A 144,179-nucleotide genomic window follows, 5' to 3' on the forward strand; every position below is an offset into this window, starting at 1 on the left:
TATAACCTGGTTGTCAGCATCTATATACACCCTAATGTTTTCTATCCCCCAACTCCAGCTTTACTGAGGTATAATTGACAAATAAAAATTGTATATATTTACTGTGTACACTGTGATGTTTTTGTATATGTAGATACTGTGAAATGATTACCACAATCCAGCTAATTAACATATCCATTATGTCACATTATCATCTTCCTATCAGTTTCACAGGGCCTTGAAATTTTTCATCTGTATTGGACAATTGGGCAATTTCTTTAACATTCAATTGCATTGTTTGAATTAGGAAAGGTTTTAGCTACTTACAGACATGTTTTATCCCTTAGGCCCCAGAAAGCCTGGCTGTTGTTTTGTAAGAAAATATAAAACTGCGTTCATTCCTCCAACAATGAATATTTGCTTTCCGAATGTCACATTTCTGCCCCAATGTAGTATCTTTCTGTCTACATGATCACTTTTCGTTTCAAAGCTAAATCATAAGGTAATCTTTTTGAAGGCATTTTCAAAGACAATGAAGCTCGGCACCAGCAAATATACACAGGTAACTCAATTGAACTGATGACACTACTATAGCTTTAGCCAAGTTTGCACACATGAATGCAGTGAGAATTGCATGACTGTTGCCTATCTGCCAGCAGTGGTATGATGTCATTATTGTAAAATACATCCCAATCTCAGAGATATTAAAACGTGAAACCGTCTTAGAATAAATCAAATATGATATACACTCATTGTTTATTATTTGTTGTCTCCTTCCTCCACAAGCATGTAAGCTCTATGAGTGCAAGGACTTATTTATTCCTCAAATTCATCTCTGCATCCCAAGCTTCTAAAACAGAGATTGACTGGCATAGAGTAAGCGCTCAATAAAAGCTTCTCAAATGAATGAGTGAATGAATGGTTCAATGAATAAGCACCGGAAACAAGAGAAAATCTAATACATGCCAGAAACTTTGAGGAATTGCTATTACAATAGAAGGTTGATGAGTCTATATTGAAACAAAGCCAATCTGATATATAAACTGCAGCATTTATGGAGGAAAAGGGAAGAACTCATAGCAGATCTACTGCAGGCTTCATGACTTAGAGGGGGCATGCTGAAGGTGAAGGATAGCCAGGGGACAGTCAAGGGCCACATCTGGGATGTATCTCCAGTTCCTTGGAACTGAAGTTGACCCTGAATGGGAAGCTCATAATGCTACTATCTCTCCTTACCCTTGATCTTGGCTGACATACCAGAAAAACAAAAACAAAAAGAAACAAAACAAAACAAAACAAAACAGGATGACTATAATGGCTGGATCCCAATGAGAATGAAGATGATGCCTTGCCAATAATGGGGTCTCTGTTCCAGGTAACTGCTGACTGCTGCAGCAAAAAAAACCAAAACAAACAAACAAACAAAAAAACAGCAAAACAATTCTTTGGAAGAGGTGACATTTTCTGAGACGTTGCCTCCAGCTTTGGTCACCCTTCTCTTCCCCAGGCTTCTGGATCTCTGAATCTGTAAAGTCAAAACGACCATCGACCAAAACCTAAACTGTTAAAAACCTCAACATTTCTTTTCTTCTTCCATCTGGACTGGAACTATTTAACCAGGATTTACATCAGTCTCTGAAAGGACCCATTTTAATGTCCAAAAGGGGTAAATAAGGGTCGTGCATGGTAGCTCATGCCTGTAATCCTAGCACTTTGGGAGGCTGAGGTGGGCTGATCACTTGAGGTGAGGAGTTCCAAACTAGCCTGGCCAACAAGGGGAAACTCCATCTCTACTAAAAATACAAAAAAAATTAGCCAACCATGGTGGCAGGTGACTGTAATCCCAGCTACTCCGGAAGCTGAAGCAGGAGAATTGCTTGAACCCAGGAGGCGGAGGTTGCTGTGAGCTGAGATCACGCCACTGCACTCTAGCCTGGTCAACAGAGTGAGACTCTGTCTCAAAAACAAAGACAATAAAGAAAACCAAAAGGAGTAAATAAGTGTTTCCTCCCAACCCCTGTTCCTTCTCAGGTTAACGAGACAGAAAACCACCAGATCTATGAAAAGGATTCCACAGCTCAGAATACAAGTGCTGATATGGATAAGCAGAATGAATGTCTTCCTAGGAAATAGTAATTTCTGGAAACAGGACACAATTCTACAAGATGTCTTATGCATGTTCCAACTGGGACTTAAGATTACAGTGAGACTTCTGGTTTCAAAGAGTATCTAAGGAATATCCTCCTAGGTAGCATTTCCCAGGTCCTCACTAAAATCGCAACAAGACTCAAACAAGAAAAACACTTCACAGTCTGGTTGACAAATAAAATTTATAGAGAACTTAATGCTGAGACATGGAAAGAATTGGGTTTCTTATATGACAGACAGAATTAGGTGAAGAAAAACTTGTGCAGGCCCTACTTTTATGATGCAGCTTATCTTTGCTTTATGAAGAACCTACCTCAAGAAGAGATCTATGAATCTACCTCAAGAAGAGATCAGACTCTCTGAAGTCCCACAAAATGTGGCCCCAGACTCAGAGATGGAGGAACTCAACCCACTAGATAGGCAGATCCAGGTTATCTTGAGTCTGGAACTTATACAATGTTTGGACCTTCTTTAGGTAAAAGAATATAAACTTAGCCACAAATGAGATTTTTGTTTAGAGTGAGAAAATAAATCACAACAGATTAAAAATTTTGAAAATTGACAAATACAGCAAACATCATAAACACCCAAAAATTGTGCTTAATATTTTAAAAATAATTAACTGCCTATCATGATACTTTCCCTACATTTCTTGACTGTACACTCTTTGATCACCTTTTCAAATAATGACAATGAAAAGTTTCTTTTAGCTTCCCAAGAACATTAGTAATATTATAGAAATTATTAAGATTGTTATACATTTGGGAAATCTATATAATGTTTCTTTCACATTGTGAGATTTAGAAGAACTTTCCATAGACTTACTTTTGGTTTGAGACATGTCAATCCTCAGGTGCTGGGTGACCCAGGACATAGTCATGTCTTGATATGAGGTGACCTCTGGCCCTGAATTCTGCTGTCTCAATGAAGCTGATACAGTGGCCATAGGAGTTTACCTAGAAACTACACCAGGACTTTGTACACAGTCCTACACCAGTACTGTGGTCAGTAACTTAATTCATAAAAGAAACCGCAAAACACATAAATACATGCCAATAAATGTAAACTGAATGAAATTATTCTACACAGATCTCCAAATCCCTGAGGCTGTGCCATGGGCTGGATTCATTTTCCATTTCCCTCACTCAAGAGAGCAAAAAGACATGGTTTCCATGCAATAAGACTAACAATCTGAGGGAGAAAGTGGGCTTAGGGTGAAAATATAGAAATAAAAGATGAACAATGATATGTTTAAGCTAAAAAAGTGCTAATATTAAAAGAAAAGAAGAAATAAAGAAGACCAAACCAAGAAGACAGGATTTAAAATCTGGACCTCAACTAGCACCTCATATTTTTAGCTGAGGCCCTATTTAGGTAAAATAGAAAAACATAAATGGTTCTAGAGATCAGTATCTAGGGTGATTTAACTATAAGCATGTTGACTGCAGCTATAAAGGAAGTAGGCATGTTAGAGATGCATGTCTCGTTATATAGCTCCAAAAATCACCAGGAGTAAAACATCTTCATGTCCCATTGCAATTATTTTCTCAATACCTTCAAGCCTTCCATTATTCCTGGTCCTCCTTCTGATTGTAAATATCAAGATATCCTGCAGCACGTGTGTTTCCCATAACTTCTTTCTGATCATGCTGACTGTTCCCAACCTCACTCCTGGATGCCTCTCCTTATTGTAGCAGCTCTCTCTGCTCTGTTTCTCCCCCAAATAGAAATACACCCACCCTCTCCTTTTTCCTCAATGCACAACTCACATATAATTATTGTGTGAATTTATTTTCCTGAATATTTGAGGCTATTTGAATTCATCTTCCTGTCTAAGAGCACACACAAGTGAACTGTCTATTCTAGAGCAAGTAGGTGATCTGGCAGACAATGCTGCATTTGCCAGCAGTCTAGGTAACCCAGGGAAGCCTTGGGCGTGACTTTGCCTGTCTATGCCTTCACTGCCTCATGTGTTAAAAGAGGAAGAGAAAAATAGGAACCCAGCAAAATACCAAAATGGGCTTTATAGCAGCCTAAACGGGTTAATATACATTAATATAAAGTGCTAACAATAGTGCCTGACACCTAAGCAATAGCTACTGCTACGCATTATCTCCCTTCTCGGCCTTCCCCAGTGCACTTTGTTATAGTATTAGTAATGGTACTGAAAAATCAAAAGCAGATGAAATATTAATAGAAGATTCATTAAATGCTAAATAAGGTGTATTAATAAGCTAGAATATCGTGCAATCGTGAGAAATAATGATCAAGATTTATTTACATAAAAATTTATCTAGAGTGTCAAATGTTAAAAAAAGATCACTGAATGGTATGTATGATGTTTTACATATTCATATGCATATGTGTATAAGTGTGTGTGTGTATATGTGTCTGTGTGTGTGTATGAAAACAAGGAAACAGTCTGTTCAAATAGATGCCAACATATATAATAGTGGTTCTATCCTAAGATTATGATGTGCAATTTCCAATAGCAGGAGACAAAATAACACCGAATATTAGATATTGTCGTTCTTTTTTTTCAGTCTTTTTTGTGACTGGCTTATTTTACTTCTCATAGATTTTTTGCCAATTTTTTTCAAGCTTAATTAAAGTAAAGTGACAAATTCTATGATTTTAAGGTATTCAATGTGATGATTTCATATACATATCTCTTGTAAAATGATTTACCACAATCCAGTTACTTAACATACCTACACATCTATTACTGCATCTAGTTACTCTTTTTTTGTTATTAAGTGGTGAGACCACTTAAGCAAATTTCAAGTATGCAATTAAGTATCATTAACTATAAGCACTGTGCTGTATATTAAATGTCCTGAAATTATTCATCCTTTTATTTTATTTTTATTTTTTTGAGACAGAGTCTCGCTCTGTCACCCAGGCTAGAGTGCATCAGCATGATCTCGGCTCTTGCAACCTCCGCCTCCCAGGTTCAAGCGATTCTCCTGCCTCAGCCTCCCAGATAGCTGGGATTACGGGCACCCAACACCATGCCTGGCTAACTTTTTGTATTTTTAGTAGATATGGGGTTTCACCATGTTGGCCAGGCTGGTGTCGAACTCCTGACCTCAGGTGATCCACCTGCCTCGGCCTCCCAAAGTGTTGGGATTACAGGCATGAGCCACTGTGCCCGGCCAAAACTATTCATCTTATAAATGAAAGTTTATACCATTTGACCAACATCTTCTCTTTTCCCTTAACCATCTGCCTGTGGTAACCACCATTCTGCTTTCTGTTCCTATAAGTTCTCGAAAAATTAAAAATAGAACTACCATATGGCCCAGCAATCCCTCTTCTGGGTATATATCCAAAGAAAACGAAATCAGCAGCACACAGAGACATCTGCACTCCCATGATCACTGCAGCTTTATCCACAATAGCCAAAATGTGGAAACAATGTCCAATGAATTAATGGGTAAAGAAGTCGTGATGTAGATGTGTATATACACGATGGAATATGATTCAGCTATTAAAAAGGAAATTCTGCCATTTGCAACAACATGGATAAATCTTGAGGGCATTATGTTAAGTGAAATAAGTCAGAAGGGGAAAGATAAATATTATATGATCTCTTTTATTTCTTTCTTTCATTTTTTTTTTGTTTGTTTGTTTTGAGAAAGGGTCTTACTCTGTCTCCCAGACTGGAGTGCAATGGCACAACCTAGGCTCACTACAACCTCCACCTCCCAGGTTCAAGCGATTCTCCTGCCTCAGCCTCCTGAGTAGCTGAGACTACAGGCGCCTGCCATCATGCCTGGCTGATTTTTGTATTTTTAGTAGAGATGAGTTTTCACCATGTTGGCCAGGCTGGTCTCGAACTCCTGACCTCAAGTAATCCACCCACCTTGGGCTCCCAAAGTGCGGCCTCCCACCGTGCCCAGCCTCATGATCTCCTTTATATGTAAAATCTAAAAATGTTGTTCCTGATGGTCATTGAGTGTCCTCTGCCTTTGAACATTTCCTATGGAGCAATTCATCTTCCTGTCTAAGAGTGCACACAAGTGAACTGTCTATTCTAGAGCAAGTAGATGATCTGGCAGACAATGCTGCATTTGCCTGCAGTCTAGGTAACCCAGGGAAGCCTTGGGCAGTGACTTTGCCTGTCCATGACTTCACTGCCTCATGTGTTAAAAGAGGAAGAGAACAATAGGAACCCAGCAAATACCAAAATGGGCTTTGTAGCGGCCTAAATGGGTTAATATACATTAATATAAAGTGCTAACAATAGTGCCTGGCACCTAAGCAATAGCTACTGTTACACATTATCTCTCTTCTCTGCCTTCCCCAGTGCGCTTTGTTATAGTATTAGTAATGGTACTGAAAAATCAAAAGCAGATGAAATATTAATAGAGGATTCATTAAATACTAAATAAGGTATATTAATGCTAAATAAGGTATATGAATAAGCTAGAATACTTAGTGCAATCGTGAGAAATACTGATCAAGATTTATTTACATAAAAATTTATCTAGAGTGTCAAATGTTAAAAAAAAGATCACTGAATGGTATATATGATTATGTTTTACATATTCATATGCATATACGTATAAGTGTGTGTGTGTGTGTGTGTGTGTGTATGAAAACAAGGAAACAGTCTGTTCAAATAGATGCCAACATATACAATGGTGGTTCCTTCCTAAGATTATGATGTGCAATTTCCAATAGTATTTTTAAGTAAGTGTTAGTGTAAATAATGTATATTTAGATGTGTGTAAATATACACAGAGATCAAATAATACATCATCAAATAATGTAAGTGAATAAAAGGCAAATAATCAGGAAAAAATTACTTATACCGTATGGTATAGGCAATGAATTACTGTCCTTACTATATAAATAATTCTTACAAACCAATATGAAAATGGAACATTTCAAAACAACAGGACATAAGCAGGCAATTCACAAAGCAAGAAACACATAGATCATCATTATATAGTAAAGAGTTCAACTTCATGTATCATCAAATAAATAATAATTAAACCAATTAGGCCCTCTTTTTCACCTTTCAACGTGGATTTTCAAAACTAATAATGCCCAGTGCTTGTCAACAGATACAATTATTTGCTGCCTGTGAGGTGCAAACTAATACAGTCTTTCTGGAGGACAATGTGATAATATATATTTTTTGAAACTAATAGTATCCATTCTTTTTTGTTAGTAATTTTAATTCTAGAAATTTTTACTTAAAAATTATCAGCAATGTACAAATATATTTGTCATAGAAATAAAATTTAGGTAATTGGCTAGGCAAATTGTGTGTCATTCATAATATAGAATATATGTTTTCTATAATATTTAAAAGGTGAAATGGGGAAATGCTCACGGTAAAATGCTAGGTGATAAAAGTAGATGAGGCAACAAAGTGACTCTATATTCTTCAGAATAATGTGTGCAAAGTGAAAAAGAACTGAAGATACATTCATTAAATATCTTTGTGCATGCTCAAAATGGTAATTTCTATTATATTCTATATACATTTTGCTATTTCCTAACATGCACATCTTTTCTCTCTTAAATGATGCAGTACTTCTCTATGGCTACTGTAAAAAATTATCACAAAGGTAGCAGCTTAAACTACACAAACCTGTAATCTTGCATTTTGCTAGGATGGAAGTCCTACATGGATCTCACTGGACTAAGCCCAAGGTGTCAGCAGGGATGCGTTCCTTTCTGGAGGCTCTAGGAGAGGATGCATTTCCTTGTGTTTCCTAGCCTCTAGAAGCTAGCCACTTTCCTTGGCTTCTGATCCTTTTCAAAGCCAACAACAGTAGGTTGAGTCCTTTTCACATCAGAACACTCTGACCTCCTCTTCTGCCTCCCTCTTTCACTTTTAAGGATACTTCAATTATATTGGGCCCACCCTGATAATCCAAGATAATCTCTCTATTTTAAAGTCAGCTGACAAATAATCTTAATTTCATTAGCAACCTTTAATCTTGATTCCCCTTGGCCATGTAGTGTAACATATTCACAGATGTCACACATTAGGACATGGACATCTGTGTGTGGGGACATTGTACTGCCCAGTACAAATGGCAAAAAATAATAAACACTATTTAAAATAATTTTTTCTCTCATCTTAAATTTTAGGTTCGGAGGATGCATGTGCAGGTTTGTTACGTTGGTAAATTAGGTGTCACTGAGGTTTGGTGTATAAATGAACCTGTCACCCAGGTAGTTAGCCTGATATCTGATATATAGTTTTTTGACCCTTGTCCCCTTCCAACTCTCCCCCTTCTAGTAGCCCCTAGAATCCGCATGTATTTTTCCCTCCTTTATGTCCATGTGCACACAATGTTTAGCATATTTGAATATTTGGTTTTCTGTTCCTATATTAATTTGGTTAGGATAATGGCCTCCAGCTGCCAAGGACACGATTTTGTTCTTTTTTATAGCTGTGTAGTATTCCATAGTGCATATGTACCACATTTTCTTTATCAAGTCCACCATTGATAGGCATCTAGGTTGATTCCATGTCTTTGCTATTATTAACAGTGCTGCAATAAACATATGCATGCATGTGTCTTTATGGTAGATGGTTGTGTTGATGTATACTACAAGGCTATAGTAACCAAAACAATATGTACCATATTGTTTTATTGTAGTATACATCAAGAAGTTAAAAAGGTCTCAAACTAAAATGTAACTTTGCACCTAGAGGAACCAGATAAACAAGAATAAACAAACCCAAAAGCTAGCAGAAGAAAAGAAACAACCAAAATCAGAGTACAACTGAATGAAATTGAGACCCAAAAATCCATACAAGGAAACAAGAAAACCAAAAGCTGGTTCTTTGAAAGAATCAACCAGATAGATAGACCACTATCTAGATTAACTAAAAAATAAAATAAAAAGAGAGAAAAAGTTCCAAATAGGCACAATCAGAAATGAAAAAGGTGACACTACAACCGATCCCACAGAAATATAAAAGATCCTCAGAGATTATTGTCAATACCCCTGTGCACAACAAGAAAATCTAGAGAAAATGGATAAATTTCTGGAAACACCCAAACTCCCATGACTGAGTCAGGAAGAAATCAAAACCCTGAACAGACCAGTATCAACTTCTGAAATTGAGTCAGTAATAAAAAGTCTTCCAACCAAAGAAAGCCCTGGACCAGATGGATTCACAGCCGAATTCTATCAAATATACAAAGAAGAGCTGCTACAAATCCTACTGAAACTATTCCCAAAAAATAAAGAGAAAGGACTCCTCCATAACTCATTCTACAAAGCCAGCATCACTCTGATACCAAAATCTGACAGAGACACAACAAGAAAGAAAACTACAGGCCAATATCCCTGAGGAACAAAGATGCAAATATCCTCAGCAAAATACTGGCAAAGTGGGCCGGGTGCGGTGGCTCATGCCTGCAATCCCAGCACTTTGAGAGGCAGAGGTGGGCAGATCACAAGGTCAGGAGATCGAGACCATCCTGGCTAACATGGTGAAACCCCGTCTCTACTAAAAATACAAAAAAATTAGCCAGGCGTGGTGGCGGGCGCCTGTAGTCCCAGCTACTCGGGAGGCTGAAGCAGGAGAATGGCGTAAACCCAGGAGGCAGAGCTTGCAGTGAGCCGAGATTGCACCACTGCACTCCAGCCTGGTCAACAGAGTGAGACTCCATGTCAAAAAAAAAAAAAAAATACTAGCAAACTGAATCCAGCAGCACATCAAAAAACGTTGATTCACCATGATCAAGTAGGCTTTATTCCTGGGATGCAGGGCTGGTACAACAAATGCAAATAAACGTGACTTTCATATAAACAGAACTTCCATGGAGATGCACTTTAAGTACTCATGAAGAGAGTTTTACAAATCAAAAGTGACATCTTGTACTGATTAAAAAAAAAAACAATAAATAAGAATCCAATGGAAATTACCACTAGGATGCAGCCATTCTCCTGTTTGCCCAAAACAGCTTCATTGCATCTTTTGTGAATGCTGCTCTGGGTGGACACTCGAGGAAATGACTGACAACGTGCTAAGAAGAGCCTACTACTTCATTCTTAAAAAGTTCTATTCCTTTAAATCTTGCCATAGATTGTATCTCTGTTTGTTTCTTCGTCAAAGTGAACCGATTCATAATTTTGTTTTATTAAACACTAATTTTAATATAAAAATTATAATTGACTTTATATTATGCACTAAAGTATCCACTACACACTCATTAGTTAACCAAGAGCATAAGCACTAAATGTGTCAGATAGCCAGAAACTAAAACTTCAATGGCCTTACCAGTTAAAGAAAAGTCTCAATCTTCAGTGGAAGGCTTAGAAATCAAATGCTACTGAGAGTTGGTAAATATCACAAAGTTCTTATACAAGGAGTATTATCACTTGTCTTAAATGAATACCTGACAGAGGTACCTTCAGTTTTTCAAAGTCCTTCCAGATCTCCAACAGTCCAAGTGGTCCTTATTGCAGCATACATGTCCCAAGGCAAAGGACACAGTTGATATATAAATCACTACTCTTACTTGGTATTTCTCAGTCCCGTTTACTGCCTGGCGGTTATGGGTCAACAGATTAGCAGGCCTCTTGGACAAGGGACACCAGGAGATGACCTCGGAGAAGATATCCACCTCCCACATTCACACCTCGCCTTCCTGACTTGGAAAACACCTCCAGTTAATGAGCAAATCTGGCATCTGTCAGCTTTTTGTAAGCAAGCATTTCACAAGGTTTACAGAAAAGTAAAGTAAACAGAGTTCTGAGTAACAAAAGAGTGGCGTTTATGCATTCTTTGATTCACTTTAAAGGATGGTATAAACTGACTTTTTAACCAAGCATTAGGCAAGATCTGGGTGCAAGCCATTCTATAATAAACAGTGACATGGCTATATTAAAATATTTACTTAGTGTGCTAAAGTGACTTATAGGAAGAGTGGCTACTACATAGAAGTCCTAAGTATTAAGGCGTCAGGTGCCACGGGCAGCATAAATATTCCATGTGCACTTGTTTATAGGAAAACCCCATCTGGATTCGGCTAAAACAGCAGGCACCCTGGTGACCCCAGTTTTGCTATTGGAAAATATAACACAAGTGTTCACTCATCTAGAATAACTACAGTGCTAAGTGCCAAATGACAGATGGGAGGGGATTGGCTTTTCTCAATAAAATCCAGGCACTCCATTGTGAAGGGTTTCATTGTAAGGCCTCCTCCGCATTTATAGACTCTCAGAGTAGACACGCAGCTAGATAAGGCAAGGTGCTGGGTCAGACTGACCAAAGCCTGACTAGTCAGGCAGTTAAGGTTAGGATTAGGGTTAGGGCCTTGCCTATACACAATGTGCAAGCTCGACAGGATTTGGAAGACTTGGCCTGCAACAGTCCATCAGCATCATCAATCCCCACCCTTAACTCCACTTTCCCTCTAACTTAGTTATGCTGAATGATGATTAAGCAGATAAGCTGAGGACCAAGCCTGGTGAGAGACATAGAGCCCAGTATTTTGAGATAGAAAGTCCAGATTTAAGACTGCTCCTCCACTTACTTGAGTATAATTTTAGGGTCAGAATAGGGAGGTGAGAGTAGACAACGCTTGTTGACAGGCATTGTACCGAATGCTTTTCATATGTTATCTCATTGATTCTTTGTGACAATAATATTACGGAGTTAGTACTGCCCCCATTTTACAAAATCACACAGTTGAAAATGATTCTAGGAAATAAAAGGTCTTCCTAGGCCAGGCCTCAGTCACCTCATTAGATGAACACATCACCATCTTCTTCCAAGGTTGACCCAAATGTAGTGGGAATAATAAAAATTAAAGTATAGCTGTCCCCTGAAACTGACAGTTTCACTGCAGAGAAAATGCTTCTGCATGATAGCATGTCTACCCAATGTTACAAGTGCAGAGCTCACAAAGATAAACTCTCAAATTAAAACTGCTAACTGCAAACTAAAAACTCTATCTGATTGGAGAAAGTGACTCCCTTACACACATAGTTCCAACTGTAAACCTTCCCCTACTGAACTTGATTAATAGATATTTTTCACTTATCTACTCACTTTAACAAAGATGTATTGAGTACCCGCCATGCATCCAGCCCTCTCTAGACAATGGAGATACAGTAAGAAGCACAATCCCTGCATCCATGGAGCTGACCTTCTAGTGGGAGGACAGATAATGTATGTTTAAATAAATACTTCACATAATTTCAGGTAGTAATAAAGAAAAATTAATCAGGTTATAGGAATAAAGAATAACTAAGAATACCATTTGAGGTAGGGTGACCAGGTATACCAAAGCTATTAACTTGGAAGTTTTGGGAATTAAAAAAAAAAAGTTCAGGCTAGGTATGGTGACTCACAATCCTAGACTATTGGAAGGCCAAGGCAGGAGGATTGCTTGAGGCTAGAAGTTCAAGACCAGCCCGGGCAACATAGCAAGATCCCATCTCTACCAAAAAAATTTTACATTTACCAAGGTGTGGTGGTACACGGCTGTAGTCCCAGCTACTAGAGAGGCTGAACGGGGAGGATCACTTAAGCCCAGGAGTTCAAGCCTGCAGTGAACAATGATCATGTCCCTGCACTCCAGGTAATATGACATCCTCAAGGCAGCAAAATTAACATGAACCACTAAGGTTCCTTTCCATTCTATATTTCTATAATTGGACTGTTCAATATGGAAACCACTACCTACATGTGGGTATTTATATTTAAACTAACTAAAATTTAAAAATTAAAATTCAGTCCCACAGTTGTACCAGCCTTATTTCAAGTGCTCGGTAGCTACACTGGGCTGGTGGCCTTACGGCACAGTGCAGACTAGAAAACCTTTCCATCATTGCAGAAAGTTGTACTGGAAAGCCCTGTCCTAGAGTTGTATGAATTCTGTTAGCTCTTGGGGAGAAAAAGCAACTGTTTGTTTATACATTTTCTTATTCTACCATATAATGTGGCATGTTAGAGACAAATCATTTTTGGTGGTTTTAACCCAAGAATTTTACGTCAAGTCAAGTTGCCTCTCATGTGTGAAAAAAACAAAACAAAAACGAGGTACTTAGGAAATTTTACCATCCCGGAACCTTATTTGAAAAAAAAAAAAAAAAAAACCCACAATAGTTTAACATGTTCTGACTGATTGAGTGGCAAAGAAAATTAAAGATCCTAGTGTGGTTGCAGTGGTCTCAATGTGTCCTCGCAAATTCATACTGAATTGAAACTTGATCACCAATGTTAGAGTAGTAAGAGGTGGGGCCTTAAGGAAGCGATTAAGGCTCGAGGGCTCTGCCCTCATGGATGGGATTAGCATCTTATAAAAGGTCTTGAAGTGGTGAGTCCATATGAGGACACAGCGTTCATCCCCTCTGCAGGAGACAGAACGAGGCGCCATCCTGGAAGCAGAGAGGTGTCCTCACAAGACACCAAACCTGCTGGCACCTTGACCTTGAAGTTCCCAGCCTCCAAAACTGTGAGTAATAAATTTATGTTCTTTATAAATTATCCAGTCTCAGGTATTTTTTTTTTTAACAGCAGCAAAACCAAACTAAGACATTGGTAAAATCAGAGTACAAAAGATTGGATGTTGTCTGTCAAAAGCAATGATTCACCCAAATAAATGTGATTTCAAAATCTAACTAAATAAATGTAATTGCAAATTAAATACAACCTCCTTTAAAACGATAAAAATGTACAAAATGCAATGGTTATTTAACATGTAGTCTGGAGTTTAAGGTAAAAATATTAATAGGGTTGCGTGAAAATACTCAAGGTTGACCCTCACAGTGAATGTGAACCTGCTAACACAGTCCTGGTGAGAATGCAAAAAAGTACAACTTTTCCATATGTATTAAGAACTTTGAAATGGTAACACTCTTCTTACCCTGTTATTCCACTCACAAGAAACAGTCTTAGGAACATAAGAAATAGTACACCAAAGTAAGATTGGTCTATTAAGATCTTCATTGCAACATGATATACAGAAGCCAAATATATATATTCAATAAGAGACGAATAATTAACTTCTAGTATATCTACAAAATATAATTTAATGCAGCCATTAAAAATCATGATTGCAGGGCCAGGCACAGTGGCTCACACCTGTAATCCCAGCACTTTGGGAGGCTGAGGCAGGTGGATCATGAGGTCAGGAGTTCGAGACCAGCCTGGCCAAGATAGTGAAACCCTGTCTCTACTAAAAATACAAAAATTAGCTGGGCATGGTGGCAGTTGCCTGTAATCCCAGGATTACACTCTCACACTCATCTCTCACACTCGGGAGGCTGAGGCAGAGAATTGCTTGAACCCAGGAGGCGGAGGTTGCAGTGAGCCGAGATCGCGTCACTACACTCCAGCCTGGGCGAAAGAGGGAGACTCTGTCTCAAAGAAAAAAAAAAAAAAATCATGATTGTGAAAAAAAGCTTTAATGGGAAAGTTTTATAACAGGCCATTAAGGGCAAAAATGAAATGATGGTAATAGCTAACAATTATTCAGTGTTCAGTAAATTCCAGCCACCTTTTTTAAAGGCTTTACATTTATTTTATCATTTACCCTTCAATATACCTATAAGCAATTAGTAGTCAAGACACTATTGAGCTAACAGATCCTTATGGCTTGTCCTGTGTCCCACAAGTCACTAAGTGACAGAGCCAGGTTCTGCACGCAGGCCCAAGCGACACAAAGCCTGTGCTCCTGACTTCCTCCTCCACAAGAAACTCTCTAAGTAGCATACTGTCAGTCATGTTTAAAAAAAAAAAAAAAGTACACACACATTTAGAAAAAAAAAAAAAAATTCCCAGCTGGAAATATACCAAAACCTTAATAGTGCTTGTCTCTGAATGGTGGGATTACAGATCACTTTTATTTTCTTCTTCAAATTAGTCTCTATTTTTAAATCATTCTGGCAATGAACATTCCTCAACAATCAAGAAAAAAAAATTGATGAAACAGAAAGACCATCTTCCTACACAGATTTGCACCACACCAAGGGGAAAAAAATAATAATTCAAAAGGCAAAGCTAAAAATGGAATTCCAAGTGTTGCCTGGAAATTAGTGGGAGTTCAAAGGAGTTAAATAAAAGATGGAAAATTGGAGATGTTCCATTGCTAAATCTTTAAGCTCTTCCAAGAGGTTTGTGTTTGCGATTGTTGGTTTCTATCTCAGCCCTCAGCTGAACTGATGAGCCTTTACACAATTACTGAGAAGTTACAAGGCCACTCAGAGGCTCTAGCCTTATGAGTCTGCCTTATTGTTGTTATTTTATGTTAACAAATGTGTTTATTGGCCTAAGACATGAATTTACTATCAGCAGGGCCTTTTTTTCCCCTCTTACTTTTATTATTATTATTTTTTAAATCAGGCAACACTTTGTTGAACAAACCTGACCCCAAAGAATGCTTGCTGGCATATTGTCCAAGAAGTCTAGCAGAAGTTTGTATGATTATCCTGCTGAGTGAGTGCAGTTTAGTCTAGTCTCTTTTTTGTTGAATAACACCATTACACATAGTCGCCCGACAAATAGGAGAGCCAGTTTTACCTTTGCTTGGGTGTTCATCATCCAGTGTGGTCCAAAGAGGTCATAGAAGATAACTTTGCACCCTGCAGCAAAGCCACCATAAAGCCATGCACATATTTGTCATCCTCATTCTCACACTTCAGTTTGCCAGTAGCTTCTCTGCAACGTGCTGGAGGACTGTTTCAAGGCCCAACATTCGGTTTCAGGGAAGCAAACTCTACCCCCTAGATTCAGAATTTTTAAAGTGCTCAGAAAAGTGGTATATTAATTATTTAAAACTTCAAGTAATAATTCATTCCTCTGGGCCTCTGTAGATCTAATTTCTATTTCAATTTCTTCACTTTTTGGACCTAAGTAACAACTTATGGAGTAGGAGAAGTGGATACTGCAAAAAGCTGAAGAATTAGAGTTCACCTAGACCTGGGTTTGAATCCTCCTCTGTCATTTACTAGATAAAGTTTTTAGCAAGTGTTTAACTGCTTTGCATCTTGTTTTCCTAAGAATCAGAGTTCTGATATCAAGACGCAAGAGACAATACATGTAAAAACCTAGAATGAAAGTTAGTACATAATATATGCTTAATAAATATGCTCTCCCTTCTCATCCTCATCATTCTCAGAAATGCAGTGCCCCACAATGAGCTCTTTGGGACCTGGGATCAGAAATTAATTACTCAAAGGTTTAAATAATTAATATACTACTTTCAGGCCATGATTCCTTGCTTTTACTTAATCAGAATGGAAATAACCTTCCTTGAGATGAAAACCATTTTATATCTAAAGGAAGAAAGCAGAATTTCTACTAAAATTTCCTCTGGTTCCAGTTGACTTCCATGTTATGTTATGCTCTAAAAATTAGACTGTAAACCATCCAAGAAATTCAGCATTATCTGTTCACTTAGATAACCTACTGGATAGCACTAGCATCTAGAGCCAGTGCCCCAGAGGACTCCAGTCTCATTCTTTTTTCTTCACATCTTGTGGCAAGAGTGGGAGCCACTACAGAGGGTTTTGGTCTTCATCTAGCCAACATGGGCCCAAGCTCACTTCACTTGTCAACTCAATGTCACGCCCTTACTTCACAGCACTCCACATCATCTGAAGTTATCATATCTTCCTGATTCTTTGTAGCAGACAGGATAGGCTGGGTTTTGCTAAGATAACAAAACCCCTCAAATTCTCAGTGGCCTAAAGTGATGAGAGTTTATTTCTTGCTCATGCTATGTATCCATTGTAGAAAGGCCAAGGGCTGTGTTCCAAGATATTCTTACTCTGGGACTCAGGCTGATATATAGTATCTACTCCATGGAACATTGCCAGCGCCTGTGACAGAAAATAAAGAGTTCATGCTGCCTCTTGAAACTTACACCTGGATTAATATGTCACATTTCAGTGACTAAAATATGACCATGCTAATAGAATTTGATGGAACAGAGACGTGGACCACCACCACATTTCTTAAAAAAGAAAGAAAGCACCCTCATACCACACCTATCGCACAAAGAACTAGGAGATATGTAAATCAGGTAATACTATCCCCATTTTAAAAATGAATATATATCCATGAAAGGAAGAATTGATAAGCTGAACTTTATGAAAAATAACAATTTCTGCTCTGCAAAAGATACTGTCAAAACAATGAAAAGACAAGCCACAGACTGGGAGAAAATATTTGCAAAAGACACATCCAATAAAGGACTCATATAAAATATACAAAGATCTCTTAAAACTCAACAATAAGAAAACAAACAACCTGAATGAAAAATGAGCAGAAGATCTAAACAGACACCTGACCAAAGAAGATACACACGTGGCAAGTAAGCATATGAAAAGATACTCCATAACATGTCATCAGGGGATTGCAAATTAAAACAACGAGACACAAATATGCACGTATTAGAATGGCCAAAATCCAAAACACTGACAGCATCAAATGCTGGTGAGGATGTGGAATAACAGAAACTCTCATCTGCTTCTAGTGAGAATGTAAAATGGCACAGCCACTTTGGAAGACAGTTTGGTAGTTTCTTACAAAACTAAACAAAACACACTCATATCATACAACCCAACAATCATGCTCCTTGTTATCAACCCAGGTGAAAACACTGTCTCCACAAAAATCTGTACATGGATGTTTATAGAAGCTTTATTCATAATTGCCAAAAACTTGAAAGCAACCAATATGTCCTTCAGTAAGTGACTAGATAAATAAACTGCGGAACATTTGATGCATGGCAGGCAAGTCCCAAATTGGGGCTTGGCCTTGGAGGGTTCTTGGCTTCACTTAGGCAAAAATTCAAGAACAAGCTGATGGTAGAAGGAAACAGCTTTATTAAGGTGGCAGTGTTATAGCTCCGTGACTGCTCCTACAGAGAGGAACAACTCCCTACACGGTGTATCAAGAGCAGCAGCTCAAGGGCAGCTCTGCAGTCAGATTTATATCCACTTTTAATTACATGAAAACTAACAGGTCTATTATGCAGAAATTTCCAGGAAAAAAAAGGGGCATAACTTCCAGATAATCAAGTCATTGCCATGGAAAGGGGAGGTAACTTCTGGGTGTTGCCATAGCAATGATAAACTGATGTGGCACTGGTGGGCACGTCTTATGGAGAGGTGCTTTTGCTTCCTCCATTTCAGCTAGTCCTCAATCTGGTCTGCAGTCTGAGCCTCACCTCTAGAGTCGAGTCCCACCTTTTACCTCACATCCAGACAATGGAATATTATTCAGTGCAAAAAAAAAAAAAAAAAAACAGCTATCAAGCCATGGAAATAAATGGTGGAAACTTAAATGCATATTACTAAGTGAAACAAGTCAGTCTGGGCCAGGCACAGTGGCTCATGCCCGTAATCCCAGCACTTTGGGAGGCTGAGGCAGGTGGATCACCTGAGGTCAGGAGTTCAAGACCACCCTGGCCAACATGGCAAAATCCCATCTCTACTAAAAAAAAATACAAAAATTAGCCAAGTGTGGTGGCGGGCACCTGTAATCCCAGCTACTTGGGAGGCTGAGGCAGGGAGAATTGCTTGAACCCAGGAGACAGAGGTTGCAGTGAGCCGAGATCCCATCATTGCACTCCAGTCTGGGTGACAGAGCGAGATTCTGTCTCAAAAAAAAAAAAAAGTCTGAAAAGACTAAATATTTTATGATTCCAACCACATGATATTCTGGAAAAGGCAAAACTATGGAGAAAGTAAAAAGATCAGTGCTTGCCAAGGGTTGGGTGAGGGTGTCAAATAGGTGCAGCACAGAGGATTTTTAGGACAGAGAAACTACTCTTTGTGATACTGTAATTGTAGATACATATTATGCACTTGTCCAAACCCACAAAATGTATAACACCAGGAGTGAACCCCAATGTAAACTCTGAACTCTGGGTGATTATGTGTCAATAAATTGTCAATAAATTGTAACAAATGTACCACTCTGGTGGATATTGGTAATGGAGGAAGCTATGCATGTGTGGGGGCAGGGAGTATATGGGAAATCTCTGTATCTTCTGCCCAATTTTGCTGTGACCTAAATCTCTTCCAACAAATAAAATCTATTAAAAAATGAATATATGTCTTAGAGGTTAAATGGCTTAGTTAAGGCCATACAAAAGAATGCCTTGCATACGGTGGATAATAAATGTTGAATAAATGAGCGAAAGCATGTGTGTATTAATGAAAAAGCAAAATGATGAAAGCCAGGTTGCAAATACAGGTAACCTGACACTTGACATAGGGTTCTTTGTGTTTACATCATATCTCCTTTCAGCTCTCCTCTCACCCCTGCCCCCAGCCAGACCTCTAAAAATTATCTTCCACCCCACACCCCCAGGAAAGTGTCTGGGTTTTTCTTCTCTGTGTTTTAAAATAGTTTGTATTTCTAAGTTCTGGAACAACAGATAGCAGGCAATCACCATTGTACTAAAATACCACCACACACAGACAAACACACACACACGTGTATGTGCACAAATCATTTTGTGTTGCTATAACAGAATACCTGAGACTTGGCAATTTATAAAGAAAAGAAGCTTATTTAGCACATGGTTCTGCAGGCTGCAAAGTTCAGAATTGGGCAGCTGCGTCTGACAGTTTCCAGTGAGGGCCTCGTGCCACATCAAAAGATGGAGGAGAAACAGAAGGGGAACCAAGTGTGTGGAAAGAGATGGCACAAAGGAAGCTGACCCACTTTATAACAACCCACTCTCTTAAGAACTAACCCAATTTCATGAGAAAAACATTAATTCATCTTAAAGACCCTACCTCCAACACTGCTACACTGTGGACCAAGCCTCAAAATGAGTTTTGGCAGAGCCAAATTATATTCAAACCGTAGAACCACAAATGTATAATTAGGTCAGCTATGGCATAAGGTAGTTGAAAGAAATAATAATCCATGTAATTTGGACTAAAAGAACTTCTAAGGAAAAAAGCATGCTTAAGAATGTCCAAGCCCACAGACTGTTTTTATTTTGAATTTTGTTCCACTTTGGCAGTGATGCTAGGTTTCCAGAGATGCTACTGTCCTAAAGAGGGTTACCTGTGGTCCCTGGGGCTCAACTGAGAACCCAGAAGACTGAAGAAATTAAAAATGGAGAGAGAAATGGAGAGACACAGAGAGAGAGAGAGAGAGAGAGAATGAATAAAGAGAGGGAGAGACAACAGAGAGCATTTGAGTGAAAATGCCTCAAGTACCAAGAACAGAGAGAGTGAAAAATTCCTCATCTATGAGAATCAAAAACTGCACATGAGCCAAATACATCTGTTGAATGTTCCAAGTGACAAAATGCAGCTCAGAGAGAGCATGCACTGAATCATTTTAAAAATTCTTAAGAAACTTAACAAGTACATCTAGGCACAGCTCAAGAATGCACTTGGCTGGCTCATGGAAACATCCTGGGGATGTGATTCAAACGGCTTGGAAAATGCAGCCTCCTTGCTTGGATAATTCACCAGTGGAGGGGACAGCAGGCAGTCAAGGTAACCGTAATTGGGAGTTTCTTGGGATCAGATAAAATCCTCCAAGTTGTGCCTCCATTGAAGTATCAACACACTTGGGTAATGGCCTGTGAGGGGGAAGAATAGAGGAAGCAAAAGTAGATTCTTTTCTTTTACATTTTTAATTTATTTTTAGTGGATAATATAGTCATGTTTCAAAAATTTAAAAATACAAAGCAACACAATGTAAAAATATCCCACGGTGAAAAGTATACCCCTAGCTCTTCTCCTAATCACCCAATTCCCTTCCCAGAGTTATGGATCAATTCCTAGTATATTCATCCATGCATATTTTTATGCAAATGCAAGCAAATAAAGGAATAATAAAAATTGTATTAATTTTTCCTCCTTTCAATTCAAATAGAAACCTACTATTCAAACTATGATGCACCCTGCCTTTTTCAGTTGAAATAGAGCTTGAGATCAAACTTTAATACTGGACACATGTGGAAACCAGTGAAGTAACTCTATCTCAAATTCCTGTCATTTAAGTGCAGAGAATGAAAAAAAGGATGAATTCAAGTACCTTGTGAACTCAGTATATTCTGACTCTATACCCTTGGTGTGATATGTTTTAAAGATAAAAAGAACTATAAATAAATCTGAATTTTTCTTAGTTTATTTGTTGTTTGGGGGTAGTTATTCTTAAACTATTTTGACTGTATTACAGAACAGAGAAAAATAAATTTGGAAAATTGAATATGGTCAGGAATCAAGGGCTCTTATATGAGAGAAGGGAAATTTTCAAATGGGTGAGATAACAGTGAACCTTGTGTTGATGAATTAAAATGAAGAATATAAAGATAAACTAGCTCTATGCACAGACAAGGTCCAGGACTGTGTCCATGCTAGAAGTAATGAGTAAACCTTATGAGTGCTTAGATCTTCATTTCTAAACTCTCTTATTCACTAAAAGGGGTTAGGAAATCTTGGGGAAATGGCTGTTTCTAGGTCAAAAGCAAAGAAAGTAAAAAGTGGTCTTGGAACATTTTATTATTGTGTCAGAAAGTAGGGAAATACTCAAAGACTGATACACACATTCTAAGGTACACAGGAGCCAGTCGAAGGGGCTTCTGATGATCAGATGTGGAGTAATTACAGCCTCCAAAATATAATAATGGATATTAAACATTTAAAATCAATTAGTGTATAAAGTCAAAAAAGGGAGAGAGTAGGACTCTTCTTTCGGAAGAACACCAAATAATAAAATTAGAAAGGTTAGATTTAGAAAATGACTATTTTTCCATATCCATTGTACTAATTAATTAATTAAGGCAAGAATTAACAGAGACTGCAGGCTGTAAGGTCGCAGGACTGGTCCAAATCTAAGATCTTATCATTCAAGTTAGTAATTTTTTACAAATTTCCTTGAAGTAGCAATCAGACTCTACTGAGTGAAATGTTAACATATTTATGTGGTCTCGAAACACACCTCAGATGACGTATTAGTTTGCTAAGGCTGCTGTAACAAAATGCCATCGACTGGGTCACTTAAACAACAGAAGTTTGTTTTCTCACAGTTCTGGAGGACAGAAGTCCAAGATCGAGGTGCCAATAGGGTTGACTCCTTTTGACCCCTCTTTCCTTAGCAAAACAGTTGTCCATCCTCTTCCTGCCTCTCCCCATGGTCATCCCTCAGGGGTACATGTCCCTGGTATCTCTTGTGGGTTCAAATTTCCTCTCCTTATAAGGACACCAGTCAGATTGGATTAGAGCCCACCTATATAACCTCATTTAACTTTAATTACCATTTTTAAGACTCTGTCTCCAAACACAGTCATGTTCTGAGGTACTGGAGATGAGGGCTTCAGCATGCAAAGTTTGGGGGGACAAAATTTAGTTCATAATAGATGTCTTCCTAAATACAAAGGGAATTACAATGGAAAAGTCTGGCAGACACCATCTGAACCAAATAAACATTAGCATTGTCAAGAGCATATCTGTCATATTTTTCACAAAAATGTTTCATTTGAATCCGGTTGTGAGGAAACAATCAGATAAATCCTGATTATAAAAATTTCTACTAGACAACTTGCTGGTATGCTTCAGAAAGATCATTATTATGAAAGAAAAAGCCAGGGGGACCAAACTAGACAAATGGAAGCTAAAGAGACACGGTAATCAAATTCTAAACCCTGGATCTGGAAAAAAAAAGTCATAAATAATATTTTTATGATAACTAAGAAAATTTGAACTGTATTTAATGATACTATTATTTCAATGCTAAGCTTCTTTAGGATGGTGCTGTGGCTTTTTATTTTGAATTGCATTTAGTGATACTATTGTTTCAACGCTAAGTTTCTTTAGTATGGTGCTGGAGCTTTGTATTTAGGGATGAAGGCCATGATGTCTAACATTTATTTTCCAATAGTTCCACAAAATGTGTCTGTAATGAACAATTACTGAGTTTAAATGAAAAGTATATGATATATTTATATTTATAATAGCAATTCTACAACTTTTTTGTATATTGGAAATTTTCCAAATGAAAAGTTAGGGGAGAAAGAAAGAGATAACAAAAGGAAGAAAGAAGGGTGGGAGAGAGGGAGGTAGAAAAAGATAGAAAGAGAATATCATATCTTTTGGAAATAACTCTCTAAAGTCTCTATCATACATAAGATGTGAACAGGTTCTGATTTACACCTACATTTTTTTCATTATGTGGATAGCAGTTCTCTATTACTGAATAGTTGGTGTTTAATCTTTTTTTTTACTACAAACAATGGTGTAAAATAATTCTGTATATAAATCTTTGAGCATGTGCAAGTATATCTTTAGGATAAATTCCTAGAAGAGGAATTGCTAAAGTTATTTCTTGATAACTGTACAGGAACACTGAATTCCTAGGCAAAAGAGTTATTTTTTCAATTAACTGATGTTCTGAATCGATGTAAAATGAGCTAGTTTTAAAAGCAAGCCTTCTTAACTTGCAATGAGGAGCTGCTTTCTTTACCTTAAAGGTTTAATTCAAGGCTTGAATTATTCAACTTTAAATGCAAAACATCTAGCATAGTGCGTTATACAAAATGAATATGAGCATTCATCAAATGTGTTTGAATGAATGAGTGAATGAATGAATGAAAGCTTCTAGACACCAGGAGAATTAACTGTGGAACTATAAAATAAACATATCCTCCCATCCCACATTCCAAAGAGGCTGTGAGAATCTTAATGGCATCTCAGTATAACACACTCACAAATTAGATGCTGAGACACATCTTCCATGGACCTCATCCAAGTCACCAAAATGACTTCCTTATAATGGACTCTCAAGACAGAATTATAGTGTAGCAGTTGGGAATTTAAAGTTTATAAAACACTGAATTCTCCAGCTCCTTGCCTACTCCCCGCTGCTGCTGTTTTTCTGTCTCCTGGTTTCTAATTTCTCCATCACTTTGCTCCACATCAAAACTATTTAGAGGGAATGGCAGATTTAGATTTCACTCCAGCCTGAGTCCGTTGAGGATAGACAATTAAGGGACCTTGAGCCAAGTCCCTTTATCTCTCCAAGTTTCCATTTTATCATCTGTAAAATAGAGGGGTTGAAACATTAATATTTCTTCCCATATTCTGTAGTTCTTTGGAGAATTTATGTTCTCAATCACACTATGAGTGGTATAATAACAACCACCACATATAAAAAGGGAACAAAATTTGCCTTAAAATGTCAACAAACATGGTGCAGCAAGGTTATTACACACATCAGAGGAGGAAGGTTTTTGTAAGTCAAGTTCCCAAATGAGCTTCTTCTTTGTCTAGTTTTAGTCATTCTGCAGGGAAGTGGGTGGCATACAAGTCTTGAGTATAAACCAGATCCCAAATTCAGAGGTCCATTGTAAGATTGCAATATGCCATCAGGAGCATGTATAAATCATTGTTTGTTGAGGGTTTGCCATCTACAAGTGTTTTGAGTGTTGATGCAGACTAGAAAATTTTCTGAACACAACCTCCAGTCCTTGGTGTGTGATCCTGTCTGAGTGAGCCAACCTAGGAAATAAAAGACAACGACTCACTTAGTTGCTTCTCAAAACTTATTCCCCTGGTGGGAGCTATTTATTATCTATCAACCCTTAGTCAGGTATCCTTAACACTGCAGTTATCCCCGCAGGCCAAGACAGTTTGTCTCAAGTAATCACACACTATGGTGTTCATATTTTAAAAGAAGAATTAAAAATGGATTTCTGGAGTAGAAGAACCAAAGTAATAAGGAGGTTGAGAAGTCATCTTTTCCCAGGAATATTTCAAGGTCTGGCATGTTTAATTCAAAAAGAGAGATTAAAGAAGGAAGATTATAGTTGTTTAAAAACACACGAAGAGCTATAAACAAGTAGTGGCTTCCATGAACAGGTGGAAGATACATGGAACTTCTTTTTTTATTAATCTGGAGAGCAAAATGTCAGGAGGTAAAGTTTTCAGAGTGGCAGATCTTGGTTGGTTTGATGAAGGACTAATGATCTAATTAGAGCACCATCAGAGTGATGATCTTCTAATAAAAAATATCCCTAATAATAAAATAAACTTTCTGTGACTTATCGAGTTCCAAAACAAGTAAGAAACTAAAAAAAAATGTTTGACAGCAATTTTCAGGGATGAAAAATTGAAGGTAATTCTCTCTGGATGAGAGACTTGAAGTTAGTAAATTCTAAGAGTTGGTCCAAAGTCAAGATCCTACAATACTAGTAAGTAATTTTTGACAAATCTCTATGAAGTAATAAGATTTTAATATTTTCTTGTTCATAAAAATGGATAGAAAATAGAATTTATTGTTAGATTTTTCAAATTAAGAAAAAAAGGAGAAAGTGATAATCCATGAAGAAAATTAAAAGTAATGAAATAAGAATACAAAATTTATGGTCATGCAAATGTATCATAGCAAAAACAGTGTGTGAAGGTATATCAAAGATAAAAAAGATCCAATAGTTACAAAAATGTAAATATTGCACAGAAAGCTGCAATATTATGACTTACTGAAAACTGAAGGCTCTTTTTTCCAAGAACTCAAAATACACATTTTATTATAAAAGAATTTAAAACTTTTGCAAATCTCAAAGTAGCATAAAAGGAAATAAAAGGAAAGCATTAAAGCAATGAGACAAGAAAAGGAAATTAGAAGGTATATATATTGAAAATGAAGATGTACAACATTTTGTTCGCTAATGACATGATTATCTTTGCAGAAAATCCAAAAGAGCTGACAAAAGACCTCTTGGAACTAATAAACAATTATAGTAAATTTGCAGGATCAAGATTAATATACAAAATACAAGCACTTTTCTAAATACCAGCAATGAAAAAGTGGAATCTGAAATCTAAAATATAATACCATGAGCAAGACTGCAGAATAAGAAGCCCTGGATCCTCCTCGCCACCCCCCATGAATACACTAATGCAATAACAATTCACAGACAGATTCCCTTTTTGAGGAATCCAGAAACTAGTTAAAAGCTCCTGCACCCTTGGTGAGTACAATCCCAGCTATGCTGAAGTTGACAGAAAAAAATGTGAGATATCTTCTTGCCACAATTCTTCCCCTCAGCAAAATGGCATACATTTGGGACAAAGCCTTCCAGGTCTCAGCTTCTCCCTGGTACAGGAAAATGGTGTATTACACATCCAACACCCCAACTTTTAGGGGACTATCCAGAAGACTGGCTTCTGTCTAGCCTGTTTCAGGGCACTGAGGAGACACAGGACATGGGATAGTCTATCTGCCCAAGGCCAGTAAGAGCAAAGATCATGTTTTGGGCTGGCAGTTACCAAAGTCACTCTCCCTAGCTCAGCACAGAGTTAGGAGTAAAAGAGTTCCAGTTCCCGCCTTCTCCCTGGGAAGGGAAAGAGAGGTACCCCATGTTTAACAACATGGCTTTCCTGAGGGCTAGCCAGATAACCATTTCTGTCTAGCCTGTGTTAGAGTGCTGACAGGACATGGCATGCTCTAGCCACCCAAAATTAAGAAGAGCAGAGATCAAGATTGAGGCTGGCAGGTGCCATAGCCACTCCCTCCAGCTTAGCACAGAATGAGCAGATAAAAATCTCAGCTCCTAGCTTCTACTTGGGGAGGAAAACAGGTACATTGTGCATCTAAATACCCAACTATGTGGGGCCTGCTTGAGGAATTTGCTTTTGTTTCAGAACACTAATTAGATTTGGTATATTCTAGAAGTCTGAGGGCCACTAAGAAGAAAGAAAGTAGGAGGGACTAGCAAAAAGGTTTGCGAGATCTCCAGAATCTCTGATCAGGCTGATTGGTAGTCTTCTCGAGGACAAGGTTAGTTTGTGAAGAGTAGGAGAGGTTGCTGTTTTGTCTAATGTGCAGACACCAACACAGAGTATTAAGGAAAATGAAGAAACATAGAAATATTCTTCAAACAAACAAACAAGATAACTTCAGAAACTGACCCTCATAACATAGAGATATATGGATTTTTTTGACAGAAAATTCAAAGTAACCATCCTAAAGATGCTCACCAAGGTCAGGAGAGCAATATGTGAACCAAATGAGAATTTTTAAAAAGAGATAAAAAACTTTAAAAAGTACCAATCAGAAATCATGAGGCTGAAGAATACAATAACTGAACTAAAAAATTCACTGGAGGAATTCAACACTGGATTAGACCGAATGGAAGAAAAGATCAGCAAAGTTGAAAACAGGTCATTGGGAATTATTCAGTCAGAGGAGAAAAATGAAAAGATAAAGAGAATAAAGGAAGTCTGAAACGTATGGGACACCGTCAAACAGATTAATGTAAGTTTGAGAGAGAGAGAGAGAGAAAGAGAGAGAGACTAAAAAGTTTGCTCAAATAAATAATGACTGAAACTTTCCTAATCTTGGGAAGAGAATGAACATGCAGACCCTTGAAGTCCAAAATACCCCCAAAAATTGAACCCAAAGAAATACACACTGAAACATTATAATCAAATTGTCAAAACTCAAAAATTTGAATTTTGAAGGCAGCAAGAGAGAAGGGACCTGTTAAGTACAAGGGAATGCCCACATGACTATGTGCATATTTTTTAGCAGAAACCTTGCAGGCTAGAAGGGAATGAGATAATTATTTGAAGTGCTGGGGGGGAAATGCCAATCAATAATACTATACCTGGCAAAACTGTTCTTCAAAAATGAAAGAGAGATAGGCTTTCCCAGAGAATCAAAAGCAGAGGGAGTACATCACCACAAGACCTGCCTTAGAAGAAATGCTAAAGGGAGTTCCTCAAGTTAAAAAGGAAGGACACTAAAAAGCAACACAATAGCTTAAGAACATCTAAAATTTGATGAGAAAGGTAAATTCATAAACAAATACAGAATACTATATTATTGTAATGGTGGTGGGTAACTGAATTCTGATATAAAAATTAAAACTAAAAGCATTAAGATAACTAAAAATAAAACATATATTAATGGATACACAATACAAATAGATGTAAATTATAATATCAATAATACAAAGTGTGAGGGATGAGAGGTAAAAGTGTAGAGTTTTGGTACACAATTAAAGTTGTTATCAGCTTAAAATACACTGTTATAACTGTAAGTTACCAAAAAAGCAAAAATACCTATGAGAGTTACACAAAAGAAATAAAGAATAAAACACACAGGAAGACTGCAACAGATGCAAAGAGGAACAAAAGAACAAGATAGACAAAGAGCAATTATCAAAATGACAACTGTAAATCCTTTCCTTTCACTAATTATTTTAAATGTAAATGAGTAAAGTCCCCCAACCAAAAGACATAGAGTGGCTGAATGGATAATAAAACAAAATCCATCTATAGTTTGTTTACAAGAAACTTACCTTCTATTTAAGGACACACATAGGCTGAAAGTGAAGAGGTGGAAAAAGATATTCCATTCAAACAGAACCCAAAAGAGAGCAGTGTGGCTATACTTATACCAGCCAAAATAGACTCTAAGTCAAAAACTGTCACAAAAGATACAGAGGGACTTTATATAATGAAGAATCATCAGTTCAACAGGAACATTTACAATTATAAATATATATTTACCCAATATGAAAATATGTAAATATATAAAGCAAATGTTGATAGAACTGAAGGGAGAAATAGATAGCAATATAGTAATAGTTGGAGATTTCGATATTCCATTTTCAATATTGAACAAATCAACCAGACAGAAAATCAACTAAAAAACAGTGGACTGGAACAACACTACAGACCAAACGGACCTAACAGACATACAGAATATTCCACCCACCAGCAGCAGCACTTCTTAAGTGCACATGAAACCCTCTCCAGGATAGAGCACATTTTAGATTACAAAACAGGTCTTAACACATTTTAAAAGACTAAAATCCGGTCAAGTATCTTTTCTGACTAAAACGGAATCCAACTAGAAATCATTGATTTCTTTCTAGTTTCTAGAAATCATTGATTTCTTTCTAGTTTCTAGAAATCATGTGAATGAAAGTGAGAAAATGTACAGATGTGGAAATCAGGCAACATACTTTCAAGCAACCAATGGATCAAAGAGGAAATCAAAAAGGAAATTAGAAAATATCTTTTAAAAATAAAACTGAAAATACAATATCCCAAAATTGATGGGCTCCTTCAAAAACATTACTAAATGAGAAATTTATAGGGATAAATTCCCATATTAAAAAAGAAGAAAGATCTAAAATAAACAGCCTAACTTTTTACCACAAGGAACTAGAAAAAAAAAAAAAACAACCACTAAGCCTGAAGTTAGCAAAAGGAAGAAAACAATAAATATAGTAATAAATAAATAGCAGAAATAAACAAAATAGAGATTAGAAAAACAATAGAAAAATAAAAAATACTGAATTAAGTTTTTGAAAAGAAACTAAGTTGGCAAACCTTTAACTAGACTGAGTTAACTTTTTGAAAAGATAAACTAAGTTGGCAAACTTTTAACTAGACCAAGAAGAGAGATTTAATAAAGAAATCAGAAATAAGAGACATTAAAACTAATTCCACAGAGATAAAAAGGATTATAAGAGATTATTCTGAACATTTATACACCAACAAATTGCAAAACCTAGAAGAAATTAGTAAATTCCCAGAAATATACAACCTAGCAAGACTGAATTACAAAGAAATAAAAAGACCGAACAGACCTATATGTAGCAAAGAGACTAAATCAATCACCAAAAATCTCCCAACAATGAAAAATACAGGACCAGATGGCTTCACTGATGAATTCTACCAAACAGCTAAAGAAGAATTAGTACCACTCCTCAATCTGTTCCAAAAACTAAAGAGAAGGAAACACTCCCAAACTCATTTAATGAGGCCAGAATTACCCTCATACAAAAGCCAAATAAAGACTCCACAGGAAAAAAGAAGTTACAGGCCAATATACCTGAAAAAATAGATGCAAAAATCCTCAATAAAATGCTAGCAAACCAAACTCAACAACACATTAAAAGAATCATATATCATGATCAAGTGGGATTTATCCTTAGAATGCAAGTATGGTTCAACATACACAACACGATTAAAGTAATACACCATATTAACAGAATGAAGGTAAAAAAAATCATAGAATCATCTCAGTAGATGCAGAAAAAACATTTGACAACATTCAGCATCATTTCATAAAAATAATGCTCAAGAAACTAAGTATAGAGGGAATGTACCGCAACATAATAAAGGTCATATATGAGAAGCCTACAGCAAACATAATACTTAATGGTGAAAAACTGAAGATCAGGGGTTTTTTTGCTTTGTTCTGCTAAGATTAGGAACAAAGCAAGTATGCCCACTCTCCTTACTTCATTGTAAGTCCCAGCCAGAGCATTTAGGCAAGAAAAAAATAAAATAAAAGGCATCAAAATTGGAAAGAATTAAAATTATCTGTTTGTAGATGACCTGGTCTTACGTATAGAAAACCCTCAAGATTCTACCAAAAATCTTTAATAATTGAAAAATGAGTTCAATAAGGTAGCAAGATACAAAATCAACATACAAAAAGCAGTTGCATTTTTTACACTAATAATTTGCTATCAGAAAAGGAAATAAAGAAAGCAATTCCATTTAAAGTAGTATCAAAAAGGAAAATATATTTAGGAATTAAAAAGGGGGAAAAGACTGCTTCTCTAATCTCACAACACTTCTGACACCAAATGTGTGGATATTTTTCCTCACAGTAAGCAATCCACCATCTCTCCAGACACCAACTGTGTGTTTTACAATTCATTTATGACACTGACTACCTGGAGTTAATGCAGACCTCACAGGTTAAAGGCTTAGTCCATCAGACTCCCTCCCCAGCAAATTCAGACAATCCGTGAAAAAAAGAATTGGTAAACTGGAGTTCATTATGATTAATAATTTTGGCTCTGTGAAAGATACTATCAAGAGAATGAAAAGACAAGACACAGACTGTGAGAGAATATTTGCAAAAGACATCTAATATAGAGCTCATACAAAATGTCAGAGTTTTGAAAAGTAAACAACAAAATAAGAAAATCAACAAAACAATTTTTAAAATGGGCAAAAGATTTGAACAGACACCTCACAAAAAAGATATATGGCAAATAAGCAAAAGGAAAGATGTTCCACAGCGTATGTCAGTAGAAAAATGCAAATTAAAACAGCAATGAGATACCACAACACATCTATTAGAATGGCCCAAATCCAGAACCTTGACAATGGGAATGTGCATTCACTGCTGATGGCAATGTAAAATGGCATAGCCACTTTGGAACACAGTTTGGCAGTTCCTACAAAACTATACACACACTCTTACTGTATGAACCAGCAATCCTACTTTTTGTCACTTACCTAAATGAACGGAAAACTTAGTTTCACACAAAGCCCTGAAGACCAATTGATAGCAGTTTTGTTCATAATTGACAAAACTTGAAAGAACCAAGATGTCTTTCAGTAGATGAATGGGTAAATAAACTGTGGTATTTCAAGCAATGGAATATTATTCAGTGCTAAAAGGTAATGAGCTATACAGCCATGAAAAGACATAGAGGAACCATAAATGCATATTACTAAATAAAAGAAGCCAATCTGAAAAAGACTATATATTGTATGATTCTCCTTACATAATATTCTGGAAAAGGCAAAACTATGGGGGCAGTAAAAAGATCAGTGCTTGGCAAGGGTTGAAAGAAATAAATAAAATTTTTTTAAAGTGTATTGAATAAAAGGGAAGGACAAAGTTTTTATAGCTCTTGGTAAAATTATAAATTTTTCTTCATCTAGGCAAAGTACATTTCTTGCTAGGTTTATTTTTAACAATAATGGTAACCAACACTTGTATAGTGTTTTGTTCTTAGACTTTACATGTGTTAACTCATTTCATTTTACAGCAACATGATGAAATAAGTACACTGACATTCTCAGTTTACAGATGTGGAAACAGAGAGACAAATAGGTTAACTTGCTCCAGGTCCCACAGGAGCCAATCTGGGTAGCTGGGGCTCTTAGTCTCTCCTACACTGCATCACACTGCTTCTTAGGGCATTTATCTTCTTGTTATTTAAGAGATGGGATTTTTTTTTTTTCATTGTAAGATTGTTTAGAGTATTAAATGAGTTCATACACTAAAAGCATTTACAAGAACTTTGGCACATAGGAAGCATTTCAAAAATGTTAGTCATTAACATGATTAACATTCGTGTATCTTCTAAAAAGCTATCATATGTACGAAGGAAAGCCTGGATATGTCTAAATTCTCTTATTATTTTTAATAGGTTCCATGTAGATTCTCTTATGTTTTCCTGGTATCTAATTTTCAAATGGCAATTTTATTTCCTTCTTTCTTAGTATCTCCTCACCATTGTATTTTCTTGTCTAATTGCATTGTCTGGAGTTTCTGGAGCAATGCTAAGTAAAGAAAGTAAAAATGAGCATCTCATTTCTGTTCCTGAACTCAATCTTCATGAAAATGGGCATATGTCTACAATTGCTTGGTTAAGCATTTGGATAAGTTTTAGGGAGTGTATGTGTAAAATAGTGGCAAGAAACTATCCTTCCACTGTTATTTTACCAACAGGTTCTTATTAAAAATGTATGTTTATCTTATCAAATATATTTTAGGCATTAATTTATCTGATAATATACTTTTCCCCCTCTGACTAATTAAAATGATGATTCAATTAGAGAATTTATTATTCTCTAATAGAGAACCATCCTTATTTTCCTAAAATGAAATGCACTTGGTTGTGATGTCATATTCTATGAATTTATTGGTGAATTACATATTTTTTATTTTATTTTACTTTAAGTTCCAGGATACATGTGCAGAATGTGCAGGTTTGTTACATAGGTAAACAGGTGCCATGGTGGTTAGCTGCATCTATCAACCCGTCATCTAGGTTTTAAGCCCCACATGCATTAGGTATTTGTCCTAATGCTCTCCCTCCCCTTGCCCCCTACCCCCCAACAGGTCCCAGTGTGTGTTGTTCCCCTCCCTATGTCCATGTGTTCTCATTGTTTAACTCATTTATGAGTGAGAACATGCAGTGTTTGGTTTTCTGTTCCTGTGTTAGTTTGCTGAGAATGATGGCTTCCAGCTTCATCAATGTCCCTGCAAAGGACATGATCTCATTTGTTTTTATGGCTGCATATATTCAGGACATGGGCATGGGCAAAGATTTCATGACTAAAACATCAAAAGCAATTGTAACAAAAGCCAAAATTGACAAATAGGGTCTAATTAAACTAAAGAGCTCCTGCACAGCAAAATAAACTAGCATCAGAATGAACAGGCAACCTATAGAATGGGAGAAAATTTTTGCAATCTATCCATCTGACAAAGGGCTAATATCCAGAATCTACAAGGAACTTAAACAAAGTTACAAGAAAAAAAAAAAGCAACCCCATCAAAAAGCGGGCAAAGGATATGAACAGACACTTCTCAAAAGAAGACATTTATGCAGCCAACAAACATACGGAAAAAAGCTCATTATCACTGGTCATCAGAGAAATGCAAATCAAAATCACATGGGATACCATTTCACACCAGTTACAATAGTGAGGCTGTGGAGAAATAGGAACGCTTTTATGCTGTTAGTGGGAGTAAATTAGTCCAACCATTGTGGAAGACAGTGTGGTGATTCCTCAAGGATATATATTATAATATATATTATATATTATATATTATATAATATAATATTATAATATAATATATAGTGTATAATATACATTATATTATAATGTATATTATATAATGTTTTCTTGAAGTTTTAGTTTAGTTTTCATAGTTTTAGGTCTTCAATTTAAGTCTTCAATCCATTTTGATTTCATTTTTGTATATGGTGTGAGATAGGGGTCTAGTTTCATTCTTCTGCACATGGATATCCAGTTTTTTCAGCATCATTTATTAAGGAGACTGTCTTTTCCCTAATGTATGTTCTTGGCACTTTTGTCAAAAATGAGTTCACTGTAGTTGTATGCATTTGTTGATTGGCTCTCCATTCTGTTCCATTGGTCTATGTATCTGCTTTATGCCAGTACCATGCTGGTTTGGTTACTGTAGCTCTGTAGTACAATTTGAAGTCAAGTAATGTGATTCCTCCAGTTTTGTTCATTTTGTTCAGGGTAGCTTTGGTTATTCTGGGTCTTTTGTGGTTCCATATAAATTTTCGGATTGTTTTTTCTATTTCTGCTAAGAATGTCATTGATATTTTGATAGGGATTGCACTGACTCTGTAGATTGCTTTAGGTAGTATGAACATTTTAACAGTATTGATTCTTTCAATCCATGAGCATGGAATATCTTTCCATTGTTTTGTGTCCTCTTCAATTTCATTCATCAGTGTTTTATGGTTTTCATGTAGAGATCTTTCAGTTCTTTGGTTAAGTTAATTCCTAGGTATTTATTTGTGGCTATTGTAAATAGGATTACTTTTTAAATTTCTTTTTCAGATTGTTCAATGTTGGCACATAGAAATGCTACTGATTTTGTGTATTAATTTTGTATCCTGCAACTTGACTGAATTTATCAGTTCTTATAATTTTTTGGTAGAGTCTTTAGGTTTTTTCATATCATTAGCAAAGATAATTTGATTTATTCCTTTCCAATTCAAATGTCCTTTATTTTTTTCTCTTATATAATCACTGTAGCTAGGATTTCCTCTTCTTTTTCTTTATATTAGTGATTCCATTTCAGCTATGTCTATCTTTCTTTCTGTTTGTAATGTGTTTATTGTCTTCCAATGGTTCTCCCACCCTTATTTTTAATTCCCCATGTATTTCTTTAGTTTGCAGTTTCCCCTTTTTATCTAATCTTGTTGTTTTATTACATTATTTATTCCTTGTTTCATAAGTTTTTTTGGTCTGTTTAAATTCTTTTAGAGAAGTAAGAATTTGTTGCAGAATTTTAGTCATGTTTCTTTGAGTACAAGTTGGAATGGATTTTTCATCAGCCTTTTTCAGGCTAGATAGCTTTTGTGGGTGTAAGGGGTAGGGGAACTCACTGTGTTTTTGCCTGGCCACCACCAATGTGATTTCTATTCATCTTATTCACCTTGGCTTTAGGAAGCTCCGTGTGGACTTTCTCTAATGTGGAAGTGTGTTTTCTTATTTGCTTGGTGACAGGGTTTGGTGGTGGGAAGAAGAAGGGGAAAATTATCTGGCACCACTGACTGTAAGAGAACTCAGTGTCTGTTATTTTTTATGATACATTTGTAAAAATTTCTGTGCTAATATTCCCTCTATCTAGTTAGGGAGACAGCTCATGTCCATCAATGGTACCCTTATGCCTGGGAATTTTTTCCCCAATTTAGCAAATGCCATCAAGTCTTCATCTCTGATAGAAAGAATCCTGAGCATATCCTCTATCAGTTTATTGCCTCTTCTCATAACTGGAGCCACTTCCACTCCCTTAAGAGGCAAATGGCAGAAAAGGTGGGAGAAATGTCTTGGTGTTGACTTGCACTGCTAATGAACAGGTTAACTTGCAGGGGGCTTTGCAAATGCTTTTTCACATGCATGGGCACTTCTTCCATGGCTCTTGAATTGTTTCTTTTCTCTTTGCATTCTGATAAATCTCAGTTCATTGTGAGAAATAATTACCTCTGGGAGATTTGCCTGCCCTTCTCCCATCCAGGTAAAAACAGCATAGTTAATCCTGGCAGTTATATTTTGTCAATCTCTCTCGATTCACAGTTTCATCATGGCAGTCAGAAAGAACTTCCATTCTGAAGAAACTTGTTTCATGCTTAGTTGGTTGATTTAATCTTCATCTAGATCACCTTTTTATTCTTCTTAATGAACTTCCGTGGTTTGGGGCATACTCGTGATATTTTGTTGTTATTGTTGTTGTTACTTGTTCCCTCCATATGGTTAAGGTGTGGTTGTCAGATGTTGACTCCCATAGTGGTATTACAGGAGTTATTAAGAAATTATTTTAGGCAGATAGGAAAAGGAGTCCTTGGGAAGTTTTGTTTCTTTTTAAAGCAGCTCCAGAAATGTTTCTTATCTAGAAGGAAAGCCCTGGCTCTTAGAGCCAGGCTGGCAACCTTCAATATGCAAATGCTGGCCATTAGAAACTGCGGCCACCCAAACATGGCAATTCCGCCCTCTTCTCCTTGCCCTTGATCCCACACGCACCTGGCAACATGGCCACCTCCACATATCCCTAAGTGTGTAGAACATCATGGCGCCTTGTATTTGCATATTAAAAGGCTAGGGTGGGAGGGCCAGTTTTTTCCTGGGCTAGGTGAGTTACATGCCTGGTCAAACCAATCCCCTGAGCCCTATGCAAATCAGACACCACCTCTTCCACCCGCATATAAGCAGCCACGTTTCTGTCGCACTCGGGGTTTCCTCTCTTGGCTTTGGAGTCCCGCTCCCTCTGTCTCTGTACAGGGGAGCTTCTTCCTTCTTTCTTCTCCCTTCTTTCTTGCCTATTAAACTCTCCACTCTTTAAAAGCACTCCACGTGTGTCTGTGTTGTTTTATCCAATTTGGGGTGATATAAGAGCCCTGGTGTCTGATGAGAGCACTCATCAGAGCTTTATCAGTGGCCGGTTTCTCTGTTTCAAGAGAAATCAACATCTGACATCCGCGGCCTAGTTGTGCTAACTCAGACTGGGGGCTGGGAGGTTTCACAGTGACTCCATAGCCAATTAAGTACTTACAAATTCACGGTTTATTGGCAGACTTTCACATACCAGCAATCATGGAAATATACTCAATACACACAGGTGGTAAAGAGAGGGGGGAAAGGAAGCACAGGGCGTAACTGAGGAGATCAGCAGGCCGACAGACCAATGGGAAAGTCTGGGTTTTCACCAAATAGGAGATTTTCACCCTAACCGGGAGAGGGGTCACTGGTCTTCTCCCAGCAGAGCTTGCAGCAGATAGAAGGCCTCAGAGTTCTTGGGAGGAGTTCCTGAGGTGTCTGGTCATGGTCAGTTTCTTTGCTGTTATTTATGGCCCTTTTCAGGAATGTCTAAAGCCATTATCTTCGGCTGCCTTTTGGCTTTACTTTCTTGTCAGGTCTCCAGGGTGTCTGGCCACAGCAGGTGTCTGTCATCTTATCACCATACATGTGCTTATCACTCTGAGGGGTCAGCAATTTCACTGGAGGCTGAGTCACTTGTCATAAGTGACTCCATTTTGAGACATTTAAGATCACAAAGCATCATTATATATCAATGACACTTTCCAAGATTATGGATGTGAGACTACGCACTCTTTGACATGAGGGCTACTTATTTTTTTTATATTTCAAAAACGTACATTTTGTTCTTTTGTTGGAGTGGGAGAGGAAAGTTTACAAACACTGCTTCTAAGCAGCCACGTTTTTCTAGTATAATAGTTCTGGGATTTGCTCAAATTAAGGGCACCCAAAGGACTTTTACTTACTTTGATTATTTTTAATTAAACACTAATTCACTTAGAGGAAATACTTAATGAATATATGTTAAATAATTGAGTGGCGAAGAAACAGTTTCATGGAGGAAAAAACTACGGTGAAAATCAAGGACACAGCGACTAAGCTAAAGTAAAGCTGCCAAAGAAATTCACTGTCCATGAAATGCTGATAACAAAGAACAACAATGAAGAAAGAAAAATGATGATGAGGAAACCTTGCTGGCCTCAAAGATAATATTCAAATTAATATCTCAATTATTCCAACACTTTGTGAAATTGGGAAAGTCTTAACATCTCTAAGCCTCAGTTTTCTTATCTTTAAAGTGGAGATAATAAAAATGCCTACATCATAGCCTCGTCTTTAGGGTCAAATGAGATAAAATATACAGTTCAACATAGTTTGTGACACATCCAATAGATGTCAGCTAATGCAAATTAATGAAAAGTAAATGAAAGTATTGTCATTTCGGTTATGTCTTTGAAAAAAATCAAAGGAAATAGACAACCATTGCAAATTATGACATCCCTGTTCTTTTATCCTTAAGTATGTGTTCAAGGTCTCACGAGTATATAATATTATTGTGTCAACCAGACTTTGTGTCTTAACCATCTTTTCCCTACAATCTGCCTAGCAAAGGATCTGGTGCTTACATACAAAAAATGCTCCTCGATTGCATCTATTGGATCAACAAATACATGGATTTAGGATCACCAGGCACAAAAAAACAAGGCACTAACCCCAGGACTTGATGAATAAAAACTGATTTGATGCCTACATTTTTGCATTGATTGTGAAACCAGGGAGAAATAACTATTCTCCTAGATTCTGAGTCAGGAGAGATTCAGGGCACTTGAAATAGCTTAACAATTTACATGGAAACTGGACCCACAATGTCAGACCTCCCTCAGGGCATTTCGACTGTGGACAACCAACATGCAGAAGTTTACAAACAATCCCCATAAAATGAGGAGTCCTAATACAAGGTCCAGTGGGGGGTGGGGGAAATGGGGTACACAGAGCAGACATTAACATTCTTCAAAACTGAAACAAGGGAAGTGGGTGGAGTATTAACAAAATCAGCACAACCAATTACAGAAGCCCAGAAGTACCAGAGTAAAAACAAATATTAATATTATCAACAACAGAAATAATGATAACAAGCATTCACATAGCATTTACTGTGTACCAGATCTTATTATAAACAGCTAATAGCTATTTCTTTATTTAAATCTGTTTCTATATCTCTATCTATTCATTTAATCCTTTCGAAAAAAATTATTTATAGATGAGGACAACTAAGGCATAGAGAAGAATCAAGTGCCCAAGTCACACACCCAATGGCCAAGTAAACTTGGGATCATGTTAACTTCTTCCAGGAGCCAAGTTACGATTAGAGCCTCCTACTGTCACACTTAGATTTACCCTGAGGATCAGAAAAACCACTGAGATGTTTGACCAAGAAAGTCAGATGATGAAAAATCTGGCAGTGGTGTTTGGGATGGACTGAGGAATAAAGAGATTTGGGAAAGGAAGGACTACGATGGTGCAATATCACAAAGGGATGAGGGTAGATTAGGACAAGCCCCTTCCCCAGGCTAGGACTCAATTTTCTCTTCTGTGAAGTCGGTGCATTGGACTACATGTTCCCTGAGGACCCATTAACTGTTAATTATTTTGTAATTTAATGAGAGTAAAAGAAAGCACTATAATAGAAAAATATCAGTTTTTGCTAGAAAATTATGTATTTGTAAATTATTTCTATATATACACATCCATATATATAAGTATACATATATGTATATACGTTTGTATATAAGTGTGTGTTTATGCTTTGTATATATAATTTCTAGTCCCTCATGAAGTACATTTTAGTAACCTAAGAGAGCTTAGTTTGCAGAAAGATTTGGTATGCATGGGATGTGAGGTTATAGAGAAAATAAATGACTCAGGCCAGAATTAAATAAGTTGACTCAAAAAAAAAAAAAGGGAGAGAGATGAGGAGGCATCCTGAGCCAGGATGGTGGACGGCAGCCCTCGAGTAGCAGGAAGGCTGTGGAGGGCAAGGGTCCAGGCCCAGAAGACTGGCAGCTGGTGGTCCAATATGAACTGAAGAAAAGAAAGAAAATTGTCTAATGAGGACTTTAATTATGCTGTTTGTTGGGAGCTATGCTATGTCTCCTCCATCTTCCCAGGAGTGATTTTTTAAAATATGTGATATAATGTACTGGTTAGGGAGTAGGGACCCTTGAGCTCGAATACCTAGGTGGATTCCTCCTCTTTCTATTATTAGCTGTGTGACCTGGGGTTCCTCAGCAATTCAATGTTAAGGAATATTTCCACCCTCCATCCACTAGCACACACTTCTCTAATGCCTGGCTTTCATATCCCATTTCGAATCCATCAAGTTCTGCAGGTCTTAGCTTTTTTATGTATGTGTGACAGAGTCTCACTCTGTTGCCCAGGCTGGAGCGTACTGGCTCGATCTTGGCTCACTACAACCTCCACCTCCTCGGTTCAAGCAATCCTCCTGCTTCAGCCTCCCTAGTAGCTGGGATTACAGGCATGCGCCACCATGCCCGGCTAATTTTTGTACTTTTAGTAGAGATGGGGTTTCGCCATGTTGGCCAGGCTGGTCTCAAACTCCTGACCTCAGGTTATCCACCCGCCTCGGCATCCCAAACTGCTGGGATTACAGGTGTGAGCCACCGCGCCCGGCCCTGGTCTTAGCTTCTGAATATCTCTCAGGTATATTCCTTTCTCACCTTCTCCACTAGCACTACCTTACCCAAGCCAGTTAGCTGCTGTATAAACTTGGGAAAGTCATACTCTTTGTGTCTTAGTGTCTTCATATATAAAGTAAGCATACTACCTACTATCTTTGATCATTTGTATTGATATAAAGGAATAGCTGAGGTTTGGGGTAGTTTGTAAATAAAAAAGGTTTACTTGGCTCATGGTTCTGCAGGCTGTATGGGAAACATGGTGCCAGGATCTGCTTGTAGGGTACACTTCAGGATGCCTCTATTCATGGGGGAAAGTGAAGTGGAGCCAGCATCGCACAGCAAGAGGAAGGAAGAGAGAGGAGGGAGATGCCAAGCTCTTTTTAACAATCAGTTCTTGCAAAAACTAATAGAATGAGAACTCACCCATTATCACAAGGATGGCACCAAGCCATTCATGAGGGATCCGCCCCATGATCCAAACATCCCCCGTTAGACCACACCTCAAACATTGGGGGGTCAAATTTCAACATGAGATTTGGAGAGGACAAAGATCCAAATTACATCACCTAACTCAAAGAACTTTGTGAAGATTTAATACATTTCTGCTTGGATTAGTCAGAGTTCTCCAGAGAAACAGAATCAATAGAGAGATACGTATAAGAATAAATTTATTATAGAATTGGCTCACATGGTATGAAGACCTAGAAGCCCCATAATATGTCATCTGCAACTGGAGAACCAGGAGAGCCAGTGGTGTGATTCAGTCTGAGTTTGAACGCCCAAGAACCAGAAGTACGAATATCCAAGGCCAGGAGAGGATGAACATCCCAGCTCAAGAAGAGAGAGTGAATTTTCCCTTCCCTAGCCTTTTTGTTCTATAGGGCCCTTGATAGATTGGAAGATGCCTCCCCATATTAGTAAGGATAGGCCTTCTTGACTCAGTCTACCAATTCAAATGCTCATCTCTTTCAAAAACACCCTCACAGACACACCCAAATATAATATTTTACCAGATATCTGGGCATCCCTTAGCCCAGTCAAGCTAGCATATGAAATTAGCCATCACGATGCTAAAAAGAATTTAGAACAGTCTCTAATGCAGAGTAAGAGATAAAAATATATTAGCCCAAATAAGCTTTCTAAGGTTCCACTGTCTCCACTTTTTTCCTGCTTGAATCCATTTTCTGCACTGAAGCCAGGATGCTCTTTTCCCGTGTCAGTTTTGACTCAGTGTCTGCCTTACTTAATTTTTTTTCTGGCATTCTCCTTGTGCTTAGGGAATGAAAATCTTTGCCCAGTGTGGCTCCACCTCTTTCCAAGTTCACCTCCCACTGTGCTACACCCTTGCTCTTGATCTATTACCCCCTCCGATCTCCTGCCAGGTCCTGGGATGCCCCACGTTTCTTCCTGCCACATGCTTTGTTTTTGTGGCCCCACTGCCTGGAATGATTTCCCATCTCCTCTCCTCCTGTCCCATCCTTTGGATCTTCCTCACTTCTTGGGGAGGTCCACTCTGATGCTTGCCCACCTGCCTCAAATCGAAGTCAGTTTCTCTTGTGCATACACTCTCTTAGGATCACATTCTGCACTTACCTCATTCACTCAAACTTTTTTTTAAAAAAACCAGTCTTTCCAATGAGACTGAAACGATAACACGGGGGAACCCTCAGAACTGTATGTTCAGTATGAGTTTTCTCATAACCCAAATGAAATGCTTCCTAAAGTTCCATTTCCTCCCCTTGCTTCTCAAACTTCATGTTTACCTTTCTCAGAAAAAAATAAATTTGTACTCAAATCTCCACTGTGAGCCTTTATATCAAGCTTTCTAGATACACCACCCCATATCCACCCAGACTGGTCATATGCCAAAAGTCATGGCCTGTTCCCCAGCAGCACTTGTCTTCAAATCTAAGTTATTCAAGCTACAAAAGGCTCCAGGGGATGGAAGCAAACATTTCAAAGCCTTGACACTTCCAGTCCTGCAGAATAGTCTGTTCTTATGCGTATGCATATGGAGGAGGGGATGGGCAAGGGTGAAGGGCACTTCAGAAGGAGCAGCTGAAACTTTGGGAGGCTGAGGCATGTGAACCACCTGAGGTCAAGAGTTCAAGACCAGCCTGGCGAAAATGGCGAAACCACATCTCTACTAAAAATACAAAAATTAGCCAGGCGTGGTGGCACGTGCCCATAGTCCCAGCTACTCAGGAGGCTGAGGCAGGAGAATAGCTTGGACCCAGGAGGCGGAGGTTGCAGTGAGCCAAGATTCGGCTACTGCACTCCAGCCTGGGTGACAGAGCGAGACTCAGTCTCAATAATAATAAAAATAATAATAATATAATAATAATAATCAAGAAGGAGCAGCTGGAGATAGAGGAAGCATCTCTAGCCCTTTCATTTCCAAGATGACTCATAGACTTTCTTTTCATCCTCTAATTATCTAGAAAGTAACTTTTTTTTTTTTTTTGAGATGGAGTCTCGCTCTGCCCCCCAGGCTGGAGTGCAGTGGCGCGATCTCGGCTCACTGCAAGCTCCGCCTCCCAGGTTCACGCCATTCTCCTGCCTCAGCCTCCCAGGTAGCTGGGACTACAGGTGCCCGCCATCACGCCTGACTAATTTTCTGTATTTTTAGTAGAGACGGGGTTTCACCGTGTTAGCCAGGATGGTCTCGATCTCCTGACCTCGTGATCCGCCTGCCTCGGCCTCCCAAAGTGCTGGGATTACAAACATGAGCCACCGAGCCCAGCCTCCAGAAAGTAACTATTTAATGACATACGTTACCACCACTACTACCATCACAAACTAGCACCAGCTCCCAAGAACAAGCATTAACTCTCAGATATATTACAGTCGAAACCAGAAATCACAAACTGGAAGTCCCTTGGCCAAATCCAACACACAGTTTGCATGAAAAAGTTATAAAATTGCACGTGAAAATGTAGATTTCCAGATGCCTCAGAAAAAAATGAAAAATGTTGATTGTCCTGGAGCTAAGCAGTGGCAGCCCCTTTGTGTAAGCCAGGCTCTCTGCAGCATGCCATGGTCTCAGCCACTCCTTTTCATCTGAAAACAGCCTGCAATGCGAGTTGACTTTACCTACCTGTCCTCTCCAAGTGGCTGAGTTTTTCAGCCTTACTCTTACTCCAAAGGTGGAGGAGAGCTATTTTCCCATCTCCTTGTAAGTTTGCAAGGCTATACCACTCACAATAGAGTTAGTACTTTCCACTGTTGCACAGAATTGATACGGTCCTTTGCTTAACCTTTTTCTCATTCCCTTTTATATTGTATTCCTGGAGACTGGCAAGGAATAGACAATGGTCCCTTGCTGAGTCTCATATCTCTTAATAGCAAACTCTTAGCTTCAAAAATGTGGTTTGAGTTGTAAAATGACTACTTATAAGGTCCAAGCTAAATTCTAAAATTAGGCTCATCCTTCTCCACAGATGATTCTGGTTGCACAACAGAATATAGATTGGTGGGGAATGACTGGAGGCTGGTTAAGGGAGAAGTTAGGAGGCTGCTGTCATGAAGACAAGCAAGGGGTTGAGGGGCTGAGCCCCAGAGGTGCCCACAGGAAGAAGAGAAGGGGATATATACTATGGGTTTGCTATCAAGATGACAGCAGTACTGTCCACTCTCTGACAACAACACACCAAGTGACTGTCATCACATCCTGTATTTGCAATATTTTTTCCCCAGCAGATTTTAATAATTATTTTTTCTCTTTTCTTGGACCTAAACACATGTTTTTAAAATCTGTGTGTCTATAATATAATGAAAACATTTACAGGCTCAATTTAGACTTGAATGAAAACTATGACTTTGGCCTCTAACCAACTAGCTAAATAACCATAGCAATCAAAATCCAATTTAGGGGCAAGACAGTGACTATAAGTTGTAGTTAAATTAAACACAGAATCTGGCTCTTATGAAAGAGAGAGGGAGAAAAAAAAAAGTTCTACTAAACAGCCTGACAGTATTTTTTATCCTAGTCTTGTTCTTCCTAGCAGAACAGAGCTAATGTACACGTAAGTCCACTTTCAAAATTTTACAATGAATGAACACTATTCTCTACTCCAACCAAAAGCAGGCTTGGAGAGGAAATAGTGGGCATTCAATCAATATTTGTTGAAAGAAGTAGAGAAAAGAAGAAAGGCAGAGAAAGAACTAAGAAACATAGGAGGCCTCCAGCTATAAGTTCTTCTTCCTGGAGAAATGAGAGTCTTGAAAACTAGTCTTTGTTAAGAAACAAAAAAGATTACAAACTGCCAAAAGTTCCTCTGACATTTTAAAGGCAGAGTTTGGAGATTCAAATATCAAGTTTTGCTATAATTCATGAGTAGATAAAACTCAATACTCTGTGAGAGAAGTACCCGCTCTAAGGAGGAAGTGAAGAAAGGGTGTACAGCTGCAGGTGGAAGGAGTACAGGGAAGGAGAGGAACAAAAAGTCAGACATATGAGTCACGACCATCCTCTTGAGTTTAAAATGATCATCAAAGAATTAATAGGGGAAAAAAAGGTGAATTTTGAGGGGAATTCCAGAGCAGGGCAGTTTGTTCCTCACTTCTCTGGCCACATACTAGGACCATTTTAAGCCTCATTTAAAATGCTTCATACTTAACTGGTTGCCAGAGCAATGTGGAGCCCAGGAGCTGAGGTGGGCATCTATGCAAGGGGCTTGGAGGTAGACTTTGGGTCTTCCATACTTGATATTTGGTGTGGAGGAGATTTAGAGTGTCTTAGAAGCTCTTGTGAATGAGTGGGTATAAAGAGGCTGGAAATACCAGTGGATTATTAACAGAGGGGCCAGAACAGAATACAAAACCTTCAAGAGCAAAGTTGAGGAGCAAGATATCAATAGTCAATGTGAGCATGCTGTTGCAAAAGGCCAGATGGGCTTGGACTGTGTGAGTAGACATGGATGTGAGTGCCTAGGGATTAGACCAGATCAGTCAAGCCAGGGCAGAGACCACCGTGGGTTCAGAGATGATTATAGACTCAAGGCCCCCTGTCTCACTGCCATGAGGACCCATTAACTTCCCATTATTCCCATATGTTAAGTTGACCAGAAGAGAGAAGTGAAGATAGTTGTAAGAAGATGAAGAGGAAAACGTTGGAAGACATCGCTTTCCCCAAAGAGCTCACTTTTAACTGAAAAGGGCTGCCTAAATCCTCCCAACATAAGCAGTGGCAATAAAAACTCAAAAACAGGTATAGATACGCATATACAGAATGATTTGAAACATGGAAAATATAGATTGTAAATGTCCGACTTTGCTAAAAAAATGAGATGATGATTAAAGGTAGATTATTTCAGAAACAGGAAAAAAAATAAGAAAGCACTGTTTTCTTCCATCATCAACAGATGACAGGAAGCAAAATGCAAAAAAAAAAAGCTTAAGAGACAGGAAGAAACGTTGGTTTTCATCTTAATGACATAAGCTTGCCTCATTTATCCTCAGCACAATCAATATATTGTAGGATGAGAATAGTATGAGAATACCAAATTAAGATGAGGAAACAGAAGCTCTTGACCAGGAACTTAAAGCTAAGGGATAAGTCTGCATAGCACCCCACATACCAATAGGAAACAGATGGGACCATCAGCAGGATTAAGAGATGGAGCGGTGGCTCACGCCTGTAATCCCAGCACTTTGGGAGGCTGAGGCAGGTGGATCACAAGGTCAGGAGATCGAGACCATCCTGGCTAACATGGTGAAACCCCGTCTCTACTAAAAAAAATACAAAAAATTAGCCGGGCATGGTGGCGGACGCCTGTAGTCCCAGCTACTTGGGAGGCTGAGGCAGGAGAATGGCGTGAATCCGGGAGGTGGAGCTTGCAGTGAGCTGAGATCGCGCCACTGCACTCCAGCCTGGGCGACAGAGCGAGACTCCGTCTCAAAAAAAAAAAAAAAAATGGAGATGGAGAAGGTGAGTCACCTGGAGACCAGCAACAGTGAGAAGCCGTTAACATCTCTTGACCAAAAGGGACAATGGGAGGGAATTGTGTGGGAGAGGATGAAGAAGGTGGAGGTATGGAAGAGGCACCACCTGTAAGGTGACCTGTCTCTTCCCCTCTTTCCCTCCTGTCTCTTGCTTATGGCTCCCATCGGTCAAATCCAGTGGAAAGTCAGAGGTGAGGGGAGCCCAAGCGATGCAATCCATCGGAATCAGTCTTCCAGGGAGCAGAAAGAAAGAGAATGGATCCACGGGGTAAATGGATCCACTGGGTAAATGGAGAAAAGCCAGCACAGTCTGATACACAGAAGGACACCAAGATGCCTCATGAAACACAGGAGATTTAGAATGGGGGATGCCTTGTGCAGAGTCTCTGTATTTCTGTGTGATTTTCTAAAACCAGAAAAGAAAACTTGGGTGGCCAATCAAGTACCTGAAAAGAATGTGTCTGTGTTTTTTAAATTTTTCAAAGAAACTAAGGAATTTCCATCATCCTCCCCAAGGCTGTGATGTCAGACTGTTTTAGTCTCAGCTAAGCTACTTCAAACATTGTCATGTATTTCTATAAACTTGAGCTATGGGAGTTCTACTTTCACAGTTTCAATATACAACGTGGAGGCAAAGACTGTATGTATATGTCACGGATGTTCTGGTCACAAGACACACCACCGTGCAGCTGAAAGGCAAGCCAACAGGCCCAGCCAGACCAAGCTGACCTCATTTTGCAAGGCTGGCTTTGGGGGATTTTATTTTAAAACCTGAATATTTATACAGTTTGCATTCTTTAGGAGGTGATAGAGTCTATTAACCTTCAAGAGCTCTCATTTGCTTTATCTTTTTGCTAAGAGAAGACAGCCTGCCTGGCCGGGAGGACCTAGCTGACTTGGCTTAGTTTAGCCATACCTGTTGTTATTAAACACAGAGCAGAATTATTTTAAGTTCAATTTTTACATTAAACATAATAATTTTGCTATGTTTAGATTCCTGAGAGTTCTTTGGACACTATGATTTATTTCGTCGTTCTGATGCCGCTCTGCCCCGACTTTTGAATTCCTTGTTCTATGCTGAGGGAGTTAAAGGGAAGGGGTGAGTAAGGGCCAGCTGCAGCAGAGGATAGGATAAGAAGAGGATGTCCCCAAGTCCCCTGGTCCCCCGTGGAAGGGATGAGAGGAAGAGGCCTAATTACTTTGACTAGAATCAGGACAGTACAGTTGAGAGAAGTAAGAGGTTATCCTTCCTTCCATTCTCTTTCCATAGATAATTCATTTGAAATCTAGTAACTTTGGCAGAATTATTTTCACAGCCTTTTTGGCAGTTTCTAGGCCTACAGCATAGGTGCTGGAGTTATTCTGACCTAGAGTGGACATTCAGGTCTTACCTGCTGCATGACCCTGGGCAGGTTACTCATCTTCTCTGATGGTCACGCACCTCTTGCCGCCCAAAGATGATGCGTGCTGCACAGACTGGTGCTGAGCCGTGCACTGTGCATCACTGGCCATGCCGAAGGGAAGCATGTTAACTGAAAGCTGTCAGGCATGGTGGTGAGTACCTATACTCCCAGCTACTTGGAGGCTGATGCTAGATGATCACTTGAGCCCAGGAGTTCAAAGCTGCAGTGAGCTATGATCCCACCACTGTACTCCAGCCTGGGTGACAGAGGGATCCACAGTCTATTAAAAAAAAAAAAAAAAAAAAAAACTGGGCTGGGCGCGGTGGCTCACACCTGTAATCCCAGCACTTTCGAAGTCCGAGGTGGGCAGATCTCAAGGTCCGAAGTTCGAGACCAACAACCAACATGGCGAAACCCTGTCTCTACTAAAAATACGAAAATTAGCTGGGCGTGGTGGCACGCACCTGTAATTCATTAGTCAGGAGGCTGAGGCAGGAGAATCGCTTGAACCCGGGAGGTGGAGGTTGCAGTGAGCTGAGATCATGCCCCTGCACTCCAGCCTGGGTGAAGGACTGAGAGACTCCATCTCAAAAAAACAAGCAAAACAAACAAAAAAACCCTGAAACCTTTTTAGCAGCTTGACATTGCTGCAACACCCAAGCACATGATCCTTGAACCTGTCTCATTGAACAGGATATGGACCAAAATACAGGTGTGTGACAATATGGGGAAGGAAAAAGCAAAAACATAAAACAACAACAACAAAACCCACCTGGTATTTCTCTAGAGAAAGTTCCAGAAGCGCTGGTATGGATGATGTCATCTACCTCTCTCAGAGAACGTACGTGAATCTTCCCCTCATCCCTTCTATGGGGGACCAGGGGGCTTGGGGACATCTTCTTCCCATCCCCCCCATTATACAGCAGGGAGTGGCATATTGTAAGTGCTCAGGAAAGGTTGGTCCCTCCATTCCTCTGTTTCCAAGAAGACTCAGAATCCTGCAGTCAATACACGAGAACCAAATTCTTATCTCGCTCCAACAGAAAATATGAGGATGAGCCCTACCAACATGCTGCATTTGGAGTCTCTGGGAGGAAAGATGTGCCTGTGACGCTTGTCACCAAATTGATTGTGAACCCAGCAGGGTCCAAGTAAGAAGCCACTCTTCTGTCACCCTAGGAGGGGCCCCATCCCATGGGATCCATAGACAATATTTGCTCCAAATCAAGCTTTCATTAATATAGCCATCCTTCGTATCTATGGAGGATTGGTTCCAGGACCTCCTGAAGATACCAAAATCCACAGATGCTCAGGTCCCTTATATAAAATGGTGTAGTATTTGCATATAACCTAGGCACATCTTCCAGTATACTTTAAATCATCTCTAGATTATTTATAACATCTAATACAATATAAATGCTGCATAAGTAGTTGTTATACTGTATGTATTGTGTTTATTTGTATTTGGGTTATTTTTTATTGTTGCATTATTTTTTAAATATTTTCGAGGGATTGGTTGAATTGGCAGATGAAGAAGCTACAGATCCAGAGGGCCAACTGCTTAATGTGGTCATTTCCAAGGAGCTGAGAATTTTTCCCCACTGAATCCTGGATTTTCACTACAGGCAATTTGATCAATTGCATTGAACTACCTCATTTAGGCATCATTTTTTAAAAAAAACCTTTGAGTAGCAAAGACGAAACAAGGGTTCCCTGTAGGGGACAGTGAAGGCCAACTTCCTCACTTTTCATCACAACTATGCCTTTGGTATATTTCTTTTTAAAAAAAACATTTTATGTTTTGGAGCAGTCTTAGTTTCACAGCACCATTGAGAGGAAGATGCAGAGATTTCCCATATATGCCCTGCTCCAAACATACACAGCCTCCCCGATTATGAACATTCTCCCACAGTGCTACACTTGTTATGACTGATGAACGCACATTGACACATCATTATTGCCCAAAGTCCATAGTTAACATTAGGGCTCACTCTTAGTGCTGTTCATCTTATGGGTTTGGACAAGGGTATAACCACATGAACCCACCATGATAGTATCATACACAGAGCTTTCATGTATTCTTACTTTGGACCCTGACATATACCTCAATTATGAGATGTCAAAGGTGCAGGCAGATTGCTGATCCAAAGCGGCATAAAGTATTCTTTGGACCATGTCTAATCTTGTGGAAAAAAAGAAAACTTTCCAATCCTATGACAAGTTTGCTAATGGAAGAGAAGCTTGTCTTGAAACTGCCTGGCTCACCGGCTCCATCAGTGTCGTCTTGTACATCTTGCACGGCACATGAAGAAGACTGAAGGAACTTGGACATTTTGGAAAGCTGGAAAGTTCAGCAAAGCCCTGACCAATATATTTGCTAAACCTGCTTTCCAATGACTGCTTGTGTACACCACTTCAGAGAGAAATAATGAGCATGAAATTCAATTATACAGGCACCCGCTTAACCATCTCAACCAGAATTGTGTCCCTAATCTTTTATTTTGAAGATAAAGTGAAAATCTAAAGCTACTCTCCTTATGACAGCATTTTATTCTCTTTGTAACTCAGCCAAGAGAATTCCCTTCAACCTAAGGCTCTAAACTTCAAAGTCAGCTCTCTTCTTAGCTGCTGTCCTGCTTTTGAACCTGAATTTATGTTGTCTGTATGCTGAGAGGAGCAGACCAGACCTTAACCCAACAACGGGACCTCAGGAGCATGGCCCTAGGGAAATGCTGGGGTGAGTTTTGCAGAGACAGTGGGCACCTCCTGTTCTGCTTGAGCAGCCACTATGCCTGGCAGGAGAGTGGCAGTTGTCCCTATGATATTATCCTTATGAGTTTTAGAAGGCCCTGGTTCAGACATGGTGTGCCCTAGACTTAACTTGAATCTGATGTTCTAGTGCATCCTGAAAAGGAGCTTCTCTGAGGATTCTATTTGGCACTCCTTTGCAACCTTCTTGTTCCACCTTTGTATGTATCATTCTACGCACTTGCGCACCACCCACAGGACTCTGATCTCACATCACCTGCCCTGCTTGTGGGACCATGTCTCATTCACCTATATGCATGAGTCAGCGCCAAGTGCAACGCCTGGCCCCTGGACATTGCCATTAAATGTTTGCTGAATGGATGTCTGCACAGCAAAGCTTTCAGATACAGTGCCTGTGCCCTCAGGAATCAGGTTATGATGCTTGCAAACACAATACCTAGGGAAACGGCTCTTTCCAAAGCTTTCTTGCTATACTTTTCTTACTATCTCTCATCCCATGAAAACCCAGAGAGTATACCTAACAGATATCCGGAACCATCCATATACCTAAAACACAAATCTGCACTCCTAGAATCATTTAACATCATTTTAAAGAAAAGATAACATTGAAAATACAAGCATTACTGGTTTTCACTTGCAGAGTCTGTTTTTCCAAATGTGAAGATTTAGAATGGATGATGAATAGAGTTTGTAGCGTTTCTACTGAATGGGAGATAAAGGTGGGCTGAAATGAGTGAAGGAAGAAGTTCAGCTTTTAGGTCAGACTTCAAGAAGAACTTCCTGATGGTCTAAGTTCTGATACGCTAAATAAGACCATTAAAGAGCTCTTTCTAAAGAAGCTTATGAGTTTGCACTAAAAAAAAAGTTTAATCTAAATGTGGTCCTTCCAAAGCTAAAGGATGGGTTGCCTTCCCTCCTCACTCAAAATGTTCATTTGTCAAAATCCTTCCCATCCTTCAAGACCCACCTCAGATGCCCACAAAATATTATTTTCACCCTCTCTATGGTATTTATGATTCATCAACACATACATATTGAATACCTACTATGTCCAGATACTCTCCTAGTTTTGGGGTACACAGAAATGATCTTGAGAGATTAGGTCCCTACTGTCATGGAGTCCATAGTACCAAGGACAGGGGACATCTCAATGATAAACAAGGAAACAAATACACAAAATACCTTTAACTAGTTTTGGATGTATTGGGAAAATAAAACAGGGTTAGGTAATTGAGAGCAACTGGGGCCTAGAGGGAAGTTTCCATGCGATGTGACAGAGCCCTCTGTGAAGAAGTGACCACCAGCCAAAGGCTAAGAAAGCCAGCCATACTTAGAAGAGCACAAGGTCATTCCAGGATGGAAGAACAGCAGGTGAACTTAGCATGTTTGAGAAACACACACGAGGCAACTTGAGCAGTGCTCTCTGAGCTAACGTGACAGAGGGGAGAAGCAGGCTGCAGCCAGCTGACCTCTGCAGGGTAGTTTTTGGTCCTTTCTTCCTGGCTGTTGTGTAAGCACCTTGAAGGTCCATGGCCTCCCACAGAGTCTTTTTGTGGACTAGATGCATGTGATCTCCCAAAATTAATATGTTGAAGCTTTAACCCCCAATGTGATGGTATTTGGAAATGAGGCCTTTGGGAGGTAAATGGGGCCTTGAGGCTAAGTGAGGTCAGGAGGGTGGGGCCCTCATGATGAAATTAGTGCCCTTATAAGAAGAGACACCAGAGAGCTCTCTTGCTCTCTCTCTCTTTCTTCACCATACGAGGACACAGCAATAGGTGGTTGTCTACAAGCCAAGAGAAGAGTCTGCAGAATAAAACCTGCCTTGCCAAAACTTTGATCTTGGACTTCTCAGTCTCCACAATGCTGAGAAATAAATTTCTGTTGTTTGAGCCACCCAGTCTGTGGCATTATGGCATAGCAGTCCGAGCTGGCTGATACAGGTCTACTAGGGTGTCTGGCACTCCATAGAAGATATATAAATTCCCTTCAATAACTGAGTAATGGAGGCAGAGGACCATAATTCACATTCCCTCAGTCCTCAGTGGCTCATGCCACCCTGTATAAGAAAGGCCTCCAATCTCCCACTCAAACTTTAACCATGTATTTTCAGGAGATCCTGAGAGAGAGTCTCACAGCCATCCCAAAAGTGCCACGGCATGTTCTTCCACTCCAGACTCTGTCCCTTGCCAAGTCACTTTCAAGGCTGTGCCCCACCACTGTCTCTGTAGCTACGACAGGCTGGGAGCGACAGTAACCCTCTGTTCCCAAAGCTATAAGCCACTGAGGTGCCAACATGAGGCTGTGCTTCCTGCAGATGCCACTGAGTTAGTTACAGGCACAGAACTGGGGAAAATCACTTCTTCCATTCAGCGCTTTTCTCACTGGGAGTCCTAAGAAATCCCACTGGTGCCTTAGTGCCGAGTCTTTTAAGGAAATGGATCCTTCAGCTTCTGCCTGCAGCCCCTGATATCATCCACTAAATCCACCTCCTCATTGCATCCGTCTCAGGTAAGCACACACCTGTGGGTGCCACCAACTTGTCATTTATGTCCCCTGTGACCAAGTCCTAATGTCAAGCCACACCTTGAATCAAAGATCTAACACCCCTGAATTCTTGGACCCCACTCATGTCTAGCCATGAGCTCTTGGAGGCTTTCTAGTTGACAGAAAAGAGAATACTGAAGGCGGAGAGCAAACTGACTCTTCCCGGTAAAGAAAGGCCTGTGTTTGTGTGTGTGAGTGTGACAGTGTGTGAGTCTGTGTGCTCTCCGGGGCTAGAATCAAGATATATGTCCTCATTGTGCTGTTGCCAGTAGACATTTGACCAGCACCCCTACACGTGACATGTGTTTGTTCAAATGTCACACAATTCAGGGTCCGTGTGGGAGCGTGGCGGTGCTGTGACACTGAGCAGCTGAGGACTCCCGCACTTGGCAGCCTCCCCAGCATGCTGCACTGCGGCAGATGGCCAGAGCCCTGAACTGCAGGGTGTGTGGATCCGTGCACACAAGTACACTCCGCACACACACGAGCGAGCGCACACACATAAGAGCAGGTGAGGCACTCTGTCATCGGTGGATGCTTCATTTCTTTTATGTAATTTCTACCCCCGCGCAACTGTGCTATGTACAATCTTGTCCTGGGGTCTTGGTTTCTTTCATGTGGTTCTCTGTGCTAACGAGATTAAATCAGTTCCAATAGGTACTGGTTTAATGGAGATGATAAACTTTTATTGAACTTGAGCACATTAAAATGAAATGTAAGCAATAGGTGATTTTGGCATTTGCCTGGGGTCTCTTCCAATTTGAATAAAGCCAGTACGCCTTCTCTGGAAAATAACAGCTCCAAGCCCAGCTCACTTTATGTGCTTAATTAAAATCTATTTTTGTGGTATAAAAAGGAGCTAAACAATGTAACGTTCCTTCTCTTCAACTATGAAAACAAAGATACACGAATACTTTCTGCAAAACGGAGCTCTACCTTTTGCACAAAGAGCAGGTAATGCGCTGCTTTTGTTACAGCAGCCTGTCTGCTAATCTGTGATCTGTTTTGTCTGTGAACGGGATTATCATGGTGGTTTATTGAATAAGAGCCAAAAACGACGTTAAGTAAACTGTTTACATGAAGCCACTGGGCTGAAAAATCCAAACTCAGACTCATTTCAGGTTTTCACCACAGTAAACTTTATTATAGTTTCAACTGGACAGTTAAAACCTTTCAGGGCCTGTGCAATTGCTGAATGTGTAAAACACGAGACCACGGCTCTCCATAGAAATTGGGGAAGTGTAAATATCAAAGTCAGCCTCTGAAGGTTGCCTTTCTCTGCAGCTCTCTGTGGGGCTTTCATTGGGGCCCGGATTTCAGCCAGGCTCCACGGCCAGGCCCCTGTCACTGTCTTTGCCAGTCCTGTAAGTCAAGAGAAGGAGGTTTGGCTGTCCAGTGTGGCAGGGGGCAGGCATGGAGCCTGTCACTAATCCCTAGCCTGATTCCTCGGGGCAGACATCTTTATGTCTCTAGGGGGCTGGCAAGAATACACCTGCCCTCTTCTGACCTCCATGGTGGCCGCCAGTTCGAAAGGGTCAAAATGAGTTTTTTATTAATGTCTACTCATGCCCTTTGTGCATCTTAAATTCTACTCTGGGGCCAGAACATTTCACAAGACGTGCTTTGATCTGTTTGAAAACAGACAAAAGACCAAAAGAATAGAAACATCAACCAAGGAAGCGCAACTTTAACACATTGTTTTGTCTCCTTGTGGACTCTGCAGAGAAAGCCAAATGGAGCGTTCCCGTCTGTGTGCAGCATGTAAACAGAAGTAACTCTAAAGATCACTTCTCCAGGACGTTTTAGTTGACAGATCAGGAAACTGGCACTCAGGAAAATGTTTCTGGACTGTTAGATTTTTTTTTTTCTGAGCTCAACTTTCCCAGAATTGTCTTTTGCAGTCCCTTGGACTACAAAAAAGCTCTGTCCTTTTGACCTCATACCAATAATCTTTTAACTCCCTTAGTCTTCATTCATTCATTCATTCATCCATTCATTCATTCAAGGTCCATCTAGGTGCCAGACACCGTGTTAGATGTGGGCAATGCAAAATAAGACAGGGCATCCGACCTCAAGGGCTCCCAGGCAAGTTGAGTGACAGGTGGATAAACAGGTAATTATAAAACTGAAAAACACATGGTTAAATAAAGGAATTGAGTCTCCTGGGAAGACAGGTGCCTCTTCTCCAACTCCTTCTCAGCTCTTCCTGCTCTCCTGACATCTAGATGCTGAAGGTCCCACGGACTCAGTCTAGGCCTTCTTTTCTCCTCTGTCTACACTCTTCCCCTGGGTGATCTCCTCCAGGCCCAGAGCTTCAAATAATTCTATACTGATGACTCCGTTTTTCTGTCTCCAACTCTGACTCCTCCCTGGAGCTCTACCTTCTTATAGCCCTCTTCCTGTTTGACTAGATCCATGTGATTGATTAAAAAGACATCTCAAGCTTATATCCAAACTGTAACTCCTGATCTCCGCCTGTCCACAATGCCCACTTCCTTCCCTGGCTTTCCCCATTGGCCCAGTTGTTCTAGGAAACACCCAGGAGATAGCTTTAACTCCCTTTCCCCCCGACCCACTCCACATCCAGTTTATCAGCCAGTTCTCTGGATTCCACCTCCAAGTGGATCTGGAGCCACCCTCTACCTCCATGGCCCTTGAAAAAAAAATCCCTCTTCAATTCCTAGCACTTCCTGCCTGCATTCCTACAATAGCAGACCTGTCCTCCACTTCCCATCTGCTTTCAGATGGAACAGCAGAAGAGTGATCTTCTTAACCCTTGGATGATATAACACCACTCCTTCACTTGAAATCCCCCAAAAGGATGAAACTTCCATTTTCGATAGCGTTGGAATAACAGGGACTAGACTTACGCTCTAGTATGAAATAACTAAAACACTATACAAAGAGTATAAAACAATGGTATACAAAACATTCAACCGAGATTCAAAACAAAAGAAGAGTCCTTCGACTGCCCCAGCTACTGCACCAAGAGAATTTGTTTTGTTTTTGTTTTTGTTTTTGTTTTTTTGGAGACGGAGTTTCGCTCTTGTTGCCCAGGCTGGAGTGCAATGGTGCGATCTAGACTCACCGCAACCTCCACCTCCCGGATTCAAGTGATTCTCCTGCCTCAGCCTCCCAAGTAGCTGGGATTACAGGCATGTGCCACCACACCCAGTTAATTTTGTATTTTCAGTAGAGACGGGGTTTCTCCATGTTGGTCGGGCTGGTCTCGAACTCCCGACCTCAGGTGATCCGCCCGCCTCAGCCTCCCAAAGTGCTGGGATTACAGGCTCCAGCCACCGCGCCTGGTCTGAAGAGAATTTCTAGGGAAACCAGGCAGGGCTTGGTGGCCTTGTGGAGCTGAGGAGACAATACTAGTAGTCTGGGAGGCCAACGAAGTCAGAGTTGTGGGATTCAGGGGAGAACGCTGGAGAAGAGAGAGCTGCAAGACAGCTCCTGAGACCTACACAGGGTCCCCTCAAGTCTTGTGCTGAGTGCTGTCCAATGCATATCTGTGAGGAAACAGAGGCCAGGGAAAGAACTACTTGAAAAGATTAGAGGGAACGATTCTTTTTTTTTTTTGAGGCGGAGTCTCGCTCTGTTGCCCAGGCTGGAGTGCAGTGGTGCAATCTCGGCTCACTGCAAGCTCTGCCTCCCAGGTTCATGCCATTCTCCTGCCTCAGCCTCCAGAGTAGCTGGGACTACAGGCTCCTGCCATCACGCCCTGCTAATTTTTTGTTTTTTAGTAGAGATGGGGTTTCACCGTGTTAGCCAGGATGGTCTCGATCTCGGGACCTCATGATCCGCCCGCCTCGGCCTCCCAAAGTGCTGGGATTACAGGCGTGAGCCACCAGGCCCTGCCCCTAGAGGGAACAATTCTTTAGAATTCACATGAGACTGGGAATCATTCCTCTTTCCACCAGCTGGAGTGGAAGACCTAAAGATGGGCCTCAAATCAAAGACCTTAGCTTTCTTCTTAAATAAACTAGAAAAGAACATGTTAAACTCCAAATAAAAAAAAGAAATAATAAAAATAGGGCAAAATCCAATTAGATATGAAACAGAAAACATAGTGGAGAAAATAAATGAGATCAAAGGGTGGTTATGTGAGAAGTTCAATAAATTTAATAAACCTCCAGCCAGACTTATCAACTTTTGGGGTGAAGGGGATGCAAATGAAAGATATTAGAAATGAGAGATCAGTAAAAATGAGACCTCACTAAAAATTATACAGAAAGTAAAAGGATGATAAATGCTTATTGTGAACCACCTTATGGCAATAAATTTGAGAACTTAGAAAAATAGGCAAATTCCCTGAAAAACATATAACTAATGTTTGCTTAAGAAGAGAAAGAGAACCTGAATAGATAATCCTGTATCTATTTTTTAAAGTTGAATTTGTAGTTTAAAACCTTCTAACAAAAAACCTTCCAGCCTCAGGCAGCTTCCCTAGTGAAGTCTCCCAAACATTAATAAGAAATAATACCAGTTAGAATAAACTTTTAAAGAATAGGGAAGAGAAGGAATGCTTCCCAACCCATTTTATGAGGCCAGCATTACTTTGACATCAAATCCAGGCAAAGATATTACAAGAATAAAAAACCACATACATGCAAATTTTCTAAACAAAATCTTAGCAAATTCAATTCAACAATATATAAAAAGCATAATAAATCATGATCAAGTAGGGATTATTCCAGGCATGTAAGTTTAGTTTAACATTCCAAACAATCAACTAATAGTCTTAAAAAGAAAAAAAAAAAGCAAGATGATCATCTGGAAAGATAGAGAACAAGCACTTGATAAAATACAGCACCCATTCCTGATGAAAACACTCAGCAAACTAAGAATAGAAGAGAGCTTAGCCTGATAAAAAGAATCTATGAAAACCTACAAGCCACACACACTTACACAAGTGCATACTTTATGATTTCATTTACATAAAATTCTGGAAAATAGAAACTAATTTACAGGGACATGAAGCAAATCAGTGGTTGCCTGGAGTTGGGGTCAGGTAGGGTTTTGAGTGGGGTTTTGAGGACCATGACAAAACTTTTGGGAATGATGGATATGCTCATTACCTTGATCATGATGATAATTTCACGGGGGTATAATTTGGTATCATCTCACGGTGTGAGATGATTTGGATGTTTGTCCTCTCCAAATCGCAGGTTGAAATGTGATTCATAATGTTGGAGGTGAGGCCTCGTGGGAGGTGATCGGATCATGGAGGTGGAACCCTCATGAATGGCTTAGCACCATCTCCTGGGTGATGAGTGAGTTCTTACTCAGTTACTACATGTGAGATCTGGTTGTTTAAAGAGTCTGGGACCTCCTCCCTCTCTCTCTTGCTCCTGCTCTCACTGTGTGACATACTGGTTCCCTGTCCCCTTCCGCCATGATTGCAAGCTTCCTGAGGCCCCACCAGAAGCAGATGCCAGCACCATTCTTCATGTAAGGCATGCAGAACTGTGGGCCAAATAAACATGTTTTCTTTATACACTACCCAGCCTAAGGTATTTACTTACAGCAATGCAAGAATAGCCTAACACAATATGTCAAAACATATCAAATTGTGTATTTCAAATATGTTGTTTATTGCATGTCAATTATACCTCCATAAAGCCATTTTTTAAATCCTTCAAAAGTTTAACATTGCTTTTAGAATAAAACTCAAAGTGTTCTCATGGCTCTACATGACCGAGTGCCTACTAATTTTCAAGCTAATCTTCTACCACTCACAAATGGCCCAGAAAAACTGCTGATCAAGTGTGCAAAGCTATTTCCTGCCCCAGGTCCTTTGCACTTGCTTCTCTCACTGCATGGTGTGCTCATTCTCCAGCACCTTATTTAGTTGGCTCTGTCATATTTTCCAAGTCACAGTTCAAATACCAGGTCTTAGAGACCTTTTCTAATCCTTTATATGTTAAATAGATCCCTCCCAGATACTCTTGCCTGCTATTGCCTTATTTATCACTTTTACAGTACGTACACATTCTTTATCTTTTTAGTCCTTTGTTTGCTTGTTTATTCTTTATTTCCCCCATGAGAATGTAAGCTCCTGGAGGGCAGAAATCCACTCTGTCTCATTCATGCCTCCACCCCTAGGAACCAGCACAGTGTCTGGCATAAAGTACATTCTCAACACATACTTACTTATGAATTAGGGAATGAGAGCAATGAACTGGGAAGAAATTGAAAGAGAATTCATGGAAAAAGTGACATGGAAGCCCAGCTTGGGAAGAATTGATATTAGGAAGGCATAGGGTGAATAGGTGGCCCTTGGCATTGACAGATGCAGGTTCATTCCAGCTTGAGCCTTATAATTATGCAATTCTGGACGAGATATTTTAAATGATCTGTTTCCCTATTTATAAAATAGGGCTGCAAGTAACTATTTTAGAGGGTTACTGTGAGAAACGAATGATGTATATGTAAAGATATGTGTTGCAGTGCCTGGAGTGTGGTAGCGACTCAACAAATGAGTTCTATTTTCTTTCCCAATTTCAGCCAGAAAAACATCAAGGGGAAAATCATGTTTACAAGAAAGGGCATGAAATATGTTATGCACTAAATGTTTGTGTCTTCTCTAAATTCATTTAGTTCCTAACTCCCAGTGCAATGGTATTTGGAGGTGGGGCTTTGGGAAGTGGTTCCATCATGTGGGTCAAACCCTCGTGAATGGAGCTAATGTCCTTGTAAAAGAGGACTGAGGGCTGAATGCGGTGGCTCATGCCTGTAATCCCAGCCCTTTGGGAGGTTGAGGTGGGTGGATCACCTGAGGTCAGGAGTTTGAGACCAGCTTAGCCAACATGGCAAAACCCCGTCTCTATTAAAAATACAGAAAAATTAGCCAGGTGTGTTGGTGGGTACCTGTAATCCCAGCTACTTGGGAAGCTGAGGAAGGAGAATTGCTTGGATCTGGGAGGTGGAGGTTTCAGTGAGCCGAGATCATGCCATTGCACTCCAGCCTGGGCAGCAGAGTGAGACTCTATCTCCAAAAAAAAAAAAAAAAAGGAGGACTTAGGGAGCTCATTGTTCCCTTCCACCATGTGAGGACACAGTGAGAAGACAGTGGGTCACCTGTGAACAAGGAAACAGGTCCTCACCAGACACCAAATCACCTGCAGCCTCAATCCTGGACTCCTCAGCCTTCAGAACCGTGGGAAAGAAATGTTTGCTGTTTAAGTTACCCAGTCTGTGATACTTTTGTTATAGCAGCCAGAATAGGCTAAGACAACATATTTGGAGGATCATAAGAAAGTTGAAAAACTTAGGATTATAGCTGAGAGAAATGGAAGTCAAAACTGGAAATGCCCCCAAAGCACCAAGCCATTCTGGACTTCAATCTGTGGATCACAGGAAACCATGAAGAATGGGGTGAGGTAGGAAAGAATTAGGCTGGGGTGATCTCAATTATAAGAGTAACTCTAGTAGCTGTGTGACTAAGAAAGTAAAAGGAGGTGAAGCCTGAGGGAGATTGGAAGCAGAGAGAAGAGTCAGAATGATTTCAGTTGTCTAGATTTTAGAGTGATGAAGGGGAGAGCTATAAATTCTGACTAACATCCTAGAACCTCCCCGCCACATGTCTTCTACCTTAGCCATCACCACCTACCTCTCTTAGCATTTCCCAAATAACTCTCAGCATCAAAGCTGAAACTGTGAATTAGGACAGAAAGCTTTTTACCACTGGTAGAAGACAAAATCAAAATAGCAGACCAGGAAAACATTTGAATGGCCATGAACTTTTGATGTAATTTTTCATACCCAGAGGTTACTGATGACGGCCATGGAGAACTTCCATTCTCTGATTAAGGAGTAAGAGAAAAGAGTGAAATGTTTAAAATCCCCAAGACTACCAAGACACAAAACAAGAGAGTTGGCAGCAGAGACCCAAGGAGTCAAGCCTAGTAAAGAACAAGTGGATAAACTGGTTAATAAAGGACTTAGCATCGGAACATAGAAACCATGGGGTTGAAGGTTGTGAGTCAGGCTTTCCTAGCAACCCTGTTAAACAGGGACATTCCATAACAATGGACTCAACAGAGCGCTGACTAGTAGACCTGGAGGTGGGGTTTCACTATTCAGGAGCAGAGATAGAGAAGCCCTCTTGACAAATAAATAAAAATAAGACTTTGCTGGAATTTACTCCCAATAGAACTACTGGGGAGACTGAAATTTTTAAGTTTGAGTTCACGAGACTTGCCCATCAGGGGCTGTGTACGTCTTTCAAGGTGGCATTAGTATTTCTGACCAGCCACCGCCAGGAGATCGTTGAACTTACTTGTGCAAGAGCATCAAAAGTGCAGTTTGATAAGAGCACCAATGGCCTGGAGGCTGATTTAGTAGGTCTGGAATAGAGCCTGACATCTGAATTTTAAATAAGTCCCTCAGGTTATTTTTGATGTACTGCCAGGTTTGAGGACCACTGATATAGATCATGGCTTTGTCCAAACAGAGAGATTTTACACAGGCATAGAAAACCAAGTGTTAGAGAGTCTAGCCTGATTTTTCTTTACATTTGTAAGGAGAAACATCATACTTAATGCCTGTCTTGCATATATAACTTTAAATATTTGTAGTGACATTGTTTAAATGAAGATCATTAAAAACCTAGGTATACTAAAATCATTGAAGAATTCTTCTTACTTTTCCTTAACTCTTAAAAAATGTGTTATGTGATGCTAGAGTGGAAGTTTTGATGGTGGAACTTGGAGCAGATAGAAAAGATATCCAGGAATGTTCCAGGGGGAGCATTTCCAAAGCTCTTCTCCAAAGAAATGGAAAAATATTTCCTGAGAAAGAAATGTCTTTCTGTTGAAGTTCATTGCCCACCAAGAGGGCACGTGTGGGTGGTGCTTCCTTCTAAACACAAGCCTAGTGAGAGGGGGCGAAATGGTTAACTTTTCCCAGCATGCCTTTCAATTCCAACCACCTCCTCTCCAGAAACCTCAAACTCAGGGCCAATATTCCCCTCTCCTAACCATCCCAGGGCCAGGTCCCAGACATCTGGGGATGGCCCCTACGCCCCAGAGTCCACTGAAATTATTCAAACCACCAAATCCTAAACCTGCTCACCCTACCTGGCCCATTTCCCGATGGAAACCACAAGGAAGGCAGGCTCCTGCCCATATGCCCCCCTGTCCCTCTGCCTCCTGACCAGCCTCAAACCTCCTGACCGGGTTTAAGATGTGCTTCCTGTAGGTAGGCAGCACCACGGCCCAGAATCACACAGGGAAAGGCAAAGCGGCGAGTGGCAGCAGTGGCGAGGTCAACATCTAGAAGTGACTGGGCTTCTCCCCAAAGGAAAGGGATCACCTATAGGTCTTAAATAAGAATGCTGTCCTAGAAAAAAATCATGGCACTTGCAGCAACTTGGAGGGAATTGGAGACAATTATTCTAAGTGAAGTACTCTGGAATGGAAAACCAAACATCGTATGTTCTCACTCACAAGTAGGAGCTAAGCTATGCGGATGCAAAGGCATAAGAATGACACAATGGACTTTGGGTACTTGAGGGCAAGAGTGGGAGGCGGGTGAGGCATAAAAGATTACACTTTGGGTAAAGTGTACCCTGTTCAGGTGATGGGTACACCAAAAATCTCAGAAATCACCACTAAAGACCGGGCGCAGTGGCTCATGCCTGTAATCCCAGCACTTTGGGAGGTTGAGGAGGGCGGATTGCCTGAGTTCAGGAGTTCGAGACCAGCCTGGGCAACACAGTGAAACTCCGTCTCTACTAAAATACAAAAAAATTAGCCGGGTGTGGTGGCATGAAGCTGTAGTCCCAGCTACTCAGGAGGCTGAGGCAGGAGAATTGCTTGAACCCAGGAAGCGGAGGTTGCAGTGAGCTGAGATTGCGCCACTGCACTCCAGCCTGGGTGACAGAGCGAGACTCCATTTCCAAAAAAAAAAAAAATTCAAAAAATTAGCTGGGCATGGTGGCGGGCACCTGTAATCCTAGCTACTCAGGAGGCTGAGGCAGGAGAATCGCTTGAACCTGGGAGGCGGAGTTTGCAGTGAGCCGAGATCGTGCCATTACACTCCAGCCCAGGCAACAGTGCAAGACTTCATCTCAAAAAAAAAAAAAAAAAATCAACACTAAAGAGCTTATTCATGTAACAACAACAACAACAAAGAATGCTGTCCTACAGCTATTTTAAATCCTGCACTAGAAGACTGCTTGAAAGAGTTCCACAGAGTAAATGTTGTGCAGAGAGGACAACCAGAAATCCAGGGGCTGAGGGTGTCCCCCAGAGGGACAGCCAAAAGAGAGGTCCAGGGTTTGAAGTTAGCAAGGCCCCACAGCAGCAGCATCTCTGCAGAGCCACAGATGCCCTCTTTGGGGCAAGAGCCAGCTTTTGTCCTTCTCAGGACGAGAGCAAAGCCATCTTGTGACAATATCAGTCAAGCAAGAAATCACAGTACTTCTCTCTTCCTCTCTTCCTGTGTTCTAGCCCTGGAAGGAACGAATGCTAAAGTTAGCAGGATGCTGGTAGAGATCAACCAGAAAGAAAGAAAAAGTTGACTACAACTTTCCTCCCAGGCAGCAGGTGGTCGAGTCGACTGAAGCCATTCTTAGAAAAGAGGGTGGGGGGAGGTGGGAAAGACAATGCTAAGTCAGGTTTGGAGTTTTGGTGACTACATGGAATTGGCCATTCTAATAACTGAATTCAGATTAGCATAAGAATCACAGTGCACAACCCTGGGTCTTGCCATTTTCATCCAAAGGCAAGCACGACTTTAAAGGGACGGTGAGAGTTGAAATAAAGATGCATTCCGATTTCTTCTTACAGGAGTGCATGTTCAATGCATGTGTTATGAGAGTTTGTTCTAAACTTTGTCTTCCCTAAACTCTTTCTCCCTATTCCCTTTAAGGAAAACAAACACAAAACCTTTTTTTTTTTTTTTTTTGAGATGGCGTCTTGCTGTGTCACCCAGGCTGGAGTACAGTGGCACGATCTTGGCTCACTGCAACCTCCGCCTGCTGGGTTCAAGCTATTCTCCTGCCTCAGCCTCCCAAGTAGCCGGGCAGGTGCACATCACCATGCCCAGCTAATTTTTTGTATTTTTAATAGAGATGGGGTTTCACCATGCTGGCCAGGCTGGTCTCTAACTCCTGACCTTGTGATCCGCTCACCTCAACCTCCCAAAGTACTGGGATTACAGGCGTGAGCCGCCATGCCCGGCCCTGCCTTTTTTTTTTTTTTTTTTTTTTAACTTACCATCCTCTTCATCTCACAGTGAGAAATCCCTTAGCTTGTAGGGATGACTCTGATTCTAGAGCTGCAATAAGTAAATCAGAAACAAAAACAGAAAAATGCAAAAAATGAAATAATTCAAAGAGAGAGTGGTTCCAAAGGCAAGGAAGCTGATACTTTCCAAAAATAAGAGTAGACATATTTTAAGTACCTGGGATCTGTTTCAGTTAGGTATGGTAAGACATGCAGACATGGAAAGGAAGACAATTTTATACTCACAGATCCCTAGAAACAAGAGCACTACACTCGACGTAAGACCACAAGGAGAAGTACCAGGGCTGGTCAGGAGGCAGAGGGACAGGGGGGCATGTGGGCAGGAGCCTTCCTTCCTTGTGGTTTCCATCGTGAAATGGGCGAGGTAGGGTGAGCAGGTTTAGGATTTGGTGGTTTGAATAATTTCAGTGAACTCTGGGGCATAAGGGCCATCCCCAGATGTCTGGGACCTGGCCTGGGGATGGTTAGGAGAGGGGAATATTGGCCCTGAGTTTGAGGTTTCTGGAGAGGAGGTGGTTGGAATTGAAAGGCATGCTGCAGGGAAAATTATATTCTATCTCTAGGGATTGGCAAGTCCTGGAAGGAACCATCATCATCCAGGCTCAGCAAGCCACAGATATCAAAGCACCAAAAACCAGAAAACAGACATGGTGAATACAATGGAAAACAACATGTAATAATATCAAATGCTGCAAAGAGGACCAAGGAATAAAAAATAGGTATTGTATTTTCCAGGCAAGTAGCTGACGTGAGCCCTTTTAGGAAGTAATTCGGGCAGGGTGGTCAGGGCAGAAAGGATTAAGAAGTGGGTGAATAAATAGTGTCTAAGATGAAACCACCGCCTTGTAAAGATATCTGCATCCCATGTTCCTTACAGCATTATTAAAATAGCCAAGATATGAAAACAATCTAAGATTCCATTGACAGGTGAATGGATCAAGAAAATGTGGTATATATAGATATATATGCAATGGAACATTTTTCAGCCTTTAAAGAAGAGACCCTGCCATTTGCCACAACATGGATGGACCTAGAGAACATTATGCTAAGTGAAATAAGCCAGACACAGAAAGAAAGATATTGCATGATCTCACTTGTACATGGAATCTTTCAAAGAAAAAAAAACGGTCAGCCGGGCGCTGTGGCTCACGCTTGTAATCTTAGCGCTTTGGGAGGCCTAGGAGGGCGGATCACCTGAGCTCAGGAGTTCAAGACCAGCCTGAGCAACACGGTGAAACCCTGTTTCTACTAAAACACAAAAAAATTACCTCGGCGTGGCAGCGTGTGCCTGTAGTCCCAGCTACTCGGGAGGCTGAGGCAGGTGAATTGCTTGAATCCGGAAGGCAGAGATTGCAGTGAGCCAAGATCGCACCACTGCACTCTAGCCTGGGCAACACAGAGAGACTCCAACTCCAAAAAAAAAAAAAAAAACAGGGGCAGGGAGGAGAGGGAGAAAATGGGGAGATGAGGGTCAAAAGATAAAAGTAGTAGATATGTAGCATGAACTAGCCTAGATATGTAATGTACATCATGAGGACTACGGTTAATAACACTGTATTGTTGTTAGGGCTTTTTGTAAAATAAGTAGATTCTACTTGCTCTTACTACAAAAATAAAAGTAATTAAGTGAGATGTTAGATATGTTAATTTGCTTCACTCTAGTCACCATTTTACAATCTCTATATATCCCATAACATCATGTTGTAAACCTCAAATATACACAGTAATTTTTCCTTTTTTTTTTTTTTTTTTTTTTTTTTTTTTTGAGACAAGAGTTTCACTCTTGTTGCCCAGGCTGGAGTGCAATGGCGCGATCTTGGCTCACCACTACCTCCGCCTCCCAGGTTCAAGCAATTCTCCTGCCTCAGCCTCCTGAGTAGCTGGGATTACAGGCATGCGCCACCACACCCAGCTAATTTTGTATTTTTAGTAGAGACGGGGTTTCTCCATGTTGGTCAGGCTGGTCTTGAACTCCCAACCTCAGGTGATCTGCTGGTCTCGGCCTTCCAAAGTGCTGGGATTACAGGCGTGAGCCACCGCGCCCGGCCACACAGTAAATTTTTTTTTTTTTGAGTCTTTGTCACCCAGGCTGGAGTGCAGTGGCGTGATCTTGGCTCACTGCAACCTCCACCTCCCGTGTTCGAGCAATCCTCTGCCTCAGCCTCCCAAGTAGCTAGGATTACAGGCACCCGCCAAAACACCTGGCTAATTTTTTTGTATTTTTGGTAGAGATGGGGTTTTCACCATCTTGGCCAGGCTGGTCTTGAACTCCTGACCTCGTGATCCACCCGCCTTGGCCTCCCAAAGTGCGGGATTTTAGGCGTGAGCCACCGCGCCCGGCCAGTAAAATTTATTTAAGAAACAAACTGTCTGATAATGTAGCATCCTCTGCAGATACATGAAAACAAAAGACAAACAGCAGCACTACAGTATGATAGCAGGATAAGAGAAAAGTTATTTTGCTTTGTTCGATTTGTTTTTGTTTTAGTAGACAAGAGATATGACTATGCTTGCAGGCAGAAAAGAAACTAAGAAAGATAGAGTTATAAGAGGTTGGACTGAAATTCTCAGAGACTTCGACCAGTTTTGATTTCTAACAATGTACAAGTACACATAAGGCCTTGCGCTTATCCAACCTCACTTTGCAGTCAAGTGTGTGAGTCAAGATTGGAATCAGCTGCCCCATGCACAGTGCAATGACACTACACAGAGCACAGCAGGTTTCCTTGAGGGCTTTTTATCAGGGGACTGTCCTCATTGTAAGTGTCTGGTTTTCTGCAAGCTTGGGTACAGAAGACAAAATAGACAAGACAAAAGACCTAGATTTTCTTCTGATGTGAGACGGATAATAATATGTTTCTGCAGGTCAGGCTCTCTGTAAACACATACAGCATAAAAGTCAATCAAAATTTGCTTAGAGCAACCATAACGAGTTGGCCAAACCATACTGGTTTAATTAAGAGAGCCCTCTTCAAAAACAGCTACTCCAGGCCAGGTGTGGTGGCTCACACCTGTAATCTCAGCACTTTGGGAGGCCGAGGCCAGTGGATCACCTGAGGTCAAGAGCTTGAGACCAGCCTGGCCAACATGGTGAAACCCCATCTCTAATAAAAATACAAAAATTAGCTGGGAGTAGTGGCTCGCGCCTGTAGTCCCAGCTACTCGGGAGGCTGAGGCAGAAGAATGGCTTGAACCTGGGATGGGGAGGTTGCAGTGAGCCAAGATCGCACCACTGTACTCTAGTCTGGGCACAGAGCAAGACTCTGTCTCAAAAAATTAAGCCCTAAAGAAACAAACAAAAAACAGATTTTTTTGCTTGTATCCAAAAAAACAAACAGCTACTCCAACAGATTCACTTCTTAGAGAACAGACGCTAATGAATCTCCTAAAGCCAAATTGCATTTGATATGTATGCCCTCGCCAGGTAGTTCTGCTGCATGATACTTTCTTTAAAAATAGAAAATCACCTCTCAATAGATGCATTAATTCAGCTGGTATAGGTGAGAATCACATCTTATCTGTTCAATCAGCCATCTCATAAGGATTCATTATCTCCACTCCATCGAGAAATCATACTAAGCCTGAGGAACGAGACAATAAAAAAGTTCCTTTTGAATACGCTTCTAGAATACACCAAGTTATTGCGTTTAAATCTCTGTGAGCATGATCATGAATGCCATTACGTCCATTTGATAGAGGCAAAAACTGTGGTTCAGAGCATTTATGTCATGCACGAGAAGGCACAGGGCTAGAACAGAGCAGAGAGTGAGGGAAAACTTGGGATTCACAGGCTCATTGATGGCAACAGACCAGGAGACCAAACCTAAGATACTCTTGCTCATAGGTTTCCCAACAGAGGGATCTATGCGCAAAGCACTGGCAGATGGGCTGTAAGCTTAATTCCTGATGCTGAGTTCTCTGCTCTACCCTGCTGGAGCATGATACTGAGGCTAGCTTACATGGAATGAAAGAGGAGAATAGAGCCAGAGAGAGCCCAGACAGCCAGGGAAGAGCATATATTTGTTACATTTGCCATGAATAACCAGTACTAGCTTGGCCTAATTTCCAATGAGCTCCTGGCCACATCCATGTGGGCATGTAGGGGATAAGAATGCAAAGAGAAGGGTACCCCTCCCACACCTTCAGGTGCTAAGCTTACTGCTCCAGCTGCGTAGGAGGAGGAAGGAACAGGGTAATGCACACACACACACATGCACAAACACATATGTAAACACACACATAAACACACATGCACATGTGTACACATGCACGTGTGTATGCACACAAACGTGCATGCATGCACATGAGCACACACATACACATACATACATAGACACATGCACATACACACACACACACACACACACACGTACACACACTCACCTGTAAACCTGGACCTTTTAACACATGGCTTACCTGTCAAACTAGACCCTAGTATCTGTCATCTGAAATATATTAAGATTTTGTTCTCCTGGGAAGTGTTAGGTGGAGGATAAAAGGGCTGTTTCCCTCCTCAGCAATGTTAAAACCAGGACAGCAAGACAGGCCCTCTGAATCAGATCCTGGACTTTTTATACCAGGAAGACAAAAAGGAGTATAATGCAGGGCCCCTGCCCTCAATAACTTAACAATTAGGAGAGGAAACAATCCAATCAAAAACAGAACATAGCAGAAGGAGCCCAAGTCAGTAACACAGACAAGCAGTTTAGAAGAAGAGGAGCTCATTTTGAATTTGGCTAATTGAGAAGGCCAGCGGGAAGAGACAAGGTTTATACTTATGTCTGTCTCGGACCAACCAGCACAGTTTCCATCCACCCAATGCAGGGCCCATCTTCTGAAAAATGGAAGTGACTATTGTGGCCCATTTCCCACCCTGAATTCTGCCTCGCTGGAACTCTAGGAGAGAACACCCCTTTCTCAGGAAGCCGGAATATTCACAGCAGTAAGACTCTAAGTTGGAAGGAACTTTCCCTCCTGGAAAAAAATAACCATGACAGAGTTTGGCACAGAATTGGGGCCAAAGCGCTAAACATTCAGAGCCCTAATCATTTGCAGGCATTTTAGGAACCGTCCTGTGTGCTGGAGGATCCTCAGGAAGTAAACAGGGAGAGGATCTTTCTCCTCACAGGGGCCTCTTCACCCTGTTCTCATTTGCCCTGACTAATCATCTTGGTAGGTGTTGGGTCAGAGTCAACAAGGAATCTGACTAAGGTCATTTACTTGCTTTGTTTACACTGCTAATTTTATCACTGCTTGAAAGGCTAATGGTGTTATTTCTACTTTAACTGTGATAAATGTCCAGCTACAGCAGGGCTGGGGCAAGTTACAGACCAATACAGCAAATCCAAAGCTTTTTGGTGCAAAAAAAATTAGTATTTTCAAATTCCCCATTTTTTCCAGAATCCTTTACTTGATGATGATAAGCAGTCCTTCTAGCCTAGTGCTTCTCATATTGTAGCTTCTGGATAATTGATATCAGAATCCCTAAGAGAACTGGAGTGTTAAGTCCCAAGAATCTGCCTGTGAACACTTATGTCTGGTTGTTCTTGTGCTTGTTGAAGTTTGAGAGCTTGGGATATACTATCTCCAAGGATGATGCTGAGAGCTGCTGGAGAAATGAAGGTTCGAAGTAATGACTTAAAGGCCAGTTGTCAGGTACATTTCAAAGCCTTCTGTTCCTGCCTTAGACTTCCAAGGACATTTGCGCTTTTAATAAACTGTGTGATTGAACAGGCAGTGTTCATCAAGTCTTAATGCATATGCAAGTCATCTGGGAATCTTGTTCAAATAGAGATAGGAATCTTGTTCAAATGGAGATTCTTTTTTGTTGTTGTTGTTGAGACAGAGTCTCGCTCTGTCGCCCAGGCTGGAGTGCAGTGGCATGATCTCGGCTCACTGCAAGCTCTGCCTCCCGGGTTCACACCATTCTCCTGCCACAGCCTCCCGAGTAGCTGGGACTACAGGCCACCACGTCCGGCTATTTTTTTTTTTTTTTTTTTGTATTTTTAGTAGAGACAGGGTTTCACTGTGTTAGCCAGGATGGTCTCAATCTCCGGACTCGTGATCCACCCGCCTCGGCCTCCCAAAGTGCCGGGATTACAGGCATGAGCCAACACGTCCGGCCTTTTTCTTTTCTTGAGATGGAGTCACGCTCTGTTGCCCAGGCTGGAGTGCAGTGGTACGATCTCCGCTCACTGCAACCTCCGCTTCCCAGGTTCAAGTGATTCCCCTGCCTCAGCCTCCTGAGTAGCTGGGACCACAGATGCCCACCAGTACGCCTGGCTAATTTTTGTCTTTTTAGTAGAGACGCGGTTTTGCCATGTTGGCCAGGCTGGTCTCAAACTCCTGACCTGAAGTGATCTGCCCACCTCGGCCTTCAAAGTGCTGGGATTACAGGCGTGAGTCACCGCCCCGGCCTCAAATATAGATTCTGTTTCAAAAGGTCTGGAATGGGGCCTGAGATTCTGCACTTTCACAAACTCCTGCATGATGCTGATGCTGCTGGCCCGTGGACCACTTTTTTTTTTTTTTTTTAGACAGAGTCTCACTCTGTCGCCTAGGCTGGAGTGCAGTGGCACGATCTTGGCTCACTGCAACCTCTGCCCTCTGAGTTCAAGCGATTCTCCTGACTCAGCCTCCCGAGTAGCTGGGATTACAGGTGCCTGTCACCGCACCCAGCTACTTTTTTGTATTTTTAGTAGAGATGGGGTTTCACCATCTTGGCCTATGGACCACTCTTTAAGAAGCAAGTTGAGGCCGGGTGCAGAGGCTCACGCCTGTAATCCCAGCACTTTGGGAGGCCGAGGCGGGCAGATCACAAGGTCAAGAGATCAAGACCATCCTGGCTAACATGGTGAAACCCCGTCTCTACTAAATATACAAAAAAAATTAGCCGGGCGTGGTGGTGGGCACCTGTAGTCCCAGCTACTAGGGAGGCTGAGGCAGGAGGATGGCGTGAACCTGGGAGGTGGAGCTTGCAGTGAGCCGAGATTGTGCCACTGCACTCCAGCCTGGGCAACAGAGCGAGACTCCATCTCAAAAAAAAAAATGAAGCAAGTTGAAAGTGCACTGGAGGATAGGGATATGGCTGAATATATGTACTGCATAATGCCTCAATGAGTGTCCTCAGCTGAACACTCAAAACTTGCCTTCCCACAGTCCTCTCACTCATGGTCTACACCCTCCAACACTGGCTTTCTTTATGCTTTCTGAACAAACCACATGATTTCTCTTCTCCAAGGAGGTGCTCACATTATTCTCCCTTTCTAGAATAGTTTCCTTTGGGCCACTTCTAACTATAGAACTTCTACCCTAACTTCAAGACCAATCGCAAATTCATCTTCCCCTACGATGACCCTGCTCTTACCCTGGGTGAGGTTTTCTAACTACCTCCCCAGGTTACAGGTGAGGAAACTGTGGAGTGGCAGAGCCAAAATCCAATTTTCAGCCTCTGTATTGGTAACTGTGAGTTTCAAACATCGCCAGGGTAAAGCAGTATAAGCCAAGGACTAAGTGAATGTTGAGGACCACAGTGCTTAAAGGTGCCTTGGGGATGAGGAAATTGGGGGTTAATGAAAGCGAGATGGGGAGTGGGCAATTGGAGATGCCAAGGTGGGAAGGCAGGCAAGGGCACCTACATCCTAGGAGAAATGGGAAATACAGTGCTGCCTTATAAGTAGCTCAGCAAATACACCCAAACCCCTTTCCCACCTCATACTTCATCTGCTGCAAATTTTAGGTTGATGCAAAAGTGATTGTGTTTAAAACCAATAGCAGAAACCGCAATTACTTTTGCACCAGCCTAACCAGAACCCTGCTGGGGTATGTGCCTTCCTGCTCCTGAGTTTAAGACAGTTGGGTGCCAACTGTAAAAGACTGTAGGAGAAAGGGGTGGAAACTAGTCAGAGCTCCAACATCTGCGGTCATCGGTTGCTGGCAGGGAGGTTTGCTGAGATTTAAAGACCTCAGCCTGTGACCTCTCTCTCATTTCTCATGACCAGGTGGTGCAGTACAGGATCCCCAACCCCTCTGATACGATTATCTGCCTACATTTTAGGCCTTTACAGCCTATTATTCCAGTTTCTTTGTCCAGAACCTTCTCTGGGCATCCAACGAGAGCATCTTAAATTCAGGAGCAGGAAGCCACATTCCCCAGCAGTAGTTCTGCTATAGTGTATGTTTGCAGCTGGTGGGAGTGTGGGGGGAGTTTGGGGTTATACTGTTTTAAAATCAAGATTACCTAGTTAAGATTGTAAACCACTCAACAGCAGAAACTATATCTTAAATGTTTGTATAACTTTAGCTCCCAAGCCCATTCCCTGAACATAGAAGGTGCTCAATAAATGTCTTTTTGCAATGAAGAAAGAATTGTTGAAAGAAAAGATTGTTCGTATGCTAGGTATCACATGAACTTAGACAAGGAAAAAATCTACCTTTGAAACATAGGAGGGAGATGAATCAAGAGGAGGATGTAAAAAGACAGACAAATGGAGAATTTGTGCGTGAAATTCTTTTTAGCCTGCTCTGAAGAACCTGCCCACACTTTGTCCATTGACTCGAACGGTATGTTCTGGCCTGTGGGAAGTTGTTATATGGAAAAATTCCAAGATCCTCTCAGTAGTAACTCGCTCTGGATCCCCTTTTTCCAAACCAAATTCCAAGGTAGAAGAGTATTTCCAACAGATCCCTGGGAATGGAGATTCATCCTAGGCTTTCTCAGAGATGTGTTAGGTCTGATCAAATGTCCTCCCTTCCCTTCCCTGAGTGCCAGTCTGGTGGTTGAGATGCTTGTTTGCTCTGGCCTCTTGGGAGGTCCCTCATACCTCCTTGGTGATCTAATCATTAGTCCCGGAATCCTCATGTATTTATGTGAGTCACCATCTGGGCAAGATAAGTAATTTCTCTGGAATATAGAAGCAACCCCACCAATAATACAAATTAAACATAGGAAATGTATTTGTTCGCTAGTGTTCAGTAGAAAACTAAATATAAGCTAGAGAATCATAGGAGAGTAGATGCTCCTATTTGTTGAAAATCATAGAAAATATTTTGGTCAAGACTTTAACAGAAATGACTAAACATGCAAAAGTTAATTTTACAGAAAAATTATAAAAATTATGTAAACAATCATACTGCCAATGTACTTCATATTTTCCACAATTGAAATTATGACAAGCTTCCCCTAATTCTAAATCTATGTCTCTATGTATTCAAGTATTCTTTTATATCCTTCAGCAAATTGGTATATATTGTATTATTTTTATTACGGTTTTTTGGTTACTTGTGTGAATAGGATGTTTTCTCTGTTACCTTTTCAAATTATAATTGTTTTATTATAATGGAGTTGAGTTTTTTAATATTTATTTTATAATTGACCATATTACTGTAGTTTCTTATCAATTCTAATATTTTAAGTGTATCTCTGATTCCTTACATTTTTATAGTCAAGCGTATTTATTATTATTACCATAATTGTATTAACTAAGAAACTGAGTTCAGAGAGTTTGAGTGTTTTTCCAACATAAACTTTAAAAAATGATAGAATATGGAACAGTTTTTACATCATAGAAATTATCTGTTCCTTGAAAGTTTGAAAGAATGCTTCTATAAGAGTGTCTAGAATTGGATCCTCTATTGTTGGTAATAGCTTGACTTTTTTCCATTTTTCCCTTGACTAAATATTTATTTCAAGTTTTCTACTTCAGTAAACTTTTCTAATTTATATTTGTCTAAAGTTTTCAAATTTAATAGCTTTGCGTGCGCCTTATCATTTTTTAGTATTTCATCTACTTCACATCTGTGATTACATTACTTTCTAATGCCTAAATGTATGTTTTTGAGTGATCTCTATTTTTTCATTAGACAAGCTAAATATTTTACTATTTTATTACTGTATTATTTGTAAATCCTAATTCACTAATTTTCATTTTTATATTATTCAATATATTATTTTATTTTCCTATTTCATTTTCCTTATTTCTTGATTTATTTTTTGTTTTCTTTCCTTTTTTTCTAATTTCTTGAATTAGTACAGTTTATTTTGATTTCACTTTAGTCATTAAAATACCTAAGATTATGAGTTAACTTTGAACAGTGCTTTCTTAGCTATTTCTCATAAGCTTTAATTTATAGTGTTCATATTCTCATTGATTTCTAAATATAATTTAATTGAAGGGCTGATGTTTTCTTTTCTTCCAAGACATACTTAAGACACTGCATTAAAATTTTCAGATGATGGATTACTTTATTATTATGTTTTGGTTATTTATTTCTAGTAGCATTCCTTAATAATCAGAATTCATGTGCCATACAATTTCTGTTTAATAGATGGCATGTCTGTTAAATCCACCTTATTTTGATTTTTTTGTTTTTGTTTTTTTGAGATGGAGTGTTGCTCTGTCACCCAGGCTGGAGTGCAGTGGAGCGATCTCGGCTCACTGCAACCTCCACCTCCTGGGTTCATGCCATTCTCCTGCCTTAGCCTCCCTAGTAGCTGGGACTACAGGTGCCCGCCACCACGCCCAGCTAATTTTTTTTTTTTTTTTTTTGTATTTTTAGTAGAGACGGGGTTTCACCATGTTAGCCAGGATGGTCTCGATATCCTGACCTCGTGATCCACCCGCCTCAGCCTCCCAAAGTGCTGGGATTACAGGCATAACCCACTGAGCCGGGCCTAAATCCACCTTATTAATTGTATCATTTAAATTCCAAATCCTTTCTCCTTTTGTTTATCCTGTTTAATAATGACTAAGAGAAATACTTAATGTCACAAAAGTTCCTGTGTTCTAGCAATTATTCCTGCAATTTGCAAGTTTTTGATTTATCTATTTCAATGGTGTTTGGAAGGTGCAAATATTTATGATTTATATTTTCTTTATAAGCTTCACTAAAAACAAGAAATATTTGCCCCATATATTTCTTGCCTTGAATTCTACTTTAACATCGCAATGTCTTGGTTTATAGTTGCATCATTTATTTTAGTGCAGTTATATATGTTGTAGATAGCACTCAGCTTTATCCAGGTGAATTTGTGATTTTGCTTCCTTTCTTATTTTTTGAAGACTTGCTAAGAGGAAAATAAAAATAAAAATGGCTTTAGATTACCATCTTGAAACAGGAATTCCCAATCCCCTCATTATAATAACCTTTATTTTAAAAATTATTATAAAAAGTCATATATATTTTATAAAAGATAAAATTAACAAAACAAATGAAATGCATGCCACAGAATGTTCCACACAATATTACATCACTCACGTAAATGTTTAAAAGCACATAAACCTATTTTATACAGTCGGCCCTCTGTATCTGTGGGTTCCACATCTGACTCAACCAACTTTCAGATGTAAAATATCCCCCTCCCCAAAATTGCACCTGAACATGCACAGGCGTTTTTTTCTTGTCATTATTCTCTAAACAAGTAGTATAACAATTATTTACATAGCATCTACGTTGCATTCGATGTTACAAGTAATCTAGAGATGATTTGAAGTATACAGGAGGATTTACAAAGGTTATATAGAAATAGTACACTATTTATTTCAAGGACTTCAGAATCTGTGGATTTTGGTATCCATGAGAGGTCCTGGAACCAATCCTCCACAGAAACAAAAGGACAATTGTATATACATACACATATTAAGTACATTTGTGTGCATGTGTGTAATACGTACTATATAAACATATATAAACATATTTATATATGTATGTGTATATATACATACATATATACATATATTATACACATAATAGCAAAAGTATAGAATTTGAATACGCATACGTATTTGAATACGCACCAGATTTATGATGCTATATACCAGATTACCTCCAGGAAAGAAGAAAGAATGAAATAGCCATTTTAGTAATTCAGGCATGAAAAGGACCAAAAATTAGTGTAAGAAAAATGAAAGAAAATGTGACTATAAGCACTATTTGAAAGAAGTAAACTATAAGACTTGGTACTTCATACAAAAAAATGGAGAAAGTAACATTTCTACCTTGGAGATTTAGAGATACAATGATGATACCTTTTCTTGATACTAGAAATTTGGACATAAGACCTCATTTTAGTAAAATAATAAAGAATTTAGAACATGTTTACATCTGAATTTCATCACATGGTACCCAATCTTTGTCGAGCATCGGTGTGTACTCAGAGCCTAGCATAGTGCCAGGCACACAGCAATTTTTCAGTTATTAACTGAATGCTCGAGTCTGAGGCACACTGCTGGAGGCTGGGCATGCAGGAGTGAATCAGGCAGGCTTGAGGCTATTCTTAACAGTGCTTCAGTGCATAGAGGATATACCAGACATTAGAAGGATGCCTACATATATACTAGGTGCTGAAAATGTGGATCTTCAAAGTTGCCTTAGTTTATTTAGGCTTCTATACAAAATTCAGTAGATCAGGAAGTTTACAAACAACAGATTTCTCACAATTCTGGAAGTTGGGAAGTCCAAGGTCAAGATGCTGGCAGATTCGGTGCGCAGTGAGGGCCCATTCATCATAGACAGTCATCTTTTCACTACAACCTCACATGGTGGAAGGGCACGAATCTTTTATAAGGGCACTAATCTCATTCATAAGGGCTTCATTCTTATGACCTAATCACCTCCCAACAGCCCCACCTCCTGAAACCATCTCCCTGGGGATAAGGATTTCAGGATATAAAGTTTGGAAGGAACACAAGCATTCAGATCACAGCACTTGCACTGACTACAAAGGCCAATAACAAGGGAAGGTCAGGTCGTTTGGGAAGACTTAAGGAAGGCTTCAGTACAAAAGTAGCCTTTAAGTTGAGGCTGGGGAGACACAATCTGCCTCACCTTTTGCAAAGGCCCTTCAGAAAAGATCAAGTGTTCAAGCGGATAAAGCAGATGGAAGAAACAGCCACCAGATAAAGGGGACACTTCTGCAAGGACTCCTCGGTGAAAGACAGAAGGCAGGTTTCTGGACCTGAGAATTAGTGCAGGCAGGGCCGAAAAAGAGAAGAGATGAAGAGCAGTCATGGAGCGCTTTCTCTTCTACCTTGAGATAAAGGCTTTTCCTGGGGCATGCCCGACTTTGGCCTTGTTGCAGTTGGATAGAGGGTCTTGCCAACTGTTGCAGCACTTGGATGTCTGGGTGATGATTTATAGATGAAAACTCAGCCTTCCTGAGGTCAGAGTCATTGTGAATAACAAAACGTTTTGTCCCACTGTGCAAACTTTACACTTGACGTGTTCTGAGGCTGTCAGTGCCTCATCAAAGAGATGGGAGAGAGAAAGAGCAAAGGAGGAGAAACAGCTGGATTCAGTTACACTTCAGATCCATATAGTTTAGAAATAAATTATCCGTCAAAGTATGTTTTGTTTCTTGCTTATTCCAGCATGTTTGAAAACGTTTGAATTGTTTGGTTGAGGCCAGAATTCTCTAAGGATCAGACTTTCGCTTTGCTGCATGTGTCTGTTAACACTTACGGCCCTTTTCTCCCTGGTTTCATGTGATCTGAATCAAATAAAACAAGTGACTAAACTAACAGTTGATTTGATGAAGCCCTAGATCTCCAAAACAGATTGTAGCAAACCTGTCATATATCCAACAGCAAATGCTGATGCCACAACCTTAATAGAGAATACGGAATCCTACAATTTCTCATCACCTCCTGTTATTAGCTGCGTCTAGGCCACCATTAACTCTTGACTGGTTATTGCAATGTCTTCCCAAGTGGTTTCCCCATTTTGACCCTCGACCTTCTTTCTTACTTTGTTTTGCGTTTCCATAAAAGAATACCTGAAGCTGGGTCATTTATAAAGAAAAGTGGTTTATTTAGTTCACGGTTCTGCAAGCTGTACAAGACGCGTGGTGCTAGCATCTGCTCGGCTTCAGGTGAAGGACTTTGAACTGTATCAAAACATGGTAAAGAAGTCCAAAGGGGAATTGAACACAGGCAAAGAGGGGCCAAACCTGACACGTCTCTGGGCTTTATTACAACCCACTCTTCTGGGAACTAATCCTGGAGCCAGAACTCACTATCACAGAACAACCCAAGCCATTCTTGAGAGATCCGCCCCCAAACCCAACACCTCCCACTAGGCCCCCACCTCCCAGCACCACTCACTGAAGACCAAATTTCAACATGAGCTTTGGTGGACACAAGAAATCCATATCCAAATCATAGTACCCCTCTACAAAAAGTTTATCTCAGCAACCAGAGATGTATTTAAAGCAGATTCTATCCCACCTCTATAACCTTCCTGTATCAGTGAGGGCTCTCCAGAGAAACAGAACCAACAGATTACATATATGTAGAGAAAGAGGTTTATTTTATTTTATTATTTTTGAGACAGAGTCTCACTCTGTCACCCAGACTGGAGTGCAGTGGTGCGAACTCGGCTCACTGCAGCCTCTGCTGCCTAGGTTCAAGCGATTCTCCTGCCTCTGCCTCCCGAGTAGCTGGGATTACAGGCATCTGCCACCACACTGGCTAATTTTTGTATTTTTAGTAGAGATGGGGTTTCACCATATTGGTCGGGCTGGTCTTGAACTCCTGACCTCGTGATCTACCCGCCTCGGCCTCCCAAAGTGCTGGGATTACAGGCTCGAGCCACCGCGCCCAGCCAAGAGGTTTATTTTAAGGAATTGGTTCGTACAATTATGGAGGCTGGCAAGTCCAAATGTGCAGGGTGGTCCATCAAGCTGGACACCTAGGGGAGAGCTAATGCTATGGTTCAAGTCTAAACGATGTCTGCCGCAGAATTCCCTTTAACTTGTGGGAGCTCAGCCTTTGGTTCTATTGAGGCCTTCAGCTGATTGGATGAGGCTCATTTGCAGTACAGAAGGCAGCCTGCTTTACTCAAAGTCCACCAATTCAAATGTTAACCTCATCCAAGAACACCCTCAGAGAAAGGTCCAGAGTAATGTTCAACCACCTATCTTGGCACCATGACCTCTGCCTAGTTGGTACATACAATTAACCAGCAAATATCCTAGCAATGACCTACAGCCCCTCATTGCTGGTCCTCAGCCCTAGTTGAACATGGGAATGACCTGGGGGGCTGTAAAAGCCACTGATCTCAGGGTCCCAACCCCAGGGAATCTGATCTGGGGTAAGGCCTGGATATTGGGATTTTTAAAAGCCTCACAAGTGGTTTTAACGTGCAGCAAAGTTTGAGAACGATTGTCCCACATAACCCGCCCTTTCCAACCACCCGCCCCACCACTACAACCTGTCACTCTCCTCCTTGCTGGATTCCCCACAGCCACTCTAGCTGATTCTCTGAGCACTCCACACACACACACACACACACACACACACACACACACTAAAAGAGGTGCACGGTTCACCTCCTTCAGAGCTCATCTCAAACACTATCTTATCTTTGACACCTTCCTTGACCACCCTGTACAAAAAAGCAACCTTACTCCATACCTCAACTAATTTTTCTCCATCACGCTATCATCACCTGAAACACTGTTATGTTTCCTTATTTGTCATACTTAACATCTCTTTCCCTCTAGAATGTAAGTTCCAAGAGGGTAGGGATTATGTTTGTTCTAGTTATTGCCGTATCTGCATGGCTTAGTTAGAACAATGCCTGGCGGCTGGCAGAAACTCGGTAAATATTTGTTGAGTGAACAAAGAAGTGACGGATGAGGTGCAGAATTTTTTCCCTAACAATTCAACATTCATATTTCCTAGAGCTCCTCACTGTTATGCATTGGAGCTGTAGCTGCTCCCCACTAGTGGAAGTTTTCTCACATAAGGCTAGGTCCAAACGTGTGAAAGCTTTGGACAAACCAACTATTTGTTGCCATAGCCAGGCAATTAGAGGTCCTTCCTTTAAACCAGTTTTCGGTTCTTTCAATAACACTCATCTTGCTGGGGCAGGGGCTGGATCAGAGAGATTTCTGTGCTTGAGTGCTAATCTTCCTCAGCCCAAGAGGAAGCACGTTTCCATTATGGAAAAAGTCATACGTGGAAACCTTAATGAATTAGCAGTCATGTTTCCATCTCAATCCTGCGTTAGTTGGCGCCCCTACTGGATGGATGTGGCAGCTGCACTGACTCAAGAATCCAGTCTGGTTATCACAACTGGGAATCTCCCAAGGACAGGAGCCTTCAGTTCTGCAACTTTATCTTCTTACCCTATAGAAGGCTGTCACTGACCATTTGTTAAAATTTTATGTTACCTTGTTTAATGGTTTCAAAATCTTTTTGGAAAGCTTTTGAGGTAACTAACTTAACCCACCACTGGTTAGAGCCAGAGCTAGAGCTTGGACCAAGATTCTTGACTCTGTCCCTTTCTCTCCTTGCCTCTTTAGAACACAAAGAAAACTTCCTGGCTTGGGGAATTCTATAATCTCCACTGACTTTATCGGGGAGTGCCAGAATCCAACTACCTTTTCAGGTTATCCTGAAAAAAACCATCTTAATAAAAAAACTTGCCCAAAATCCTTGACTCAGATTTTCTCCTGGGAAACCAAACCCAAGACATCTAGCACCAAATACAAAGCAGTTGATATGAATGAATAAATATATGAATAATTCTTTTTCCTTAAAACTCAATCTGAGTGTCACCTTGTAATAGAATTCTTCCACTTCAAAAGTGGGCACATGTGATAATGCAGATACAATTGAGGAAAAGGTAGTTTTCTCATAAGCTACACATGAATAGATATAACTTCCTTGGAAATTAAGCTCCTCTTTCTACCCTTATTTGTTCCTTTTGGTGCATTGATCAGGTACTGCAAGGCCTACTGAACTGTTTATTTATAAGAGAGAATTGCATTCTGAACTCATGAAACATAATACCTTCTGGAAAGTTGGATCCTATAAAGCTGTAGAACAATGTGTATTGAAGTACCTGCCTTTGCATTTTTGCTCCATGCTCCTTGCTTTTTGAATGTCCTTTGGTCCTGAGACTTAGGGGATCATTGTGCACTTCTTTCTTACCCTCATTTCTTAATATCTTCAAGCAGTAGTATTTTGGATCAACCAGTCAGCCTTTGGAGGCACCAGATTCTCTCTCTGTGAGTATGTGGGTATGTGTTGGGGACTGATGTGATATAGTAATAATGCATGGGGCAGATGGATGAAATGCCAGAGGTTCAAGGTGATTGAAGAGTGGGGAGAAAGAGAAGTGAGTTCAAGGCTGGGGTCTTTAAGGAGATGATGATGTGGGTAAATACAAAAAGTCACAAGGAGGTAATTTTCAGAACTAGAAATGATACAAGCCAGGATTTGGATGTATAAGAGTGACAAAGAAGTTAGGTTGGAATAAAATATGGATTAACAAGAATTATTCCATAGGTTCCTTCGGGCTCCAGTATTTCACTCCTTCCCACCTGGCATCTTCATTAACTACCCAACTCCAGCTTCAATTCTTACCACCAATTAAGGTAATCTGAATTGAGAATAATCCTGGGTGCATGCATTTTTAAAAGCCACATTCCTTATACTTAAGAGGTGGCTCAGATCACACTTGTCTTGTCCTCAGCCTAAGCCAATAAAAAGAAAAGGAGTTGGGTCTGTTAGAGAAGGGAATACCCAGTGTCAAATCCTTCTAGCGAGGGAGGAAGTGCATGCTGATGAAGGGAAGAAGAGATCAACCAAATGTCTGTAGCTATCGTAGGGCCAGACATTCAACAGAGATCTAAAAATGTGAGGCAACAGGGAAAACATTGGTACTTGAGAAAACAGAAGAGAAGACTTTGTAGTCATATTGGAGTAATCATACTAGAGAGATAACGTAACTCCCAGTGAAACTTTGCTTGAGATGGAGAAAATTGGAAGTGAATAAAAATGAGAAAGAAATAAAACTGTATATACCAACATTTACTACACAAAAAAATAGCCTGGGGAGAAAAAAAACTGACAGAAAGAAAGATTTCCTGCAATTCAGGGCAGGAAATGGCAGCGTCTTTACAGTGGAGGCATCAAAGGGCCATAACTTGCTGTGTTCATTATTTACTGCTACGTGAGAAAGTAATTCAAAATTCAGGGGCCAAAAATGTCATTCTATTTATTTGATCACAATTCTTCAATTAAAAAGCAGGGCTCAATGTGGACAGTTTGTTATGGATGGAATTGTGTCCTCCAAAAAGATATACTGAAGTCCTAATCTTCAGTGCCATGAATGTGACCTTATTTGGAAATAGGGTCTTTGGAGATATAATAACGTTCAGATGAGGTCATTAGAGTGGGCCCTAATCCAACGGCTGGTGTCCTTATAAGAAGGAACTTGGGACACAGCCATAGAGGGAAGATGGCCATGTGAAGACAGAGGCAGAGATTGGCTTTATTGACACAAGGAATAGCTGGGGCTACCAAATGCTGCAAGTAGCAAGGAGGGATACACCCCCAAAGCCTTAACGGGAATACGGCCTTGCTAATACCTTGATTTCATACTTCCCGCCTCCAGAACTGTAAAAGAAAAAGTTTCTGTTGTTTTAAGTCACCTAATTTGGTTTCTTTGCTACAGAATCCCTTGAAAATGTACACACAGTTCACCTGCATTCCATGTGGCATCAGCTGAGGAGGTCTGAGTAGGGGCAAGAGGATCCACTTCCAACATGGTTTCACATACATGGCTGAAGAGTTGGTGCTGGCAACTTGCTGGGAAACGGCTGAATTTGTTGCCTGAAGCCTCATTTCTCCTCCACATGAACTCTCGGCTCAGCTGATTTGGGCTTCTCACAGCATGAAGGTCTCAGGGTAGCAGAACTTCCTGCATGGTAAATGGCTCCCCCTGACATGAAAGCAAAAGGTTCCAGGGATTCTGAAGACTTAAGTGCAGAACGACATCAGGGCCACTACTTCCCCGAGCTCGTGGATAAAGCAGATCACAGGGCAGCTCAGATTCAATGAGAGGGTGCACACTAGGGCATGAATGCCAGGAGCCACAAAGTAGCAGTCTACCACAACTGGAATTCAAAATCTTAGAGAGAGAAGTGGTGTATAATAAATAGAGAGGCTGGGTGCAGTGGCTCATACCTGTAATCCCGGCACTTTGGGAGACTGAGGTGGGTGGATCACGAGGTCAAGAGACCAAGACCATCCTGGCCACATGGTGAAACCCCGTCCCTAATAAAGATACAAAAATTAGCTGGGTGTGGTGGTGCATGCCTGTAGTCCCAGCTACTCAGGAGGCTGAGGCAGGAGAATCGCTTGAACCCACGAGGTGGAGGTTACAGTGAGCCGAGATTGTGCCACTGCACTCCAGCCTGGCGACGGAGCAAGACTGCATCTCAAAAAATAAATAAATACATATAAATAAATAAATAAATAGAGAACTTACTAAGAAATGACTGAGAGAGGGAAGAGGACGTGACCAATAAAGCAGATGAATAATAATCATTATTCCTTATATCTGCATAGAATTTTAAAAGCTTACTAAGTGATTATCTTAGCAAATCCAAATCCTTCCTCCCCAAGTCAAGCTTCCATGCTCACACACAAATAAATATCCAGTGACTAGATAGGCTATTAATAACTATCTTTCAACTGACTTGACTAATCTTAGAAGGCTCCTACCTAGCAGGTATAAAAGTATTTGCATATGACATATTATGGAACTATAATATACATGTACTATTAGTAGTACTTTCCTAGAATTATATATGGAAAAGTGTGCTGGGTTGGCACATTGGATCAGAAATGAAAACTCTGTGAAAATGGCAAAAAAAAAAAAAAAATAGCGTCTCTTGTTGAATTTTTTAGTTTCCGATAAGAAAGAAGTCCAGCTAGTGATGATTTTAGGAAATGAAAATGAAGAGCAGTCTCCCCCACACTGGGCATTTTTAAATCAAAGCCAATTGTTGGACTTTGAACCAGGACATGCGAATGCACAAGACGTTTCCCAGATACTGGGCCTCGCAACTAAAGTCAAGAATTTGATTGCTTGGTACCTATGTGAATTGCCACAACCTATTTTTGGAGGGTGAGACAACAGTCCTCCAACAGAGATCAAAGATCTTCTCAACAGCCTCCTTCCTGCACCCCATACTACAGTGTTAGCAAACCATCATGGTTACTTATGTAGATGTTTCCACCCTCACTTTCTGTCCCTTGTCCCAATGTGGCTTCTGAATTCCTTTCGATTTCAAATAAGAATCCTTCTCTTTCTGAAATTTCCTGGATGCTGAAGACAAAGTTTTAAACCGTTTTAATCAATTAAATTCAAGAAACATCTACGTCCATTAACTAGGTGTCAGGAACTGGTAAATTGTCCTTGGGCCAAAATAAATACATAAATCATGTTTGTGGTGGCATCCAAGCAGCCTCAGAGAAAAAAAGACCATAAAAGTTTGCATTTTTCTATGTGGCAATCACCTTCTCCCACCAGCCCATAAAAATCCATTTAACATATAATATGTTCTTGTTCCACATGACTGACTTACAAATAAATTTTTAGCAGGAGTCAGGGTTTGCCTGTGCTGTGAACAGACCAAGCCAAACATTGGAGAGTGCCTTCCTTCTCTCCCTCTAGCTCAGCAAGTTACCGTAGGTCCCAAAAATGTCTGTTCTTTCAGATTCTGACAACCTAGTGCAATGTGTTCCCAAAGCATGGTACAAATACAAGAGATGATTCTTCAGAGGCACACAGACAAATGTTTTCTATTTTGACAGTTATGTACTCATTTTAATGTGTATCTAAAAATTATTACTAGTAAATTAAGTCAGTTTATCTTGAATACTATTACTTTGAATCAAGTTAGGGAAGTTCTTAAAATTCAACAAAGAGTCTATTTAAGGAAAAGCATTGAATAAGCAATATTACAGATGGCACATATCTAAAAAATCAAAAAAGTGGCAAAAAAAATGACTGAAGTTTGGGAAGCATGGACATAAATTTTGTCCAAAGTTGCAGCATAATGTTGGCATCTCTCAAATGGCCTCTGTGATAAGAGTGGAAATATCCACATTTATGGTGATCGAATAGGCTAGATTTGTTTAATATCTTGATTTCAAATATTCTGTTTATTATTTCCAGACATCCCTGAAGTGTCTTGGAACTTTAGACATTTCAGCAACTGAACTATTATTCTGAGACTACCTCTGGGACAGATGTGTAAAGCCGCACATGCATCCTTTAAAAGACTGTGCACCCTGAAATTTGGAAATGTAGACACATTCATATGAAGTCATGGAAAGTTTCCAGTGAGGTCTAGAATCCAAGTTCATTTTCGGTGTGCATGTGGCCAACCTTCCTCTTCCTGTTCTGGAAGTTTTCTACATCTGTTCCTCTTACTCAGAAGCTAGATCAGTTTTAATACATTTTTCTTCAAATTAAAATAATACTTTGCTTCATCTTGTTACAAAAGCAACTTATGATCAGCCTATGAAAATTAGACAACCAATATGAACAAAAAATTATTTAAACCACCTATAATTCTAGCACCCAGTTAACCACATTAAAGACTTCGATGCTTGTTCAAGTCTCTTACTACACATATGTTTTACACACATGTATCTATGTAGATCATTTTAACGAGGTCCTACTTGAACTTACTGCTGTATAACTGACATTCTCCACTCAGCAAAATATTGTGAAAATCTTTTCATGTCTTTAAATATGCATATATGGCATATCGATGTCTCTATAATATGGATGTACCATAAATAATTTAGGCAATGTGTCCTACAATCAATGTCATTTCTATTTATCACTATTATAGACAATACATCAGCAAAATCTTTGCCTCCTTATTATTGCCTCTGGATAAATTCCTAATGGTAGAATCTCTGAATCAGAGGGGTCATGGGTTGGTTCCCTGGAAATAGACTAAGATAATGATTTTAGTATAGAAAAATTGTTGGAGGCCGGGCCCAGTGGCTCAAGCCTGCAATCCCAGCACTTTGGGAGGCCGAGGTGGGTGGATCACCTGAGGTCAGGAGTTTCAGATCAGCCTGGCCAACATGGTGAAACCCTGTCTCTACTAAAAATACAAAAAAAAATTAGCTGGACATGGTGGTGTGTGCCTGTAGTCCCAGCTACTTGGGAGGCTGAGGCAGGAGAATTGCTTGAACCCAGGAGGTGGAGGTTGCAGTGAACCAAGATCGTGTCACTGCACTCCAGCCTGGATGACAGAGCGAGACTCCATTTCAAAAACAAAGAAAAAAGAAAAATTGTTGTAATGGCCTCAACATTATCACCTGTTGGATATTGAGGAGTGAGAAAAAAAGAACTGGACAGAAATAGTTGTTGAGCTGCAATGTAGCTACAACAAAGGTGCCTCAGCAGATCTCACAGGGAGCTCTGGAACTATAATGGCCTTTCGGAATGATCCTAGCCTGAGGCAAACAGGTGGGTCTTTTTACCCAGTCTACATTGCACAATTGGTAGATGTGGACTGCTCCGAACTACAGAAGCAGCTCTTATTAATTCCCAGAGAGCAACTCAGCAGAGGGTGTCAGCACTCTCAGCAGCCAGAGAAAGGAGTACCTGAGTGATGCAGAGGTTGGGTCCTGAGTGATGGTGGGGTCCTGAGAGGTGGGGTCCTGAGTACCTGAGTGATGCAGAGGAGGGGTATTTGAACAATATTATGGGATGCAAGGGTGCACATATTTTACAAATTTGACATTTTTAAACTGTTCACCAAGAAGGCTCTATCAATTCTCATTGCCATCAATTTTGTAGGAGAATGCCCTGTTCCCTGCTCCCTCACAGTATCTGGGGAGGGGTAAGACAGAAATTTCCATGGGATCATGTAGCAGGGGATCCTAAACTACCAGCAACATTGACCTCACTCTTCTCTGTCATTCTTTAATGATTGACTTATGGGTCTTGCTAAAAACTGTTTATGACTATGAACCTCAAATAGGTCCCTTAATGGTGTTTCCTGGCCATGATAAAATATTTCACTATTTCATTCTCTTCCTACTTCTCCTAGGTAAATATTTTACAACTCTTTGTTCTTAACACCCAACACTATGACCTTGTGTCCCACTGTACTGAGAAGTTTGAAACAATCAGAACAAACTTCCACAAAAACCCACCAACGCATTTCCACATCTACTAGATTCTATAACCCATATTTGTTAAAATGATGACCTGTACTTGTTCTTATCCAAGGCTAAAATACCCATGGAGATTTATACCCATCACTTCTTGACTACGGTAGGGTAGGCTGGGGATCCAGAAATTATCCTCTCTCAAATCTTCAAGTTTTCTCTGCTTAGGGAGGGAAATGATGGATTATTCCCATCGGCCAACAAATTGCTATTACTTCTCACAACTAAAGGAAAAAACACCTCTCTTGTCTTCACTTCCCATCTAGCTGTTACTCTACTGTCAGCTCTTCTTTGCAGCAAAATGTCTCAAAGAAGTTGTTTTTCCTCCCTGTCTGCATTTACTTTCCTCCAATTCTCTCTTAAATCTGATCCAATCTGGCTTCGCAGACACACTTTCTCTTGGCTTTCCTTCTCTTCACTGAACACTTTTTCTGCATCCTCTCTGTGGGCCTCCTCTTCTCCCTGACTTATAAATGTTGGAGGCCCCAGGGCTCAGTCCTTGGAGCGCTTCTCCTCTCCCTCGGCATTCCTCCCCTGGTGATCTCATTCTGTCTCACGGCTTTGAAGCATGTCTGTATGCTGAGGATTCCCACAGTTACATCTCCAGCCCAGGCCTCAGCCCTGGACTCCAGACTCAGATCCTACTTCCTACTTTGGCATCTCTTCTTTTGTGTCTCATATTCACCTCAAACTGTAAATGTCCAAAACTAAACTCTTGACCTTTCTCATTGAATCTGTGCCCTCTATTGCCTTTCCTGTTTCACTTAATAGCAGCTCTATTGTTCAGATTTCTGAAGCCAAAATACTTATATTCCTCCTTCACTCAACTCTTCCTTTCATCATTCACATCCACTCTACTGGGACATCCCATTGGCTCCACCTTCAAAGCATATCCTGAATCCATCTACTTCTCACCACTTCCACTGCCACCACCTTGGGCTCAGACACCCTCATCATCCTCCTTCCAGTCAATTATCAATGTAGGAGCCAGAATGGGTTGTTTCAGTGTAAGTCAAATCATGGCATTCCTCTGCTCAAAACCCTCCAATGGCTCACCGTTCCTTACAGTAATTCACAAAGCCTACGTGATCTGGTCCTCTGCTACTCTGACCTCATTTTTTATTACTCCCATTCATGCTTACCCCATTCTAGCCACTCAGGTCTACTCAGTGTTCCTTGACCATGCCAGATGTCCTTAGACATTGCCTTATGTAGGGCCCTCTGCACTGGCACTACCTCTAGAGAGCCACCACTAACCTCTTTCAAGTCTTTGTTTATACATCACTTACACAGTGAAGCCTACAATGACCTCATCACTTTACATTTTAACCCCATAGTGGACACTTAGGGTATATGACACAAATGCCTGCAGCCTTACAAATACCTGTAGGTCAAATGTGGCATAACTGCCCATTGAATTCAGTGTGCTCTGGCAACATTTGCAGTGCCCCAGGCTCCACCTGTGCCCAGACATCTCTGTGTTTTGCTGCTTTGAAGTCACAGAATATCCTTCATGCTTAGTAGACACAATCTGAATAGTTTAGGAGAGTTGAAGTGCCTCACTAGCAACCTTTAATCAACGAAGGATAAAAGGCCTAAGCTCCCCATTTTGCCACAGGACGATGCTAGGGTGTGTTCTACATGGCCCCCGGAGGACTCCCAGGGGAACTGAGCCCCAGGGTAATCAATTATTTAATATGTCCATTCTTGTCCTTTCTCCTCACCTTGAGTCACTTTCTGCACTCCCTTATTTTGCTTCCTGAGATCACCTCCCAAATAAACTACCCACTTTCAAGTCCTTGTTGCAGGCTCTGCTTAGGGGAACCCAAACCAAAATAAACTCTTCCACAACATTCTTGAAACCCATACATAGCTCTATCTTTTTTCCGTAGCAACCACCAACTTCCTATCTATAATGTTACTTGTGTTATTGTTTCTTTTCATTCTATCGTACTAGATAATCTAGTTGCATGATTTTATTGCACTATTTGATTGCACACATTTAAGCACCATGAAGACAGGGAATTTTATCTGTTTTTTCCCCATTGATCCATCTTCAGTACTAAGAACATTTCCTAACACCTCATAGATACTAAACAAGTATTTGTTGAATGTTAAACTACCTTGCCCACTCTTCGAGAGCGAGAATACCATGTTCCAATACAATGTTAGACAAACTTCAGTTTAAATTTCAGATATGCCACTTATAAGCCAGGTGACCTTAAGTGAACTAACCTCTCAGAGACTCAGTTTCCTCACTGGTAAATGGAGCAATGACGTTCATTTTGCCATCAATGCCTTCAACTGAAGAAAGCAACTAGGACTGTTCTGGCCCAATAATGCATGTTCCCTTCTCTGCTCTCAACCTGCTCCCCTTGATCAGGGATTTAAGCCAGCTAAATTCATGACTCAGCATCTTCTCCCTCTGTGAATCTTGACCATGTGAAGATTCTTCTGAAGCATCTCCTGACACCCAGCAGGAGGTCAGGAAGCCAGGCTTCTTTCAATCCCCCAGCAAAATGCCAATTAGAAGGACATAACCAGCAGGAAGAGCTACTGGAGAAAACCACACACTTGTTCCAAAACAAAGATCACTCTGCATGTCATAAAAGCTCAGAAATGTCTTCCAGATGTTGTATACTGGGCCTGCACAGATGTTTCCGATGTCAAACCATAAATGTTGGAAACATAAAACATTTGTGCCCCACAGATGTAGAGATTTAATTACACAATGAATGTGATAAATCTTTGGGTAATAAAAGAAGACCACAGACTGGCCACATTACATTTTTTAAAATCTGATTCCCCGCCCGCCCCCACAATACACACCTTGGAGTTCTACTGGGATACTCCAAGGTTTTTGTTTTGATTGTGGTCTCAATATTTGAGCAATTCACAGAGAAAAAGTCAGATCTCCATGAAAACGTGCATTAATACTGTGCTGAATCCTTCTGGTTTGATGTCTACATGGTCTCTGACAGCTAGAAAGCAACGTCATGACTGATGACAAGTTGCTTCAAGGCTTCCCCCTTCAGTCACTGTCTCTGAGTGGGAGTGCTGAGTTACTTACTATCTGATGGCACACTCAGGGTGCAGTGGGAACGAATTCCAACATGAACTCAACACTGCGGCTCACAATTCCGTGTCAAAGCAACTCTTTTCTGGCATCTGGAAAATCATAGTTTTCATTGTCTCCAAGTGCATAAATATGTGTGTGTGCCTCTGAGGAAAAAAGAATAAATATATATGCACACACACACACAAGCACACACACACACAAGCACACACAAAAATGCTTTAATTGGAGTTAAAAGAGCCAAACAAATGTTACCTGCCATATATATAGGAGAGGGAAGGCAAGACATGAATATAAATGTTACCAGATGATCTAGTATATTTCCACAGTGTTCTTCTTCTGTGACAATGCATTCTCTTCTTCCTTGATAAATTGTACCTAAAACTCTGCATTTATTCTTGCATGCCATTGTTCAAAAATAGTATTTATTAGGTAGCTAATATTTGTAGCTGAAAAAGATACCAAAACTTTAAGACACCATATCTGCCCTCAAAAAGGTTAGGCTATAAAAGGACATACGTACTAAAGAGGGATACAAAAATAATTGTATGGTGGGGAAATGTGTGTAAGTCTTCCCTACACCACGAAATTTTTAAAAATATTTTTGGTATTTTTTATTAGATTTTTTCAATGACAGCTCATGCGTATGATTTTAAAATCAAGAACAGAAAAACTACCTTTTTGAAAAATTTTCTTAAAACACTGAAAATAATTATCTTGTTGTTTATTATGGTCAGTTATACAGAAGAAAAAGAGAAGGTAGTGAAAAACGGAAGGGACACCTAAAGAATAGGAGGGGGGAAACGCATAAAGAAAAACTGTAGGAGATAACAATAATATCTGATCTGGGTTGTGCCAGGGAACATGATGGGCACATTACAGTCATCCCTCAGAATCCGAGAGGGATTCGTTCTAGAGCCTCCACGGATACCAAAATCCAAGGATGTTCATGTCCCTGGTATAAAATGGTGTAGTATTTGCATCTCTCCCTGATATGATTTGGCTCTGTGCCCCCACTCAAACCTCATCTCAAATTGTAATTCCCCATGTCAAGGGAGAGGCTGGTAATCCCCACATATCCAAAGAGAGAAGTGATTGGATTGTGGGGGGTGGTTTTCTCCATGCTGTCCTGGTGAGAGTGAGTGAATTCTCACGAGACCTGATGGTTTTATAAATGGCAGTTCTTCCTGCACTCTTGTGTCCAGAATTTATTCCTTCTGGTGGGTTCTTTGTCTCAATGACTTCAAGAATGAAGCCGCGGACCCTCGTGGTGAGTGTTACAGCTCTTAAAGATGGTGTGTCCGGAGTTTGTTCCTTCAGATGTTCAGATGTGTCTGGAGTTTCTTCCTTCCGGTGGGTTCGTGGTCTTGCTGACTTCAGGAGTGAAGCCGCAGAGACTCGCAGTGAGTGTTACAGCTCTTAAAGGTAGTGCAGACCCAAACAGTGAGCAGCAGCAAGATTTATTGTGAAGAGCAAAAGAACAAGGCTTCCACACCACAGAAGGGAACCCCAGTGGGTTGCTGCTGCTGGCTCAGGTGGCCAGCTTTTATTCCCTTATTTGGCCCTGCCCACATCCTGCTGATTGGTCCATTTTACAGAGTGCTGATTGATGCGTTTGCAAACCTTTAGCTAGACACAGAGTGCTGATTGGTGTGTTTTTACAGAGTGCTGATTGGTGCGTTTACAATCCTCTAGCTAGACAGAAAAGTTTTCCAAGTCCCCACTGGACTCAGGAAGTCCAGCTGGCTACGCCTGTCACTCTCACTCTACTCTCTCCTGCTACCTGTGAAGAAAGTGCCTGCTTCCCCTCCCGCCATGATAATAAGTTTCCTGAGGCCTCTCCAGCCATGCAGAATTGTGAGTCAATTAAACCTCCTTTATTTCTTTATTTTTTATTTTATTTATTTATTTATTTATTTATTTTGAGACAGAGTCTCGCTGTGTCGCCCAGGCTGGAGTGCAGTGGTGTGATCCTGGCTCACTGCAAGCTCCGCCTCCCAGGTTCACACCATTCTCCTGCCTCAGCCTCCCAAGTAGCTGGAACTACAGACACCCACCATCATGCCTGGCTAATTTTTTGTATTTTCAGTAGAGACGGGGTTTCACCATGTTAGCCAGGATGGTCTCCATCTCCTGACCTCAGGTGATCCACCCACCTCAGCCTCCTAAAGTGCTGGGATTACAGGCGTGAGCCACCACACCCGGCACCTCCTTTATTTATAAAGTACTCAGTCTCAGGTGTTTCTTTATAGCCTTGTGAAAACAGATTAATACATTCTCATATACTTTAAATCATCTTTAGATACAACACCTAATACAATGTAAATGCTATATAAATAGTTGTTACACTGTATTATTTGTATTAGTTTTTATTGTTGTATTGTTATTTTTATTGTTCTTTTAAAAATATTTTCCATCTGAGATTCATTAAATTTGCAGATGTGGAATAACCCATAGATACAGAGGGCTGACTGTACTGAAATTTTCTCATTTATGTTTCTCCAAAACTATGTGATATAAGAAATGAGGAAAGTGTTTTACAGATGAAGAAACTGAGGCAAATTAAATAATAAACACATTAAATAATTTGCCTTCAGTCAAAAACATGATGTGACAGGAACAAATAAAAGTATGGAAAGAGACAGTCCTTCTTGGAAAGTGTCCTTATGTTGCTATTTTTTAGAATATTGTTGTTAAGGACCTGGTTTATCACTTCTTAACAGTAGGAGTCATGTAAACATGTCAGTCCCCCATGAAACTGTGACCTCTACCAGGACACTTATTTTCTCTTATTCATGCTGCCAACAACCCCCATCCCCACAGTATGTTGTATATCTTAGTCCCTTAGTAAATGTTTACTGAATAAGTAAAATACTATGAAGCAATTCTGCCAAATCTTCCTTTGATAGCCCTCAATTCGGATTCTTTTTTCCATCATCCTGTTAGAGGTGTTGGAACCAGAGTGACTCCATTTTGAATAGGGGCTGGGTAAAATAAGGTTGAGACCTGCTGGGCTGCATTCTAGTAAGCTAGGCATTCTAAGTCACAGGATGAGACAGGAGGTCGGCACAAGATACAGGTCATAAAGACCTTGCTGATAAAACAGGTTGCAGTAAAGAAGCTGGCCAAAACCCACCAAAACCAAGATGACGATGAAAATGACCTCTGGTCGTCCTCACTGCTCATTATACAGTAGTTATAATACATTGGCATGCTAAAAGACACTCCTACCAGCACTATGACAGTTTACAGATGTCATGGCAGTGTTCGGAATTTACCGTATATGATCTAAAAAGGGGAGAAACCCTCACTTCAGGGAATTGTCCATGCCTTTCCCAGGAAACTCATGAATAATCCACCCCTTAGTTAGCATATAACCAAGAAATAACTATAAAAATTGGGCAAACAGTGGCCCGTGCCTCTGTTCTGCCTGTGGAATGCTTTTTTTTTTTTTGAGACGGAGTCTCTCTCCGTTGCCCAGGCTGGAGTGCGGTGGCGAGATTTCGGCCCACGGCAAGCTCCGCCTCCCAGGTTCACCATTCTCCTGCCTCAGCCTCCCGAGTAGCTGGGACTACAGGTGCCCGCCACCACGCCTGGCTAAACTGGGCTAATTTTTTGTATTTTTAGTAGAGACAGGGTTTTACCGTGTTAGCCAGGATGGTTGCGATCTCCTGACCTCGTGATCTACCTGCCTCGGCCTCCCAAAGTGCTGGGATTACAGGCATGAGCCACCATGCCTGGCCCTGAATAGCCATTCTTTTATTCCTTTACTTTCTTAATCAACTTGCTTTCACCTGATGGATTCACCTCGAATTCTTTCTTGCACAAGATCCCAGAATCCTCTCTTGGAGTCTGGATCAGGACCTCTTTCCTGTAACAATCCCACTACCACCACTGTCCCAGTAAGGAGCAATTTAGGTAGAAAGTAGTAAGGAAGTTGGACAATGATAAGGTCTCAAGGACTCTGCAAGTCTCTTAGCCAGTGATGTAACGAACAAAATTATTGACCCAGTAATCATTGTTTCCTTTCTGGTTTGGTCACAGCTGGGAAGAGCCAACCAACCAAATATGAATAAACCAAGGACAGATACAACCATTTAAGGGGAGAGTCAACCGTGCAGAACCCTTGCACCCCTGTGCCCCTTCCTCCAGCTCCACTCTACATACCTCAAGACAGAAATGTATAACCTTAAATACATAGATTAGAAAAAATATAGGCTAAAATCAATTATCTATTCATCTCAAAAGGCTAGAAAAAAAGACAACTCCATTTCCTCAACTCAGAGAAAATGGAAGACTGGAAATAGTTAAGATAAAGACAGAAGAAGATAAAAAGTCCAAAAGCACAGTATAAAAAATGATATTATAAAAACTTTATGCCTATATATAAAAATTCAATAGAAGGGAAAAATTCCTGGTAAAATGAAAACCTATCAAATAGCTATAAAAATGTTAAAAATCTGAAAAATTATGTATCTTTCAAAGAAATTGAGTATTGTAAACCAAAAAGTGTCAGAGACAGGTGTCAATCAATTTAGAAGTTTATTTTGTCAAGTTATGGATCATGACCCATGACATAGTCTCAGGAGGTTCTGAGCATATGCACCTGGGGTGGTTGAGTTACAGTTTGGTTTTAAATGTTTAAGACATCAATCAATACATGTGAGGCATATATTGATTCAGGCTGGAAAGGCAAGACAGCTCAAAGTGGAGGAGTGGGGGTGATAGGTCATAGGTGGATTCAAAGATTTTCTGATTGGCAACTGGCTAAAAGAATGAAGTTATTATCTAAAGACCAGGAATCAACAGAAAGGAATGTTTGAGTTAAGATAAGGAGTTGTGGAGACCAAGGTTCTTATTATGTGGATACAGTCTCAGAGGTGGCCATCCCTCTGAGGCTGCCAGTAGATGGCAAATGTTTTATATTCAGACCTTTAAAAGGTGCGAGACTCTCAGTCAATCTCTTCAGGATCAGAAAAAGACCTAGAAAGGGAAGGGGGTTCTCTATAGTGTGTAAATTTTCCCCACAAGAGACAACTTTGCAGGACCGTTTCAAAATATTCAAAGAAATATATTTTGGGGAAAAATACCTTGGTTTCTTTTAGGGCCCTGCTATCTGTCATGTGATAGCATCTATTATGCTAGACGGACTATTATGCTAGATGGACTGACTAGAGTTAGGTTGGAATTTGGTGTCTTATTGCTACAAAGAGCCTGTTCTGTCTTAGGATCTCCATTTTAATGTTAGTGCTGATCGGTCATGTGCCTGAATTCCAAAGGGAGGCGAGTATAATGAGGCATGTCTGACCATATCCCATTCCCCTCATGGTCTGAACTAGTTTTTTGGGTTTAGTTGGGCCCCCTTAGCTGAAAGGATGATCCATTCAGTCAGCTGGGGGGCTTAGAATTTTGTTTTTGGCTTACAGTCTGTAACTAAAAATCTTCCAGCACAGAAACATCCAGGCCCAGATAGCTTTAGCATCTAATATTTAAAAATGTAAAAAAAAGACATAACACCAATCTTATACATTCTTCCAGATAATTGAAACTTTGTAACTTTTAAAATAATACAAGCATAACCTTCATGCAGATGAGGACAGTATCGCAAAGGAAAATTATAGGCCGATATCATTCATGAACTTTGATACAGTATCTTAGATAAAATATAAGAAAAAATAAGTAAACAGCAATATAAAAAGGAATAATACATTATAACCGAGTTGAGTGTATTTGAGAAATGCAAGGTTGGTTTAATATTTAAAAATAAATTCATTTAAATCACATCATTAGCATAATAATTTAGAAAATTATGTAGTCATAATAGATGCAGAAAACATTTGATAAAATGCAATATTCCTTCATGATACTAAAAAAATCACTGGCAGAGTAAGCACAGAAGGAAATTTTTTTAATCTAAGAGAGGGTATGTATCAAAATCTACAGCAAATATTACACTTAATGGTAAAATATTGAAAACATTCATCTAGAATCCAAAACATGAACAGGCACATCTGTCAACATTTTGCTGGTGACCATCCTACTTAATAAGGAAAGGGACAAAAAAGATATACATATTAGAAAGGAAGAAAAAGGCTACTTATGACTTTATACTTAGAAAGTCTCAAAAAATCAACAGCTTCACTACCCAAATTAGAAACTGGATTCAGCAGAGTTGCTGGATATAGGACTAATATATAAAAATCAAGTGCATTTAACAAACATGTATTGAGAACTTTCTATGTACTAAGGACTGTGGCCACAGCTTAAAGAGACTTAGAAACGATTTCTTACAATACAGAGCGATAGGTGCTATTATGGAATAATGCATAAGGCAAAACAGCAAACCTTTTTAAGTCAAGCTTAGAGGGCAGGGAAGGCTTCCCTGAGAAGGTGATTTTTAAGGCATATGTTGAAGGATGAGCAGAAATTTCCCAGGTGATGAAAAATGCATAGAAAAGACACCAAGTAGGCAGAAGAGAATGTGCAAAGGCATAAGTCAAAGTGCAGATTGGAATAGTAAGCTACCTTCTTACCAGTCTGTGACAAATGTGAGCCTCTACCAGGTGATTCACAGTAGGCACTCAATAAACATTTGGCGGATGGATTCATGGTGAGTAAGAATTCCCTTAACCAAAGTCCACCTAGCCAGTGTTCTAGATTAACTAACACCATTTATTCCCCCTAAAGTATACTAATGGCTTCCCAGAGCACTCTGAATTCAAAGATAGTAAGCAATACACCCTTGCTGAGATGGTTAATTTTATGCATCAATTTGGCTGGGCCATGGGATGTCCATATATCTGATTAAACATTATTTCTGTCTCTGAGGGTGTTTCCAGAGGACATTAACATTTGAATTGATGGACCAAGTGCTTTAGCTTCAACATTGATCTTCTCCATTCTCTGTTCTCCTACAAATGAATTTTACCAGGAAAACTTTTAGCAAAAGGAGCCAGACAGGAACGAAACCATACAGTATAACATTTATATAAAGTTCACAAACAGGCCAGGCACGGTGGCTCACGCCTGTAATCCCAGCACTTTGGGAGGCCAAGGCAGGTGGATCACAAAGTCAGGAGATCGAGACCATCCTGGCTAACACAGTGAAATCCCGTCTCTACTCAAAATACAAAAAATTAGCCGGGCGTGGTGGCGGGCGCCTGTAGTCCCAGCTACTTGGGAGGCTGAGGCAGGAGAATGGCGTGAGCCTGGGAGGCAGAGCTTACAGTGAGCCGAGATGGTGCCACTGCACTCCAGCCTGGGTGACAGAGCGAGACTCTGTCTCCAAAAAAAAAAAAAAAAAAAAAAAAAAAAAAAAAAAAAAAAGGTCACAGACAGACAAAACTAGTCTGTGGTGTTTTAGGTCAAGATAGTGGTTATCTTTGAGTAGAAAGTTCAGGATAGTGATGGGAAGGGCTCACAGGTGGGGGCCTCTCAGGTGCTGGCAATATTCTATTTATTGGTCTGTTTGGTATTTACATGGGTATTTCCTTCACTTTGTGATCATTCATTAACCCTTTTTTCTGATTAGAAAAAAAAAGTGCAGCTTCCTGCCAGCCTTCTTTGAATTTTACATAAACACATTCTTTGAGGCTGAAACAAATCTGACTGATTTTCAATAGAAAAATAAAATATAAAAACTGTTCTTCTTGGAGTTGTTTCTAAACAGAATTAACATCAGAACTGTCTGAATCAGGAGAATCATCTATTTCGGAAAAATTGGATTCATCAAATGAATCTTCGGCCAGCAAGTGTTGGAGAATGATGTTAACCTCACACATAGGAATGCTACATTTTCTAGGATTTGACATTTTCAGTGACTGAGAATTACTATATTTTCTAAATGGAAATATCACTACTAAAAACAGAAGCTATAAATACAATGATTTTGTATTCAAAGCTGATACACTAGAGCAATGCAATAATAATAATAAAAGCAAGATATTTTGTGGCAAAGTTATCTCAGGATAATTGCTGCAGCCGCCAGTGCCGCTCTTAGTATTCTCGGGAAAAACGAGAAAAGGGTTAAGCTGTGTACACTGAGGACTGGTATACTTTTCTGAATGTGTGTGATAGAGACAGGAAGCAGCCAAGGGTCCCCGGCGAAACCCTGCCTTCAAGCCTAAAACAGCCTGACGACTGAAAAACTGGACTCCTGGTCCTGGATGAAGCCTGCCCTTTCCGGACTGATTCTTTGTGAGTAATGCTTACCTGCACACTGGGAGGATGGGGTGGAGCCTCGGGAAGTTCATGCCATTTGAGATGGGAATGGGCCTGGCCTGGCCTGGCCTGTTCCTGCGTGGTGACCTGGGATTCAATCTGTGAGGCAGGAAACCTGCTAGCAGGACTCTATCTCGCTTTACTGAGAGTTTTGTTTTTTTTTTCCTTTTTGCCCAATAAATTTCATTTTCCTCACCCTTCTATGTGTCTGCGAGCCTCATCTTTCCTGGCCATGTGACAAGAGCCTGGTTTTAGCTGAACTAAGGAGAAAGTTCTGCAACATCTGGTGCACTCTAATTAAACATTTTATTAAAAAACAATTACAACATTTGTCATACCCCTTTCAATATTTGTCATACCCCTCTACTATGCCTAAGGGGGGCTTTCTGAGACTGTGTCTTTATATCTCCTGGTGAAACAAAGGTGGCAAAGATGGCTGTCAAGCAAACCTGCACTCCCCTTCATGGGTACACAGATCAAGCTCAGAACTGACGGCCAGCTAGGGACTACATTTCCCAGCCTCCATTGCAGCCTTTCTGACCATAACTGGTTTTCATTAATAAACAAAGGGATAAGTGTCACTCTGGGCCAAGACTTTCAAGAAACAAAACAAGTATTCCTCCGCATACCATCTTTTCCTTTTCAGCAGCTAAACGCAGACAGTGATGGAGATACAAAGTCATAAGAGAGAAGAGGCCTGACTTGCTACATGGAAGAGAGCTGTCTACTGACCAGGGATACCTAACTTGAGTGGTTATATGAGCAAATGAAAACTTTCATCATGCTGAAGTCACTAAATTTGGGGCTTCTGTTTATTCACAGTAGCTTACGCTATCCAAAATTACTTTCCTGGTATTTCTCTAGGGAAAAATTTGAATTTTCTTCTCTTTTCTTTTTTCCCCGTTTCTTCCCCCACCCCCTCCCCCTCCCCCCTCCCCCTTCACCCCATCTGTCTCTCTCTGTCTTTTTTTCTCTCTTTCTCTCTCTCCTTTCCTTTCTTTTTATAAAATTTTTATTCAGGTGACAGTTGATTTTGATTTTGTTACTACCACTGTGTTACATTTTTCTGAGATCTGATTTATAACAGTTTGCAAACTCTTCTGTCATGTCTAATCTGCTATTTAATTCATTGATTTAATTTATTTCAATTACTTTACCTTTTATGTTTCCAGAAGTTCTACTTGGTTCGTCTTTGAAACTGCCAGATCAGTTTTTTAAGAGTTGCTTATTTCCAGAAGAAGATACTTCTAATCATGTATTTTAAAATATATATATATAGTAGAGAACAGTTGTTTTATTATCTCTTTTTGGTAATTCCAATATCTAAACACTTTTGAGTCTACACCATCAGTTGTTTCTGCTGCTTCTTGGTCATGGTACCATATTTCCTGGTGTGCTCAGTTAGTTTTGTTGTAAATACTCATTTTCCTTAGAAAATTTTTTGTGAAACTTCTTTGAAATGGAGGAAAAGATAATTTGCTTTTGCCTCAGCCAGGTGTTGGGGGCACTACTAATTCTGGACCATTTTTAAATGAATTAGCAAATCAAGTTGTAATTGACAACCGGTGTTCTGGATGTGTTTGGGAAATCCACACAAGGGAAAGATTGTGATTACAACTTCCTAGGGATAGTTTTCACCTGTTCTGTTCAATGCCAAACAAACATTTCCCTGCAGTCCCCTGGAACTAGAGTGGAAAATTTACATCTAATTCACTTTCCCTTAAGGGTTTGACTCTTAGGGATTCCCATTTTATGACAGAAGCATCTTCTCTAAGATGTGCACTTTGAGCAGTCTTTTGAGTTTGTTTGTTGTTTCTAGTTTGAATACCCTTCAGTTACAAAGAATGTTTACCTATTTGCCAAATGCCCTCAAGGATAACGTTGCTTCAAGGCTCTGCTTACCTCTCTCAGATCCTTTAGACTGTGGCCTCCTAATCCCTTACAACCTGGTCATTTCTTTGATGCTGTTAAGCATAATTTTTAATGAATATGCTCTCCATAAATTTTAGGTTTTAGCAGGAGAATTGGTCCTAATAACATAACCTGCCATAATATTAGAAAGCACTAAATAAAGATTCTTGGGGAAAAACAGACAAACAATAAGAGAAAATCTAATATTGACCTGAAATTTAAAGTTCTAAACTATGTCTTAAAACACAGGAGTTAGAGGACAGGGTGGAGGGAGAAAATAAAAATATTCCAATTAGCATTGGGGAAGTAGGTCAGTAAGAAAGCACCTTAATGGGGAAAGGTGGGAGTTTTGTACTTCTGTAGAACAGTGGAAAATATACATGATTAGGAGAGTCAAACATGAAATGCCACTAGCAGAATGAAAAAAATACAGTCGTATTTTCAAAAGATAAGAAAAAAATAGAATGAATGACAAAATCAGCTACAAAATAAAACTAAATAAAGGAGAATCACAAAGTAAATAAATATTAAACATAAAGATGGGCCTAATAAAATTAAGTATCATATGTTAAAGTAAATGTGGATAGAATGAATTATCCCATTAAATAACTAAGACTGTCATATTGAGTTAAAAAACAAAACCCAGATATATGCTGTTTATAAGGAGAATTCTTAAAAATGGAAAAGAAATTTTGAAAATAAAAGGATAAACAGAGAGATGTCAAGCAAATGCAAACAAAAAGAAAGCAGGAATGACAATATTAATATCATACAGGGTGGAACTTAAGGTTAAAAGCACTAAACAAAATACAGAGGAACATTGTGTAATAATAAAAGACAATTTATGAAGAAGAAACAATAATCATAAACCTGCATGTCCTATAAAAATATAGCACCTAAGTATACAATATTATTAGAGGTTCAAATAATTCTTGGCTTAAAAAACAACTATCATGAAACAGTTCCAATGATTTTTCCTTCTGAATCAGATGGTTCTGGTATACCAAAAAAAAATAAAGTTCTTTGGGCACAAAATAACTAAGGAATATATAAAGACATATACATTTTCCCTCACGTCCATAGACCCTCTACTGAAATCAATTACATAATTGGCCACAAATAAAGCTTACAAATTCAAAGAGGCAGAGTGTTTTTAGGCTATATTACCTGAATATAATCCAATAAACTTAGTTAGAAATAAAGAATATGAGTGGAAAAAACCTTTAATAGTTGGAAATTAGGAAACACACTTCTAAATAACTCTTGGAACAAAGAAATAGGAAATCAAAATTGAAAACACAAGCTAGCTGGATAAAAAAAAAGAATATATATACCAAAATATGTATAGCTGTAGAAGCTATCCTGAAAGGAAAATTAATAGCCCTAAATGCTTTTATTAGTGCAGATAAGAATTAGAGCTAATATATTTGAAAACAGAACTAGAAGAAAAGTAATAAATAAATCAACATTTGATTTGGGGGTAAGAAGAAACAATAAAATAGGCAAACTTATAGCAAATGCAATCAGGGAAAAAAGCAAAACTAAAGAAAGTAAAATTAAAATCAAGACATGGAACATAGTAACAAATGCAGAGGGTAAGTAAATATCACATTCCAATCAATCCATACGATTTCTAACTGATGAAATTCATCATGATTTGAAAACCGTGAAATCACTAAAATGTTTCTCCCCAAAGCCCTGTAAACCTGAATAGATTAGAAGGAACTGAAAAGATGTTCAAAGAATTTACCATCTAACAAGATTCAGGGCTAAAAATATGTCAAGAAGAGAGCCAATGTACTAAAGACCAAAAATATTTAAGACTATATAAACATTTCAGGGTCCTGATCCATTATTTAAATTTTAAAAAAACTAATTATTGTAGCAGAAAAGAGAAATTATAGGCCATTCTAATGTATGAAGTTTAAAAAGTCCTCAATAAAATACTCAGAAAAAGAATTCATCAGAAAATTAAAAGAATGCTCTTAACAAGATTTAGCTAAAGGACATAAATGATTTAATACGAAGAAATACAATAATTAAATGCACCGCACTTTTTTTCTCAAGTCATAAGGCAATCATAAATTCACACGATAACTAATAAAAATAGAAATAAAAACTATTAATAAAGGAAACTTACTTTAATTGTAAATTATAAAATGCCGTGAGGGGTCTTTAAGAAGTTCATGAAAATGCATATTATGAAAAAACTTTGCATGGATTTCAAAATTTTTTTGCACCACGATAAACTCATACTAACTTGTTATAACATGTCTGAATAAGATCTACTGTGAGGTACTAAGATGAATATGACATCAATTTGAAAAGTCCTTATCAGAACAACATGAATTCTGCTAAAATTGAGGCAAGAACAAAATCAAATTTATGGTAAAGCTTTTGTAGAAGAATAATGAAAAACAGTTGATTCTTTATGAAAAGTTTACGGGGACAATGCCCCAAAGAAAACAGCAGTTTACGTAGGAGAGCTTGCTATAAGAAGAGACAAGACAATTATGAAGATGAAGAAAGCAGCAGCAAACCATTCACATCAATTTGTGAGAACAAAAATTAATCTAGTTCATGCCCTAATTGAAGAGGACTGATGATTAACAGCAGAAATAAGAGCCAACACCATAGACATCTCAATTGGTTCAGCTTATATAATTCTGACTGAAAAGTTTACCAAACTTTTCACTCAATAGCTATCAAAACCATTGTGCCTAGGTCAACTGTAGACAAGAGCAGAGCTTTATATAGAAATTCTAAATTAGTGGGATCAAGATGCTGAAGCATTTCTTTAAAGCATATAACAGGAAGTCAAATATGGCCTTCCTAATACTATCCTGAATACAATAAGCAATCAAAGCAGTGGCTACCAAGAGGTAGAAGTGGTCCAGTCAAAGCAGAAGCGGACGGATGGGTCAAGAGCAAGGATCGTGGCCAAGGGTTTTGTGGGATGCTCAAGGCATTTTGCTTGCTGATTTCTAGAGAGCCAAAGAAAAATAACACTTGCTTATTACAAGAGTGTTTTGAGAAAGTTAGCCAAATCTTTAGCAGAGAAACACCCAGGTAAGCTTCCCCAAGAGAATCCTTCTCCACCACGACAATGCTCCTGCTCACTTGTCTCATCAATCAAGGACAATTTTGCAGGCATTTCGATGGGAAATCATTAGGCATCCACTTTACAGTCCTGATTTGGCTCCTTCTGACTTCTTTTTGTTTCCCAATTAAAAAAAAATCTTTAAAAGGCACCTGTTTTTCTTCAGTTAATAATGTAAAAAAGGCTGCATGGACATGCTTAAATATCCAGGATCCTCAGCTCCTTAGGGATGGACTAAATAGCTGGTATCAGCACTTTAAAAAGTGTCTTGAACATGATGAAGCTTATATTGAGAAATAAAGTTTGTATTTTTTTATTTTTATCTTTTAATTTTATTTTCCACGAACTTTTCAAAGTAACCTTGTATGTAAGGATTACTACCTTCATGTTACTTAGTGCAAGTCTCTACATTTGTGGTGGGTGGCCAGTAAATGTTCATTCAATTGAACTAAATGCTTAGTGCCAAATGAATGGTCTATGCAGTAAACAGTCTACAGTTTCAGAGGAGAGAAACTCACTAAAGCCTGCATTGGTCAGGCATGGGAAAAGAGGTTAGATTCAGCATCATTTCCATTTACAAATCAAAGAGGAAGGCATTCCCCAAGGAGGGGATGTCAGAAGCACAAAATTCAGAGTAACAGAATTAAGAAACAGTTTTAAGACTGTTATTTATCCTGCCAGCACAGGGAGCCATTGACATTTTTGTCAGGGGTGTGAAATGTACCAAGTTCTATTTTAGGGATATGCATTTGAAAGGAGTACGGATTCAAACACAAACGGGCAGTATGATGTATTAACAGTCTATATTGTAACAGTTCAGGTCAGGCCCAGTGTTCTATAGAACAGTGAAATGTACCAAGTTCTATTTTAGGGATATTCATTTGAAGGGAGTACGGATTCAAACACAAATGGGCAGTATGATGTATTAACAGTCTATATTGTAATAGTTCAGGTCAGGACCAGTGTTATATAAAAGAGGGAATTGGAGAGAAGGGGTAGGTTCTGCTCTGTGAAAAGCCTATACATTAGTCCTCCATTATTCAAAGTTTCTCTTTCTGCAGTTGTCACTTAGTAGCCCTCTCTGTTATCAGATCTATTGCCACAATATTATGGAACTTGTACTCAAGTAACCCTTATTTGACTTAGTAATGACTCCAAAGCACAAGAGTGGTGATGCTGGCAATTTGGATATCCCAAAGGGAAATAATAAAGTGCTTCCTGGGCTGGGCATGGTGGCTCATGCCTCTAATCCCAGCACTTTGGAAGGCTGAGGCGGGCAGATCACCTGAGGTCAGGAGTTCAAGACCAGCCTGGCCAGCATGGTGAAACCTCATCTCTACTAAAAATACAAAAATTAGCTGGGCATGGTGGCTGGTACCTTTAATCCCAGGTGCTCGGGAGGCTGAGGCAGGAGAATCGCTTGAACCTGGGAGGCGGAGGTTGCAGTGAGCCGAGATTATGCCACTGCACTCCGGCCTGGGCAACAGAGTGAGACTGTGTCTCAATAATAATAATAATAATAATAATAATAATAATAATAATAAATAAATAAAGTGCTTCCTTTAAGTAAAATGTGACCTTGGCTAGGGTCTGTTACTATTCATAGTTTCAAGCTCCTGCTGAGGGTCTTGGAAGGTATCCCCAGAGGATAAGTGCAGACTGCTACAGTGTCCTTCCCCACCCCAAATCCCTGACTTCATTTTTCTACATCAGTTCAAAGACATGCACCTGACACCTTCCTCTCTCTGCTTCTCCACGGCCACACCATCGTCAAGTCTTGTTGATTTTACATCTTAACTCTCTCAAATCATCTGCTATGTCTCTTTGTTGCCACCGCTTGCATCCTTTCCCATCTGGACTGTCATAAGTTCTCAGCTGCTTTTCCACATCTTCTCCAGCCCCCTTAAAATCTGTTCTTCAAATCAAACATTGGATGATTTTAACTGAAATTATAATATTCCCTTTCTCTCTCTCACGCACGCGCGCGCGCGCGCACACACACACACACACACACACGCACGCACACACACACGTACCCTACAGGTTAAGTATCCCTTATCTCAAATGTTTGGGAGAAGAGGCATCTCCAATTTTGGATTTTGAAGTACTTCCATATACATAATAAGGTATCTTAGGGATGGAACTCAAGTCTAAACATAAAATTCCTCTGTGTTTCATATACACCTTATCCACCTAGCTTGAAAGTAATTTTATAAAATATTTTAAATTATATTTTGTGCATGAAGCCAAGTTTGTGTACATCAGACCATCGGAAGGCAACCTCAGCCACCCATATGGTTCTACGTGAACACTCAAAGATTTGGATTTTAGAGCATTTTGGATTATTTGGGTTAGGGATGTTCAACCTGTACTAGTATGCTGTAGCTAGTAGTTGCCAGTAACTAGTCATTGAGCTGCTAGGATATCCAGGCACAATTGTAGACATCGAAAACAGCAATTTTCCTTGCCCCACAGAGGTACTATCTAGTACAGCAGGCAGAAAATAAAGAAAAGAGTAAAAAAACCAATTCAGTTATGAATAAATATTAGCATGAGCAATCAAGCAGGATCAAGAGATAGAGCAGGATGAGGAAAATTCTTCGGGCCTGGGGAGCCAGGGGAGGTTTCCATGAGTGGTACATTTGAGCAGGTGTTGATTAAATGCTTAACAATGATGTAGGGAAGGATGGAAAGAAGAAAATTGGGGGCTACAGCACATCCACCTTCGCATGCTGACTGTGGTTTCACAAGGGATTTACCTGATTTTTGGAAGATTTTTAAACCTGCAGCTTGATTTCAATCACTATAACTTCATTTATACTGTAAGCACTGAGAAGATAATAAACATTCTCCCGGGAATCAAGTGATCAGGTTTGTCTGGTTAATTTTAGAATGCTAAAAAAAAAAGTTGGACTGCAAGAATAGGAACTATATTGGAAACTACATTCTCAAGGAGACCTTTTTTTAGGTAAATAAAAGTCACTTGGCTCTTAGTGACTGTATTACACATAGTTTCCTCAGATTTTTCTAGTACTAAACCCTGTGGAAATATATATAACTGACTTAGAAAAATAAAATGTGGCTCTTATTCTGCCTGTCCCTTTGTTGCTGTTGGTTTTTCCACTTCTAGAAGCTTTCATAAACAATTCTCAGGGCAATTTAAATTAGAGAAAGAGCCTCCAGCCTCTGGACCACACCTCAGCTTTCAGTGTAATTCTAGAAAACATGTCACAGTCCAAATAAGAAAATTAACACATTGTCCCCTATTAAAGCCAATTTTTGCCTAAATAAATGAAATATGAACATTTTATGTCCAAATGTCTTGGGAATTTTAGAAGATTACCCATTGTACAAAATAAGACCTCTTCTCAAGAGAGTTGGCTTTCTGGTATATAGATAACTTCACAATAAAACTCAGTATCCTATTTTGACAGGATATCCCAAAAAAGATCCTTCACAAAGGTTACTCAAGTCCCAAGAGAGGAACCATAATTGGGGTTCAGTTAAGAAAAAAACAGGAGGCCAGGTGCAGTGGCTCACACCTATATATAATCCCAGCACTTTGGAGGCCGAGGTGGGTGGATCTCTTGAGGCCAGGAGTTTGAGACCTGCCTGGCCAACATGGCCAAACCTGTCTCTACTAAAATAAATAAATAAAAAATAAAAAGTATCCGGGTATGTTGGCACACACCTATAAATCCTACCTACTCAGGGAGGCTGAGGCACGAGAATTGCTTGAACCCGGGAGGTGGAAGTTGCAGTGAGCCAAGATCATGCCACTGTACTCCAGCCTGGGCAACAGAGCGAGACTCTGCCTCAAAAAAAAAAAAAAAGAATGGTTGTGTTAAAACTCATTAATATAAGAAACTTTAGAGCTGTTGTAATCGCTTTGTAAAATGTGAGATGAATACCAAAAATGCCAGAAGCTTTGAATAAACCATTCCATGCAATAAAAAGGATTTTTTGCAAATGGAAATGCAAATGGGACAACAGAAAAAACTCCAGAGGTTGTTGCAGATATGCAGCATTTCACAGAACAAATTTTACCTAAGAAACATGTAATCAAGGGGTGTAGAGAAGGGGGGAAAAGGGTGATAAGTTTTTTCCATTTTAGAAGCAGGTCATTTTTTTCAATTTAAATTTAGATTTTTCTATTAATATATTATCAGTAGGAAAGCTATTCCAAAAATAATTTGAGGAACAAGTTGTAAAAGACTCCAGAGCCAATTAAAAAAAAAAAGACTATTTTTTAAAAGACATCAAATAAGTTTGATTCTGGGAGTAATGAAAATGTTCCAAAACTGTAGTGATGGTTGTATAATTCTGGAAATATACTAAAAAACATTGAATTGCACACTATACGTGTTTTAAATTAGTCGATTGTATGGTATGTGATATATGTGTATATTTTACAAACAGAGTTTTATTTTAAAATATTTGATTGACAAAATGGTAAATATTCAAGGTGATGATTTGATAAATGTATACGTTGTATATTGATTGCCACAATCAAATTGACGAACACATCCATCACCACACATAGTTACCATTTGTGGGGGTGCTCACCAGGGACACTTAAAATCTGTTCTGTTATCAAATTTCAAAGAAGCAATACAGAATTATTAGCCATAGTCATTCACCATGTGTACATTAGATCCAGAGCACTCATCTGTCTTGTAGTTGAAAGTTTGCACCCTTTGATCAACATGTCCCCAGTTTTTATGTGGTCAGAAGCGAGGCTGGGCTTTGAGAATTTCAAAGACCCCAGATGCTTACGGGGACAGATTTTTAACAGGCCCTTGCATAGAGCAGACATTGAGATGAATTAGGTAGGATCTAGGGACAGTGAATCTTTTCATCTCTTTTATTTTCCTGCTTTTCCGTAAGTCTGCTCTCCACTGCAAACCATTCTTTTCCACAGTTGTCAATGTTGTCTTGATGATCTAGTCTTCTAAATCGTTCATAGTATTGAATTAAATATAGCACGAACTACCTGTTACAATTTTTTTAGTTCTCGATTCTCTAGTTAAAACGCTTAGCTTGAAAAACTGCTTATCGGCTGGGAGTGGTGGTTCACGCCTGTAATCCCAGCACTTCAGGAAGCCAAGGCAGAAGGATCGCTTGAGCCCAGGAGTTTGAGACCAGCCCAGGCAACATAGCGAGACCTCATCTCTAGAAAACATTTTTAAAATCAACTGGGCACGGTGGCACGTGCCTGTAGTCCCAGCTACTGGGGAGACCGAAGTGGGAGGATGGTTTGAGTACAGGACGTTGAGGCAGCAGTGAGCAGTGATCACGCCACTGCACTCCAGCCTGGGCGACAGACAGAGGCTTCATATCTAACAAAAAAAAAAAAAAGAAAGAAAGAAAGAAAAAAAGGAAAAGAAAGAAAGAAAAAAACTTTTATGATTTTTATTTTCTGACTTTTAAAAATGAAAAACTATGTTGTCTTTTTGTTCTGAGCAATAATAGTGTGTGCATGTGTGTGTGTGTGTTTCAGGAAACTTCAAGAAAGGTGCCATATGAAACATCTCAGAGTTTGATTTTTTGTTAATCTATAAACATGTTAGTTGGGGAGTTCGGTCAGGAAAACAGAAACAGACAGGTCATTTTCTTGATTTAAATGATGTCAAAATTATTTCTGGGTCTCAGATATTTGCGAGGAATCATGAGTATTTGAGCTCTGGCCACATGAAACTCATTTCACATTATACTCAAACTTCATAGACATGGTTCCTCCTTAAATAGGACCATGCCTTTAAAACCCAGAGTTTCAGACTTAGAAAACAATCTCAACCAGAGGGAGAATTCTTGCGAGGTCAAGAGACTCAATGTCATAGACATCTATGGTAGTGAACTTGTTTCATAAATCTTTGCCATGTAAATGAAGTCACCAAGCTTACTGGAAAATGCAGCTGAAACCCCCTATTTTATAAGATTGTGGTAGATTTGTTGGAAGGGGAATATGAGGCTTACTCCTCTCCTTTCCTCCCTCCCTCCTCCATGTAGAACAAACTGGCTCCAGGAGAAGCACTCCCCAAAGGTCCATCATTTCGTGAAGGCCTTTTTTTTTTTTTTCAGGCATGAGCTCATCACTTTCAGTTAAATAGTAATAAATGATTTGTAAGGAGCAACTTACATCAGTCCTTATAAATAACCACCCACTGCTGCATTTGACTTCCTTGAAATGTTGAGTCAGAGGCTGGATGCGCACAGGGTACCAGCTCTGCAATCTCTCAGTCCCTTGGTGCCAGACAAGTTCGAGTAAGCCTCAGAGCCTGCCAAGGGGACAAGGGCACTGCCTTTCACAGATACAGAACCTCTTTAGGCCACTAAGCCCTGGGTAGAAAAGGCAAAGGCAGCGTGGACCATGTTCCTGGGGTCATTCAGTTGCCATAGACTTTTCCTATTGCTTCTGCCATCAGTAAGTAAACTCAAATCTCCTTTCTACTCTCAGAGCCCTTCATAAACCACCTTTCTCACAGGCTGCTCTCAAGAGTCCTCAGATATAAAGGGCAGACATTCTCATTGTCAGCTACTTTGGGGAAGGCACTTCGTATCCCATACCGAGCAGTAATGTGTGCCTCCCTTCTCTGCTGCTGAACTGTGTGGAAAGCGAGTGACCTTAGTTACAAACAGGGCTAGAATTCAAGGCTTTGAAAGGGCAACACATGGCTTTTCAACTTAACCTATCAGGCATTGACCCCAAATTTTTATCAAAAAGAATGACTTATTAGAAAGAAGGTAAAGAATGGAGGCTGAGCATCAAAAGAACTCGACTTGAGGTTTATCTTCACCCTTTACTAACCAAGGCTCTCAGCAGTCTTGCTCCAACTTGGCCAAGACATGCAAGCCCTGGACACACAGTGTCCTCCACTGTCAACTGAGATTGTCTAAAATGCCCCTTGCGCCCATCTCACAGGCTTATAGAATCACATGAGAGTGCCAGCACACTTTGGATATATAAAGTGGTGTGCAAATGTTAGGTAGATAGACCACAAACCCACGTAGGATCTGAAGCTATTTCCAACACACAGATACAGAATTCGTAGCTCTAGACTCATAGTGCCCATCCTGCAGTAGATTGAATTATTAATCCCAATCCCGTATGCCTTTCTGCAACCATGGTCTTGACTATATAACTTTGCAGTTCTTTCAACTAAAGGCAGAGTATGCTTCCCCTAGGATGACCAACTATCCTGGTTTTCCCAGGACTGAGAGATTTCTCAGGATGTGGCTTTCAGTGCTAAAAACCAGGGAAGTCCCTGGAAACTGGGATGGATTAGACTCTTCCACTTCTTGTATTTGGGCTTGGCCAAGCAACTTGCATTGGCCAATGAGATTCTAGCAAATATGACATGGCAAAGTTTGAAATATGTTTAGGTGGTGATATATGAGCTCCTGCACTTCTGCCATTGCTATGAAAAGAACTTTCCTCCTCTGAGTAGCTGCTGTCCTTTCTACCTAGGTCCCAGAGTGAACATATATAAAACAGACCTAACTGTAACCTGCAGCCCAGATGGGCCAGTCTGGATATAGCTTAGATTAGTCAACTCCCAACAAACACACAGATATGTGAATAAGAATTAATGTTTGTTGTTTTAAGCCACTGGCTGTTGGAGTGATTTGTTACATAGCAGTAGCTAACTGATATATATCATGTTTCTTCTGTTCAAGGCCACCTTTTGCTTTCTCTGTTCTCAGCTATTTGCCCTGCATTTTTATTATTTATTTTGGGAATGATAGATAAGAGATATGGTTTGGCTCTGTGTCCCCACCAAAATCTCATGTTGAATTGTAATTCACAATGTTGGGGGAGGGATCTGGTGGGAGGTGACTGGATCATGGGGGTGGATTTCCCCCTTGCTGTTTTCCTGATAGTGAGTTTTCACAAGACCTTATGATTTAAAAGTGTATGGCATTTCCCCCATCGCTCTCTTTCTCTCTCTCTCTCTCTCTCTCCTGCTGCCATGTGAAGATGTGCTTGCTTCCCGTTCACCCCTGTGCCATGATTATAAGTTTTCTGAGGCTCCCCAGCCATGCCACCTGTACAGCCTGTGGAACTGTGAGTCAAATAAACCTCTTTTCTTCATAAATTACTCAGTCTCAGGTAGTTCTTTATAGCAGTGTGAGAACAAACTAATGCAATAAGTCATGTTTTGTGGCATAGACTTCTTGGCACCTCTCTGTCTACTGTACAGAAGAAAAATGCTAACTTTGTGATTATTTGTTTTATAAATTGGAAGAAAGAATATATTAATGGATGAGTGTAAACCTCAGACACTTGGTGGTGTTATGATATATTCCCCTCAAAGAAGTATTCTGGGTATCAGAAAGTGAATTCTTACAATTTTCTGTTGCTGGGACATCCATTTCGAATACAGGTTTAACTTTCTCATAGCAGAAGCAGGCTCAGTCACCTCGACAGTTTCCAGTTCTACATCACACCCAAATGGCTCGAACCAGTGCCAGACATAAGAACTCAGAAGCATCTCTTCCACCTATCAGCCTGGGCTACCCGCTTTCCCACTGCTTCCTTTAAAAGGACCATCTCAGCCTGGCGTGATGGCTCATGCCTATAATCCCAGCATTTTGGGAGGCTGAGGTGGGTGGATCACTTGAGGTCAGGAGTTTGAGAACAGCCTGGCCAAAATGGTGAAATGTCTCTACTAAAAATACAAAAAAATTAGCCGGGCGCAGTGGTGCACATCTGTAATCCCAGCTACTCGGGAGGCTGAGGCCGGAGAATCACTTGAACCCAGGAGGTGGAGGTTGCAGTGAGTCGAGATCCTGCCATTGCACTCCAGCCTGGGTGACAAGAGCAAAACTCCATCTCAAAATAATAATTAAAAAAAGAACCATCTGGCATTTGTTCAAAAACATCAAGTGACCCACATCCTGCTCCCTCATATTTACTGCCAATTGTTATGCATTTCTCTCTCTCTCTCTCTTCCTGACTCTTCATTCCTGCCTCCTGTGACCAAGGGAGGGAGGACTGCCCTCCCAACTCATTGCTTCCTCTCTGCCCAGGATCTGTAAGTAAAAATCTTTTAACATGTTTCCTATTGCGGTGGTGTACTGAATCTGTGCCTTCCACATGAAGAACCAGGGGCTGTCCCAGGCCAGGTTTTCCCCCAGGACGCTGAAGAGAACATGAGGTCAAGCTCCCAGCCGAGAGCAATGGTCAGGCAGGCATAAACTGGACATGGGTCAGACAAGAGCCACAAGGGCATCTGCCAGTAAAAACAAGTTTCCCATGTGAGGGACCCCCTGGTCATGGGTCAGACAACTAAGCATTAGGCTGTCTGCCAGGTGAAAGAAATATCCGTGAAAGGCAAACTGCAGACTCCAACGCCCATCTCCCCATCACTTCCCATTAGGGCAGGCTTGCTAGCCACTCTGGTACTGGAGATCCAATTTAACTAGAGGGTCTCAAAACACACGTCAAAGAAATAAGCTTGTGATTCCAAAAGAGTAGATGCTTAGAGACACGTCTGACCCCATGCTCCATATCTTTTCAGAAACACCTATTAAATATAAAAATATGGAAAATTCCCATGAGTGCCAGAAGCTTTGGATAGGCATAATCATTTGTCCCTAAAATATTCATGTTCACTTAGATTTTTAAAAAATCTCTTTCTCCTCTTTTGCAGTGTAGAAAACTTTGTAATACTTGAGCTGCCCCTCTCTTATTATTTTTGTGATGTCAATTTCAGCTTTCTTAAAAAGTAAATTTCCATAAGTCCTCCAATACCAAGCAGGCACACAATATAATTAATGATTATCATTATGTCATTGTTAAAATCATGCCTCTAATGTATATAAAATAACTTGGGTTATTCATGATATATTCAGAGGATATGTCAAATCAGTATGATCCTATTTGGGGGAACTATCTCTGTGTGCATATAGGCATAGACAAGTTACAGTTAAATGTGGTTAGTAGCCGGGCACAGTAGCTCACACCTGTAATCCCAACACTTTGGAAGGCCAAGGCAGGCAGATCACATGAAGTCAGGAGTTTGAGACCAGCTGGCCAATATGAGGAAATCCCGCCTCTACGAAAAATACAAAAATTAGCTGGGCCTGGTGGCGCATGCCTATAATCCCAGCTACTTGGGAGGCTGAGGCAGGAGAATCTCTTGAACCCAGGAGGTGGAGGTTGCAGTGAGGCAAGATTGCGCCACTGCACTCCAGCCTGGGCGATAGAGCGAGACTCCATCTCAAACAAACAAGCAAACACAAAAAAAGTGGTTATCACTTGGTGCTACAAATGTATGTCATATTTATTTTCTTCTTTTCACATGACCTTATTTGTTTAATTTTTCCAAAAATCATGAATTTATCATGTAGGAAAAAATTTTAAAAAAAACAAAGCATTTTAGAGAGTAATACTTCACCTTTCTCTTCTCTTTCCCAAGACCCTCAGGGGCTGGAAACCCACCTGCTCATCTGCCTGCCGTGTCCCAGGCCAGTCCTCTCTCTGAAGCCCAGAGTTCCATTTTCCTTGACCTTCCCAGAGTGACTCCTGAACTTTTACTCCATAGCCAGGCTGGGCCTAGACCTTAGGTTCCTCAGACTTCTTGATGGATGAGGAATGAGTCTGAGAAGGGATGAGGCAGACGGAGAGAGCAAAGAGAGGGTGGGTCCTGGGCCCTGACTCTGGGGTGGGCATTCAGGCCATGGAGATCCTATTGCCAAGGAATCAATCCAAGACCTTTGTTTCTTAAGGTGTGTGTGTGTGTGTCTGTGTGTGTGTGTGTGTAGGATTAATTCAGTGTCAGAGAAAATTGTTAACATTGGCTTTGTTTCTGGGTTGTTGGAGCCCTAACAAAGAGGAGAAAAATCTGTAAAGGCTCAGCTTAACTGTGTAAAGAAACACAAATTACAGGCATTTACGTGATCTGGTCACCATTCATTCGAAAAAGCCTCCCAGCACAATAACAATTATCCATTTTGTTAAATATGTGGATGTTGCCAGATTAACTCTGTTGTAAATTTTAATTAATTGCAACACAAAACTGTTGGCCTGTGCTCAGACATCACAGTTGGCTGTCCCTGAGGCATTATCATCTGCTCCCAACTTTGAGAAACTTCAGAGAACAGTGATTGTAATGGCAAGATGAGTCCAAATGCTTCAGACCACTTAATTGCTATTTATGTGATTATCACTACGGTAGTGACCCAGTAAATCTCCCCAAAATTTAAATAACAAGGCTGTACTAATTCTTCTTCAAAAAGCGAAAACACATTTCTTATTTTTTCTAACATTTCTCTCAATTACTTATGGGTCATCATTTTGCACCAATATACCAACCAGATGGCTTATATTCATCTTATTTACACTATTTTTCCAGCCAAACAGTATTAATCCAACAGTATAAACTGATCGATGTAAACTTCTTGCTGCCCAAGACCTACAGCAGCCGATTCTCTTCCTTCTTGCCCCTGGTTGGGTCACCTCATGGTCCTCCATCCATCTGTCCAGTCTCTTCATCCTCGAACCGTTTCATGCCTCTCCAGTGTCTTCTCTCTTTTCCACTGAAGCCTTCGTGGGTGGTCTTCATAGCCCAGGCTTGGCATCATCTCCAGTTCAGAACATGTCTTTGTCTTGATGTGGGTTAGTGAAAAGACCATTTGCTGAAACAGAACCACCCACACATATGGAGAACGTGACCCAGCAGATGGATGATTCTGGAACTTAAAATGTCGATTGGTCCTTCTCTTATACATTTACTGCCGTCACAATGGTCATGCTTAGTCAATCAATCAATGCATATTTACTGAGAGGTTAAGAAGTGCCTAGGATTTTACTTGGACTATAAGAAATACTAAAGTAGCATAGCCCCTTATCTAGACAACTGTATATTTACTCGGGACAGAAGAACTTGGAGGCAGGGAGCAGGGGAATGAGGAGGGAATTAACCTGCAAGAAACAAATAGAGAAAAAAATAACACACATGCATGCATGTACACACACACACACACACACACACACACCCCTACCTCAGTCGGATTGGCCACACATACAGTAAGATACAGTGAAGTAGGACAGAGTGAGAGACAAGCAGCAGGTAATCTGAGTGAGCTGTCCCACAGCCCACATCGGTTAAGGGCATCTTGCAATCCTGCTTTCTTGCAACTGTTCCTTGTACCACCCATGCCCATCTTTTCCACTCAGCTTATAAGCTCTTCCAAGGCAGGAGGAGCAGCTCGGATATTTTCCACAGGCTCCAGTGTTATGAAGCCCAGTATTAGTCTTTTAATTCATTTCAGTACCAGCCCCATGCATAAATCCTCTCAAAACATCGTCTAATAGGTATTCTCTAAACAGAAAGAAATGAAACTCGAGCAGTCTTTAATTTGCTGGTTTTTCCAAATCTTGCACACAGTTTATTGCAAAACAAGTCATTGAACTAGATCCTTTGTTAAACCTGCTTCAAATCTACTGAATTACATCTGGCTCCTTGTTTTGGACTTACAGAGAAGTAGCCAAATTATAATGTCCTTTCTTCCCCCGGCAAGAAAAGCAGCCATCAAATGAAAAGAAGGGAATACAGTGTTTGTTGAGGGCTGTGAGGAAACCCATTTCCTAAATGTCCATTTTGGATGGCACTGGTTTCCTGTTTAAAATTTGTTTTCAAATGTAAATGTGAGCCCTAGAAAAAGTAATGTTATTATTATTTGAGGGGGAGACAGAATTCTTGATCAATTGTTCTGGCAGAGGAAAAGGAAAGGGGCAAGGAAGGGGAATTAAAGGAAATGACAATCCATCATGAAACGGGCCATGGGGAATGCAGCAAGTGAGGATGCTGTAGGGCGCTGAGACATCAAACATGACTGACCACTCAAAGGTCAACCACAAGATGCTTGGGAACTGGAGCAGACACTGAGAGCGTGTGCCCAGCCTCTTAGCAAGAGCCTGGAAAGAAAGGGGCTTGATAAAGAAGGGTCAGTCAAGAGGGGGGAGAAGCATTATGTCAATATTTAGACTACCACAGAGAGACAGTTGAAACCTGGAAGAGAGGGGTGGATTTGTGGTCCAGAAAGAAAGAATGAAGCCACCCGAGGCTCAGTGTGAGGAAGCAAGTAGGTTCGCCTGAGGCCGACTTGAACATTCTAGATCTACACTAATGCCTTAAGTTACACTGAACAAGTTCAAATAATAATACTACAGGGTTAGCTTGTACCTCTGAGACTTCCACCTACTATAATACAATATTTTCTGTCTCAGAATTAGCAATCTTCACTATCTTTAGAGAGGAAACTCCTAGATCCTTGGGTGGTGGAACTTGAGATATTGCAATTTGGGCTTCGCCTGAAGCCATTTCCTCCAAGAAGTGTCTGTTAAGAGTGCAAATAGCAGCAGCTGTGTCTATACACTGGTGATTATAGCATTACAACCACAGAGGACCCTGGGCTGCTCTGAGTAGCGTGTGCTGGGCGTCCTCAGACTGGCCAGCCGTCGTCGGAGAAGGGCCAGGCGCAAGAGCAAGCCACACAGGCCTTGGCAGCGCAGGCTGGCCACCCGGGGCAGAGTTCTGGAGGAATGAGCCTGTGATGAAACCACTATAAATCTCTGTTTAAAAATCCTTGTTAAGTTTTTTGTTTTGTTTTGTTTTGTTTAAATGTTGTTTAAACATCTTTGGTTCTGGAAGGGAGGTAGGCTCTTAGAAATCAGTTCTGAAGAAGTCCTTGACTGAAGCCAAGTGTGTCTGATGAAGTATTAGAATCTTGATAAAGAAAACATTAAACAGAAACTTAAGTGTTTAATGTAAAAACCTGGCAGCTGTGTGTTGCTTTTACTTAGTATCTACCTGCCGAGAGATGGAGGTTTTTCCCTTTGTTTTGGTTGGAAAATTCCTCTCTTTCGATTGGAAAAACATTGTCAGTGAGGTTCATTTTTTTTTTTCAGTATAGAGATCCATCTTTCTAACTGTCATGTGATCGGTTTGTATAGCTCAGAAAAAATGCACAGGCGATCTCAAAAACTCAGGAGCATAATTAAGGGCCAGTGAGTGTCTGCTCTGACTTACTTTTATCAGTCTAATGGAAAAATGCACCCATGGCTAAGAAAGAGAAAAACAATATAGACAGCTAGAAGAAGAAAATCAAAGCAGTGTAAAAGCTCATGATGCCAACATGACATTGAAGGTTGAAAGTCAGGAGTCCGTGTGTAGAACAGTGCCTGCTATACAGTAGATGCTCAATAAATGTTGAATGAAAGAGAGGTCGAAGCTTGAGAATAAGATAAATGATGTTATAGTAAGCCAATTCTAACTAGAAAAGTGTAACATTTTTGGAAAATGCTTTGCATATTTTTATATATAGAAATGCTTTCCAAACATTTTCATGTCAAGGCATACATGGGTAATAATACTAGGTTGGTGCAAAAGTAATTGCGGTTTTTGCCATTACTTTTAATGGCAAAATAATAGTACAGTGAGTTAGATAAAATGGGATTCACACAGACAAAGGCAACAAGCTCAGGAGCTGCAGCCTGGGCCCCTGCCACCACTCTAAAAGCTGACAATCAGTATCCTGGCAGCTCTCTGCTACCTCTGCACCACACCATTCATGCCTTAGCCCACTGTCTGGGGAGCTCTATGATGGCAGGTCTTGAGATCTCTGCTTTTAACTTTCATAATGTTTCTTGTATAAAGAAATGCTTGACATACAGAGTGGAATAATAGACACAGGAGACTCCAAAAGGTGGGAGTATGGGAGGGGGGTGAGGAATGAAACATTGCCTATTGGGTACAACATTCACTATTCAGGTGATGGGTGCACTAAAAGCCTAGACTGCACCACTATGCAATGTACCGATTGATCAAAGCTGCATGTGTACCTTCCTAAATCTATAAAACTTTAAACAATGTAAAATTTTAAAAAAGAATGATAATCTCTCCATGCTTGAAGCCTCATTACCACCTAATAAGAGCTTCTCCTAATTATAAACAAAGTATCTCAGAGGAAATGAGTTATCTCCCAATAAATCTCAAAACGTACTTGCCCCGATATTATTCTCACCATTTCCCCCCTACCACTCAATTTGCTGTACATAACACTTTTACCAAGAAGAACCATGGGATGCTTCCTTTTGTAACATTCTAAACTGTCCTTTCTATTTTAAGTCTGAGATTTTTGGTTGGGGGCTTAGGCGATCACCTGTTCATGCCCAGTAGGTGTCAACTCTGGCAAACATGCTCACCAAACACCAGTTTTCTCTTCCATCTGGAGCACAACCAGCCTCTATTTTCTAGCAGCCTTTCTTGTAGTTAAAGTGATTCTGTGACTGGGTTCTCATCAATACAAAGTGAGTGATACTCAACTGACCACATCCAGACCCCCCCCAAATTAAAAATCAGATGTTCCACCTCTCTGCTCTCTTTCCCTTTGTGTGAGCTAGATTGAGATGGCAAGATAGAACCAGCCTGGGACCCTGAATCACTGCATGGAGTAAAGCTGCCCACCAGTTGGAAACAACCACCTTGAACTGTTATGTGAGGGAAAGTAAACTTCTACTGTCTTTGAGCCATTGAACAATATGGGGTCTGTTTGTTATAGCATCTAGCATGATCCTAACTAATACAACTCCATGGCCATGGATCTGTGCAGGCCCACTCTCAGAGTCACTTTAATTCATTGTTCCCTGGGCCTCTCACATAACAGCATTTCAGTCATTCTACCTTATGTCTTTTTATACTTCTTCAGATGTCCCGGACACAAGAACCCACTGCTCAGACCAACTACCAAGGGTGACTGCCACAATTGCCCCTCATTTACCTGGCCCAGAACAGAACTCCCAGTCTCCTGGCTCCAGGGACTGACAGCTTTATCCCAGACCCATTCAAATGAGTGGAATCTCCCATCTGCTTTATTGGCTGACACCATAAAATGTCCTGACCTCAAATGAATTTTATGTATTTCTACAAACATAACATTTCTTGCCATTGTTTAATTTGAGATGTCTTAGGGATTTATTAATAGTTTCATAAAGATATTTTCTGTTTTATCTGACTGAAGTATTTGCCTAGGATAAAAAAAATTCTTTTTTCCATGCATTTTTTTATTCTCTATTTGCTCTTGGCATCTATGAGGCATTAACTCCACATTTGACTCAAACCCCAGGTAGAACACTCATTCCCAGGAATGGAAAACAAACAGGTCAGGCCCCAGAAGAAAGAAAATGAATATAGAGAGATTATTGTTTTGTGTCGTATCATGGTAAAAATGAAAATCATTTAGAATCAAACTAAAAAGATGTATCGGAATCGGCTCAGCCCTCCCTACTCAACATGGACCAACATCAATTGAGGGCTTGTCACAAATGCAGAATCTCAGGCCATGCTCCAGCCCTCCTGAATCAGAATCTGCCTTTGAACAAGATCCCCAGGTGGTTTGTGTGCACATTCAAGTGTGAGAAGCCTGATCCAAGCACATAAAGAGCTGGTGGTACAGTATAACTCCCTCCAGTCATTTCCCATCAAGGATCTTTAATCTGAATGGGAAAAAAATCAAGAGTCTCCCATAACTTAACTGACTTTACTGAAGCTGACACTTTTCTGAATGCTCACAACCTAGTGAACCTCCCTGTAAGTACTTAGGTCCCGCATTTGCACATTAAAATTATTTCCACTTAAAAATGCAAAATGACTAATGATACGGTTTGGCCGCGTGTCCCCACCCAAATCTTATGTTGAACTGTAATCCCCACGTATTGGAGCAGGGGCCTGGTGGGAGGTGATTGAATCATGGCGGTAGACTTCCCCCTTGCTGTTCTCATGATAGTGAATGAGTTCTCACAAGATCTGGTTGTTTAAAAGTGCAGAGCACTTCTCTCTGTGCTCCCTCTCTCCTGCTGCCATGTGAAGACGTGATTGCTTCCCATTCACCCTTCTGCCATGATTGTAAGCTTCCTGAGGCCTCCCCAGCCATGCCTCCTGTACAGCCTGTGGAAGTGAGTCAATTAAACCTCTTTTCTTTATAAATTACTCAGTCTCCAGTAGCTCTTTATAGCAGTGTGAGAACAGACTAATACAACAAATTAAATGCTGGAGGAATCACTCATTTCCCATCTACCTGTTGTCTGTATGAATTTGCTGGAACTGTGCACTGGAGTAGGGAGGAGGGATGGGGGACTAATCTTGGAGGGAGGAGAAAAGGAGAGAAGGAAACATATATAAGCATTGTGGTATATGTCTTACTAGTATTTTTTTCATATATATATTCTTAAATGGCTTAAGGTGTGCATAGTGTTTAAATTATATTTTTACTTAACAAGATAAAATGAAAAATTCTCCATATAAATAAATATAACATGCTCAGTGGTTGTATGGTAGTCTATCCTAAGACTTTACTATTTACTATCTTTACTATTTCTTAATCCATACCCTACTGCTGGACATTTAGTTACTAATTTTTTTCTCCATTATAAAAATGTTTTGGGGATGATTTTTGAAGATAAATTTTAGCCCACATCTCTGATATCTCTTTGAGAATCTCCTTTTAGAATTCTTTACACTGAAATCTTAATTTCCATCTGAAATTTACCTTATTTTGAGATAAGAAATAGTGAGCAATTATTTTTAGAAATAATTACACCACTATTAGATAATCTATGAAGTTTAATGACACAATCACATCCCAATTTCTTATCCTTTTTCAACTAATCTCATGTGATTTTCATTCTGTTTTACTTATTGTAAATCTGCAACCTATTTTAGTTTCTGATAGTGAAAATGTATAACTAATTTTTTTTCAAAAGATTCTTGGCTACTTTGTCAAGCTCTAAAAAATATTATTAGAGTTTTTTAAGAATTACATTCAATACACCAGTTAATTTAAGCTGTAATGTCTATACTGCACATTCCAGAAATATGATATTTCTAAAGGTAGTAAAATCAATTATTTTTGTTTGATAAAGTGTGGTCATATTTTTTGTGTATCCTGGATATTCCTGCCTTAAATTTAATTCAGTTTTTTTTAGAATTACATTCAATACACCAGTTAATTTAAGCTGTAATGTCTATACTGCACATTCCAGAAATACGATATTTCTAAAGGTAGTAAAATCAATTATTTTTGTTTGATAAAGTGTGGTCATATTTTTTGTGTATCCTGGATATTGCTGCCTTAAATTTAATTCTATCTGTTTTATGTTTCTTTTGCTATTGGGAATGCAATTAGGACCTAAAGCTTATTGCTGACATGTAGGAAAGCTATTGACTTTTTATAGTTATTTTATAACTGACAACTTTACTGAACTCTTTTCACAAATGTAATTGTTTTTCATTGATTTGCTTTGGTTTCCTGTAAAGTGAATCTACCTGCAAAGCAATGAAAATTCCTTCTTTCTAATATTTAATACTCTTCTCACCTTTTTTTTCTTATATTGTCTTTCACATTTTCAATGTACTTATTTGACTTGAGTTTTTAAAGGATGATTTATAAATGAAACAGAGTACTGGTTATTGCTATGCTTGTTTTTCAAGTTTTTGGTATTAGGATTTTGGTATTATTGAAAGTATATCCACTTTAGTAAGCTTTGGAATCACTGCATGAGTGAGAAACTTTTTATTCATAGAATACTTGAAAACTTTTCCAAAATGCCATTTTGGTTCGGACATTTGACTCCATGTAAAATTTCATTAATGGCTTTAGTCCTGTTATTTCAGATATCAACTTGGGTTGATGCATCTTGATTCTAATTTTCTAATCTGGACTACCTAGATTTTCAAATATTTTTATATATTAAGCACAGTATATTTTAGCTTCCTCCAACTGTTGTTTATTCTTCATCATGATATTGTGTATTTGTCTTTTCTCTCTTTTTCTCATTTTTCCCACTGCCATGTTCCTTCCTATGCAACTTCTCCAGCCCTTTTATTTTCCTGTCACTGACCAAACACTTTAATTGTGATGTTTATCAGAGAATTATGCTTCCTGTCCAACTGTTAAAAGGGAATTTTTAGTATTTTTTCCATATATCTCATACATATTTATGTAAACATTGATTTACATCACATATATTTTAAATATGTATTCTCTAATATTTCTACACCCTTAACTGATTGTTTTCCTAGGGCTGTCACTTTTTTTTTTTTTTTGAAATGGAGTCTCGCTCTGTCACCAGGCTGGAGTGCAGTGGCACGATCTCATCTCATTGCAACCTCCGCTTCCCGGGTTCAAGCAATTCTCCTGCTTCAGCCTCCCAAGTAGCTGGGACTGCAGGCGCGTGCCACCACACCCAGCTAATTTTTGTATTTTTAGTAGAGACGGGGTTTCACCATGTTGGCCAGGATGGTCTCGATATCTTGACCTCGTGATTTGCCCGCCTCAGCCTCCCAAAGTGCTGAGATTCCAGGCATAAGCCATTGCGCCCAGCCGGATGTCACTCTTAATAGCAAAAGGGTTTCTGACTGTGTGGAATTCTCTTGCCTCCTGTGAGGACCATCTGAGCATGTGCATCCCAGTTCATGGAGCATTCTTTACAGCATTTCAATAACTGCCTTGCTCGAACCATGCAGCTCTGAGCAACCTGCCTATATCTCAAAGTCAACAGTTCCAAAATCTTAGGAAACAGGACCTTCCCTGTCAAAGTCAAAATAGGAAGACAAAAACCGCTTTAAGTGCATTAGCAGAGGGAATTTACCGCAAAAAATTCAGCGGCAATGTGACAGAGGTGAGTTAACCTGGGGATTGGCAACAGCAGGAGGCCAGGGCACATCCTAGCTGAGGGGACACAGGAGAAGGTAGTGATATGGGAGCTTGCGGGGCAGGGGAACCTGATTAAGCCAGGGGCCTGTCCAGTGAGAGCTGGAGCCTAGAAGAGGGGTCAGCCTGGGGGGTCAGCCACTCTGTGATGCGGAGGGGAGCAGGCCAAGGACCAGGAATGGATCCAAGGGCAGACAGGCCCAGTCCTGGCACAGGGCCTTAGCAACAAAAGCCTATTTTATGTTTTTGGCTTTCAACACTTATGAAACGGATTGGCTAGATACTAAATCAACTTTAGTCCACTGTACTTGGTGCAGTTAGGTCAATTTTGCTCTTTTCCATTAGTTCTCAATGGCCTTGTACCAAACCAGAGTGGACAGATTCCCCAGGAGGCTAACGAAGCCTAAGACCAGAGACCATCATCTAGAAGATGCCTTCCAGGGTCGTAGCAAAAGACGTAGCAATGTGTGTACCTGGCTGCCTGTTTTATAAAAATGCAAACTCAATCAGCCACAACTACTATCTCTATGCAACTCCACTATCACACTCTGGCGATGGTTGGCACTGGAGTGGGATTTTTAGAATCAGGCTAAAAGAAGTTTAGTTGGGGATACATTTTGTTTTCACTTAGCAGTATATATTTATGTGGTCCAAGGTCATTTCCAAACAGAGTTAAATTATTGCTTGCCATCCTGGCATAGGAATGGCTTTTAGGAATATTCCTACTGCCTACTGTCTGACTCACTCAGCATCATAATATGAAGGTGTGAGACCACAGGCTGTATCATGGTATATCTCTGTCCTACAAATCTTGACACCAGAAATATGAGTAGTGAAGAAAAATAAGGTTTGAAATGTGTGGCAAAAATCCCGCCTGTCTTTACATATGCAAAATTGTAAGAGGATTCATTATTTTGAACACTTGGTCCAAACCAAAATTTTCTCCTGTCAGAAAAATGGTAATCCATCATATATATATATATATATACACACACACACACACACATATATACACACACATATACACACACACACACACACATATATATATACATTTTTTTTTTTTTTTTAATGGAGTCTCGCTCTGTCTCCCAGGCTGGAGTGCAGTGGCACCATCTCGGCTCACTGCAAGCTCCGCCTCCCTGGTTCACGCCATTCTTCCGCCTCAGCCTCCTAAGTAGCTGGGACTACAGGCGCCCACCACGACGCCCAGCTAATTTTGTTTTCGTATTTTTAGTAGAGACGGGGTTTCACCATGTTAGCCAGGATGGTCTCGATCTTCTGACCTCGTGATCTGCCTGCCTCGGCCTCCCAAGGTGCTGGGATTATAGGCATGAGCCACCACGCCTGGCCCATCCTATATATTTTTAACTTATTTGATGAGAATGATGTGAAGTATAGTGTGTCAAAATTCCTGTTGTTTATAGGAAACAGATTTATAGACAGATGCAGTGGCAACAGTCAAGCAAAAGCACGGAGTGGTCAACAATGGTTCTCTGGCTGGGAACGAGGAGGTCCCTATAAGAGATGGCAGCAGCAGCCAGATTACCATGGGTTGAGGAGGAATTAGGAGAAAAGGGATGTCGAGTGAAAGAAGCTTGGACATCAAGAAAAGGCAAGAAATCCTGTGGCTATTAGAAGTTAAAGGGAGTGCAGGATTAAGAGGTGAGTTTATCTTTTGTCGTAAGATAAATAAAACGTAAGCATATCTTTATGTTGAGGTTAAGCAGCCAGTAGAGAGGAAATGGTTGAAGGCATGGCGGAGGAATGGAGATCTCAATGGTGCCATTTCCTGTGTGAACTGGGGTAACTCACACTTCTCTGAGCTCATCTGTAAAACTGTGGCCACAACAGCTGCCTGATCTTCCTCCCAGCATTGTTGTAAGAATCCAATGGCATACTTTAAGAACAAGTGCATTGTAAATGATAAAGTATCTTGTAATTGCTAATTGTGGGCCTTACTTGGGTTGGGTGAGGCCTCCTTGATAGATCATTCTGAGTTCAACTGTAAAAATTCATGCAGTAAATCAAAACAGATAATTTTCAGTCATAATTTGGCATATTCTCCTAGACCATAGCTCTGAAAAACTGAGTCAGTTGTTGAGTTGAGTAGAAAGTAAAGATAATGGCGGAAAATTTTTGCAGTCTCCATCCTAATATTACCTGCTTGAAAGAGTGCCCTGACTCAAGGCCTCAACTTACCCAGACTTTGGAGCAATAATTTAACTATCTCGGGAACAGAAGCAATATGACTATCTTATCTTGTTTTCATTAAATCCTCAAGTAACTGCCCACATCCCAAAGAAACCATCGGCTACAATCTGGCTTGCCCTGAAATTCTGCACACAAAGACAGCATATGCTAACTATGCTAGTGTAAGGCATTCCAGTCTATGTTACAGTGATCACCTGCTATGACCTGCTATCAACACTCACTCTTCTATGTACCAGGAATACAATAACAGGCCCACCGTATTATACAACTCCAGGGGCACCATTTATAACACAGTCTATGTAAAAATAGTATCCACTCAAACAGAACTACAATGGCAAGAAATGCTGACCAAAATCAATGTTTTACTCTTCTTCCTTGACTCATAGCTAGGATATATTTCCAAGCCTCCCTGGCAATTAGCTGTGAATTCTACCTAATGGAATGAAAGTGTTAGTGATGTGTTTACTTTCAGATTTAGCTCATAGACATCTCCCACACATATTCCTTCATCTTTTTTCTCTTTCTTTTTGGCTGAATGAAGACAACTTCTAAGATGACCTTGAAAACAATGTCTCAAAGTAGAAGAACCATTGTTGTCATGGATCTCTGAATGACTCCATGGAGCAGAATCTCCCCCATTGACCTCTTTCCTTGTTCCTCATTTGTTACATGAGCAAAAATTGATCTTCTATTAGGCTTGAGCTATTATACATCATTTTGGCTTATGTCCTACAGAATTACCTTAATAAAAATAGCACCTTAGACCTAAATGATGAGAAGTAGATAGCTGTGCAAAGACTGTGGGCAGGAGGAAAGATGGGAAAATGTTCAGGCAGAAGATACTGCAAGTAACAAGAATGATCTTGGTGTATTGTTTCGCATTGAAGAGCACAGATATCCTTCTAGTTTTACCTGTTGATCTCAAAAAAACTTGATTCATGTGACTCAGCCCTAAGAAAGATCATTAAGTACACTGACAAAATTAGGATCCTGAGGCCAGAATCTAGACTATGATATGTTACTCACTTAAATCAATTCAACTTTATGAAGCCATTTGCTAGACTGCCAGCATCTCACTGTGTCCTACAGTTTATCTTCTAATTTAATCTTATTGCACTAAAACTGTTAGGATCAGGACCAGAGACATGCTCTGTGCTGCACTGATGCCTACAAACCCCTGGGTCTTTGAGTGTTCACTGGATGGGAATTGCTGAGTTACTTCTCTTTTTGTTTACCTCATCCAGATTTTGCTGAGTCACTATGCTCTTATCCAGGCCATTTCAAGCCCATAATAGGTCATATATTTCACATGCTCTAATTATCTCAGAGCCATGGTTCTTAGTGCAAATTGTAAGACAATGTAAGAGGGGCAATGCAATAATATCTCTACAGAATTTTTCATATAGCTCTGTACTGTGCCAGAAAGTCCATGGCTCACATATAGACCCATGAAGACCTCATCAAGCTCTCTTTTAGAAGAACTTCCCTGTTTCCTGTTCCATGTCTCTAACCCCTGACTCTTTGCAAAGAAAAATCTGATGGAAAATACACTCAGACCACAAGCTGAACTTGCAGGAATGACACCACAGAGCCAAACACACTTAGGACCTCTGGCAAGTTTTTGGGCCAGTGCTCCCTGGAGAGAAGGGGGCTCTCAGGGTAGTGGGCAGACCACCAGGCCCACAGGGTGGCCTCAGTGAGGGATAGGAGCTTCGCTTCCCATCACATGTTCTCCTCTTTTCAGTTGTTACCATGAAATCGAAGCAGGTATGTACAAACCAACAGCCTTGTGGTTCTTCAGCGTCCTGATGATCCGACAAAGCTAAATTCAAATGTCATTTCCTCCACAAAGCCTTTTTAGATTCCACCTATTAGAATGAATCTTGCCCTCCCTTATGATTTTCTACCTATTATCAGGAATGATGGCATTTAACTTTTTTTTTTTTTTTTTTGTCTGGCTCTGTCACCCAGGCTGGAGTGCAGTGGCCAATCTCAGCTCACTGCAAGCTCCACCTCCTGGGTTCACACCCTTCTCCTGTCTCAGCCTCCTGAGTAGCTGGGACTACAGGCATCCACCACCACGCCTGGCTAATTTTTTCTATTTTTAGTAGAAACAGGGTTTCAGCATGTTAGCCAGGATGGTCTGGATCTCCTGACCTCGTGATCCACCCACCTCGGCCTCCCAAAGTGCTGGGATTACAGGCATGAGCCACTAGGCCCGGCTTTTTTATTTATTTATTTATTTATTTATTTATTTATTTATTTATTTATTTATTTTGAGATGGAGTCTCACTCTGTCGCCCTGGCTGGAGTGTAGTGGTGCAATCTCGGCTCCCTGCAAGCTCCACCTCCCAGTTCATACCATTCTCCTGCCTCAGCCTCCCAAGCAGCTGGTACTACAGGCGCCCACACCATCCCCGGCTAATTTTTTTGTATTTTTAGTAGAGATCGGGGTTTCACCATGTTAGCCAGGATGGTCTCCATCTCCTGACCTCATGATCCACCTGCCTCGGCCTCCCAAAGTGCTGGGATTACAGGCATGAGCCACCGTGCCCGGCTGGCATTTAACATTTTTATGTGTGTCATCAGTGGTCGTTTTCTATTGGATTCAGTTTCTCGAGGTTAGGAATTATGTTCCATGGCTCTCAAGTCTAGTCGGGTTTATGTTTTACAATGGGCACTCAAAAAGTTTGTTTTATTAAATTAATAGTTTAAAAGCCAGTCCTAAGGAACTATTTAGTCCACTGAAAGGCAATATTTCTTAACCAACTGAAACAATAGTACAAAGTCATTACTTAATTACTGGGCAAAATCTTTTATAATTTGGATATTTTTGTTCTTGCAAATTTTTTGCTTATATATACAGAAAAGAGCAACCATGTAGTTTTATCTTTGTGAGCATTCTTAATTACTTCTATCAGGGAAATATCTGGATTAAACAGTATGTAAAATGCCTGCGACTTAAATTTATATTTCTAAATTACCTACAAAAAAGTTGCAGTAATATTCAGTACCATTAGCTGGGTATGGCAGCAGGCATCTGTAATCCCAGCTACTCTGGTGACTAAAGGAGGAGGATTGCTTGAGTCCAATAGTTTGAGACCAGCTTCATCAACATAGCAAGACTCAGCCTCTAAATTTAAAAAAAAAAATTATTCAGTACCATCAACAATTATTAAGAATATATGTTTACTGAGAATTATTATTATTGGTCATGCCTTGCCAATTTTGTATGCAAAAAAATGTATCTTTTGGTTTAATTTGCATTTCTTGATTAACAGTAAGGTTAAACTTTTCTTCTGTGTACTAGCTATTTGATTCACTTCTTTTATGAATTGCCTAACCATTCCCTTTGCCCTTATATCTTTCGGTATATGAGGGAGATAGAGGTTATCTGAGGACTTGAAATCACTATAAGAATCTAAAGATTTTTAATTCATCCAGATGTCTCACTTTTGTTGTATCCTAAAATGTCTAGCTGTAAAGAAAGTATATCTATCAGTTAAAATTCTTTTGGTAGCAGAAGTCAGAAATCCAACTCAAGCTAGCCAAAGCAAAAAGAACAAAATAGGAATTTATTAGTCTTATAGTAAAAATGTCTACAAGTTCTTCTAGCTTCAGGTGTGGCTTGATCAAGAGCCTCAAACACTGCCATAAGACTCAATATGTCTCTTTCTTTCGACCCTGCCTTCTACAGGTTCCATGTGAGGGGTCTTGACAGCATCCGCTCTAAAGAGCTCGTGCCTCTTTACCAACAATCCCACTCAAGTTCTCATTGCATCTCACTGTTTCTGATTTGGTAGTACCAATCTCTCAATCAAACATTGTGGCCAGGGATCTGTGATGTTCTATTTGGCTATGTCTAAGTCTAAAGTCTACCCCTAGAGCTCAGGTGGAATCTAATTTACTGCAGCAGCAAACTGGCCTGAGAGAGGAAAGTACAGTAAATGAGTGCTGGACCATCAAAACCAACAAATGATCATCATAGAGGCTTCAGCAAGTAAGCAGTAGAGGCTAAAGTTTAGAATTAGTAAAACAAAGAGTTTAAAAATAAAAGGATTCAACGTACTAACAGAAAGTGCATTGTACATTGGCTTTCCTTGGGAAGAAAGCACAAAAATCAGAAAGGGTGTTTTGGACTAAGAAAACCAGGCAAGATTTGGGACACAAAGATTTCCATAAGAAGAAAGTCCAGGTTCAGCAGCCTTCAACAAGGGGTGGGGAGAGGCTGTGGTGATTGGAAAAGGCACGCTCAGAGCCAGCATTTTTATCAGGAAAGTCCTTTGAGGAATGGTTAGGTGTACAGTGTGACTGTCAGAGTGCACAGAAATAGTGACTGGGAAATGAAGAAGTTGAGGAATTATTAACAAAGAGATCTAGAACAATGACCAATGTGTTATCAGAAGTTACCAAGAAAGATGGCACAAAAGATGACTGAACCAGGGGATGAACTCATTGAGGAAAGTTATTTTGACTTTGGAAAGCCACTATCAATGACAGTGAGATAGTCATTTGAATGAAAGGGATTTTCAAAGAGACAGGATTTTGAGGGGCAGTGGTAGCTTCTCAATTGTTTTTAAAATGTCAAGAGCAAAATTTATGAAAATAATCTTCCAGGTAGGAAAGAAATCAAATGGAATGTAATGAATTAACTCAAATTCACAGGAAAAAATAAGTTAATATAACAAACTCTATGAACACATTCTTGCTCTTTCTTCTTAAAAAAACATAAAATTTGATAAATTAGCAATTATAACAATGTATTGTTGGGTTCATAACATAGACATGATACATATGACAATAATATTACTAAAAAAGGAAAGGAGAAGAAATACAACTATGCAAAAGTAAAGTTTCTATATCTCACTTAAATTAAGTTAGTTTAAATCGGAAGTAGATTCTGGTGAGTTAAGATGTGTATTGTAAGGCCTAGAGCAACCATTAAGAAAATAACTCAAAAATATAGCTAAAAATAATTAAGGAATTAAAATGTTACACTAGAAAATAGCAACTATAAGAGAACCACAGTGGCTACACCAATAATATCAGACAAAATAGACTTTAAAAGAAAAGCTGTTACTAGCAATAAAGAGGGATGTTTTATAATAATAAAAGAGTTAATCTGTCAGGAAGATACAAGAACTATAAGCATAAATGCACCTGAAAACAAAACCCAAAAATACATAAAGCAACAACTAACAGAATTGCAGGAAGACACAATTCAACAACAATAGTTCAACGATAATAGTTGGAGACTTCAATATTCCACCTTCAATAATGGGTAGAACAAGTAACAAAAAATCAACAGAGATATAGACTATTTTAACACAGTAAACCAACTAGACCTAATAGACATCTATAGAACACCCTACCTATCAGCAGCAGAATACAGAATATTCTCAGAAGCACTTGCAACATTCTCCAGGGTAAACCATAAAACACAAACCTTGATAAATGTAAAAGGATTGAAATTCTACAAAGTACGTTAACTGACCACAATGGAATTAAATTAAGAGTGAAATTGAATGGAATCGAATTCAATTAAGGGCTTTTATAAGAGAGGCTCCTGGCCGGGCGCGGTGGCTTCCGCCTGTAATCCCAGCACTTTGGGAGGCCGAAGTGGGCTGATTGCTTGAGGTCAGTTCAAGACCAGCCTGGCCAACATGGTAAAACCCCAACTCTACTGAAAATACAAAAATTAGCCAGGCATGGTGGCACGCGCCTGTAATCCCAGCTACTCTGGAGGCTGAGGCAGAAGAATTGCTTGAACCTGGGAGGTGGAAGTTGCAGTGAGCTGAGATCGTGCCACTGCACTCCAGCCTGGGTGACAGAGCAAGACTCCGTCTCAAAAAAAAAAAAAAAAAAAAGAGAGAGAGAGGCTCCTAAGAGAAGTGGTGTGTGTGACAAAGGAAAAGCAATTTAGTTAGCAGGTAATTTAAAAACTCTGGTATAAAAGATATTGACTATATAGTAGAGTCTCTTAAACTGTGATCCACATATGGCTTTTAGTAGTATTAACCTGTGGAACTTGTATATAATGTTTAAGGCGGGTGACCCTACAGAAGGTCCTCAATTTTATGAGATTTTTCCAAGTTTATAAGATTGCTCAAAAAAAAAAAAAAAAAAGGTTTAAAAATTCCTGATGTGCTCCCATCAGAGACAACAGAAGCAGAGAGCGTTGGGCCTGTAGAGAAGGAGGGAGAAGAGAGACGAAGCTGGATGAAGAATCAGAGTCAGGGTAGGGAGCAGAGGAAGTTTGTGCTGAATGTTGGGGCATAAATCACAGGCTTGGAGGCAGTGGGAAAGGGAGGATACAGCACAGAAAGAATCTGGAGTAAAAAAAAATCTTCATGCCACTAAATGCTATGACCACTGAACACATATTCATTTGTGTCTTTCCTGTGTGCTTTGGAAAACTCTGCTGCATAAAGTGCCTATTGCTTACTATTTTCGTGGGTCATCCATCCTCAATCAAGAAAGAAGCACCACCCACAAACCTAGCTATTATCTAAAATGTCTTTTTTTATCTTGACATATAGAAGGTGAAGAAAGGTTTAAAATATTTATAAAATGTCAGTAGCAATATCTGAAGCACACAAATGAGGACATGGAAATTATTTCCAGCCCTTTCATCTTTGAGCCAAATTTATTTTTTAAACATTCAAATATATAAAACTTGGAAGTCAGTTAACATCTTGGAGTCATGAAATCTGTAGGACTGAACAGGCTCTGTGTATAAACATGTGTCCAACAAATCACAGAGCCCAATTTTCCAACCCTTCGATCCAAGAAAAGGCTAACCCGAGCTTGCGGGCCCTGACTCTGTGGAGGGTGCTGGGCTTTGGAGGGAGGGGCTTTGCCAAGCCATCTGTCAAAGATATGCCCAAGAGTTCTGGCTCTTTCTTATCATACAGTTTTATCAATCAGGATCTAACCAGGAAACAAAACCACTTGAATATTTACAACAGAGGGGCTTTCATGCAGGAAATTGGATTTCCAGGTGATGGATGAGCTAAGATGCCAAGTGGAAGATGATGATTCAACCCCAAGATTAGCAAAAGCTAGAGGTTCCTACTGCCCCCTGCTGGAGGGATGGGGGGAGGAGGCAGAGTCGCAGGAGTCCTGGGTTCACCCACAGGAGCCTGTTTGGTGGTAGCTAGAGCCACGGAGGAAAGGCAGGTGCTGCTGAAAAGCCTCCAGAAGTGGAGAGGGAAGGAGACAAATACCCTGACCTCTCTTTTCTGCCTCCACTCTTGAGGCTGTCACTGAGAGACCCTGGCCTAATGCCGGCCAACCTGGGAGCCTGGAAAACACAGAGGCTCTAGGATTGGCCCATCTTACAAAGAAAAGAGGAACAGACTGAAGTGTAGAAGAGGGTTTTGGCCACACACACCCTTATGGGGCCCGTGTGTCATGAATGTCAGTTCAAGTAAATGTCCCTTTGTCTGGCCATGGGTATGACGCCTTCTCACACAGATAGGGACGATCAGGAAATTTGCTTCCTCTACCCATCCCCTGCAACCATGCCCCCTCTGCCAGTCCTCAGGAGGTTCACTCCAGAACATGCAGCTGTTGGGACAATAAATCCTTCCTTCGCCCAGCTCTTCATTCCCAGTCAAATGTTTTCCCTGAAGAAACAATCCACATTTTGCTTCTCTTTTTACCTCCTCCATCAGTCCTGTCTCCAATATCCCTAGAGGAGCCAGTGCATAGTAGATACTAGGGAAGTGTTTAAGTGAATTTCCTTTTAGTCATCGGCCACCAAAGGGTGGATGTTAGAAAGTATGAGGAAGGACTTGTCTAGTGTCTCTAAAAGCAGCCTCCAAAATACCCCCAGAGAGTGCAGTGCCCCAGAAAGGACTGAGTTTAGCAGAGCCTCTCTGTGGCTAGGTCTTCCTTATTCCACACAAGAAATCTCCTGTCATTATTAGGACTGGGGGTGCTACTTATCTTCCCTTGGCCCTAGTTCTTCCATACAGATCTACTTGTAAAAGGTCTGCCTTATCAAATTATAAAATAAGATTATATAAATTAAAGAACTGTGTAAACCTCCAGGCACCACACAAATACATGTCATCTTTATAGTCACTGATATTATTATATGCGCTGAACTCAGGGAAAGGGATTTGGCTTCTTTTTATGGTGCTGAGATTCAGGGAGAGGTGGTTGGGCTACGCCAGCAGAAAAGCAGAAAGATGGAGAGAGTTTTAGAAAAGCTGGAGTTCAGGACGGAAAAAAAGAAGGAGAAGAAACACCAGCTGAGAATTCTGATCTCTCCTCATCCGGGAACCCCTCCCATACCCTCTTCTTCGCAAGAATATTCAATTCACAGTAACAGCAGGTTCCCCAGCCCCACCCTGTGGTGCACAACTCCCTGCCCCTCACTCCACCATGACCACAACCCAACCAAGCTAACACATGTGGGTTTCTTCCAACCAGAGCCCATCTGAGCCTTGAGTGAGTCTCTGGTCCCTCCCATTTCCTTCTCTATTTATCCATTTTTAACTTTATTTCATAATTCCAGCAACAAGGAGCCCAAGGAAACAGCTGCAGATGTGTCATGTGCAGGTGGGAAAAAGCACGAGCAAATGAGGAGGAGCCTGGGCTGAGAGAAGATGACGGAGCCCCGGCTCCCACCCAGCCCAACCCCCACGGTGGGTGCCAGGTTCCTCCTGCTTCCTGCCACATCCCCATTCCCCTCTTCACTGCTTCAGTGATTGGATGGTGTTCACTGGAAATTTCCCACAGTGCCTTTCAGATGTTCTGACCTGGCCTAGCTAGAGTTACTGGGGACAACCCAGCACCCTCCTTTTGAAAGTGAATCGGTCTGCTTTAAGAAGGTGAAGAAGACAGCTTGAAGAGATTGTGAATGTGAGGGGAGCACAAGCTGTTTCCGAAACACCTAGGGAATCCCTCCACATGAAATGTAAAGCCTTTTGCTCTTGACTCTGGACACATGAAAAGGAATCAGATTAAAGGAAAGATCCATATGGGAATCAAATTGGTCATGGGTGATGGAATTCAAATTGGGTCTTGTTGTGGGTTGAATTGTGTCACTCCCAGCAAGATATACTGAGGTCTTAACTTCCAGTACTTCAGAATATGACCTTGTTTGGAAATAGGGTGTTTAAAGAGGTAATCAAATTAAAATAACATCATTAGGGTGGGTCTTAATCCAGTATGACTGTGTCCTAAGAAAAAGGGAAAATCAGGCTGGGTGCAGTGGTTCACGCCTGTAATCCCAATACTGTGGGAGGCAAAGACGGGGAGGATCACTTAAGCCCAGGAGCTTGAGACCAACCTGGGCAACATGGCAAGATCCCATTTCTACAAAAAAATTAAAATAAAAATTAGCCGTGTGTGATGGCACATGCCTGTAGACCTAGCTACTGGGGAGGGTGAAGTGGGAGAATCACTTGTGCCCAGAAGGTTGAGGCTGCAGTGAGCCATGATCCTCCCACTGCACTCCAGCCTGGGTGACAGAGTGAGACCCTGTCTCTAAAAAAGGCAGGGGTGGGAATCACCAGCTCATCTAGTAGGCATCCATGGAATGAGAATTTAAGAGGTTTTGAGGTCCTTCCCTCTTTTGGCTGCCAACAAGCTATGCAATTCCGCAAGTCATTTAAGGTTTTCTGTGACTTTTTTCCTCACCATCCATCAGACTTGGGATGATTATACAGCCAGTTCTACTTTCCTCATGGAGAGGCTATCATGAGATTGAAATGATTGACAGCAGTTTGGAAAGCCCAGCATGTGTGTGGGGACTGGTGGGTGAGGGGAGGTGGGGTGAGGGGGTTGGCAGTGGGAAGAGAATGGTGCTCTTGTTGCTCCATACCGAAGAGGCCCATTAAGATGCATCTTACCCAGGCCTGCCCCATTCCTTTTCTCTAGATGCAAAAAAGTGATTTCTAGTACAATATGTTTAGAAGAACAACTCAGGGCCATTTGACTTGCTTCACAAATTAGTACAGCAAAACACTGACAACTTATATAGTCCCCTCTGGGAAATAAGTGCGGATAAAGTTAAGATAAATATATACCACTGTATGCTGCACTGTGCTAGACACGCAAGTCTAACAAGGTGAACAACTTGAGCTTCAAGAAGATTCGAACTCAGCTTTCAAGATGATAATACACACACACACACACACACACACACACACATATATATAAAACTATACTGTAAGGAAAATGGGGTAAGTGACACAATAAAAGAACAAATTAAGTGTGGAAGGAAATTAGAAGAGGAAGGATGCCATGGGGGAGGGTAGAGAAAGTAGCATTTCAGCTACATCATGAAGGTCGAGTGACATTTACACATAAAGAGATGGAGGAGGCCGGGCATGGTGGCTCATGCCTGTAATCCCAGCACTTTGGGAGGCCTACGTGGGCAGATCACGAGGTCAGGAGTTTGAGACCAGCCTGGCCAATATGGTGAAACCTTGTCTCTACTAAAAATACAAAAATTAGCCAGGCATGGTGGTGCGCACCTGTAGTCCTAGCTACTCGGGAGGCTGAGGCAGAAGAATTGCTTGAACCTGGGAGGCAGAGGTTGCAGTGAGCCAAGATCATGCCACTGCACTCCAGCCTGGGTGACAGAGTGAGATTCCATCTCAAAAAAAAAAAAAAAAAAAAAAGAGAGATGGAGGAAAAGCATGTGCAAAGACAAGTGAGTCCTGAGTGTGCATGGAAGACAAGGAGAGGTCAGTCTCACAGCAGCATGGGGTGCTGAAGCAAGAGAGGAAGGTTGGGTCTAGACTTGGAGCACAGGGCTGCAAAGACACTGACCAGGTGAAGGTGTGGGGCTAGTATGATGTCAGGATCAAAGACTTGTCTCAGGAAGATGAATCTGGTAATGATGTGTAGAGCGAATGACAAAGACAAGGTGTAAGAGTTAATAATACCAGCATCGATAAGACTGTTTAGGAGATGACGATGATAACAATAAGGATGATTGCTATGACAATGGTAAGTGGCAGAAGGAAGAAGAAGGAAGAAAATCCATATGTCAAAGTCTTTTACTTTTCAAAATTTATTTTCATAGCACTTGGCATAGGTACTCTCAAATCTGTGATTTGGATGGAAAAAATAAGTGACTATATCAGAAGGAGAGTTAAAGTCTTGCAAAAATGACACACTCAACAGTAGAGTAGGAAGACAAATTGAAAACTAGGTTCCACTGACTATAATTTAACCCCGATGTCTAATTTGTCATCTCCCTTTCTAAAATCAAGGCAAAACATCATCAAAGAAGCTACAGTTTTATGTTGTTTATCCTAGAGAAAGTATATTTGTATTCACAGAATTACCATATATCAAAACCATAAGGCCAAGCCTCTCCAGAACAATTTTCATAGTACAAATCTCCTTCTTTTTCACTAATGCAGTGATGAGATTTGCAAGACAGCAATTGGTTCTACTCAAGTGCACCAGCCACCACCCTACAACCTCCTGTGGGGAGTCTGGCTTTGGTTATTTGGGGACAAAAATAATTTCAGCTTGAAGAGAGATTCCAATCACAACTTTCTAAATAATAGACACCAAAAATTCCCAATACTCTAAATAGATGGACTCAACCCCTTCTCCTTTTGCAAGAGGCAATCGACGAACATCACAGTGGGCTGTGGTGCCAAGGACGCATTATGCTTCCCAGATGCACAGATTAACACACTAAGTAAACTATTTATGAAATTTCTCTGGAAGAGTCAAGGAAAATAACAAGCTCCCCTCCTCATCCCACCACCATTACCGCCAAAGCTATTTGAAGCAGCTCTGCTTAGAGTGACAGGGACAGCTGACCCAGGTACTGTGGTGTGGGTTTCGTGCAAGGGATCTGTCATCTGTTGTTATCTACAATGTATCTCCCCAGCACTCTTAAGTTTTGCCTTTATTCCAATGCACCTTAAAGAATTGGCTACACTATTGTTGCCAGATAGAATGCAAGATTTCCTCTGACTCCCTATAGCTATGAGGAGCTGTTATTCTGTGCAGGATCTGGGGGGACTAAGTATGGGGTCATACATCCCCCAGCCTCCCAACATATATACACACACATATACATACACACACATGCACAACACACCAGTGTTAGGTATTCAATAACTCATAAATGTTGTGGTCTCATGAAAACCAGAAGACAATCAGATGGTGTTTCAAAAGAGATTTATTGGTGACATAAATAACAAGGCACTATTCCCAGGATAACTCAGTAGCCGCTTTTCTCCTCCAGGTTGCCTTGAATAAGGGGATGGGCATAAAGGTATGGTTTGGGATGGCTTATCCTTAAAATTCATCCTCTAAGATGTGGCTTGCCCCGGTTTTCTTTCAAAGAGGACTCAGGGTATCTCAGGTTCATCCTACTCTCATCCACCACTGTGAATCCTAGCAACCAAGTCACCATGGGGAAACCAACTCACCGCTGGGAAACCAAGCTATATGGTGAATTCAAGATAGGAGGTGTCGATTTCTGATCATCATGGCAGAGAGGAGACAGGACTAGATTGCAGCTCTGGACAGAGTAGCATGCAGAAACTCACATTGTGCATTTTAGCTCCAAATCGACTGCAAGAACAGAGCAGCAATCCTGAGAGGATCCACCAACCCTCTGAAGGAAGCAGACTGCTTCTACAGGACCTGGAGACATCCTAAATACTGAGTGCCCCAACTGCAGAAATGGGAAAGGGAGACCCTCCTCTCCCAAACACATACCCCCGCTGGAGGAGCTGAAGGTCTGTTTGCAGAAGTTTCTGACTTTACCTGGAGCTGAGTCAATTTAGAGAGCCAAGTGAAATACAAGGGAAGAGGAAGCAACAGAAAGGCCCTGGGAGCTTACTGCATCCCCTAGCCGACCATTCCTGCCTGGCACCACAGAGATCCATCAGGAGGGTGACCAGAGGAGCAGGGCATAAAATTCCATAGGGAGAAGGAAATCTCTAGCTGAACTTTGTAACAATTTGAATGGGGTGAGAAGCCTTCTGGCCAGAACTCGGGGGAGGGAGCAAATCCAGTGTGCAGACTCCACAATCGGGGGAAGAACCAAGCCCCTTTTCTTTCGCAGCTTGGAGGCAGATAGCGCAGGGCAAGTTTTCAAGCCCATCATGCCCTCTACCTGGAAACAGACTCAGGGCTGTTGCAGCGAATGTGGTGCTGGTGAGACCAGCCCTTCTGTTTGCATGGGAGCTGGGTGAGGCCTGTGACTGTTGGCTTTCCCCCACTTCCCTGACAACTTGCATGACTCAGCAGAGGCAGCCATAACCCCCCCAGATACACAACTCCAGTGACCTGGGAATCTCACCCCCATCCCCCACAGCAGCCACAGCAAGACCCACCCAAGGAGAGTCTGAGCTCAGACACACTTAGCCCCACCCCTACCTAATGGTCCTTCCCTATCCACCCTGGTAGCAGAAGACAAAGGGCATATAATCTTGGGAGTTCTAGGGCCCTGCCCACTGCCAGTTCCTCTCCATACTACTACAGCTGACGCTTTCTGGAAAGCACCACCTCCTGTCAGGAGGCCAACCAGCACAAAAATAAAGCATTAAACCATCAAAGCTAAGAACCCTCACAGAGTCCATTGCACCCCCCACCCCCACCACCTCCACTGGAACAGGCCCTGGTATCCGCAGCTGAGAGACCCATAGATGGTTCACATCACAGGACTCTATGCAGACAACCCCCAGTACCAGTCCAGAGCTGGGTAGACTCGCTGGGTGGCTAGACCCAGAAGAGAGACAATAATCACTGCTGTTCGGTTCACAGGAAGCTACATCCATAGGTAAAGGGGGAGAGTACTACATCAAGGGAACACCTAGTGGGGCAAAAGAATCTGAACAACAGCCTTCAGCCCTAGACCTTCCCTCTGACAGAGCCTACCCAAATGAGAAGGAACCAGAAAACCAACCCTGGTAATATGACAAAACAAGGCTCATCAACACCCCAAAAAAATCACACTAGTTCACCAGCAATGGATCCAAACCAAGAAGAAATCCTTGATTTACCTGAAAAAAAATTCAGGAGGTTACTTATTAACTAAACAGGCAGGGACCAGAGAAAGGTGAAGCCCAATGCAAGGAAATCCAAAAAGTGATACAAAAAATGGAGGGAGAAATATTCAAGAAAATAGATAGCTTACAGAATGAAGAATCAAAAATTCAGGAACTTTTGGGCACACTTTTAGAAATGTGAAATGCTATGGAAAGTCTTAGCAATAGAATTGGACAAGTAGAAGAAAGAAATTAAGAGCTTGAAGACAAGGTCTTCAAATTAACCCAATCCAACAAAGACAAAGAAAAAAGAATAAGAAAATATGAACAAAGCCTCCAAAAAGGGATTATCTTTAACGACCAAATCTAAGAATAATTGGTCTTCCTGAGGAACAAGAGAATTCTAAAAGCTTGGAAAACATATTTGGGGGAACAGTCAAGGAAAATTTCCCTGTCCTTGCTAAAGACCTAGACATCCAAATACAAGTAGCACAGAGAACACCTGGAAAGTTCATTTAAAAGGATCTTCACCTAGGCACATTGTCATCAGGTTATCCAAAGTTAACATGAAGGAAAGAATCTTAAGAGCTGTGAGACAGAAGCACCAGGTAACCTAAAAAGGGAAAACCTCTCAGATTAACAGCGGATTTCTCAGCAGAAACCCTGCAAGCTAGAAGGGATTGGACCCCCATCTTCAGCCTCCTCAAATAAAACATTATTAGCCAAGAATTTTGTATCCAGAAAAACTAAGCATCATATATGAAGGAAAGATAAAATCGTTTTCAGACAAACAAATGTTGAGAGAATTTGCCATTACCAAGCCACCACTACAAGAACTGCTAAAAGGAGCTCTAAATCTTGAAACAAATCCTGGAAACATATCAAAACAGAACCTCTTTAAAGCATAAATCACACAGGACGTACAAAACAAAATTACGAGTTAAAAAGCAAAAACAAAAACACTGAAGTACACAGGTAACAGAGAGTACAATGAATGCGACAGTGTCTCACACTTCAATACTAACATTGAATGCAAATGGCCTAAATGCTCCACTGAAAAGATACAGAACCACAGCATGAATGAGAACTCACCAACCATCTGCTGTCTTCAGGAGACTCACCTAACACATAAGGACACACATAAACTTAAAGTGAAGGGGTGGGAAAAGGCATTTCATGCAAATGGACACCAAAAGCAAGCAGGGGTAGCTATTCTTATATCAGACAAAACAAATTTTAAAGCAATAGCAGTTAAAAGAGACAAAGCAGAGTGATAGCAATTAAAAGAGACAAAGATATATACTGTTACATAACAGTAAAAGGCCCTGTCCAACAATAAAATATCACAATCCTAAACATATATGTACCTAACACTAGAGCTCCCAAATATATAAAACAATTACTAATAGACCTAAGAAATGAGATAGCAACACAATAACAGTGGGGGATGTCAATACTCCACTGACAGCACTAGACAGGTCATCAAGACAGAAAGTCAACAACAACAACAACAACAACAACAAAATGGATTTAAACTATCTTGGAACAAATGGACTTAACAGATATATACAGAACATTTCATCCAACAACTGCAGAATACACATTCTATTCAACAGTCATGGAACTGTCTCCAAGATAGACCATATGATAGGCCATAAAACAAGCCTCAGTAAATTTAAGAAAATTGAAATTATATCAAGTACTCTCTCAGACCACAGTGAAATAAAACTAGAAATCAATTCCAAAAGGAACCTTCAGAACCATGCAAATACATGGAAATTAAATAACCTGCTCCTGAATGACATTGGGTCAAAAACGAAACCAAAATGGAAATTAAAAAATTCTTGGAACTGAACAACAGTAATGACACAACCTATCAAAACCTCTGGGACACAGCAAAGGTGGTGCTAAGGGGAAAGTTCATAGCCCTAAATGCCTATATCAAAAAAATTGAAAGAGCATAAACTGACATTCTAAGGTCACACCTCAAGGAACTAGTGAAACAAGAACAAACCAAACCTAGTGAAACAAGAAAAAACCAAACCCAGAAGAAGAAAGGAAATAACTAAGATCAGAGCAAACTAAATAAAATTGAAACAAACAAAAAAATACAAAAGATAAATGAAACAAAAAGCTGGTTCTTTGAAAAGATAAATAAAATCGATAGACCATTAGCAAGATTAACCAAGAAAAGAAAGAGAAAATCCAAATAACCTCACTAAGAAACGAAACAAGAGATATTACAACTGACACCACTGAAATACAAAAGATCATTCATACTATGAACACCTTCATGCACATAAACTAGAAAACTTAGAAGAGATGGATAAATTTCTGGAAAAATACAACCCTCCAAGCTTAAATCAGGAAGCATTAGATACCCTGAACAGACCAATAGCAAGCAGCAAGATTGAAATGGTAATTTTAAAATTACCAACAAAAAAAAGTCCAGGACCAGACAGATTCATTGCAGAATTCTACCAGACATTCAAAGAATAATTCGTACCAATCCTTTTGACACTATTCCACAAGCTAGAGGAAGAAGGAACCCTCTCTAATTCACTTTATGAAGCCAGCATCACCCTAATACTGAAACCAGGAAAGGACGTAACCAAAAAAGAAAACCACAGACCGATATCCTTGATGAACACTGATGCTAATGTCCTTAACAAAATACTAGCTAACCGAATCCAACAACATATCAAAAAGATAATCCACCATGATCAAGTGTGTTTCATACCAGGGATGCAGGGATGGTTTAACATACCCAAGTCAATAAATGTGATATACCACATAAACAGAATTAAAAACAAAAATCACATGATCACCTCAACAGATGCAGAAAAGGCATTCTACAAAATCCAGCATCCCTTTATGAGTAAAACTCTCAGCAAAATCGGCATACAAGGGACATACCTTAATGTAATAAAAGTCATATATGACAAACCCACAGCCAACATAATACTGAATGGGGTAAGTTGAAAACATTCCCTCTGAGAACTGGAACAAGACAAAGATGCCCACTCTCACCACTCCTCTTCAACACAGTACCAGCAGTCCTAGCCAGAGCAATCAGACAAGAGAAAGAAATAAAGGGCATACAAATCGGTAAAGAGGAAGTCAAATTGTCACTGTCTGCTGATGATATGATCATTTACCTTGAAAATCCTAAGGACTCTTCCAGAAAGCTCCTAGAACTGATAAAAGAATTCAGTAAAGTTTCTGGATACAAGATTAAGGTACACAAATCAGTAGCTCTTCTATACACCAACATCAACCAAGCAGAGAATCAAATCAAGAACTCAACCTTTTTTACAATAGCTTCAAAAAAATAAAATACTTAGGAATATACCTAACCAAGGAGTTGAAAGACCTCTACAAGGAAAACTACAAAACACTGCTGATAGAAATCATAGGCAACACAAATGAAAACACATCCCATGCTCGTGGATGGGTAGAATCAATATTGTAAAAATGACCATACTGCCAAAAGCAATCTACAAATTCAATGCTATCCCCATCGAAATACCACCATCATTCTTCACAGAATTAGAAAAAACAATTCTAAAATTCATATGGAACCAAAAAAGAGCCCACAGAGCCAAAGCAAGAGTAAGCAAAAAGAACAAAGCTGGAGGCATCACACTGCCTGATTTCAAACTATACTATAAGGCCATAGTCACCAAAACAGGTGATATTGATATAAACATAGGCACATAGACCAATGGAACAGAATAAAGAACCCAGAAATAAACCCAAATACTTAACAGCCAACTGATCTTTGACAAAGCAAACTAAAACATAAAGTGGGGAAAAGACACCCTTTTCAACAAACGGTGCTGGGATAATTGGCTAGCCACAGGTAGAAGAATGAAACTGGATCCTCATCTCTCACCTTATACAAAAATCAACTCAAGATGGATTAAGGACTTAAACCTAAGACCAGAAACTGTAAAAATTCTAGATGATAACATTGGAAAAACCCTTCTAGACATTGGCTTAGGCAAGGATTTTATGACCAAGAACCCAAAAGCAAATGCAATAAAAACCAACATAAATAGCTGGGACCTAATTAAACTAAAGAGCTTTTGCACAGCAAAAAAGAACAGCCAGCAAAGTAAACAGACAACCCACAAAGTGGGAGAAAATCTTCACAATCTGTACATCTGACAAAGGACTAATATCCAGAATCTACAACAAACTTAAATCGGTAAGAAAAAAACAAACAATGCCCACCAAAAAGTGGGCTAAGGACATGAATAGACAATACTCAAAAGAAGATATACAAATGGCCAAGAAACACATGAAAAAATGCTCAACATCACTAATGATCAGGGAAATGCAAATCAAAACCACAATGGCATACCACCTTACTCCTGCAAGAATGGCCATAATCAAAAAATCAAATAACAGTAGATGGTGACGTGGATGCAGTGAACAGGGAACACTTCTACACTGCTGGTGGCAATGTAAACTAGTACAGCCACTATGGAAAACAGTGTGGAGATTCCTTAAAGAACTAAAAGTAGAACTACTGTGTGATCCAGCAATCCCACTACCGGGTATCTACCCAGAGGAAAAAAAGTCATTGTTCAAAAAAGATACTTGCACACACATGTTTATAGCAGCACAATTCACAGTAGCAAAATCGTGAAACCAACCCAAATGCCCATCAATCAACGAGTGGATAAAGAAACTGTGATGAAATATATATGATGGAATACGAGTGAATAAAGAAACTGTAATGAAATGAGTATGATGGAATACTAAGAAGCCATAAAAAAAAATAATGAATTAACAGCATTTGCAGTGGCCTGGATGAGATTGGAGACTAGTATTCTAAGTTAAGTAACTCAGGAACGGAAAATCAAACATAATATGCTCTCACTGATATGTGGGAGCTGAGC

Source organism: Pan paniscus, chromosome 19, assembly GCF_029289425.2.
Source record: "Pan paniscus chromosome 19, NHGRI_mPanPan1-v2.0_pri, whole genome shotgun sequence".
In the NCBI taxonomy this organism is placed as follows: domain Eukaryota; kingdom Metazoa; phylum Chordata; class Mammalia; order Primates; family Hominidae; genus Pan; species Pan paniscus.